Source organism: Agelaius tricolor, unplaced genomic scaffold, assembly GCF_023055355.1.
Source record: "Agelaius tricolor isolate 1412-34295 unplaced genomic scaffold, bAgeTri1.0.p SCAF_3, whole genome shotgun sequence".
In the NCBI taxonomy this organism is placed as follows: Eukaryota; Metazoa; Chordata; class Aves; order Passeriformes; family Icteridae; genus Agelaius; species Agelaius tricolor.
Genome location: NW_027269263.1, coordinates 30,839,018 through 30,942,030, shown reverse-complemented (window position 1 = coordinate 30,942,030; position 103,013 = coordinate 30,839,018). Strand labels below are relative to the sequence as shown.

Sequence of the window (103,013 nt, the reverse complement as noted above, 5' to 3'; positions counted from 1 at the left end):
CAGAAAGTCTTAAATTCTTCAATGTTTCGTCATACTATTTTTCACTGTATTGGAGACTACCGTATGGACTTGTAGACAGATTTCATGTGGCTCTTGCTCCTGATCATGCTTCTGTTGTTATCCTAGATCTGGGAGTTAGGGAGTATCAAGTAAGTGCTTTTATTACAGGACTTGCAGGACTGGCTTTCCCTTATGTGCTGTGCTGATGAGGAATTCAAGCTTTCCTCCTTAGCTGTTTAATGCATATATGAATGTGAAAGTATTAATGAATGAAAAATTGGTGGGATGGGAGCAAATTTCAGCACCCACAGTTTGCTGCCTAACAACAGGTAGTGAACTTACTGTTTTTTTAAAGTCTACTAGAAGGACACAGACCGTCATCCAAGGATTCATGAATACTTTAACAAGGGAAGGGCAGAGCTATTGAGTAGTACAGACTCATTAATTGTGTACTTGCCAGGAAGATCTCTGCTTAAATCATTAATGCAGGCAACATTTCACTGCTAAGCCATCAAAAAGATAGAGGAGCACTTTTTGATTCTGCTCTCTGGAACATATAATATTAACAGAAATAATGGTTGTTCTGGATGTTTTGCTTTTGTTTTTCATTGGAACTGCAAAGACACAGGTATTTTATATAATTTCTTGCTAAAAAAGTTAATAATTATGTTTACTGAAAAGGATGGGCTAGTTTAAGGGTCAAAAACTTGTTTTTCAGGGATTTTTTTGTTCATTCTTTCAAAAAGGAGTTTTATAATGTTTCATATTTTCTTTGATAATGATAATACAGAAAAACATGTATAGAAACATTCAGAGGAGATTCTGGGAGAAAATTAACTATTGATTTTATTGTTCTTCAATATTGAATGTTGCACACATCTTATGAAGGGCAGTTGATAGCAAAATACTGTACCTAACAGATGTAGAAATTTAGTTATGAACTGCTCAAAATTTCCTGTGGTTTTTTTGTGCTTTTTTTTTCTTTTTTTTGTAGGGATATTTTCTGTTTGTTTGTTTTGGGTTTTTTTTTTGTGGAGAGAGGCATTCATTTTTGTGATTCTTCATAAAAGGCTTAAATAAAATGATGTCCTATTTTAGGCTGATTTTTCTAATACTCTTCCTGGAACAACATACAATGTTACAGTTTCTGCAGTTTCTTCGTCAGTCTATAGTTCACCTGCAAGTAGAACTGTGACAACAAATGTGACAAGTGAGTTAAAAATTACTGATGAAATTTTGTTCATTTTTTAAACTATGCTTTCTTATATTTGTTATGTGCACAGTAATGTCCAAGAAATTATAATCAGTTTTCAACAGTCATTAAAATTTTTCATCTTCTTTTACTATTTAAAAATACACTGAATTGGAAGTGCTCTATGAGAGCTTAAAAATTTACAAGCTTTTGAAAAATTTTCTGTTGTGTCATGTAATAATATCCAGACTCTGATTTACACCTATAGTGGTACATAAAGAAATGTTCAGAGCTATTTCCAACAAAATGTAGCCAAAGCAGATGTGCTTTTTAAGAGAGCACATTTTAATCGAGTGCTAGAATATGACAGATGTTAAATTGGCAGTAAACTCTGTTTTTTTAATAAAGTTCTTGACCAATACATTTTTTACATTCTTACAGAATAATGTTTCTGGTGTTACAAAATTGACCTAATAATTTCTAACAGGACTGTAGCAAGAAAAAAGATTTTTATTCAGCAGCACATCAGTTTTCAGTAGTTTTATGAGGCTATGCTGGCAGATGATTTAATTTCTCTGTAGAATCTGTGAATGTGTCTCCACTCTCATGAATCTTAATTTAAAATTGGTTTACATGTGTGTGCTTGTGTGTGTACATATGTGTGTGCGTGTGTGCGCATATATATAATTTTTTAAAATTTTTTTTCAGATCCTGGGCCACCTGTGTTCCTTGCAGGTGAAAGAGTGGGTTCTGCTGGGATTTTGCTCTCATGGAACACACCACTCTATCCAAATGGGAGAATTCTATCCTATATTGTTAAATATAAAGAAGTCTGCCCATGGATGCAAACAGCTTATACACAGGTCACAACAAAGCCAGATAGTTTGGAAGTTCTTCTCACCAGTCTTAACCCTGGAACAACTTATGAAATTATGGTAAAGGCTTTACAAACACCTCTCAGTATTTTGAATTCTGATTTATTGTAAATTGTGTGAGTTTATACTAGGTTCCTGTAGAGTTTGCTGAGGGACCATGTTATTTACTGTTGCCATATAAAAAATATATTAGCCAGATATTTGTTTAGTTGAGTTTATTTGAGTAGTGTTTTTAAAATCTACTTAAAAATGTCCCAGTCAAACTTGCACTGAAATGTACCTGCTTCTAGTGATATTTGAATTAATATATGGCATTATGTGGTAAAACATAAGAAACAAAGGGTAGAATTTTTGGGCACATCTAAATCCTTCTTTATCTTCATTGAGATTTAATCTTTCAAATTACTGGTGTACTTTGCATATTACATGTAGGTTACTAAATCATCTCAGCCAGATCCAAAAAAGCATGTCTTCCATATATAGAACTTGTTTGCACTGAGAATAGGCACTCCTGATCCATCTCTGAACTCTTCAACAATAGATGACTTCAGGTGGGCAGAAATTAACTTCTCCTCTCTTGCCAGTATTTGCCAAGCAATTATTTGTCTGCTTTACTCTTTCATAAGAACCGTGGAGAGGTTCCTCTTTTCAGTACCAAGAATTTAATGAAATTATGTGTTGATTTGCTTCATTCCATTCTGTTGCCTTGAAGCTGCACATATGAGGTAGGGGTTTCCATGTCTGTCTGAATGCTAGTTTTGTTTCTGACCTCTTTCTACAAGAGCTACCTTGAGATGAGGTAATAAAACAATGTTTAGGTGAGGACGTAGTTTAAGATTTATATGGTGTAATTTAAATCCTGTCAGAATTTCCCGACTGCATGTCAACCTGTGAAGATCTCAAGTCAATTTCCTCAGCTATTGCAATTACTTCATCAATTTCTAAGGATGTTTCAAGATTGTCCCAGTGAAGTACAAGTAGGTAGGGTTGGCTGTAGTCATGAGGTGGGTGTGCATGTGTTTGGGTGGCTTAGGAAGGAGCTAGCCAGTGACACAGGTTCTTCTTGTCATCCTAGATTGTCTTTGATGCTACCTTGTATTCCTTTACTGTGTTTGTCTGTTGTAGCTTTGTCCTTTTGTTTAATCTTTACAGTGTTTGAAAAGCACACTATTTAGTGCCAAGAAGTGATTAGAGCAAGTTTCCCTTCCTGGCCTGAGGCCTTCTGTTTTCTTTTGTCCTTTGCTACCCTCTGTGTGCTCACCTCTTACCATCACTGTTGGAATTTTACTCATATTTACCTTTTGTTGTTCCTTTTATTTCTTTTCAAAAAAATAAGTTAGACTTCCTTCCTCTTTCTTGGTAAGTACTGGATGCCATGGCCCATCACTGAGTTGAATTGTCACCAAACCCTATATTGCAGAGCAAATGGGATTGTTGTTTTGTTCACCCTCATAAATTTTACCAAAGTTTTGATATATTGCTCTTCTGTGGGAAGACTTGTCCATGATTGTGAGCACTGAAGCATTTCCATCATAAAGTGCATCTACACTCTCCCTGACCTATTGCCTTTCTGCAAAAAGTCATGATTTCCTTGGGGTTCTGCTTTGAGGAAGGTTGACCTGCTCTCACTAGCCTACAGGAGACAGAGAAATAAAAGGCAGCTTATTCTCCTTTTTACCCCTTTGAGTTATAGTAAGTAAAATAGGAGTGCAGAATCTGGAGTAAGTGTATTATGGTAAGAAAAAGGAGTGTCACTGATGTTATTCTTGTTGTGTTCTTCTTCTTGCATAAAATACAGACTAATGAAATAGGGATCCACTTTTCATGTGTGGATATTCACATGTGGTTTTCTCAATTTCTTATGCTGTTACATACTTTTTCCCTTTTATTTTTTTATATTTAAACATTGAGTATAAATTATACAACACAACTATAAAGGGCATGTTCATCTGTATATTTATTGTGTATATATTTATCTGTATATTTATAGATAAGCTAAAAGCTGTATCTCTGTGTATCCTCAGGATTTTCATATTCCCTGAAACTGTATATACTGTAGATTTTCTAAAGTGGATCCTTTCTGTTTTTTCCTGTAGGTTGCTGCTGAGAACAGTGCTGGTATTGGAGTGTTTAGCGATCCTTTCCTTTTCCAGACTGCAGAAAGTGGTAAATTTAATAAAGCTGTCAATTATTTTGATTAAATTTGCTCTAATTTGTTCAAATAAATTTCCATGATGAAATTCATACTTGAACAAATTCCAATGCTTTTAGAACGAAATCCTCATTCTTATTCTGTCACTCAGTGACAAAGTTTCATTTAGTTCTATTTGCTAACAGCAATTTAGGGTGTGCCCACAGGGGTGTTTGTTGTACACAAAGTCTGTTTTTCTTGGAGTTTTCCTATGCCAGTTTCTAGGTAGGCAGCTTCCAGAAAGCAAGGTCATAGCAGAGCAGAAATACCTATCAAGTGGATTCATCTGTTGTTGCCTGCAACAGTTCTAGGAGACAGACTTTGTTGTGGGATCATCTCTGCCATTGTCTGCTAAGTCAATCTGTATTTGTTTAGTGATGAGTTCTAAGCTCAGCACAGAATGTACTTTATTAAATTTTTATGTATTGATTCTGAGGGTAAAAAAAAATAAATCTGAAATGAAAATTTGATTTGGTGGTTTTGAAGATTAAAACACATAGTCTGAGTGTGCACAATCTTTACTAATTTAGTGTTTGTGGTCTCGCTCGTGCTCCAGGAGCAGTTGTGCCCTGGCTGATGAGCTTGCACCAGTGCACCTGTGAACCAGTCTCAATGGAACACAGAGCTTGTGCTGCCAAGGCAGTGACTGCCCATCTGGGTTTAGGCTGCTTTCTCTTTCTGCAAACTGCTGAGTGAGATATCTTTATTAATGGCAGGAACCATCACTCTGAACAAATAATGCAATAATTTATGAACCAAATATAAAGAGGAGTAGTAAACTTGCCACATGGATCTATGTGAGATCATTATTCTTTACTATTTGTGTACTATTGCTGGTAAAAAACCTTATTTCTGTGAGCTTTATTATTTACTCATGTTTGACAGAGGACAGCACTATCATTTCTCCATATGAGAACATAAGATTTTTATTTTTGGAATAATTTCTGTCTACATTTTTATTAAACCTAAAATGCTTTACTATAAATGTAATTGGAAGGTTTCTTCAAATTATTGGTGAGTTATGTGTCATTGGTATAACATTTATACTTTTACTTTCCCAACTGTTTTTTTGTTCTAATTCTTGCTTTGATGGCTAAGGAAAGCCAAACATCTTAATCAACATAAAGATGGGAAATTTAAAGTGAGAAAGTTAACCAGAAGATAAAATTATTTAAATATAAGGGTTGAATTTTGTGAGGAGGGGAAAAGAGGTGAAAGATGTGGAAGAGATTTAGCAGGACTGAAAGCTAAACCTGCAGAACCTTGCAGAACCTGCTGCTGACTGCCACATGTAGGCAGCACTAAGACAGGGCCACAGGGCTTTAATTCCCAGGAGATTTCAGCATGTAAAATAGCATGTAAAATCTGATTTCAATGCTGCATCTCATTCCTTTGTGCTGTGATTAATACTGATGCTCTGAAAAAGGCCACAGAAACTGTCACCGGTACAAAGAGCAGCATTTATGCAGTAATAGTGAATATTCCAATTTAATTGAGTTACTTAAAGCTATGTGCAGCAGAAAAGATGACACAGGTAAAGTGAAATAAAACACACAGTATTATCAAATGTTCTTAACCAGAAAAAAAAAGAAAAAAAAAGGCAACTTTTTTCTGTTTCTGGGACTGTAGATGACTTTCTTCTAAGAAGAAAATTTCTAAGTTGACCAAACCAATTACTACATATATAATGAGACTGAAACACTTGTATTTCTCAATTAAACCAGACTGAAAAATAGCTAGTTGTAGATCAGCTACATTACATGTGTTTGTGAATGTTTTGTTATGTGTTTGCTTCAGAATTTGGAAGCTAGAAATTGCATTTAAAAAAAAAGAAGTATTTGCTACTTTTCAGTGCTGAGAAGAAAAGTTTATCTCACTGCTTTTGTTTGTTTTGTTTTCAAGCTCCAGGTAAAGTAGTGAATCTCACAGTTGAAGCCTTAAATTCTTCAGCTGTAAATCTGATCTGGTTTCTCCCTCGGCAACCAAATGGAAAGATAACTAGTTTCAAGATTAGTGTGAAACATGCAAGAAGTGGAATTGTAGTGAAAGATGTCTTGGTTAAAGTAGAGGACCTTCTGTCTGGGAGGTTACCAGAATGTAATGTAAGTGCTATAAACCTTCTAAATTAGAAGTAGACTCAACCCACAGAATATAGTTTTACATTTAAAACTTGAGACATAAAAATGTGGAGACTTACTTTTCAGAAAGATTCAAAAACCTTACAGATTTAGTCCCAAGACAGGATAAAATGGATGAAGAAGAGCCTTTCTGTTCAAAATATTTTAAATTGAATACTTTTGCTTGAAAAATTCAGTTTAATCAAAGTAAAAATGTTATGAAAGGTTAAGTTTGGCATCCTTTTAACAGAAAATCATGAAATAGAAAATTTCTGGTTTTTTCAGCTATCAATTTTTTATCTCAGTGAAGACATATAGTATTGTTAATGTCTTATTTTCTATATAGTATGATATTTTTGATTTAGTGTGATATTTTTGTATTTTAGAAGTATGCTTTATTCTGTGTTGCACATTTCAATATATTTAAAATACTTCTTATACCAAAATAAAAACTGAACATGATTGGCAGAGTGATTTTCAAAAATATGGTTGCAGTCTGAATTGTTCTTATTGTTGAATTCAGACCTGTAACCATTGAATCCTTTTGGAATTTCTAGAAGAAAATTCTCTCTTCTTGAATTTTTTTCTCTTTTTCCTTCTTACTTTGAGCACAGTTTAGCAGTTACTGAAATGTCAAGACGTCAAGTAACCAAACTTTTTTTCCTTTGACCTTTTTTAAAAATTTCTTACATTTAGCGCTTTAATGAAAATTGCAGTTTTAAATTACATAATTTAACATAAATTTGGTTTCAGTTTTTATTTGAAAGATCATTTTAGGCATTGCAAAGGTTCCTAACACCAGGCTGTTTTAATTCAGCTCTGAGAAAGCAGGCTGCCGCCTACTGAACCATAAGCATTGGTCACCACAATGCCTGGGAACTTTTCAGAGTTGTCTCCTGACACAATGGATTAAGAAACTCCTGTCTGGTTTTATCCATGATGTGTGCATATATGTATGTTATGCATGTGTGTGCACATACACGCGTACAACATATATGTGATGCAAAAAGACCTCGCTAGGGAACGTTTTTCAAGAGACAGACTGAATGCTGAAAATGGAAACTGGGAATAATTAAATGATTCCTAGAGAGATGTTTCTGTTTAGTCAGATTTGAGTCTTCTTGAATAAGGCAGGAAATTCTAACAGTGTCACTAACAGGATGCACTAGCAAGTCTGCTTAAATTTGGAAGCTGAAGTACAAAAAGGAGAACCAGTTGTTCAGGGTAATTTTTTTCAAAGATGGTCAGCCTTTTTTTACATTTTTTACAATTATTGGTTATAGATGCACTTTATTATGCTTCTTATTTTTACTTATAGGATAAGAGTGAATCTTTTTTGTGGAGTACTACCACTCCTTCAACTACTTTTGGGAAATCCACAAGTCTTTCACAGACTACAGTGAAACCAAGTACAGAGGCAGCAAGTCAGATGAGCTCTGTTTGGAGTGAACCAATCAGCTTTGTTGTAACTAACCTCAGGCCATACACCACCTATCTTTTTGAAGTCTCTGCAGTTACCACTGAAGCAGGCTACATTGACAGTGCAATTGTCCGGACACCAGAATCAGGTATGTTAAATACATATGGCTCTAAAATGGCAATAAAGTTCTCAGATTTGTGTGAAAAACTTTTCTGCTGCAAGATACTTCTGTCCTAATCTGTCTTTATCGGTATCATGCTTTTGTATTTTCATGATTACTTAATTTCACCTGATGGAAACAATTGAAAATGCATATATATTTATGTATCTAATAATGTACAGTGAGTGAGAGTTCACTTGTTGTTAGGAGTCAAAGATACCAAGAAACTCAGGACAGATCAAATTTTATGAAAAACTGAGGACAATTTAAGAACTTCTAATAATATAATAATGGTAGAAGAATTGAAAATAAAGATGAAGGGTCATAGCTTTCAGGCATAATATTATAAAAGGATGTGTTTTCTGTACATAGAAATGCACTTGAAGCTTTTTGCCTTTGTTGAGAAATAAGCAATAATGAGGAAAACTCCTGTACTTTTGTTGCCAATCTGCACCTATTGCAGAAAGTTGTTCAGTGCTGAAGAAATCTTTAAGCACCAGGTGAAGTTGATTTTTGATTACTTGCAATGCACTGAGAAGCTGGAATTGGAAGCAATGGTCCATGAGCAGCACTTTTATAAAGGCTTAGGTAGTGGGAGCACTGTTAGCAGAGCTATACAAAAAAAGCATTCCAGAGGAACCGTATTCTGGCTTTCTGTTTGCTAGTACATCATTCTTTTGCTTGACATGATTTGATGTTACTCAGTTCCCTTTCATACATACAAAATAGATAGCACTGTTCAGATAAAAAGAAATTTTATTTCCTCCTAGAAATGTTCAGTTGAATTGCTTTGATGGAATTTCAATAGCCTTAGTTTGCTGCTCTCTCAAGGGTTAATGAAATTTTGGTCAGTTTCTCTTCTAATTTCAGGGCTGTTTTCCAGTTTATTTTTCACCTTTGTCTTTTAGAGATTATTTCCATACTATGAACTCCCTTGATACCTTCCCTGAGAATTACCTTAAATCATAAATTAAGTAATTTTAATGATATGCTTTTATGGCTGCCCTTCAGAAGATTTCATGTTTATCTTTAAAATGAGTTGTCTGTTATGGGGTTCTTGGACATCCTAATATAAAGTATTTTATATTCAAAGACTTTTTTCAATATTGTTTAAGTTCCAGAAGACCCACCACAGAATTTTGCCAAGAGCAACATTACAGCAAAGTCTTTCTCAGTAATGTGGGAGCCACCGACCATAGTAACAGGGAAATTCAGTTACAGAGTTGAGCTCTATGGACCATCTGGTAAGTCAGAGTTGATGTTACGATTTCTTTTGATTTTTTTGTGATTATTTCCTTACACATTCTTCTGGGCCTGCCAATCAAAAATGGATAGTCAAAAGCAGTACTATAGATCCCTTTCTGCTATTATATGTTTTGATGGTTTTTAGATTAATTTTAACGGAAAAGGAAGAGTATGAAGTTATATTCACATTAGATATTCCTAGGAATGGATAAAATCAACTTCTCCTCATTTTTTCAGGAGATGCACAGGTTAAGCACAGCTGAATTGCTGTGCTCATATATCTAAATCTTCACTTTTTTCTCTTTCTGTTAAAGATTTCTCGAGAATGTTCATTCTCATGCAGTATGCAATCAACACTTTAAGTCTGTTTTGAAGTTTTTGCATTTTTTTTAGTCTCAGACATACATAGATACAGAAATTATAGAACTGTCTGTAGTTAAGTAAGACCTAAGCATAAGTTGTATTCTAATGTTTTTATGGGACCACACAGGAAAAGTAAGATACATTTTTTAAAATCTCTTACTCTTAAAACTCACAGCTCCTTGAAGTGGCTTTTTTGGTTGATTGGTGGGTTGGTTGGTTTGTTATTTTATTCCCCATATATTCAGCATTATTCCACTAAAGTTGATTCTTGATTAGCCCATCCCTGAACAAATCTGTCCTTTCATTTGTTCATCATACCAGAAAGCAGACATGGTCTGTTTCTCTTTTAGACCTAAAATCTCTTTGTTTTTAATTCCAGGTCATGTTCTGGATAACAGTACAAAAGACCTGAAGTTTGTGTTTAGTAACCTTGTGCCGTTTACAAGCTATGACGTGTACGTCAGTGCTGAGACGAGCGCTGGGGTGGGGCCAAAGACCAACCTCACAGTTTTCACTCCTGCGGATGGTAAGCACAGAGAGGCAAAACAAATGGATTGAACATGATGAAGGGTTTCAGTTGTCCCTTCAGAGCCTTAAAGGTACTTTGCAAAGGAGAGAATGGATGTAAGAGCTCTACAAGAGAGGAAAAGAAATCAGCTGAATATTATTATGACATTTATTTCTTTGTTTTTGTCAAGTTCATACTCTGTCAGTACATTTATCCCCTATCAAAGGCCTTCAGAGATTGTGAAAGAAATGTAGCGTCTTTCTAACAAAAGTTAATTTTAGGTACAGTAATTAAGTTGCAGGGCCCCCTCTGCCCCGTTAGATGGCAGCAAGAGGAAAAGAAAGTGCAGCCCAGATTCCTGCTGCTGGCTCATTCAGCCCCCTGTTCCTTATGAATCTCCCCTTTGACTCATCCTCACCAAATCCAAGATGCCGTCTGTGGTAGAGCCACCCTCAGCAGTGGGACAGGCCCCTGCAGGACATGCAGGGCTTGTCCCAGTACAGCCAAGTGGCTGGTTCTGCCTCTGAGCCCTCGCTCCTGCGGAATTGTGGTCCCAAATGGCCAACTCACCAGGTCAGAATCCTTGGCTGCACGGAAATGCAGATTTAGCTCACATATTTGTGAGATTGTGCAGGACTCTTGGTCAGCATTTGAGGATGCATGGAGGAAAAATTGAGAGTTGGTGTGTAATAGAGAGGCAGTTTCAAGATGGTTATTTCTGTCTTACTTTTATACTGCACAACAAAAATTTAGAAAATCTCTGCCTCAGGGTTTGCTGGCAATGTTTCTTGTCAAGATATAACACTGGGAGGAAAACCTATCTTTATTTATTTATCATATTCTTTCCTGAATGGCCTTCTTTATGCAGCTCTCAGAGACAATTTCCAGAGATTACCTACAGGTGCTCATCTTTTGTTGAAATGTACTGACAGAAACCAAAGGGAATTTTAGTGGGTTTGGGGTACTTTTAGCATAACACAGAGTGTCTTATTTTAATGCCAAATCTAAAAATCCTCCTTATACAAGTCATTTCAAAAAAGTCTTTTATTGACCTGTATTAGGAAAAAAAAATTTATTTTTGTATCAAATCTGAATATCATTCTATTGAATATAAATGCATTTTACCTCTGGTGGTCCTATGGAAGTTACAATATAATTTAGACTGAAACTTTAATGAAAAAATTATATAAACTATATAATTTCTATCTATTATATATATAGCTATATTTACACACATATATAAAATATATAATATAAATAAAATTATATAAACCTAAATAAAATTATATAAACCTTTTGTAAAAGGGAAATTAACAAGCTGCATCACATTAATTTTTTCCCACAGCTTTTTTACTTCATTCTTCTATGGCTTTGATGATTTTAGAGCTAACCTTTTATTTTCAAGAATACTTGAAAGTCCATTTAGGAAAATAGCAAAGGTCTCCTTGATTCCAACCAAGTAGACCTCAGTAGAGCAATCCTGGTTTACATCATATTAGTCTCTGACCATACTCATACATGTCTTATGTGTTAAAAAAAAAGTCTGCATATTTTTAGAACTGTAAGTTGTTTGCTAAGAGAATATGTGAAGTAAGTCTCTGCCCTGTGCAGGGTCAACTCAAAAGATAAGGATGTAAAATTGGATTGTCTATTTTACTTTGTATACAGTGCTGAAAAACCTTGTAACAATCCCAAGTGTTTAATGAACTGAAATTTCTTCTTGGATATTTAGTCCCAGGTGCTGTATCAGATTTACAACTAGCAGAAGTGGAAGCCACATATATAAAAATTACTTGGAGAAAGCCACAACAACCAAATGGAATCATTACCCAGTACAGAGTTAAAGTGCATGTGCAGGCAACACTCGCTACTCTGGAAAACACTATTCTTGGGAACAAAAATAAGGTATTATTTTCTTTTTTTATATATATGGATTTTATGTTAGATTAAATTTGCTCTCTGCCTTATCTGACATTTACGGAATGAGCTAGCTCCCACTGATAAGTTGTCAATTTTTTAAAAAGCCATCTTCCTCAGTCCACTCTCTTTCTCTGACTGGTTTTCAAAATTATTCCAGTAATACTGTTCCCACAACATGAAAAATTAAATCATTCTGGTAAAATGATCCAGCTGCTGAAGGCATGAAGCCACAGCCCACAGTCCTTGAGTTCTTTGCAGCCCAGGGTGGCCAGACTGTTAACAGTAAAGAATTGAGTCCCTAGATTGATACACAGCCACTCAGTCAAACCTCCAGAAGACATGGGTACGAACCCTGTGAATTCAGCAGAAGTGTCCAAATGCTAGCTAAGTGTTTTACTAGCAAGGCAGACAGGCTTAGACATTTCTGCCTCCTTTTGTATCCTTAAATTCATGTGTGTGATGCTACATGCTTAACTCCATGCTGTGGTTGCATACTAAGGATATCTGTGCACATCTATGGGATCACATCTCTGTGGGGACTTAGGCTGTCAATCAGTCTAGCTTCTGGATTTGGGATGCTGATGTGCTTTATGTGCTTAGAGCATCTCTGAGTATGCAGCACAGAACTGCAGACCCCTGGCAAACATTCAGCTCAGGATTTAATTCTTTCTGGGTAGGGCTTTTTGGGCTGAATTTTGGAAACAGGTGCTCAAAGTCTGCATAATTCCTTATTTTTTCAGGCAGTGATGTCTTTCACTGGATCTGGATCTAAGTTTTTGATGTAGGGCTCAAGGAAGGAGTTCACTTTCAAGTTGAATGATATACATTTAATAGAGCCCTGGAGTCAAATGTTAAATAAGGAGCAAGGGGAAAAAAATTAGGCTAAGGATCCACTCATTAAACCAGACAGGCATCCTTGAAAAAGGAAAGCATATAACTCTGTAATTAAAGATTGTATCATAGTCCAGACACAAAAAATTAACGTAGTGTGCACAAAAATGTTTTGGTGATGGAATTTCCTAATTTTTGAGTTCTTAGTGCAGTATCATTGCTGCTTTATTATAATTTATAGAATGTAATTTTCTAATTAAAACCCAAAGCAAGTCATAAACAACCTTCCTTTATCTAGAACCGCATTGACCACAGCTTAGAGCAGCCACAGGGCTTGAACTGACAGACCTATTGTGCTAATGGTACTCAAAAACCAATAGCAATAAAAAGCTGTTGTCTTATATGTGGAAAATCCTCAGAACCAAAAAGTATTTCCATGTGGCCTACTATTTTGCTAGAAAATGCTGGTGAAGATGAATCATACACAGTTTTTACCTCCTGGTCCTTAGGTGAGATTGATGCTCTGTCTGTGCCTGTTGCTAATGTACCTCACGTTAAAGGAGTAAAAATGTGGCTTTGCCCTTTCTCTGCCCAGAGTCCATAGGGAAAGGACTAATGTGTATTAGTTACACCACTGTAAAAACATGTCTTTCTGGCAGTGAGGTGGGCCATATGTGGGAGTGGGGAGTGTTCCAGATGACAGCAGAACAATTCAGAGATGCTCAAGTCCTGGATCTGGTCCCAGATTTTGAAGGGGCACGAAGATCTGCTACCAACACACCATTTTGTACCTATGCTCTAGCCTCTCTCTCTTTTCTGCTTTTGTTTCTTCTCTCTTTGTTGTTCTTGCTCCACTTATATCTGCTGCCATCCCTTTCCAACATTTTTCTCTGCATCTTCTGTCTTATGGGCCCCTATATCACGTTACCTCCCCTACACTCTCCCTTTTCACATATATACACCCTTATTTTTCTTTCCCCTTTATTTAATCAGCTTCTGGTTTTCTCCCTCTCCTCTTATTCCCTCTCAGAGATTTAGTCAGCTTGCTAATCTTTTCCCTGAGGGACAGGAAGGACCATCTGAAGTCCTTGTGTTTTCAATGCCTGCTGCCTTCTTTCAGGACATAGTACAAATAAAATCTCCCAAGTTCAAATGTGTATCTATTCAATATAGCTCCAAAATTATAGCTGTAAAATTAAAGGCCTTACTTTAAAATAGCCACATTATTATAAAATACGTATTTTAAAAATTCTTTTTAAGAAAAAAAAATTGGTGGTGTTTGATTAAATAATAACCAGAATGAAATGTTGTAGGCTACTGGCAGCTGAACATTTTTATGACAAAGATTATATTTTAAAAATTATTCTAATGATCAATAATGTTTGTATGCTAAAATTTATATAGTATTTATCTGCATGTACAAACATACAAGCATCATTTCTATATTATATATAAATTTAATGATGACTAGGTTTGTGATTTATTTTTATATTTCTAATTTATAGTATCTGATTGACTCTTTGGAACCATACACAATAAATGAAAATATCAAACCTTCTTCAACCCCTTGGAATTCAATGGAAGCAGACAATGATTTATATGAAGGTTCAGCTGAACTGTTTTCCAGCATTCAGACAGCTTCCCCAGTAATATTTACAAGTGTATCTGGTGATAATTTCCCTGATACAAATGGAGCTACAGAACTACATTCTGCTTTGGGTAAGATATTTTAGGGTATTTTTCTACCTGCTTCTTTGTGCTGAAGGACCCCCATCACTGTCCCAGATATGATCTTTAGCACATGGTTCAAGCAAATTATAAATGGGTCATTTGCTGGAGTCAGATTTTTTTTACTACCAAATAACCTTCTGAAGCAAATGGGAATGCCACACAGGCAGGAACTAGCCCCTTGTCACCCAGCTGACCTTCTTCCTAGTGAAAGGAGCACCCGAGAGCCATCAGCCAAGCTGCATAGACAATCAGTTATTACAGTTGCCAAAGCAGGTGTGATTGTCAGGGATTAACATATCTCCAAGCCCTTCAGAGACCTTGATTTTTCTAAGCCTTTTGACTAATAGGTTTTCAAATGTCAGTGAAGGTAAATAGGTCAAAAAGTTACAACTTTGCTGTATGGGTTACAAACAGGTGGAGATGACCCCATGACATGGTGATGTCATTAGTGAGTACACTTGTTCTGTATTATCAATGGACCACTGTTTCTTTACCAAGTATGGATATTTACAAATCATTAAGCAGCCCTCAGCTGACAGGAAGGGATTTCAAATATCACTCAAAATTTTTACAGTGTTTTGAACAGTGGGGAGAAAATGTAGGTTTTGTTTTTTTAAAATGATTTAATTAAGTCACTGAATTCATCTAAATGCACCAGTATCTAAAACCAGAATTTAATCCTTTATTTTAAATGGCAGTGGATATTTTCTGTGCTATGTTAATCCTGAAGAATCTTTATCGTACACAGGAAATGTACAGCATTTTAAATGTAAATCTTCTTTTTATGGCCTCATTCAGTTTGAGGTATTGAGTTGCTAAAAGATGTCTGTGCTACTGAAAATTTATTTCAGCCAGTGTCTGTTGCAATCTACCATCCAAGTATTGTTTTATAGGAGTTATTATGGTAGTTAAAGCTGTTGACAGCCAAATTTTCAACAGGGCCTGATGTTTTTTCAATGCCTTTATTTTAATGCCCTTCTCACTGAATTCTGAGCCTGATATTCAGGTATGTGAAGTGCCCACACCTTTTCATGTTGCACTGGCATAATGACTGTTTTTTAGCAGATGGTTTTGGCTAACACAGTTTGGATTGTGGCTGACTTCAAACTTTATTTTGAGTGCACCGAACTCTCTTTGTGGGCATGCATGGCTTCATCATTCTACTGACCACAACTCTTCTGGTAAAAATACCAGCATGAAGGGATCTGTGAAGGCAGCCTTTCCAAGTATTGTTGTTCTAGCACCATTGGGAGGGCAAGGAAGATGAAATTTGTCTTTCTTGATTGAAACTATTTAAAACCCCTCAAAATCTCCACCAGTCTAGGAGCCGTTGTTCTGAAATCACTGGAGAGATTAGACCTTATACAAAAGTACCCTTTCCTAGCTTCTAGAGGATTACTCACAAACCTCACAATTCTACTCATTTCACCTAAGCCAATCTATCTATTGTACACATGAAAAGGGACTCTTCTTTAGGGAGTTAAAAGGTTGAATGCAGACTTTTCTTTTTATTTTTATAATTGACATGTAAATTAGTTCTTTGAGAATAAAATATTTCCAGGTTGCCATGCCAAAGTGAGTTTAGAATGAATAAGAAATAAAATGACTTTACGAGTAAGCAACTATTTCTCTCCATTGACTCATAGATAATCAATATAACATCGACATTTTGGCTGAAGAACTGTCATATGTTATAAAGGGCCTCACACCTTTCACAGATTACACAATTAGTGTGTCTGCTTTCACTGCTGTTGGAGAAGGACCACCATCAGTTCTTACAGTCAGGACAAGTGAACAAGGTAAATTGCAACTGGTATTACCAAAGTTGACATATATAACTTATTTCAGTGAATGTTTGAATTTTTTTGCTTATTTATTTACTTACTGTATGTTCTTGTGGTTTTGTTTAAGTCCCAAGCTCAGTACAAAATATATTTTATAAGAATATTAGCTCCTCCTCTGTCTTGCTGTATTGGGATCCTCCAGCAAATCCTAATGGGAAAATCATTCATTATACTGTTTATGCCATGGAACTGGATACAAAAAGAGCATTTCATGAAATAACTTCAAACAACAGCTTACTTATGACAGGTACAGTGTCATTTAATTAAAAAAATATAAAAATATAAACTTGCAAGTACATTTTACAAACTTATTTTTTCTAATTTTATATTGTAGCCATTTGAAATATATGTGGATCAAATCTCACACATTCACACACATCCACACACACACAACAAAACTGCATATAAAAACAAGGTTGGGACACTACTCAGACTTGTCTGCTGTGGGGGAATATGTAGGGTTTGTGAGGTAGGAGAAGAGGGCTGGTTAAGATAAACAGTAATTTTTTAAATGGTACAAGCAGTAATCTGTGAAATGGATTTCTCCTTGAAATATTTGCCTCAGTCTCCTGTTTCCCCATAGGAAAATATTCCTAAATCATCAAGTCTTTTTCAGATTTGCGTTTTTTTCACAGTATTTATCTGACATCAATAACAATTTTCTTATTTTAAGAAAATAAAAAGGTAGTATTCTTTATAGTAATTGAAGCAAACACATTCCTAATAGAGTTTCACTTATCATTGATGCTAATCAGAATAATGCATACTGACTAAACCCCCATATTTGGATGTTGATATATGCATCCTTTGACATTCTTGATAAATTCTTTAAGCTATTTACAGGAAGCTGGCTGACTTACTTCAAAATCTGCTGATTTAACTGCATGCTTGTTTGACTGTCACCAAATAAACAGTATTGTACATATTCTTTTAGCATGTATCAAAAACTCTCAGAACAGTATCCAATACTATAGTTTTATCAGTAGCTGTGACAAAATAAGTCAACAGTCTTGCTATGAAGTTAAGAGTCAAGATGTTTTAAATTAATCTTTCCAGGTTTAAAAAAGTACACAGATTATAAAATGAGAGTCACAGCCTCTACCACAGTTGGAGAAAGTGCTTTGTCTGAAGAGAATGAGGTGTTTGTGCGAACCCCTGAGGACGGTAATACACTGTTTGCAATGATGATTTATTTTCTGTACTGAAGTTTGTGTCTGTTCAAAAAGAAGACTACCACATACAAAAAAGGGGGAACAAAGTGTATAGATAAAACCAGTGTTGAAATTATTAGTCTTCTGTCAGTCAGTGACTTCATTTAGACCATTTTTAGGTAAGTGCTAAAAAAATAATAACGAAAGCTGCGGCATGACCTGCAATCAACTAATTTTAAATGTGATAGACAAATGGAAGGAAAGCTGCCGAACTGAGGCTCCCTCTCTCAAAACAATATGTCCCTAGCACTCATCTAAATAATAATCTTTGTGATTCCATTTTATCGTCTTTTTCTTTTTATCATGTGTAAATTAGGTTGGTTTTGAAGCATATGGTCATTTCAACAATTCAGAGACCATATTTCTATTTGTAGGCAAAGATGCTGATAAAGTGAAGATTTTTTAATGCTGAAGATAATAAACAGTTGTTTTTGTATAGGTTTTAATAATTTTAGGACTGCTCAATAATTTTAATGTCAGGTATAATACTACATTATAAAGATTTTTGAATCTTCCTTTCTTACTTGCAAGGCAGTTCCAACCCATGAAGGCACTGGGGCAAGAGCTGGAGTTGTCATTGGCTTCTGCAAAGAAAACATGGGAATTTGACTTGCAGAGCAGAGCCATGAATGTTAGTCTTTTCTTGTTTGCATCAAGTTTGTATTTTCACTGGTTTCAGCAGTTATTTCCAGGTTTACTGAAGTAATCCAGAGGGTGATTGCCCAATTGTCATTTATCTCTCTCATTTTCAAATGTACTATAATACAAGAAATACAATTGAGTGTCAATAAATGAGAGAAAACAAGTACAGGATTAAAAATCATGGGTATTTATGAAGCTTAGGTGACTTGAATAACCACACAAAATATCAGATTAAATGGTGAAACTTAAAATAGTTGCAAATCTTTTAAAAAATTATATTCTCCTATGCTTTCAGTATTTTTACGGAGGAAAGGCATATCACAAGAGAAGAAAATTACTTATATACGTATTTTTCTCTCTGAAAGCTTACAGTCCCTTGCCTGAAAGTGTTAAAGAAATTTTTCTTAGTAGAGTTCCTCTGTTCAGACCCAACAGCCAATTGTTCATTCATTCATAAAAGTGCCATGCAAGGCTTGAGGAAACTAGTGAGAAACCCACCAAGAATTCTTACCTTTTTATAAGGCTATCCATAATTGTTTATCTTCTTCTTCTTCTTCTTCTTCTTCTTCTTCTTCTTCTTCTTCTTCTTCTTCTTCTTCTTCTTCTTCTTCTTCTTCTTCTTCTTCTTCTTCTTTTTGTTTAGCTTTCCTGAAGTAATTCAGGCTGAGATTCATGTGTCCTAATTTTAGCCTAGAAACAGAAATTTGTTTGATTCTTGAAAGGAGAGATGCCTCCAATAAAAGATTCACTACAACTGTCTTAGTTAACTTGCATTAGGATGGAAGAAACTAGGCTGTTGCATTTAAATATTTTACCATGCCTGATAAATGGCAAAATACATTTAAATTAAAAATTAAGCGTCTTCACATGGGAAATATTCATGTGGGCAGTCTTGTCATCCAGAGAGCAGTGATCTGCTACAGTTAACACTTTCATGTGCTCAGAAATCAGGAATGAAAGTGATTTGTGGGACCTTTTAGGCAAAAAAAAATTCATAATGAATTCTGAAATATCTTCAAATGGGTATTTGTACACAAATGGAATCCTATGATCCTGAGTAGGTAGTATGTTTTCATATTGATTTTACAGATTATTTCAGGGGTAAAGTGGTGAAGCCTTCAGAGGAATCAAAGTTGACATTCAGAGCTGATTTTATTCATAAGAGCAGCCCACTCATTTCTTCAACACTTCCATGCCTTATTAGCTCAGTGGAGTCACATGAGCTCATACATTGCCAATAGATTTAGCCACACACCATCCTGGAGCTGGACTTGCTTTGTGCATGGTCTTCACACCAGAGTGTGCAAGATTTACACAGGGTTCTCTAAATGGAATTTAGTTACTGTGCATGCAGGCCCTTTCTTGGTTCAATAGTTGCTTAAGTACTAAGGATGGTTATTTACAAAGAAAGCAGAGGACATTAATCCAAGTTTAAAGAACTGAATATGAGGAAGACAATGAGAGGATTTGAAGGACCAGTCTGCATGAGACTGGTAGAGAAAAGAAATTTTTTTTCTTAAAAAGTGCAGTTTCAGATAGATTTAGAAGTGGATGAGAAAAGAAATTCCAGAAAAGCTAAAGTGTGCTAAGTAATGCAAAAAGATGCCTAATTTTATGGGTAAAAAAGAGACATATCAAAATTAACTAAGGTAAAAAGTGGAAAGGCTTTGAGAAGGAGATTGAGAAAATGAGTGTAGCTCTTTTGTTACAGTTAGGATCCAACAGGTTTATGATCTCAGCTGTATATTCTATTATTTGAAAAGGTTTTGTTCTGATTTCTGTGTTGCAGAACCAGATTCCCCACCTCAAAACTTAGAATTAATAAATGTAACTGCAACAGAAATAAATCTGAGATGGTTACCACCTGAGCAGCCTAATGGTCTCATAACTCACTACGAAGTTCTGTACAGTGATTCCAACAACTTTTTTATTAAAAATGCCTCATCTGCAAGTATATCACTAAGTGAAATGAAGCCATACACTCTCTACAACATCTCAGTAAGAGCATTCACCAGACTTGGCTATGGGAATCAGTCATCTTTTCCGCTTCTGGTCAGAACTTCTGAAACTGGTGAGTACTTTTTAAAAAATGAAAATTTTTGACAAGAAGTTGCTTTATGATAACCTTTGATGTCCAGGAGATAAGTTTCAATAATTTAAAAAGTATTTTCTTACTTTGCCAGGCAGTGAGTTTGAATCCCATTTTTCTCTTTTCTGTACAAAGCAAAAGAGCAAGGCCAGGTGCTTGGTAAGGGATGGGGAGCCAAGAGCCCCGGGGTTCCTGGCCAGATGAGCAGAGGCCTCACTAGCCAGGACTTGTCTCACCACCCTACTGCAAAGCACGTGGAGCAGGCAAGGTGTGGCAGCCAGGGCCAGTCTGGAGTGCCAAACACCTCCTGCTGATGCAGCAGGTCTGAGGTCAAGCCAGGAAAGAAATTTCACACAGGTTCAGTGACAATAACCAATGCAGAGAGAGCCCAGTGCCAGTGGGGCAGGCCTGCAGTGGGGGAGCCAAGCTGAGGCTGGGCTGCCGTGTCAGGCAGGGAGGGACTGGATCAGTGCGACCACGGCCAAGTGCAACCATGACAGCGATGAAGATGAATTAAGACAATTTCTATAATTTTTTTTTTTAATGACTTTGTTGGTATTGTGTGTGTCTAAGTGGTTTTGATCTTCAAATTCAGCCTCTTTAAAAATGTATTTCATTAAAAAAATAGGATACAAATCCGAATATTTACAATGTGTTTAACTGAAACCAGTTTATAAGAATTCTTTCCAAATCAATGAAACTGACTGAAATCTTCTATTTTTTTTTTCTTCTAGTTCCTGCTTCTGCGCCAGAAAACATAACCTATAGGAACATCTCATCCATGGAAATTGAATTATCATTTTTTCCACCATCCATTCCCAATGGGATCGTACAGACCTACACAATATATCTCGTGAGGACTAATGGGACTGAGCAAAGAGTTATAAACACTACCCTTCTGACACTACGTATTGCAGGCCAGTATATAATGATCTGGAACTTAGGGCAACTGTGAGTTCTTCTGGGAAGTGTGCAACAGACAGAGATGTATTAGTTCATTGGTTGGACCTGATCCTTCTTGTCCTTACAGAAAGTTTTTTGCTCCCTGTCCTGAAAAAATAACTTGTGTCCTGTCATAATGTGGTGAAATGGGCCTTGAATGGTGGAGTCTAACATAAATTTCATTGTATTTTAGATGATTAAAGTACAAGGAACTTCAATATCATTGTAACAAAGGAAACCCTCAAGTCACCTGCATATCTTTCTGATCTTATTCTGGATAAAAAAATTCCTTTTCCACTCACCTTTGAATCTTTTCCTAAATTCTGTCATTATTGCTGAGGTGTGGCACAGGAATTATTGCTGGGAGCTCAGTACCCTCACTGCTACGTTTTCAGACTACAGCCAAGGACAAACTGCAAAGCATTCTAGGAATATGAACTATAAACTGGTAATTAGGGCTTTGACCCTTCTTTTGCCAAGCTTTTGGTGTTCCAAGCTTTCCCAATGCTTATTTCAGTCTCTAATGACACAAATCGGTGTGATAGGCTTATTCACCACTTCAAAAATACTTGCAGTCCATTAAAAAACTAATTTGTTCCATTGAATGGTTGTTTTATTGAATTATTCTTTTTTGTTTGTTTGTTTAGATTTAAATAAATATACAGAATATACTGTAGAAGTGTCTGCTAGTACCACAATGGGAGAGGGCGTTCGTAGTTCACCTCTGCATGTACTAACTGATGAAGATGGTAAGTCAGAACAGAAGTTTCAGCGCATCATTTTCTACCTGCATTCTTAATTTACTCTTAAACTTCATGCCAGATATTTTTAAGTCTTGTGCATTTTTGTTGGCAGTTATATCTCTCCATTTCTATCTGTACCTATGTATCTACACACAAACATATTTATCTACCTATCCATCTATCTACCAATATATTTATCAGGACAAGCTGTATGAAATGCTGCAATTGCTGTGCCTGGACTTTTGATCTTACCGATATCTTATGAATCTGAAGTATCTTAGTTTACTCATACTATTTTAATCTAATACATGACATGGTAGAATTATTGTATTTGGTTTTTCAGTCATGTGAGAGCTGGGGAACGGGAAAACCACAAAAAGGCAGTTTGGATGGTCCAGGGACATTTCTGTGGGGTTTCTTGTATTATTGTAAGCAGATGCACGTACAGGTGCACATAGATAGATATGAAATTATTAATAATATGAAAATGCCCAAAGTCCATCATCTGTAGCACTGGACTTCCAAATTGAGCTGGGGCATGTGCAGGCTGAGGGTAGAACACAGTTGTTGCAAACCCTGCTAATTTTTACAGTGGGTCACAAACCAGCAGAGGAACCTTAAAATTATACTTGAACTATGAGAATACAATGTTGTAGTGCAAAGTTATCATTGGTCACCTTTTGAGTTTCTGCAGGGGAATCCTGAAAAAAAATTCATACCAAAAATCTTAACTTAGGTGCTGTGAATGACATTTTGGAAAAGGCTGTGTCTGTTCCTCTCCTTTGCTTCAGTAGGAAATCTCTGGGACCCTGTCTAAAGGGGCATTGACACAAGCAACTCAACAGCCACACTGTCAGTAAAAAAACTTTGCTCAAGAGTTGTTTTGCTGGAGCAGACTGAAAAGAGCTAGATTGGATAAATCAATTTTTTTAGCAGAGATTATTTTTATTTAGACCAATGTAGTTTCCATTCTTTAGAAAAAAAAATACCTGAATAAGAATTGTAGAAATAACTAGACATGTCAAAAAGATGACATTCGCCATATGACAGGTCTTTTATTGTGTAATCACTGAGGATAATATAACAAGTAAAACACAAAATATAGCTGTCAACATTTTTCACCAGTAAATACACTCACTGAATGCAGTGAACCTTTGTTCATGAAAAATATAAAATAGTTTCTTCTATAATATAAGGAGTTATAAAACCTTTATGCCAACTTTCAAGATAGTGAAAGGAACAAGAAGTGAAAAACAACAACATTTATAATACACCACATGTTCTGTATTCACAGGAACACAGTGTTCCAAGGTTCAGACCAAATGTTTCATAGATTTGCTAATAGTTATGCTCATATTTTCAATTTTCATGCATGACTACAGCTATGACCTGAATTTTTAGTGCATGATGCTCTTTGGTTTAATTTGAGAAAAACAAATATAATTCTAATATTACTTCATGGAGATGTACAGGGCCATGAATCAAGATGCAGAAAAAGATTCATTTCTCAATAACGTGCTGATAATAAAGCAGTATAATTTATGCATGCATTAGTTATTTGTCCTCAGTAAAATTAATAACAACCTTAGAACAAAGACAAACGTGATCTAACATTTTCATTTATTTACAATGTTTCCCTGCAGAGTTGGGGTCTGGTGTCATCTAGGGATCATCTTAAAATTAATTTTAAGGATCTCAGTCAATGCCTATCTTTTCATTTGCCCTTGTGACACGTTAAATCTATGAATGTGGTCCTTGTTTGATGGAGTGAATAGATTTTACTGCCATCTACTATCCCACAATTTTATCATCTCTCAATGCCATGCTTATCCACTTTTCCACCTTTTGGCACTTTGTATAATTCTTTACAGCACCTTCTTTTCCTCAGGGGAACTATTATGCTGTATTTTACAAGTGTTCATATCTATAAAGCTCCTGCTTTTATTAGAAGGGGAAAAAAATTACAGCAATGTACTTGGGCAGTAGGTGAATCACTGTGACCTGGCCATTGCTCTGTTTTCTCATGAAGTACTTTTTCCATTGAATCACAGAAACAGATGTTATAACAACACCATGCAAAATCTTCTTTTATCGTCTGTCAGAAAAAGGAAAAGAAGCTGTGCCTTAACATTAGCGGATGGATACTGTACCAGTGTGGTACAAGGTTAACTTTCTATCACAAATAATTCAAAGCCTATTTAAGGATGCTGTGTATCCCACCAATCCTAGCTGTTTAACAAGGTGTTGTGTCCTTTTCTCTCATTTTACAGCTCCAAGTTCTCCTCCACAAGCCCTCTCTGTAAAACAGTTGTTGGGTGTCACTGTGAAGTTGTCATGGAAACCTCCGCTGGAGCCAAATGGAATTATTCTCTATTACACAGTTTGTGTCTGGTAAGATTTTTCTGGAAGTACTTCTGAGGATAAATGTTAATCTGTAACCTATCAGGAATGTTAGGTTTTTGTTACACAATATGTTGAATACATGTTTTGGGAGAGCAAATATCCATCCAGCACTTAAAATACTGGACTTCTTTATATGAAAATTCAGACTAGCAAAAAACTGGGGGAACAATTTCAGCATTTCGTAAGCATTTCCAACATCTATTTCCAAAGGTTATGCTATAGTAAATGAACTCAGAATTAAACTAGAGCATAGTGCCTATCTCCATTATATTCTGATTAGGCCTGCTGCAAGGCAGGGTGCAAACCTATGCTGAATTGTCAAGGAGATTTGAAAAAGGCTTAAAATAGAGAAATATTGCCTCCTGTTATAGACAGTGAGTAAGAGCCATGTTTAGAGTTTTCGTATGTGCTATCAATTATGTCTACTGTTATACTTTGTATTTATTACATTGATACCAAACACATATTTTTAACAGATACTTTTCATTTATTGTGTTCTAGTTTTTTCTAACTAACCATTTCTATTATTTCTTTTTACTCTTGCAATATTTTTTCACCTTTACACAGGAGTTTTGTTACTTTAAAACTTGCAGCTTCTGTCCTATTCCTTGCAAAACATAGTTTGGTCTAGCAACGTGACATCTCTTCAAAAATCTATAACTTCTCCTAGAAGTGAAAACGTTTTTTATTGATCACTTTTAATATATTGCGTTTATGTTTTACCATTTTATTGCCATTGCTAAGGTGCAGGGAGCAAATACTAAAGTGCATAAGACATGAACTAGATGTGCAAATCCTCAGTTTTTATGGGCATACTGCTCTTGAGCTTACATTATTTTACTGTTATTTGGGGAGGGGTTTGGCCTCAGTTACTACTATTTTTTTAAAATGATAATTTCTAGTTAAGTTGATGATAAAGTGAAGAGGAGAAAGCTCTTCTTTCCAGAAAAGTTGAATTTGTCTTTTCTTGTTAGTTCTACTCTATTGGGAATGTCTGTTGCTCTTTAAAGTAATGACTGTCCTCATCCTAGGGAAGAATTACTTTATGATAAGGGCTATGGTTTGGATGCACACTGTGTTCAAAGACATGAGGTTATGCAACTTTTCATTCTTATGTTCCCTTATAACTTACTGTTTTTATTACTGTAAGAAAAGATTTAGACAGAATTATTTAAAAAAAAGAAACAACTCTTAAATTATCCATATTTCTAAATATTGCAATTAAGCAACCACGCAACTTCTTGCTGTAAGCCTTGCCCATATTCTTTTTGCTCTGTCTTGTCTTTCCTTACTGTGCCATACCTAAATTTAGGCTTTAGGTATCATGTTAAGGCAAGGACATTGGAGAAAAACTCCCTTTGCCTTCACAGGGGTCGTAACTTCACTCCTTCCTTGGCAGGGAGCAAGGCATGTGAAGGAAGGAGAGTAATTTTAAGTATTTAAAAGAGTTGTCTATACAGTTTCATCAAATGCCTTGCAGGGGGAGATTTGACAAGGCAAATTGTCATGCCATATGATTGCTGCTCTTGGGAGGTACTCAATATATTTTGGAGGAGACTGTTAATCCCAGTGCTTCTCAATGAAGCAGAAAGAAGGTTGCTACAGTTGTTAAATAAATGTTCCTTCACTTCATTAAATATTTTGCAACAGTTAGAGAGAATTTGGTAAGCTTTCTTTAGCTGATTTGGAACAAGAATCCACAATCAATAGAATAGAAAGGGTGATGTTTGCAATGTTTTCAGTTATATTTCATGGAATTTGTCAGAGGACAAGGTGGTTTTGGGTGCTAGTAGGTAGTAAAGCAAATTTCTTCTTTCCTTGAGCCCAAAAACTCATACTTCTTAAATGTAATTTTTGAGTATTAAAGGTGCAATTAACAAAATTGCTGAACTTGTATGTATTATCCTTTTCTGCAATTTTTTGTGAGATACTTATTGACTAGGTCTATTTGGAGGTATAGATTTTTAAGACAATATGGTACCTGTCTTTGTCAAGTGGAATTATGCAATTTCTTAGAATCTGTGTTATCTGCATTTTTGAAAAAAATGTGGTTTAAAACCTTATATTATTTTTCTTCAGTAAAATTTCTTGGCATAACTTATTCTGCTGGGTACTTCCTCACTGTCTGTGAAGGCTGCACTCACTTTGATCAGTATTTTCTTATTTTTATTGCAATCTTTGTAGTTTCTAAACAGAAAATTAACTTCCCTTGAAATACTTCAAGTTTTTGCTCTTCTTTCCGTGCCTGGTTGTGGAAATGTTTTTGGCAACTCATATGTAAGAATGCAGTTACTCAGAGTAGAAATGTTCACAACACTAAGCTGTGGATTGTCTTCTTACTTAAATTATAACCAGATATGTATTTCCATACTAAGAATACATTGGGCAAAGATCCAGGAAAAAATGTCTTTCTTTGTATAGAGTTTGATAACTGCAGCTGCAATCTCTTGTAAATTTTAGTGACTATTAAAATTGTCAGAAGTTTGGGAAAAATGTAAATGTTAACCTTCTCTGTTACCAAGAGTGTTTCCCATGTTAAGTGACATTCCACTCAAAATCTGAGGGTTAGGAAGGATTTTTTCTTTCATTCTCATACATTTTCTCATTCCAGTAGTTTTTTAATGTAACCTTACTTCAGGTATATTAGATGGTGATCTTTGCTAATGGGACAGTCATTCAGTTATCAAAGGATGAAAGTCTAGTAATTTTGAATCACTTTTTTCTTTTTTTTAGTATTAGAAAACATTGTCATTTGTGAAGAGTTTCATGGTGATTTCTGGAGCAAGATTCTTGGTTTTAATTATCAAATTATCATCTCTGTATGAAATCCTATTAGAGACACAGGACACCTACTCATACAGAAATCTTTGAAGGAATGGAATGTTAGGTTTTTATTTTCCTCCTATTTCTTTCTTAAAAGATTATGTTAACTTTACAAGGAATATAACACTTTTTGAATTCAAGTTAGCTCTTTCTGTTCCTTATTTTACTTTCTGATAATCATTTCATACCTATGCTAATACCAGTGTTTTATTAATGTTACATCTTACAGTCTTTCTAGGCGGGTTTTGACCTGACTGGAGTTCCATTCTGATCCTCTGCTACATTCCACCAGAATTAACTCAGCACCAGCTAATTCCTGTTCCATATCATCTTCTATTATTCCATTTATAACTTCAGCCTTCTGACCAATTTCACAGAGTCACAGTAGGGCATGCTCCCTGCTATAATCTTTTTATATTTTGCTATTCCTGTCCAGGGAGACAGTTTAGTTATGCCCTACTGTGTCCTTCCCAAGGGTACCACATAACCATTTGAAAGCAGTTAATAGATAGAAATACTTCTCCTTAATGTCTCATGTATCCATTGTCTTTGTTGATGTAATTAGCAAACATATTTCTGTGGGTTTTTGGGGTGTTATTTTTTGTAAGAAGCAACATGAAGAGCCCTACTGTGATGCCATGGTACAAAAGTTAGCTTTTCACCATAAAAGACAAAAATTTATCCTAGCCTCTTTTAAAAACCTAAATTGTTGTATTTAACGCAGTATTGCATTTTTCATTTTTGCTATAAATGCTGTAATTATATATATAGAGAGAAATGGTGTGTGTATATATAGAGAGAAATGGTGTATATATATAATTAATAAAATAATTTTTCTTTAGGAATAAAATGTCAAAGAGGAGTGTAAATGTAACAGAAACATCACTGGAATTCACAGACCTAGAATATAACTGTGAGTATAGTGCTTACCTAACAGCAAGTACAAGATTTGGAGATGGCAACATAAAAAGTGATACTATAACATTCAGAACTTCTGAAGGAGGTAAGCTTATATACAGTATGAACTTTTATTTTCATTCAGCCTTAAAATTCTGTCAGCCTTTTTTATGTTAATAAAGCCACTGAAGTAGAAGTGACATTTGACTTGTAAAGGACAGACATTCTACCTGTCTCTGTGGCTCTATTTTTGTGTATACATGTATCTATGGCTCTATAAAATTATGATAGGTATTGTTACTAATTTACCAAGAAAAAAAAAATTCTCTTTAGGACAGATAAGATCCAAATTTCTTTCTAAACTTTGAAATAATTCATATTATTTTTGTAATATATTTTAATAGATCCTTGCTTTAAGCAGCTGTGACACAATTTCTGATAGGGAAAATACTTCTTAGAGTATCCCTCTTAAGTCTGAAATATTTTTAATTTGAAAATGAACACTGTCAGTGTATATTCCATTTTAATTATTTTATATTTACAACATGGAAAGTGACTTTTATATGATCATATGATATAGTGGAAGTCATTTGGAAGTCATTCAGTTTAAGTTTTGTTTCTGGTTTTCCATCAGTCATATTGCTATAATCTGTTGCAAAACAGGTAGTATGAGTATGCAGGCATACTTTAGAATTGCCCTGCACAGATATCAACAATTCCCCAGTGCACAACCACTGGCAGGATAGCATCTATCTGAGCCAGACCTTCAAAATTTGTATACATCATCAGGTTGTAGATAGTCACAGTTGCTGTTGAAACTGGTATAGGAATATAATTTTACTTTATAGGGACAGACTTTAAGGAACTGGTCCTGGGGTTCCCCCTCCAATTAATATTTTAATATTTTACATAAACTAGAGCAGCACAAAGCAAGAGAAATACATAATCATAGTGTTCAGTACTCTACTGCAAGTTCTGTAGAGCACTTTCTTGGATGGTGAGAAATATGGATTTAAATTCTCCTAAGCTGACTTAAGGAATTGAATTTAACTCTCCCACATCACTGTGTTACTGAGAGAAACCATATGCTGCTATTCTTTATAATGAGGAGGAGGCTCTAATGGAATAAGGTTTACAGAGGTCTTGCTGCACATTTAATAGGGTGAGAAAAGAGGAAAAAAGATAAATTATCATACTGTTCAAGCTTAAGTAACTGGTTTACCTACATGAGTTGAGAGCCTAAATTCTGTTTAAAATCAGAGAGAAAAAGGCTTTAAATTTAGGTTTTGTGAAAAAAAATCACTTTTTTTCCCCTACTAACTGTATTTGGAGTATAGACAGGTAACTCAGTCAACTTCTATGTCTACAAATTAGATTTTCTATGTGCACAAAGCAGTAAGTACAGGAAAAATTCTATAAGAAAAATCTTATCTGTTTAAAAATGCAGCTAAATACAAATATGATTGAGAAAGAGTTTTAAAAATTCATTTTACATATACAATTTTAGTTCATTATTTTGTGAAGCAGTTTCTACACCATAATCAGAAATACATTTAATTTGCCATGATGTTGTAAAATCTACTATGGTGGATGAACTTCTGGTATTAAGTATAAAAAACCTTGAGGTACAAAAGCTTTAGGTATGCTAAAACTTAACATTTTTGCAGCACCAAGTGATCCACCGAAAGATGTTACATACAGAAACCTTTCTTCCACATCAATAATGCTATTCTGGTCTCCTCCTCAAAAGCCTAATGGAAATATACAGTACTACTCAGTTTATTTCAAAAACAACTCAGGAATATTCATACAGGTAAGCTTATTTTTATATTCTTTTGTAGAAGTAAATTAAATGTTCTAATAATTACTTAAAGATGAAGTCAGTTTTATAGTTATCAATAAATTGGTTATTCATATTTCCTTCATATGATGTAGATTTTAAACTTAAAAAGACAGAAGTACATCTGTAATTATGTTTTACATTGTGCATCTCACTGAGCACTCATATTGTATAAGCATTAATGCCAATAGGTTTTTTGTAATATTCCATTATGCAAAGTTTTTATTTATATATATATATGTACACATACACCTAATATACATACACACTTTGCATATGTTGTGGATAGACTCAAGACCCATTATATGCATGGCACACCCTCAAGAGTGTTTCTTTTAGTCTAATCTATCAATTTCAGTAAATTTCTGTTTCTGTTTTACTTTTTAATACATGTTGGTACAGTATTGAAAATATGGAGGTAATGTGGAAGTAGGGAATGCTTTTTTTTCACATTTTTCTTACTCTCAAAGGAAATTACTCTTTAGTATATTGAAGCAAAGATTGTTATTCTGAAGTTAAAGCTTAAAAGACAAAAGCTTGTAAATAATATTTTGGAGATACATTTTCATTTAGATTTTTTTTTTTTTCCTGATGCTGATTTCATCCATAATTATGCACTGCACTTACTAATTGTATATAGTCTTTTTATTCTACTTTCTGTGAATATCTTATAGTACAGAAATATAACAAGAGAAATAATCTTCCTTTACAGTTTTTTGGTCACAAGTTTTACACATATGGAAGAAAAACAAGAAATATAAATTCATTTAGAAAATTATGTATGGAAAACAACCTTGACTGCATAAATTTATGATCAAGATATGTTTAGGGTGAGGTATGCACGTTTTTGAGGATAACTAGAAAAAATATTCACAAATGTTAGACATAGCTGTGAGTGAATAATTGCTGACATACTTCAGTGTATACACGTTTCTGAATTGTGTGCAGGTATGTAGTCACTGGGCTCTGCATTGTTTCAGGTGCAAGCAGGACTGTGCCATGAATTCACATTCTGATGAGATTAAAATCAGGGCTCCAGTTCAGATCAAACCCTCTGTTTGCACACACTGCTATGGCAACAGCTTTTTTTCTTAAATCTCTTTAAGAGATTTAAGATGTAAAGTGGACAAATTTAAGATTTAAGTGGACAAACTTTACATCAGTGCATCACCTGAACCCGCCCGTCCTATGAAGGACATTTCAAAGAATTTTAGAGGAGGACTATGGACTTGGACTATTCCTGCCTTTAGGAAGGTGTAACTCTGAGATGAATGAGTAAGGCAAAGCTGACACACTGAGAGAGAGTGAGAGAGAGAGAGAGAGATAGGGAGAGAGAGAGAGAGACTGATAAAACCCCCCAAGATGTGCCCAGGATTTTGGAAATAAAGGAGGAGGATAGGGAAGATGGAGCACAGTAGCATTGGCCCAGCAAGGTGAGGATCCAGTTTTATTATCATGTGATGTAGTTAGGCCAGGAAAGGATGGTGGCATGAGTGGAATGCTGCTTTGGCATATTATGTGTTGTCAGGACAAAAGTGCTGACAGTAGTTCTGTCAACTACTGCTGACAGTAGTTCTACCTCTGTGTGTGTAACCTACCATTTTCAACCTTTTGACTTTGATTTCTATTCCATCCCTTTGCCCTCAGAAGATAAGTTACAGCTGCTGTTGCATCTGTCTCTTACTGCCCATGGGATATGAGCATTAATCTCTTGAATCATGATCAAATCTTAATCTGTCTACTCCCTTTAACTCCTTCTGCCCTGCACATCCTGTCGGCTCGCTGTTTAGCTTGGCAACTACATTGCAGTCCTAATCTGTACCTTGGCGTTCCTATGGATGCAAGACAGATTTCAAACAGGTGAAAAAAAGCCAACTCATTTCTGTCAGGTATTTTATATTACTCCTTTTACAACAGAGAAATGCATGTGTGAAAGTCAGCCTGATATGTGACTATATATATATATATATATATATATATATATATATATATGATATATACAGACAGTTGTAAGCTGCATGAGTATGCATACATATAGCTTACAGCTTTCTGTAACTTAGAACTATAACCATGTAATTGCAGGGTCTGCTGCTAAGATTTGTATTGCACATATTTGGAAAGAAAGAATCCTTGGTTGAAATAATCTGTGTCAAGGTCACCATTCTGATTATATTTAACCAAACTGTATTTTCAGTTGGAGAAATTATACAGGAGAATTGAAAAAGTGTGTGATCTTTTCACATTTCACATTTTCACATTGCAGGCAGCCACTCTCTACCAGTCTGCATCTTTGTCAGGACATAATGCCAGAGGTCCAAGTCTTAAAGCATAACTTTTAGATGCCTGAATAAACACCCTTGCTAAAGAATATCAAGCAAATTAATATCTCCCAATGCTCTCATAATCTGAAATAGATACAGAAGTCATACTAAACTATTCTGTTGTCTCAATTTATCACTGTCTGTGCTATTCTGTTGTCTCAATTTATCACTTCTCACACATTCTCAAAATGCTCAGGCATATTAAAACCTAATCAACATAAACCATTGACTATTAATATGTTAAAACTAGGAAGTTAGTAATTGCATAGTGAAGCATTTTGGTTAGGGAAAAAATGCCCAAATACAAAAAAAGACCTGAGATAAAAGATACAGTTTACTCCTTGACATGATGCAGAAATTTGAGTTTTCTGTCAAAAAGGGAAAATTTATGTACCCTCTTCAGTTAGAAAAATAATATATAGTTTCTCTGCTTTACTGGTCTACATGAAAAATAACACTGCAGCTGTCCAGTCAGAAGGTCTGGGATGCTCAGACCCAAGGTTCAAGACCAGAATAGCAGAAGGAAATATTTAGTGATGGAGATTAGATTTAAGGATTTTGGTAGATGAGTGGACTGTTTCTATGGAGATGCTGACAGTTGTAAAAGAAAATGTGTCAGAGAGGGAGGAATGGCTGGTAGCCAACTAGAATAAACCATCACCTGCATTAGGCTAGGTTCCAGTTCAGCATTATCTTTCATCTTCTGCTGTCATAGGTCTAGGGAAAATGCTACTTCTTGGTGTATTTACCCTTTCCCAGTGCAGTAAAGATATGACATGTATGCTGACAAAGAGTGCTTCCTTCACAGACGACATGACACTGTACCTCTTCTTCACCTCACTTCTCTGGAACACTGCTGAGTTCCTACAGTTCAAGATTTCACTGTTCGCAATAGCAGCTTTGCAAGTTTTGCTCCATGATGCCTTGCTTGGTGCTTGAAGCAATCATAGTGTCCATATTCTCAGTCCTATCCAGGAAATAAATCAAAGACTCAATGGAAGTAACTCTCTCATAGCTATGAATCTATGAAAGATATCTTTGGCTTGAATAATGAAGTTTCTTATTCAATCTCTATATACTTCTGTTCTGATTAGCAAGAAAGTGGAAAGGTGCTAATTACAAGCATAAATATATGCTTCAATAAATTTCCCCAGTGTAGGAATTTCAGTACAGATGAAAGCTCTCCTGCTCTGACAGACCAGAGAGGGGAACCAGGGGCATGGACTGAAAAAAAGCCTATGATCCTTCTAGCAACTGAATATCTGACCCAAATCATCCAACCTCTGCCTCAAGCCAAGAAAAATGAATATGACTGGATATAGTTCAAAGTGAAATTCAACTTGGTCTACCCTTGGGATCCAGACAAGGGATGCAAACAATGTACTAGAGTACTTAACAATGAAACATTTTCTTCACCTGTATGACCAAAGTAGGGATAAAAAGGGGAACGTCTCTACGATACACTGCAAATTTTTAAAAAGCTGGTCTCAGAATGGTACAGCAGACAAAAAGGAAATAACTTCCCTTAGGTTTTTAATGGAACAGTGAATATTCCACTCCTTGAAGGATGGTTTGGATGAGACTTCACAGTATCACCACTCTCACCTGATTTCCAGAGTCAAGTAAGTGATCCTCTAACTCAAACAAGAATGCAATACAATGAACCTAAAAAAGAAAACAGAACAGAGGTAAAAGCTTAACAGTGAAGAAGAGCATCACCATGTTTTCCTTATACAGCTAACTACAGCTTTATGCCACTGGAAATGTCTGCCACTTCCTGAGGTGAAGATACTAGTTTCTGCTGACACTTTCATGGCTTGAGTGTATTGCTTACACTTAGCTGCTTTTAATAATCTGATACTTTGCTATGTCAAAACTTCTTTCATGTATGGATGAAGAAAGGGACAGAAGGAAGAATTTCTTCAGCTGTAGCCAAAGATCCTAAGCTGTTTGCTTTCATCTACAGCCACAGTTAATTGTAAAACTTCCTAAAGTGTTCTATCCCCAGGGTACAATTAGTACAAGTTTCATCTTTTCTCAGTTTGTACCCACACAGCTCTTCCTGCTCACTGTTACTCTTAATTATGTGCTCCTTTTTTTCTTGATATTTTGGAATTTTCCTAATATTTTGTCATATCAGTAGTTAGAGATATCTCCTTGGGGTCCTCACAGTAAAGGAACTATGTCTTAAAATAGTTTTTGTTGACCCACCAAAAACCTGTTATGCACGTTGGTTCACTGAGTCCTTAACTGCCAGACAGCTGCCTAAATTGTAAAGGTCTTTTTAAACTAAGAATTGAATTTTCAGCTGTTCATATCAATAAACTCCCATTAAATCTAGGATCAAAACTTGATGTGGTAGCCTTAAAACTCAGGTAATTATTTAAGATCTTATTTAAAAAAAATCTGATTATTACATGTTGTTATAAATTACTAACTTTTGCTAACAATAATAATAGTAACAAAAAGAGGGTATTAGAATGCTTCCTCTGGGCCAGATGATGTATTCTGTCATACCCTGCTTGAGTATCAGAGTTTAACTAAATAACTTAGAATCTGATCCACTGTTTCCTGGATCTTAACTTACCAAACATAACACAAAGCTCTTTCCAGGCTTTTTCAGTTAGGTGTGCAGCTAGTATGAAATTCAAACTACTTTTAGAAAATGTCATATAGTAAGGTGGAATTTTTTGTATTTTGACTGATGTTGACTTAATCTATTGGGCAAAACTAACAGTGTGCTTATAGTCATTTAATGAGTGGATACTCACACATTAAATAAAAAAAAATTATACTCCCAATTTGTGCAACTTCTGTTCTGCATTCCAAACAAAGGCTTAAGTTTTCATTGCCAAACTGTTTACTTATTTATTTTATGTCAGTACTAGTGACTGCAGGTAAAACTAGGTCTTCAAATACAGATATAAAAATCTCAGGGAAATTAATGAGAGTATCACCTATAGTTTTCTGCAAAAATAAAAATATTTTGCCCATACAAAAAATTGGTGAAGTGTTGCATTAGATATATAAATTGATATGTGACAGACATTGGTGACAGACCTAAAGATTGCATACTGAACTATCAGTTTGCACAGTATGGATTCAACTGTGTGATAAAGCACATCACGGTGACTTCTTCAATAAGAACTTTCCTTATGAGAAATGTAATCAATTTTTCAGTGTGCAGTTTTAGCATTCCTGTGCTTATATGTGGTATTTCTAAATTTCAATACCCAAATATTTCTGTTGCCTTTCTCTTGCTTTCGTAAGTTTGCTCTCACAGCCTCTTTTTTTCAGAAAAAAAAATTTCCTTGAAAGCTAACTTGCATTTTAAAGTGGAGGGTGTGGGTTTGATCTAACAGCAAAAATAAGGGGCAGGCCAAATAACTGGAATTCATCAGGGGGTTGGACAAAATCCAGCTCATCCTGAAAATATTTCTGTGTAGAAAAGTTAGGATTTTTTTGGTCCTGAGAAGTGCTGTCCAGGCCATCTGGTCAATGCAGCAATGTGGCTGCTGGAGAGAAATGCTACTGGCTCTTTGAATCAGCACTGAAGATTTGACTTGCTACCCAATGCTTGAGCTGAATATGCTTATGGGCTAAATGATGTCTCAACAATTTTCAAACCATGAACCAAACTGTGTTGGATCATCTAAGTCAGGTTCCTGTAAATCAGTGGATGATTCAACACATTCAACTTCAACTGATTGAACTTATGTGGTATAGCTGAACTTACGTAAATAATGTGCTTTATATTTTGTCTTTTCATCTTCCAAAATTGTTATTTCTAAATAGCAAGGGCCTCCTTAGAGGTGCTGATCTGAGCACTAACTTGCCATTGTACTCACAGTATTAATGACATTTTTTTATATAGTTCATAAGACACTGGGACTGGGTTCTGCTGCTATCTTTCAGTAGCACAGAGGAAAAAAAATCTGTTGATGCCTTCAGTTCAACATGAGTCCACTCACTATAGACATTTCCCTAGAGATAATGGCATGGTGTTACTGCAAGGGACAACTAGCAAAAGGAACAGTTTATCAAGGGGTGTGGTTAGATCTCTTCTACTGAAAGATTTAAGTTCAAAATCTACTCTCATAAAAATAGATTAAAGAGACAGATGTCCTTTGATTTGATTAACAATGATCAGCCTAGGCATGTGTGGTTCATGTAATCTATAGACAATTAGCAGATGCTGGTTTATTTTGCTAATTTTCTTGATGAAATATGGATAAACATACTGCAATATTACAGTTTTAATCCCTGCATTGGCATTCAACAATTACAAACAATAGAAGCCAATCATGTACTCTGTAGTACTTACAAGGGGTATAAATAGACATCATAAAATCAAGTATGTCAGTAAAAATCAGTACTCATTAGCCAATCATGTACTCTGTAGTACTTACAAGGGGTATAAATAGACATCATAAAATCAAGTATGTCAGTAAAAATCAGTACTCATTAGGAGTCAAAGCATAGGCTTATGTCTTCTGAGTGCTGTGGAGAATCATGTCTGCTGGTGGTGGTGGTGATGGCTAAATGGGGAACTAGAAAGAGAAATCAATGAATAAAAAGCATTTTATGTGGTAACATTTTCTTTTATTTCTCTCTTTAGAATTTCACAAGTTATGGTAATGACAGCAATGTCAGTGTAGTGCTGGATGACTTGGCAAAATACAGCCATTATACTTTGTGGTTAACTGCAAGCACAGCATTTGGAGATGGAAACAAAACCAGTGAAAAAATAGATGTGTATACAGATCAGGACAGTAAGTTAATAACTTTTTTAGTGCTCATTGTATATCAGGGCTTTTATTAAATATTTATTAAATATTGTCTAACTTAAAAGTTATTTTACTGTTATGATGGCAAAGTTAAAAAAAGACCATTAAATGTGGTTTTTGATGCTGCAATATTTATCTTTGCAAGGAAGGCATTTTGATCTGAGTCTTTCAAATACTACAGCACATAGAGCATGGAGCACAAGCCTCTGTGGATACGAGCAATAAAATTATTGTCTTAAGCTTTCATTAGGGCTCTTTTCCTAAAGAAATTTAACAGAAATGATTATTCATATATAACTTCAACCATTTTGCTCTTGATATTGAAACACAAATTATTTTTAAAAGTTGTAAAAAATATTGCAACGGACACTTTCAGATTAATTATATTTTGAGCAGTTATTTCTGGTTGGGGTTTGGATGTTTTATTACTGTAATCCATGCATTTAATTTTTTGCTTATTATCTCTCATAGTCCCAGAAGGTTTTGTTGAAAATCTGATCTATCAAAACATTTCCTCATCTTCTGTAAATGTAAGCTGGCTTCCACCATCCCAGCCAAATGGCTTAGTCTTCTTTCATGTTTCTCTAAGTTTAATGCAACTGGGAACCAGTAAGATATTATCTTTCCTTACTTACAACACAAGCACAATTTTTGATGATCTGGAGAAATACACTGATTACATTCTGAAAATCACACCAGCCACTGATAAAGGATCTTCTGAACAGCATACTCTGAGTCTTCACATAAGAACTGATGAAGATGGTAAGACTTTTTATTAATTCCTAAAGAAATATATTAAAAAAACGAATAGCTTTCTAAAAGAAAAAAAAAAAAGTTTATTTTTCTTGTTTCACTTAGTGTTTTTGTAATACAGTGACAAAAACACTAAGTGAAACAAGAAAAAATGCTGCACATTTCCATTTTAAGTTTGTGAAGTAGAATTTTTCATTGTAACTCATATTTTTCTGAGATTATAGTTGTTTTTCTCTTTCTTATTTCTTCATATAGTCCCAGAATCAGCGCCTGTAATGAAAACATTTTCAAATCTCTCAACTACCTCAGTTATGCTTTCATGGGACCCTCCTGTTAAGCCAAATGGTATTATAATACATTATGATTTAAATTTATTTGGGCCAGAAAGGAATAGCTCATTCTCTACCACCAATAATTTTATCATTTTGGAAGATCTTCTGCCGTTCACATTGTACAGCATTTATACAGCTGCCAGAACAATAAAAGGATCTGGTCCCTCTGCTGTGCTTCAATTCTACACAGATGAGTCAGGTGAGTAAATTCAATTGTAAACAACTTCAAAATATCAGCTCTATTACAGCATCCTTCTTAGATCTGAGCATCAGACCTGTTGATATGAAGAATTAATTTTCCATTGGTCTGTGAGTGAAGAGCTTTCAAGCGAAGGAAGCACTGCAAGGCAAGTGTTTCCTGAGTGCTCCTCCTCCTGCCACAGTGCACAAGAGGAGGTCACATTCTGCACAGGATTACAAAAATAACCCCATGAAGAAATATCTTTTGCCTTTGGAATGTGTTACGGTTTGCAAAGTGTCAGGGATTTTGAAGCAAACAAGAGTACCTTTCTCTTCATCCCCCCTTGTAATTGAAAAATGATAAAACATGGAAATATTTCTGACAAATTCACACAGTTCTCCTGTACATGGACCTCCTCTCCCCTGCATGGTAAATTACACATCTTTTAAATGTATGATGAGTTGTGGTCCATATATGGGTGGAGGAAGCAAAGTGTATTGCATTCCAGTTATATATGTAATATGACTTCTGAGAAATCTCTTAGTTCTGACAGCAGGGATGTTTAAGTGATTAATAGATTTGTTAGATCTCTGAGAAGATCCCTTGCTGACTAAACATGTATTCTGGATTAATGGAATTTGTTTCATGTCAAAGAGTAAGAAAAAAGATTTAAATAGCAATGAAGTACTGTTAGCTTGAGTTCAGATACAAATTTTAACAAAAGTGCCTATGTTCTCCTGCATGTATTGTTTTGCCTGGAGTATTTGTGATTTGGTACTCAATAGCATTTCTCTTTTGCAGTGCCATTAGCTCCACCCCAGAATTTGACCATTATCAACTACACCGCCGATTCTGTGTGGCTAAAATGGGATCCAAGTCCCCGGTCAAATGGTGTTATTATGAGATATAATTTTAAGATTTATCAAAACAACACTGAAAAACTATTTTTTTGGGTATGTTTATAATTAAGAGTGTATAATCTTTTAAAGTATTTTTTCATGCTTTAGGAAAAAAAAGTTATGGCAAATATTTTAAATGCTTGTTATGCTCCTAGAATTATGAAGCTCCTATAAATTCCTATTTGCTAAGACAGTTTATTTTCCTTCCCATACCTGTAATTCAATTTTTCAAATTAAACAGGAAAAATTGTTTGATTTTAATGTGCTTTGAGCTTCTAATGTTTCATTAACAGTGAGATTTATTAATCTTACTTGGTATTTTAGTGTAAGCTTGATGTTAAAAAATGACAGAAGTTAGTTGCTTTGGGGCTATCTTTGTTTAACTATTTAGTACCTTATGGACTTTCAAGATTCAAAAATTTTTACCATCTTAAAAAATGGTAAGATATGTTCAGAGGTCTTCATTAAAAAATCAAAGAATAAGAACTGAGTAAATTGCAACTGAAGTAGATACTATATAAATGTTCAGAGCCAGGCTGGGTGAAGCTCTGAGTACCCAGTCTTATGGAAGGTTTCCTGCTCGCAGTATGGGGGTTGAGACTGCATGGTCTTCAAAGGCACCTTCCAACCCAAACCATTCTATGAATCTATAATTTTATGACATACAAAATCTGAGCAAGGCTTAAATCTGATTGCTTGGGTGGCCTCAAGGAATGTTCCGTGAACTGCAAAGGCAGCAAGCTGAGGTCAGGATTGCATCTCAAGCTTAGAAACTATAGAGTGAACCCTGCTCATCTGAGATGCTTGTAGAAGCTGCAGGAAAAGACAATGCTGCAGTGAGTGAGGTCTGGTGTAATTCCCCATTGTGGGAGGAAATGCTGGCATCATTCCAGTTTCTTCCATAATTCCTGAAAGCCACTATGAGCATGTGAAAGAGAAACAGTGGATTCTACAGCCAGCTACCTTTGGAAACACATTCTTTGGGTAGTTTCATAGAAACCACCATAGATCTGTAAGGAAGTAGAAGGTGAGAGGGGTTGATGTGAAGTTGGAAATAGTTTTCAGTATTTGAAAGCTACTCAGAGTGGAAGAGGCAAAACTGTGGCTGTAAATTTTCTGTTCATTTCAGTAAGTTCAAGGTGAAGGCTACAATGTTTCTAGAGATGAATTGTGTACTAATAATATTTCCTTCCTTAAGAACATTTCAGGTTCAAACCATGAGGCAAACATTGTTGGATTAGAACCATACAGCCCCTATTTTATCAGTGTCTCTGCGTTTACCAAGCTTGGGAATGGCAATCAGTTCAGTAATGCTGTCCACTTTACAACGATGGAATCAGGTTAGCTAAGACTTTTTCTGAGCTGCAATTCTGACAGTTTTAAATACATTTATATTTGTTTTCCTTGTATGGTTGAACAAAAGTCTTCCTCTTCTCTCCAAACAAAATATAACCTAACACTAACTCATTGTCTCTTGCCTGTGTAGCACTGATTCACATTCCTATTGTAGACTAGGTTTGAAGTCTGATTTCGGAAGTGTAGAATTAAAAATGTCCTCATCTGAAATGAGAGGCTTACATGGCTACTATAAGTCTTTTAATAGCAACACATATAAAGGGAGGAAAATTAGATAGGTATCAGTCTTTGCAGATCAAAGCAATAATTCAGATCCCTGTGAAAATAACTGAAACATTAGCAGTATCAAAAGCAGCTGGATAAAAGATTGGCAAATGAACTGGAAATTATATTAGACAAATAGAAATTTTTTAACTTTTTTTTTTCTTTTAAGAACTTATTTTAGGAAGGAAGCTAGCCACTAAAAGTGAAATACATAACATTTACTAAAGACAGCCTGTGGGTTTGTGAAACTGGCTGTTGTGCAAAACCAGTTTTGCACAACAAAACCTCTTTTCCAGGTCAGAGCAACCCCCCGACTCTGTAAGAGCTGTCAGTGCCAGGGAACAAGCATTGGTTAGGGGGCTCCCAGGTTCCTCTACACTGTTAGCAAAGGGAGCAGACCCCAAAATAAAAAGATCCCATATGATGACTACAGGTCTGCTAAGATCATGCTTCCAGTGAAGACTCTTTCCAGAACCAGTAAAGAAGAGTTTCTGGGGAAGAGTTTTACAGTTTATTGTACCAAAGAGTTACAACACTGTCAGAAATCTGGACCATCACTGAGCTGGTTCAGTTTGGCTGTTGGACTCCTGCAGCTGAATGGGGTGCTCTTCAAAAGCTATGGTCATCCGTCAGTTGTTTCATTTCAGACTGACATTCCATACTTGTCTTACTTTCTTTATTTCTCTTTAACCAATTGTTCATAAATAATTGCTCTATTTTCAAAGTGATTGTAGTATTTTCTACCTTCATTAATTTTTTATGAGTATTTTAAGAAATTTCTTTTGCTTCAACCAGCAAATAGATGGGAAACAATAAGTTGAAAGAACTGATATGAAAGCTCTGAAATCTGCCCAGTGACTTCTGTACAGAGAAATGTAATATATGGCCTGAAAGAAATAAGGCTGACAGATATATAAGAAAACAGATAAATAAGGAACTTCTACTGTTGATGCTGTTGCTATGTATATGTAGTAGGTATATAGAGTTTGTATACTGTGTATGTTATAGTACACTGTGTTTAAAAACACATGGGGGAAATATGAGCAAAAAGTTTTGTTGGGGAAACAAAACTGAAGCCCTCAACTAGGAAGAAGCCAGATAGATAGCCTCTTCTCTCTCAAGTACTAACAGCAGTCATATTCATAGCAGTTGGAAAGGAACCATCTAATGAGGACAAAGTCATAGTTTTGTTCTTTCAATGTGTTTTTTTTATTAATTTGTCTGACACTGCAGTGTTTGACTCTTGCTATGAACACTGTGTCTGCTTCTCTAATGATACTGTTGTGTGATTACAATTTTAGTTGCATGTGCATGTTAATCTTTGGTGCCTGTGTGTCCTTTAAGTGCCAGATGCTGTACAGAACATTCGCTGTATTGCAACAAGTTGGCAATCCATCCTAGTGCAGTGGGACCCTCCTGCTTCTGCCAATGGCATAATCACACATTACATCATAGCAGTCGAAGGAAATTCTACAAATCTTTCATCTTCTGGTACACTGCATACTTTCAGAAATCTGCTTTCCAACGCTACTTATCAAATTAAAATAAAAGCTGCAACATCTGCTGGTGAGGGTGAAGAACAGATATGCAATGCCAGTACACTTCCAGAAAAAGGTAAATAATTATTCGAGTTATTTTTTTGTTTAATTTAAATGATGACTATGAAACAAGCAGGCATGGAAAAACTGCTTCAATACAGGCAGTTAAATCATTCTGTTGTTTAAATTTCTTTCTAATAAGGAATGAAGAGAAACAGGGCTTCCTCTTTGACCTGTTATAGAACACACCTAGTGATGAGAATAAATTGCCATTTTTAAAAGCACAGCAAGAACAACCTTTTCTATGTGAGTTTGAATAGTTATTTTATTCATTTAGGTTGCTGTATAATATCTGCTTTGTTCCTAGAGTATTTATCATATTTGAGACTCTATGTCTGAAAAAATTTTTGGGAGTGAAATTTTTGTTGTTTTGCTTTTGCTAACTGGCAGTGGTATGAATTCAATGGCAATAAAGCTGTTCAGAATTCAGGAAATTGAGAAGAATTTAGCCTCTACAAGCAAACTTTGTAATAACTTTTCATGGGTAGGATTTTTTAAAGGAAGAAGGAAAATTGTGAGCTAAAACCAAAGAAAAATGTAGACAGGTTTTCTGGCATTGAAGTGAAAAATTGTTACCCAAAGTCTGTCTTCCTTTTTCTCTCCACACACACACTTCACACTTCACCTAATCTTGGCAGTGCTTTCACTTGACATGTGGAACATGGAGATGATATTCTATGCAAAATAGAATTAGTTCCATGTGAATAGCTGTGTACCTATCTTCTAAACTGAAAGTGGAGAGGAGCTCAAATCTGAATCCAGGAAGCAAAGGCCTGTTTCAGTCCTCCAGTCAGGGGTGATTGTTACTCTTGGGACTGTTTCTTGGGATTTTTTTCTTCTTTGGTGATAGTTAAATATAAAAATTGAAAAAATATATTAAGCAATAAGCATCCAGATAAGATTTCATGTTTCATCTAAATTACAGGAGAAATTATTGGATTTAGTTTAGTTTTTGTTTGTTTGTTTGTTTGTTTGGTTGGGGTTTTTTTGTTGTTTTTTTCTTTGTTTTGTTTTGGTTTTTTGTGTTCTCTTAAGTGAGATCGATTTATGCAATGGAGTTCAGTAGGTCTCTATTTCAGAAAAGCTGGATAATTAGAAAACACAGGGGTGGGATGGAGGAGCGCTACTGTACCCCAGAGGCTTAGAAACCAAACCGAGCTTTTGTAATACTTTACTACTAAGTTTTTTAATAACTTTAAATATGAGTCGCAGCACTTGTATATACTTCAACAGAAAGAGAGAATTTTCTCAGATCTGGCAAATAATAAACACAAAACCCTGTGTCAGGTGCAAGGTTTTGGTTCAAATGACAAATGAAGGGGAGCAGCTCAGCTGTGCAGATTTGAGTCAGACATTGAACTTGGAGGAGCTCAGACTTACCCTTACTCTTAGATTCCCTGTTGCTAGCTTCCTGAGTGGCATGCATCTCCACTGGATCCCTCCTGTGGCTCTCTCCACAAAGCCTTGGTCTTCCATTATGAGCTTTGATTTCCAAATTTCTTAAAATTATACTTGTGGATGTGAATGTCTGAATGAATCTAGTCTGTGTTGTCAGCTGGACTACTGCTGCTTTGGTTCCAGATTAAATGGATGAGCTCCAAATGAGGACAATCCCCTTGCTGGCATATTTTGGCCAGCATTATGAAAATAGCCAGGGTTGTACTTTGATGACTGCCCCTCCTCATGATACAGTCTATCCCACTAAAGCCTGGCCACATCTGTTATTTGAACTATGATGTGGCATATTCATACACATTTCTGATGAAAATTTTCTACCTAAATTGGCTTCCTTGTCAACAGTTCCCCTACAAATGCTGCCAATTTGTGATCCCTGATAGTCCCCTTCTGTCCAGAACCTTGGCAATTTAAGACTTATGCCTGGTTCATCTGTCTTCTTGTTTGCTCAGAAACTTCTGTTCATCAGCAGGGCTCAAAATCCAATTTTGAAAAGGCAAAGGCATTGTTTAAGTATCAGACATGAGCATACTCTTACTCAACATTTTACGGTGTTGGCTGGAAATAATGTAGTGAGCTGAGCTGCTGTGTTCAATGTTAGATACATGTTCCTGCATTTCTGGACATTTCTCAAATGCAGTCAGAACACTCAAAGATTTCTTTTACACCATGGCTGCTGAGGAGCCAACTCTCAGAGCCAGAGCAAGACTGAACCTGGACATGGAGTTCAGACTTTGAGATAGCTGCCTAGGAGGGATGTTACCCTCTGGTAACAGAGGAGAACAGGAGATTTCCTTGGATATTGGAGGATGGGGGAAAGGCTTCTAGCAGTGTTAAAGAAGCCTGACACTTCTTTAGAGAATTAACTTTTGAGAAAGTTGATTGTTGGGATTTCTGAGAAATTTGGGAGTGGATATTAATTAGTCCTTGAGGAAAGACTGCGAAAGCTGTGGATTAACCATGGGCTTTAGGGAGAGACTGGTAGTGTCCTATGGTCCATGTTATAAGGAATTGTGCTAGCAGGGGAAAAAAAACCCCCACTTTATTACACTCTTTATTTTGTAACATTTGTTTCATGTGTCTTATCACTAGGAGCTTTCCTAAGTGAAGGATTTATACTATAACACATGTACTTTTTGCCACAAACTCTGCACTGACCCTTTCTTGCTTTGTTGTTGCTTAGTCATATTTACAACAAACTAGTTATTATTAGGACATTTCCTTAGCTGTGTATTTGCATGAATTGTTTTGTAGTGACTGGATACTAGGAATTGGAGATTCATGGATGGGAATGGAAACAGTTTTATAGCTGTTGTCAGCTTCTTATTTATGGTGGTCTAAGATTAGTCACAGAATATGTAGCCAGCACTGAGTCACTGACAATGCATTTATTTCTGACATAAAGTGAAATCGAATTTGGCTCAGTGTCTCACTGCATAGCATTTGACCTTTAAATTCTTGGCAAGATTGTTTGCCTTTTTTGAGGTAAATTTGTTCATATCTGGGTACAAATAAACATCAATCATGAAACTTAAATTTATGAGGAGATTAGTAGTGTTTTTTGTCTAATCTAGCTCCATTGTCATTGTCCACCTCTGCCAGATTGCAGTATGTTATAAAAGCTCTCAGCTTTGTAGTGATAGTATTAGTTTGTGATTAAATACATTATAAGGGATATGAAAGATAATATACTATACATATACATGCATAAATGAGTTAGGATTTTATGACTGAATATATATCCTTGGATTATTTTCAAGATAATGCACTTACTAAAATGAAATTTCATTAAGGTTGAAAGAATTTTTAGAAGCAAGAGACAGCCATTAAACAGTAGGAAACTTCTCCAAAAGGCAAACTAAATCTGTGAATATTCAGTTAACTCACAAATCTGGGACAAGTGTAACAGTCATTCAGTTTACAATAAAAACAGAACAATTAAAAAAACACTTGAGGTATGCAAAGCTTGATTAAGAAAAAGAAAACTGCTTCTGCTTTAAATATTTTCATTTAGATTTTACTTTATAGACTTTTCACTGTTTTCTGAGAATATTAATCATATTGATTGCAGTACTAAGACACAGAGAGTAATTTCCCCACTTCTCCCCCTTACTGCTAGTCATACCTGATATTATACCTGAACACAGTCTAAGAATAGGTTGAGGCCCCCACTGTACTCTGGTACAGTCCTTACCATTTGTTTTCTGCTAAACAGAGATGCATTCATGACGACTTGAATTTAAAAGAAATTTGGTTATGGCTAGAAATTTGCCCAAGAAGCACTTTTTCATTTAATCTGGGCTTCATTTTCCAGGCCATTAACTTGTAGCTTTACACAAAAGTATGCCTTCTGAATAAAGAAGAGTAGTGCCTAAAGGAATTGGTGATGGGAAAGTTTCTCAGGTCTTTTGGTGTGGAGGTGGCAAACTAGCATCATCTTTTGTTACATGTGCACAAAATGTCTTTACACTCTGCCCTCGAAAGGTTCTGGATTTGTATCTCCAATATGCAGGTTCCCACTGGAAAATGTGGGCTTTTTTTAATCAAGACCTTTGAGAAGCACAAAGCATAGCAAGAGCTTAAAGCCTTCTTCACATCCAAGGAAATGCTGTTTCCTTCACCATAAAACCTTTTCTCAGGATTTGGCAGTTCATGACAGCTCTGAACTGGAGTTACATGATTTTCCTCATTAAGTAGTGAAGAAAATGACAGATGACCGTGATGCACTGGAAGAATATTTAAACCCATGCCCTCAAGGGGTTCTTAGGGCTGCAAGTAGGATGTGCAGTGCAGATGGTTTGCCCTGGTTATCCTGAGGAATCAGCCTGCTGAAGAGCCACTGTATTGGAAATGGCAGAGCTTCAGTGTCCCCTGTCACTAATGCAGAAAAGGGCGGTGTGTTTCACATGTTCAATCCCTCTGCAAGTTCACATTTTGAAATTGTATTAAAGTAAAATCATCCAGTAAAAATTTCAGAGTGAATTCTTTGAAACATTTCTTTTCAAGATGACTAATTTTTTTCCCAGAGGTAATTTTCTTTATGTCATTTGGACTTCTTTACATCTTATGATTAGTTTTCTGGTCCAAATTTAAGTTGATGGCTTTGAGGTTGATGGAAAATCTTCACTAGAAAAATGCAGTATCACTTGGTTGCTGCCAGTGAAATTGTACTGGTGTGATTTTTATAAGAAGGTTGATAAACTAGATGATTCATATAGCTAAGGATAAAGGAATTTTTGTCTTTTTTTGTAGGGACTAGGTCAACTCTGCATTACTATGTAAGAAATGGTGGTGACATATATGTACAAAGCTGTCATGGATAGCAACTACAGGTCAAACACAAATGTTTACTGAATAGCAGACTGTTTTAGTTTAATGGAAGGCTGAACATTTAAGAATTGAGTACAGGTAGCTTTTCACTACTCTTTTTTAGTTTAAAGAAGTGCATTTCTCTCTAGATTTGCATGATTTTATTTTTCAGTACTTAGATCCCACAGTTGGACATTGAGTTTTCTAATGTGCTAAGGGCTGAGAAACATGGTCCATAGAGGCTCTTTTAAGACGTGCTCTCAACTGTGCAATTTCCTTTAAAGCATGTCTGATAATGTCAGTCCCAAGTCATGGGAAAAATAGTCTACAGTTTTTTATATTTTTATGTTAGCAAAATAATTTGAGTCCTATTCATGATGTACTTATTCATACTGAGCAGGACTTTGTATCATGATGACTCCTCCTGAAGTTAGCATTCTATACTCGATTAGTATTTAGTATGATCAGGGTTATCAGCTTAACCCATGGAACTCATTTGTGTAACTAAGCTTTAAAAATTTAATGGAGATAGTCAGTAAGAATATTTCTTTTCAGTTATTTCTATTTTCTGAAGACTTTTTTTGGTGTGTGCCCACTGCTGTCGGTTCTACTTTGTTCTTCACTTTCCTCCTATTGACGCTCTTAATTCCGCCCAACAGACTTCTAGGCTGCCGCAGTCCTTTTCATCCAAACTCCAGCTACAAGCAGCTGTTCTGTAGGCAGGCTTTTTTTTATTAACTTTGTTAGGAACTATGCCATATCATATTACTGTCTTCTCTTCACAGCCTGTGCAGCTGTAGTTGTTGCTTTCTACAAAAGTCTCCACAGAACGCCATAACCTCTCTTTTCTCAGTAGATTTGTGTATGTGTCCTTTGCTGCCCTCAGGTTATCTTTGCATTGTGAATAAGGTGTTTTCTACCAAGTGTTTTTTGTTAGTTTAAACCAGTTCTGCTGGCCAATTTTAACTTGATATGAGTCTTTCCACTGTGCTAGTGCTTTTTCTACCAAGCATTTCCTTTTATTTATCAATTAAAAGCTTACTCCAGAGCAGTCCACCAGCTTTGGAAGGACTGATTAGAATTGTAGCCAGACAAGCATAGGGCTGAGATCTGCCAAACTAATTTCTATTTAGGTGTTTAACTTTCTGTCAACTTCAGTGAGAGTTCAGTCATGTAAATAGGTTTTAGGAGCTTAAAATCCCATGCGGATCTGATTTCAGTTAGTTTGCATTGAAATTTAGGCATCATATGAACAATGGGAGATGAATCTGAAAATACCTCATTCCTCTTCCATTCCAGAAACTGAATTCACCGGCATTTCATGGTTAGCCTCTCTGCCAGCTCCCTGGCTGGCTTTCAAAAGCTGAATTAGAAGCTATTAAATGGAAAATTAGGTGGAGTACATTGCACCAAATGTTTTAGACTTAGAAAACCTCCCTACTCCCAGAGATAGTTGAATTATAGTAAACATAATACAATAGGGAAGGACTGTGAGATATGTGATGAGACTTAAGGGATCCTATGTATGATTCTTGGGAAATTTTAACTTGGAATTAGGATGAGAATTTCCACTAGCCAATCAGAGAACAGTCCTCAGCAATTAGTTTCTTACAATACCACAATCATAACCTTTCTCATGCCCTTTCTTTCAGAGCACCTTTCTGGAAATTTGGATTAATAATACAATTCCCATTAGGTACATATCAAATTGTCAGTGTATAAGAATTGATAATAAGTCTTTATACAGTTCCAATGTAACCTGAAATAATAATTGAAAAATATGCAGTTTCTGGCTTCCATAATTTTTAGTGTGAACAGTGATCACTTCATCATAGTTAAGTCATGTTTAGAAAATTTAGACAAGCTGCATGATTACTCTAGGAAGCATGGAATGATTTGTTCAAATCAGTACCATCTGTGGAGAGAAAAAGTTGGGGGAATTTTAGTCATTCTTGAGGAATGGAAATCTGATTCTCCATGCTAGAGTAATTGTAATCCTCTTTGTATTTGTAACCCAATAGCATAGCTGTCTTGAAATTGTCTCTGAACACAATCACCAAGTTCAAGAGATACTGTGCCACTGGGTGTCACTGCTCTTCACTGGGGCCCTAGGACCAAACATCTTTGATCTGCTCCAGTTTCAGGTCACATCTTTTCATTTGTTCCAATGAGTGATTACGTTTATGTTTGATTTGCCTAGGTAAGGAAAGAGACAAAATTAGCTGGATTTTAAACTGACTAACATTTAAGGCTCTGATTCCATTTTAAAAGTCTGTCTAGGGAATGAGAGAGAAAATTTTACTGTGAATTCTGCTGACTGACTCTTGATTTTTGGGTTAAAAATATTTTGTTTATATAGGTCTTCATAAACTGGAAAAAAGATGACAGAAAATAGTTATCCAAGCTTTTGTGTCAAAGAAGAAATGCTTGTCTGATTGTCTGCTATCAGGACACCTGCAAGTTTATATTTTAAAATGGTGGTTTTCATGTAGTGTTACTTACTGGGATAATCCCAGGTGTTACCTTCAGCCTTGTGAAGATAATACGTATGGGCATCCTCAGCAGTAAGTTGGAAAAAGGACAGATAGAAAGAGAAACGTCATTTCTCTGCCCTCCATTCTTCCTCCACTTTCAGTGAGTTTGTCTCTTTTCCAAATACAAGGAAGGCTCATAGAGGCTGGATTTATTAGAATTTTGTTAGTCTGCCAGAGAGCCCACAAATCAAAGCCACAACCATTTTGCCTGATACAATTTCTAGTTCTGTGAAAGCCAAGTGTCTTTTCCTTCTTTACTGCAAAATTGCTAACACTTGGTTATTTTTGATGTCATCATGCATGTTGAAAATAAGGGAACCAGGTATTCTCCTTAAGAAGGAAAGGCCACCATGGTGTCTAGATCATGGGCATTGCTCTTCCTTTGTCTGTGACCAGCCTCTTTAACCTGCCTTGTTTTAGGTGCAGAGACTGCAGTTGTGCTAGCCAGGGCTTAACCAGCTGCACATTTCAGCAAGTGAAAGTATATATTTCCACCTTCCTACTAACACTCAGCAACTAACCAGTTACTATCTGCTTTATGACAAACCCTAGTATCTGTATTGGAATATAGCCCAATAGTTAGTTTTCTATTCTATCCCACATTTTATCATTATCGTATTTGAGTGTGTAAGAACTCAAATTTTTGCAGTATCTTAACAGATATTAACAGCTTACATTACAACAGAATAGAAGATTTATGGAAGAAAAATACAGGTATTTTCTACTAACCATGTAGTATTTCTCTGCCTTTATTTTCCATAAAGTCAGTAGTCGAACTAGGACATTTCTTGTAATTTGCAAAAATAGCTAATACAGCTTATATAGTTTTTATGACAATATTGCAGTTATTTTTTGAAAGGGGGTAAATTAAGTATTACATCCCCAAATCTGAGCAAGCAAGAATGGTACTGCATGTTTTGATATTTTTTACTACTTTCTGTACTTATCTTCATGCTAATAGCAACAGAGAAAAACTTTAATTTTGATAGCATGGAGTATGATGATGGAAGTTTTCTTGAGCAAAGATTTTTTTAATATAGTTTGGTTTTGTTCTGTGTCTGGTTAGTGTGTAGCAAGATGGGGGCCTATGGGGCTGTTGCATGTTGGGGTGTTGGGTACTTGTGCATGAGAGCTCAGTGGAAGAACAAGAGATGGCCTATGGTTCTTTGCCTACTCCCTCTCCTGCAGACTCCACCTGCTTTGGGTTCATTTGAAGGGATTTTAATTTCTCAACCTTTTCATCAACACAGCTTTGTCTGATTCAGAATTTATATTTCTTGTAAATATCCATATTTAGTGGAGAAGATTTATCTTATTATATTGTGATACTTTTAATAAACAAATTGTTGCAGACAAAAGCAAACATCAGATATTCCCATAGGGCTGAAAGAAAAGAAAAAGGAGGGTTTTCTCTTCCCCAGTAACGTTGGTCTGGGATCCTTTTCCTCTTTATGTAAGCCTTGGGATTTCTTCAGTTTCAGTTTGAGGATGTATGATGTGTTTTTCTTTTACCAGTGATACCTCTTCCCCCAAAGACTCTAAAGCACTCTTTAAAGCTATGTGCACACAATGATTTCTGAGCTGATTTTTCTGCACAGTTTTTTGCCATAGAGAGTATTAGTATTATCTTACAGAGTCTTAGAGATAATATTAGCTTTCTCTATGACTATGTGATATAGCACAAAACCATATGTTCAACTGGTCTGTGAAATCTGGGAGTATGCTGCTGACTCAATATAGACAGAGTAAATGTGTGTACATGCATATATATGTACATACATGCACTGCTTCTGTCTCATGGATGTGAATATAACTTCATATAAATAAGTGGAAGCAAAGTTTGTGGGAAGTTTATTTTTTATCTTTTATTCAGCTCTTTCTCTTAATGTTCTTGTAAAGCACTGCTATAATGCCAGACAAACATATCACATGTATTGATACTTTTCATTCAGAAGGTGAAAAAGGAGATTTACAAAACTTACCTTGATGTGTTGTGTGAGGATTTCATATATTAGCAAGAGAGAAGGAGATACATGAGTATTTCTAAATAAGGGCTGAAGAGCCCCAGTTAGAACCCATAGTAAAACATGCTATGTGTAGCATAGAAAAATAACTGTGTAATATTCCCTCCATTAGCTGAGACAGTGCCCCAAAAGTAGCAATAGAAATGTCACATCTCTCTACACTGGTCCTACATCCCATGCCTGCAAGAATTTTATTTTTTTTTTCAAAAGCTATAGTAAACATATGCTACCTAAATATGTACACTGTGATTTATGCCATTGGAAATATTGCTTATTAAACATATTAATTTGAATCTTGGTCTTTAGATATGCTTATTAAAATATGTTTTCAACAGTGGAGAAAAGTCGTATAGTTGCAATCACTTTTCATTCGAATTAAGGTCTCTTACAAGTGTTTTAATCTATAGTTCCTAGTGCACCCAGAGATATTGTTTTTTCCAATGTGCAATCAACAAGTGTGACCTTGCATTGGAGATCACCAAAATCTATCCTTGGCTACTTTCAAAACTACAAGATTACCACACAGCTACAATCCATCCACTGCAGTGACTGGGAGGCTATGGAATGTATTGAATATGAGATGCATCAGTATTTACATGAAAATGTCATGGATGGCTGGATAGAAGACACAGTGTATGAACTGAAAAAATACAGATGGTACAGATTTGCTGTTGCTGCCAGTACAAATGTTGGTTATGGCAGTTCTTCACCTTGGATTTCAACTCAAACCCTTCCTGGCTGTAAGTAAGGATGTCTGCCATGTCTCATAATGCTATAACAATGTGATGTTCATTTAAATAACAAGAACTCTTGTTGAAGTTATTTCTTCATAGACCTATAATACTGGTGAAGTCAATAAGGATTTATAACTACTCTTGACCTACTATATATATATATATATATATATATATATATGTATATATATATATATATATATATATATATGTATATATAAATATATATATATAATATAAATTGTGTGGTAGGTATACATACCTAATACTTACTAATATTTCAATGTATTTTGTGTACTCTTTTATATTTACTGCTTAACCAACAGTATTTCAATCCTCATGTAGCTGTACTACATGTGCAGACATGGTAAGTCTGAATTTTTGCTGGTATGAGTTGATATGCCATTTTTCAATACAATTTCACCTGTGGGGTGTGCCAATGAAAAAAGTATTCTTTTAATTCTTTGACTAAAAGTCTGTTCATTAAGTTGTAAAACTTTCCTGAAATGCTGTTGTGTGTTTTTGGCAATGAAATTTAAGCAATAGTTTCTGAGGGATTAAGATTTCTTTCTAAAACCATATGCACCTACAGAGTTTACTAATCAGAGTAGCCATGAAACATGTACAGGATTGCCTTGACACACATTAGAACTCTCATGCCTCAGCTGAGGATTTAAGTTTCCAAGTAAGAGAAGAGGTAGTTGTCATAAATAAGTCAGCACCAAATATTTGAGAGAAGGGGACATGAAACATAAATTATTTAGGCAGTTGTCATGGGAATATATTATCTTCCCTACCAGTTTGCAGCCATCCTAGGACAGAGAATACCTGAGATCTGGCCTCTGTAGAACAACTGAGAATCACCATGGATAGCCTGACTTAATCACAGCTCTAATCACAGTAATTTCCCCTTTCAAAATAATAATAATAATAATAATAATAATAATAATAATAATAATAATAATAATAATAATAATAATGTAGCTACCAGGTACTTAAAGAGCTGTGTACCAAGGACTACTCAGCGGTCCAGATATTTGCCTTGTCCCACTCAGGTTTTTATAATCATGTGATGTGTGGACACTGTGCTAGTAAACATCATAACAGTCTGATTTTTTTATAAAGCTCAGAAGTAGTCCTTTGGATTGAGAAGTGCTGGAATCAGCTGCAGAGTCATTCTCATGTGCACTTACTTTCTTTGTCTAGTGACTCATGGGGAAGCTCTGCCTGTAACTCAGTGCAACATTTTAAATTAAGGGAAAGAAAAACCCAACAAACCCAAATGGAGCAGAAAATAGATAACAGAAGTTCTCCACAACTTGAGCAACTCTTGAGCCAGCAGCTCTGGGGAGATTTCATACTATCAAAATGATAGAACTCAGCTGCTGATGTATGCAAATATTTAAAAAAACATTGTTGTAGAATTAAAAAAAAGTTAGGGATTTAAACTGGAAGGGGAAGCAGATAATGAAAACACATATAATTGCATACAGTTAGGATGCTTTTTATGATTTCCTCTTCGGAGAGTGATGATTTGGTTTAAGAGAGAGCTACTTTCCTATCCAGCCCCACTGAGAAGATGGTAGATCAAAGTATAAACATCTCAATAGACTGCATGAGCCCTTTCTATTCCAATTCAGTGCTATTCTCAGCCACATGTCCTCTGTGTGTTCTATTAGATAGTTTACAAGTGGTGGGGTAGAAATTATAAAGGTTCCACCAGTTCTTCCAGCCCAGTGTCTGGGGCTGCTGTCCTGTATCTGTGGTGATGGAAGTAGGCAGCAATGAATTTCCTGTGACTTAGGCTGGTGACACATCAGGAGATAAGCTGCCTATAAAACACACCGCTGTGGAGTCAAGGCAGCATGGCACTGTTCCAAATGTCATGTCTGGGCACTGGTCTTTTTCTGGGGTAATGGCAATCAGCTGAGGAGGAAGAAGAAGACAAAGGTGACATGACACCTCTGAGTAGCCAGCTGGCAGCTCTGTCGTGCTTCAGCAGTGCTAGGAGCCTCCATGAGCACTGGCTGATCTTTAGCTAGAGCAGGTTTCTAGGTACCTCATAATTTTCAAAGCCTAGTTTTTAAAATTGCTATTAAAAATCCCCTCAGTTCTGCTCTTTCTTTTGCATAGGCTACAGCCTATAGCAGGAAAGAGCAATTCAGAATGCACCAAGCAGAATCAGCACTCTGGGCAGCCTTGTAACAGAAAACAGGTGTTGATCTCCCTCTCCTTTCCCTCATGAACAGGGCCAAGCATCCTCTGGATTAGCCTGCTGATACACAGCCAATATACTTGGTCTGTTAGGGCTTAAGAGTGCTTAGCTGCTATGTAAAATACCCTGAGTACTTAGCCCATAAAATCAATGGGAGTTGTGTTTGCACATTTGAGGGCAGAAGTTAGGCACCGTTTCACTTGATTTTCAAGAAGTGCCTCTGTAAGACATTGTTTCTACCAAAGGTAAAGTTACCTTTGTTGTGAAATAATAGTTTAAGGATTTTTTTCTTCATAATTCATGAAATATGTGTTTCTCTCAGAAATTGTGTTTCTCAGAATTTTGTGTTTCTCAGAAATTTGTGTTTCTCTCAAGCCTAAAGAAAATATTCACCTATCATATTCAGAAGGTTATTTATTATCATATTCAGGAGGAGCATATAAGGTGAAAACTGTTAGACTCATTTCCCAGAATATAAAGAGAAGAAACCTCAAGAGCAACAGAAATTACATAAAATAATTCCTAAAATTTTTTTACAAGTTCTGAGGGTTTGATTGTTGTGCAAAAGCAGAAATACCTAAAAATTCGGACTATCCAGGGTGTAAGGTGAGGATCTTAGCTGTTTTTTTCAGTTGTTCATTATGAAGAAAAATGTAAGGCTATAGGAATTATTTTCAAGATTCTCTAACTTATTTGCAAGTCTCAAACAAAAAACAATGTCAGTGTTCTGCACTGAGAGTGGTTATAAAGTTACTCTGTGAAAATACTACGGATTGCTAATGCAGCCCAGTTCTCACATCACACAGACAAACTATTCAGCCTTCCATCCTGCAGATTAATCTCACAGGAATTGTCTTACTGTCTCATAAAGTAGTGTGATGGCACCATTATTACTTAGCTGATTGATTGCCCAAGAGCCAAATCTATTCTACAAGATTAAATATTTCCATCATAACTTAGATTTATATAGTTACCAGCACAGAAGATCACAGTGTTGTATCACAGTAAGGGAAAGGGCAAGAAATGTTTTCCATAGCTATGGAAACTTTGTTCCCTCACCCCTACACTTACCCCAAGTTTCACTATTACATTTATGAGGAGAACAAGATTGGCTGAACTTAGGTTTTCTGAGAGAGAAATAATCGTGGAGGGTCAGTGTTAGATGGAAAATGAATGACACAAAATGAACTGACCTCATTTTGGATCTCATACAGTTACACAATGCAATGCTTTTTGGTCAACTGCCAAGTCCCCTAATGCCAGGATACACTGAGGTACAAAGGAAAATCCCAGATGTTTGAATGTCCCATGAAGGCCAGGACATACAAGCATGGGGCAGAGGGTTATGCTTCTCTTTTCAGCGCCTTCTTTCCCAATCCCTGCTGATACCCAGTTGCTTGGTACTATTAAAGAAATGTTTCTGTGTGATGAAAAGTAATGAGATTTCACGTCTTGTTATGTGTTCTTTCTTCTGGAAAGCTTTGCCTGAGAGAATGTGTTTCTCTTTGTTACATTTCCTCAAAAGTAAATGTTTGAAAATAATTATGGGCTAATATAACTGTTCAAAACTACATAAAAATAACCTAGATGATTAAAAATTAAATAACTGAAGCACACACTTTATTTTTGCTGGGAAAGGGAAAAAAAGGAGCTGATCCTAACCAAACTGGCAAGCATGAATTTCTGTTAGAAAACTGGAGTATTCAGTCTTATTTTTGAAGATTATGCTAAATGATGGGCTATCCAGACTTATCTTCAAACTAACACACTTAACTGCTGCCTTAGCATCAGGACACAGATGGATGGGAAAGATGACCCTGACCTCCATAAGACCCACATTCCTGTGCAAGGATAGAAGCATGATAATCAGGAAATGATGGTTATTAGTTACAGAAAATGCATTATTGTGAAAACCAGGAGAAAAGTGCTTATGAGAGGAAGTGATTGGATTATGGGGGAATGAGAGAATAAGACTAGGTCATTTCTCCAGAGTAAATTGCTGTGATTTATAAGAGAAAGGGGGTAGTGATATCATGGCTTCATACTGACCAGATTCATTTCACAAACAAACCTAAATCAGAATGCGGCAGTCATCCACTGAATCAAACACAGATTAAAAAAAGATGTTTTTTGTAAGACATAATACATGTCAGATACCTTTCATTTTCTGGTTTTCCCCCCAGTTATACATGTAATTTCAGAAAAAATATTCCTACATTTCAGTATGATTTGGTTAATGTCTGATATTTTACTTTGCATAATGAAAATAAACCGTGTATTAATATTTAGATGTACTTTAGACAAGTAACTAAATATAGCATACTCAATCAGAATTTTCTTGCAAATATCTACAAATGCATCAAATATAAACTGCATATGGAAATTAACCATATAAGTAACTGCATAGTGTATAATTTGTAGATGAGATTATGCCTTAAAATTATTTCACACCATCTAATGCATAACTGCAGAGTCCATTAGTTCTATAAAAAACAATGGAAAATGGTCTTTGGAAACTTGGTTCCTATGAAAACTAAGGCCAAGAAGCTGTATGTATATATATATATATATATACATATATATATATATATATATATATATATATATATATATATATAATTTTATACTGTTTTCCAGAAATTTCCTTTTGCAATAAAGCTGATAAATATCATTGCCATAGTTACTAGATGCATTGTTTACACTGAAAGGGTGTTTGGTAACAAGCCTGACATGCATTATCTGAAAAACAGAATTTGTGCTTTTTCTAATTTTCAGGGACAATGCTTTCCCTTGTTTTGTTTTATCTTTTGTAGCTCCCCACTTAACAGCCAGCCTTCTCTGAGCACTCTCCTCTTTTGCCACCCTTCATGTGCACTCTCAGTTCATTCAGTTACACTCCATTCATTTGTTCCATGCTCTTCAGTATTTCTGGGGACTGCTTCCAATGGTTGAATTTGATCCTGCCTATAAAGTCTTGTATATTCCTGCTAATCCCAGCACGGGAATCTAATTCCTGTATCCAACATCCCAAATTCATTTTAGCACCTTACCTAATCCCAAATATTTCTCTTTTATTCTGCAATGGTGGTGCCAAATTTTCACCTCCATAGTGCAAAATTTTATTATTTTCCTCATTAATCTTTCACAGATAACTGCAACAGCTACATACTTCTTTCCATGTTCTTTTCTTTTTCCTACCCTGTGTTCTTCCTGAAGAACTAAGTAGCCTCTTACATCCTCCAATTTCTTTCCTCATTTAGCCCTCTTACCTAATGATTAATAGTGGAAAACTACATATTCATGTGTTAATTTTGTTTGAGAAAAGAGACTGCATCTTCTGATTAGCATAGGTACAATCGCTTTAGTAATTTTTTATAAGATACTGCTGACTGATATGGATATTTTTGTGGTAGATTGAAAAGAAGGCACAATGAAGTCAGGTTGTGGAAATACGCACAAATACTTTTTCGTTTTTTACCAGGCTGCTCAGGGATACTTTCCACAGTTGTCTTTTTTTTGTAGTGCATCCAAAAGCAAGGCACCCTGGAGCCAAGTTCTGTGATTATCTACAAATCTGTTGTCATTCTATTCCAAATTTCATTTCCATGAAATTTAAATGGTTATTATGAAAAAATAATACAATTTGCTGAGAATTGCTGAGTTGTTATTATGATTTCATAAATTTCTTTTTCATGAATAAGACATAACTAGGTTAATTCACATATCACCTCAACAAATGGAAATTTTAGGGAAATCTCATTTCTCAATGTGAGCATTCTTGCCCTCTTGCAATTCTTACCACTTCTTTTGTTTGGGTTTTCTGTATTTTCTCAACATGCTAAGAATAAATTGAAAGGAAATGCAGAAAATTACTTCTACTTCTACTTTCTGATACTACTGGAAATTTTTTCTAGCATTCAGAATTTGATGTCTTTTCACAATTTCTTGTTCTTGGAATGATTCATTTGACATAAGCAAATATATTATACTTGACTATTTGTATAAATATTTGCATATATTATGCTTGTGTCATGTGAAATACTTATAAAGAACTTGTAATTAAATAACCCTATAATCTCAATTTGAAATTAAGTCATAGGCAGTCCGTACTCTAGAAAAATTGTAGTGGTTATAATGAAAGATGTATTTCTAAATCACATGGTGCGACTTATATATGAGAAAAAGAGAAAAATTATAGTTATTTAAGCAGTGTGTAATCTTAATTGTGAGATAAAGTTTTATTTTCAAACCTCTACTGGCCATTAAAATTATACTGGGTTATTTTTTGTGCACTTTGTTGGCCATGATTCATTCACACACACTTTTTTTTTCTACAGCTCCAGATGGTCCTCCAGAAAATGTGACTGTTTTAGCTACATCTCCTCACAGTATTAATGTCAGCTGGAGTGAACCTGCCATCATTACAGGACCAACGAGCTACCTCATAGATGTTACCTCAGTAAGGCAACCCTGTTTTACTCAGTGCTTATACAGATGGCTGGGGATATCAATACCACAGCAATAGAAATTGCAGGACAGACATAAGTGGGTTGAAAACCATTTAAGTGTGTCTATTTCCACAGAAATTCCACATAAGAATTAATTGTACATTTATTAATTTATTAATAGGAGATAAAATAATTGGTTCATATTAAAAAAATGTGCTAATAAGAGATCTTGGAGGGAAAAAAGTGTATCTATAAATGTACACAGGAGAATAGTAGTTGAGCTTAGTGGAAGTGGACCTCTTTTTAACCATAATGACTTTTTCTTCTTCAAAGGAAGGAAATGTTCATCGCAGTGATTTTACAAACCAAAGTAGAGAGCCTAGCAAAAGCAAATGACTTGTACCAAGTTACACAGCACCAGAGGGCAAACCTGAAAGTCAAGCTAGATTTCCCAATTTTCACTTGGCGCTCTGTCCATCAGATTAGTCCTATTTTGGTAGCACAGTAATAACACTTCTTTCTCCTTGATCTTTATAACCAAAAAAAGCTGACATAAGAGGAAAACTCTGGTGGCTTTTCTCTTTTCATCCTCTACTGCGCTTACAAAACGCCTTAAACCCACCATTAATAAATCCCATTTCCTGCCCTGTGGCAAGATAGGCATCTTTCTAAGTTCAAGCCCATGAGAAGTAGAATATAAGTTCCATGTTCTGCCAGGAATTATACAGACAGGGCTGTAAGTGAAAATAAGAAGTAGCTTACCAGATGTTACCTAGGCAAAGTTGCTGTTTACAGTTTCAAAAATTTTTAATCATTCAGTTTGATAGTAGGAAAAAAATTTAAAGTCTACTTCAAACTATTTAAGGCCTTTAAACACAAAGTTAAGTTTTCTGAGAAGAGAGTAAGACTATGTGTGTATATTTAATTTTTCTGAATCTGTCATAAGGATTACTGATCTGCTAATATATTAATGCTGAGCTATTTCTGCTATCAAAATGTCTAAGGAGATCAGTAAAAAAATAGCAAATATTTTTAAGCTACTCAGAAAAGTTACAAGAGAGAGTAATGTGTAGTCCTGTAATCTTCTCTTCCTCTAAGTTCATTGTACAACATCCAGAGAAAAATCTGCTCAGTTCTGAACATGCTTAGTGCAGCAGTAGAATGGCAGGATGAAGGATGTATGGCGAGGGGAGGACTTACAGGGATGATTGCTTGGCCCAACGGGTAGGTCACTAAAAACTATATAGCAAGTTTTATTTCCTCTCTAATAAATTAAGAGAAGACTTCTTCCTTGTAAAAAATTCCTGTCATTTTTGACTAAGCGGCATTTTAGTGCATCAGGAGGGGAGCATTTCATGGTTTTTATAAAACTTTAAAATTAAGTTTTCAAAGCTTGAATTTTTTGGGATTTAATATTTTAACAATTCGCATTGAAACAATTTCCTCTCTGACTGATAATTCCAAATTTATCAATTATATCACCCCAATCTACACTCTAAAAATATTATAAATAGTATAAATAAAAAATATTATAAATAGTATAAATACTATTATAAATAGTATAAATACCTTATCAATATAAGTTATAATAAAATTCCTGAAGGAAGATAATCTACGGAATGTTCTGTGTGAACTTGCCAGCATTTGAAAAGAACTTAAAAACTGTTTTAAATCTTCAGTTTGGAGGACCAGTTTTTACAAAGTGAATTTTTTGGGTTTTTTTCAAGGTGTATTTCAGATAACCAGGTTTATGTTTATGGATTCCCTGTAATTAGATGTTGTCAGTCTAATGACTGGCACTACAGGTGCCAGTTCTGGAGAATTTTAGTAGGCAAACCTCTTCTTTCCTAAAGACCAGTAAAGCTGTCCCAATCTTTTTCAGTGAAATTTTTAGTATATATTTTATTGTCCCAGCGGGAAAGTTTTATGAAGACTCCAAATTCCACAAACTTCCAGTATGTGTAATTTTACTTGTTCTTATTCTCAGCTGAGTATCTTTAAATATTTATAAAAATAGCATCATAGAACAGAATAATTCAGATTTCTCCTCTGTTATATACTAAAAGTTAATAAGTAGTATTCATAACTGAATAGGAATATTAGGATTCTGCTTAAATTACTAGGATGTGCCTTGCAGCTTTAAGGATCAGAAAAGATAAAAACTACTCCATTATTTTTCCTCCTAGTCATGTTTTAGTTTGTCGTACTATAATTCTGAATAAGTACTTCTGAATAAAATATTCCTGGAAATAGGTAAGGAAAATGGAACTTAACCATTAAAATTCATGGAGAATAGAAATAAATTTAATGATGTAGTGCTGTGATTGTACTTTAGCTGTTGGATAAATATTTATATGCCAGATTCTTGATAGTCAGAAAGAAGAAAATGTTTCAGCTCTTGATGGCCATCCCAGGAAATGAATGTCTGTGTAATTCATCAGAAAGTTTAGTTCAGGTTAATTCTCAGTGGGGATATATGCCTATCTGTCAAATAAATTGTATGCTTGAGCTGTTCTAATGTTTTATCAGCTGCATTTAATACAGATTTTGTTCAGTGGGAAAACTACTGTACAGCTACCTAATTCTCTTTTCAAATTACCCACTGAAGAAACAATAATAAAAACATTATTAACTGAAGCAGTGGGAATATACATAAATACAATTTTGTAATTGATACTTGATGAAACACTAGAAAAGTACCCATTTTTTCCTTTTTCTTGTTTTTGAAGATACCATTAGAAGTGATTAATTGGATATGAAGTTCAATACAGGAGATTTTTCTACAGAACTACAGATTATTTGAGATGTAAAGATGAGAGGTGTCCACAATGTAATTCAACCTGTAGCCTGCTCTAACACAGAAACAAGTGTACCTAAAATATTCCTCAAGAATTATTTGTTGTCTTTTTCACATAATATCCAGTGCTGAAAATTGCTCAGCAACCCTCAATATATTATTTTAGCTTATAACTAAATTCATAGTCATGGTTTTAGTTACATTTTTAGGTATATCAATGCAGATTGTGTATTTTTTAATTCTTGTTGGTTTTTGTGTAAGTAAAAATTCTATTTATATTCTTGTGAGCACTGTAAATAGTGGTTAATCTTCAGTTTATTAACACCTTTTTTATATTTTAAAGTTATTACTAGGTCTCCTATAGTCCACCTATTTTTAGAATGAACCTTAAAGCTTTCCAGGTTTTCTGCTGGGAGGATTAATCCTTCCCAATTCTCTCATAAAAAAAGAGCTTCTATTCATAAATCCAAAGAAGAATTGCACCTTCCACTGTTGTATCAACATTATATATTGCTGCCCAAATTTCTAATTGTATTCCAAACAATCTTCTGATATATAGATGTTCATCTTCTGGATCTTTGCCTAGTTTGATGCCTGTTTCAGGTCACTATAATTGCCTTGGCCCAGTGTCTCCAAATTGGTTCCTGTTTGCTTGGTGTGAGACAGCACCGACCAAAGAGCCCATTCCCTTATCCACAAACTACATGAAGTGCCAGAAAGGCAGCATATGGGTTAGATGGGAGTGTATTCCCCAGCACAGCTTTGTACACTTGGGATCCAGAGGCTCCTTGTGAACCCTTCTATATAACTAGTTAGGGAAGTGGAAGAATAAAACTTAAATAAGATATTCACGTAATAATTTCCTGCTTTTGCTGTTTCAAGCCTTGTAACAACTTTTTTTTTAATATTTTACTGTTTTTTACAGGTGGATAATGACAACTATAAAGCTCAATTTTTGAAGACAAATGAGGAGGATAAAATCTTAGAAATTTCTGATTTGAAGGCATTTACAAGGTATTCTGTAGTGATCATTGCCTTTACGGGGGATGTTAATGCTGCAGTCCTAGAAGGCAAGCCTAGTTCCCCTGTAATTGTCTCCACTTTTGAAGCAGGTTTGTAATTTTTTTTCTACTTTATACAGATCAAAATTCACAGCTTTTCTTTAATTTGACAAATACGTGAGGACTTTAAACACAATGTGGGCTTTTAATACAGATTTGTTCTCACAATATTTTTTCTGTAATATTTAAAAAGATGTCAGACAACAAAAAAGGGATGGTTATAAATAATATTTACCTTCAGTTATGCTGGATCCTATCTTGCTCCATGTAAAATTTGGCTATGTGGAACACAGCCAACTAGATTACTTCTATGGGCAATGAAGAGAGAGGTTCTATCTATACATTACTATATATATATGAGATACCTGTCTTAGTCAGGGATGACTCCTTTGTGGAGGTACCTTAAGAGACTACTGAAAACTTCACACAACATCCTTGGTTTTGGTGCAAAATTTAAACATAAAAAATTAGGTGAAGTGAATCCTACCATTTATAAGAGGTATCTGTGCAGACTTGAGGACATTATCTGTGTATTCTCTGTGGAAGGAAGTTGCTAGTGAAGACCCATAGGAAACACTGCTTGAGTTAGCTGTTCCACAGATTCTAAACAACCTGGAGTCTGAGCTAGATATTAAGGTGGCAGAAGTAGATGATGCTGTAAAGTTAGTCAGAGAAATAAAACTGAGATTAGATGTTAAAGAAAAGTAGACAGCATTTGCATTTCCTTAGAAAGCTATAAATAGTACAAAAATATAAATATGTACATGGGGAAAATTTAGTCCTAACTTTACATACATAGATCATGGTTATGGTCTGTCTACTCTCTTTGCTGTTTTTGAATTGTTGTTCATTGTTTAAACCAGTAATCAAGCAAAGCACTAAACCTATTTTCTCAAGAGGTATTGAAGTTATGTTTCATTCAAACTAATTATCACTTGTGTATAAAGCATAATTACCTCATCTCTAGAGGGTCTGCTGCAGAATAACTTTTTAGTTATATACTCAGGTTAGTGTCAGTTTTAAATGTACTACACTGTGACTTTTATTTATCATTTATCTTTCCTTTGATGTATGAAAACCCAAGGTCCCTATTGATATGATACTATATGTATATGTATGTGTATAGATTTGGATTATATAGATATAGATATAGATATAGATATAGATATAGATATAGATATAGATAATCTCCAATGCTTTAAGTAAGATAAATTCTAATGATTTCATTACCTATTTCTATGCCTGGAAGATCATATGCTCTTGTGCTGTAGAAAAAGATGTGGCTATGTGGTAGCTGGGTCTATGCTGAGACAGACAGCATCCTGTGGTATCTTTTCTGGTAGCTCTCTTTCTTATATGAATATGTGATACATTAGGAGGTGCAATAACTTTGGAGAGGAACAGGTTTATTTTTTTCCATCTCATTTCATCTGGTTTGTACAGCTTAGCATGTGGCTTTGTTAGGACCAGTTGACACAGACTTACTGCAGAGAAGCCTCAGTAAGCATTTGTTGTCTGGTATAAAAAACCTGGGAAATAGGACAACTGCATCTAAATCCTTGGCTGAGGGAATATGTTTACTTTCCATCGTTTGATTTCACTATTTAGAGGTCACGCCACATACTTGTCTGCTCAGGTACAGCAATAAATATTTAGCTGCCTGGAAAGAATGTTACAGCCTTTTCCTTCAGATAGGGACATTGGGAAAATGATTTATACCTTTGCTGTCTTAAGAAGAAGCTACTGGAATCAGCAGTTGACAAGATACTGCCTCCAAGAAAAATGCATGTTGTGCTTGTGTCTGGGCGTCAGTGGAAAAATTTTCCTAAAGATTTAGTTGTGAAAAGCAGAGACTCTTAGGAGCACAGTGGCTTGCTTCAGAGGAATATTCTGCTGTTTTCAGAAAGGAATACTCACTGACTCTTGCTTCTTGCTTCTCAACTTGTGCAAGGATTTGTCAGACCCAGATGTGTTTTGAGGTATAATGATGCTTTCAGGCTTTTTAAATAGATAATCAGGAAAAAATTTTCTGAGTAGAGACTACTGAGTTTTACCTAATCATTACTTTAAAAGTTTGTAGCATTCAGTGCCATCATTAAGAAAAGGATTTCGGTAGATATTTGACTTTTTATTGTGTTTATGAATATTTGCACATGCACTAAGTATTAGAGAATTTTTAATTCAACTCAGAAAATATCAATGAAATAATACTGATATACAAAAAATATAATTTTAATTTTTCAGGTTTTACTCTAATAGTAATAGTAGTAAACTGATTAAGTGGGTCATTGAAATATTTATTTCAGTGCCTGAAGACCCACCTAACAACATAACTTTTCAGAAGATACCAGATGAAGTAACAAAATTCCAAGTAACATTTGTGCCACCATCTGAACCAAATGGAAATATTCAAGTGTATCAAGCTATGGTTTACAATGAAGATGACCCTGCTGCCATCCAGATCCACAACCTTAGTGTCATTAAAAAAAAAGATCAGTTGGTCACTGCCATGATAGAAGGACTAAAAGGAGGACATACCTATAATGTCAGCGTAAGAACTGATACATTTGTTGGGCGAGGGGGGGGAGTATTTCTTTTTCTTTGATATAAGAATGAGATTAGTTTGAAACCTTGGCTGAATATGAGATTTTCATGCCAAGAATGTTAGCTGGGGTGCAAAGAGAGGTAAGTGTGAGGAACAAGGGGAGCAATGAACAGGATGGAGCAAGTGGGAGCAGGATGCATCACTGGTCTGGATGACCAGTTCATGTAGCAAAGCAATTTGTGACACATAGTTACAAGCACAAGACTAAATTTCTCTCTTAATTCCAGTACTGGCATTGCTCACTGGACATGAAAGGTCCAGTTCTGCAAGGGGATCTTGCTAGAAGTATGTGCATGAAGTACTTTGAAATAGTCAGAGGCTGGGACACAAGACAAGGAATGATCATTCTTTGAGTGAACTTACTTACTCCTTTTTTAAGAGTTCCGTCATAAGCAATGAAGTGTTACCACACTTAGGATTTCAAAGCAATATAAAGTAAGTTCTAGCCTAGTGTGAATGACAAAAGGAGTGTTTCAGCTTTTATTGTTGCTACAGATATATCCAGAATTGTCAAATATGAAGCTATTACAATACTCATTAAAACAAATGTTTGGTTTTTTTAAGGTGTATGCAATTAATGGTGCTGGTGCAGGGCCAAAAATTCAATTGAAAATAACCATGGATATCAAAGGTATGTCCCATAAACTATGCTGTATCTGAAATTTCTAGAAATTCTGAAGAAATTGCTCTTCCACCTGTGATTACACAGCTGTGTGCCTTGAGCTAGTTTTTAGGGGATGCATAATGTAAGAACAGGAATGTATAATTGATCCCCTTGAATTTTAGTGTTCAGTTTTGCCGATCATTTGCTATTTGTATCAGAAGCATACTGTCAAACACATGCAGACTCATTGAAATAATCATATCAAGTTCAATATTTCAATCACTATCAGCAAACAACTTAGGATATGACATAGGAATAGCTAAGTATGCAGTATCACAGTTGTCAAACAAAGCTATTGATTGATATTAATTGAAAAATTAAAACTCACTCTTTTTATTGTTTTTTCTTTTAATTGAAAATTATATATGTAGGCATTTATCAGAATATCGTTTTTAGAGGCTTAAGACAGTAAGTGAAACATTAAGTTGTCCCTGAAAATATGCTGGAGATTTTTTTTGCATAACTCAGCTGTGTGCGTTAACAACATACCTCCAGTGAAAATATTGTAAAACAGAACTCTGTGGTATATCTTTTCTTAAAAACAGAACCACCAAGGCCCAAAAAGAAACCAGCACCAGTTTATGATACCAATGGAGCATTACTTGTCACAGCTACTACAATTACAATCAGAATGCCAATATGTTATTACAGTGATGATCATGGCCCTATCAAGAAGATACAAGTTCTTGTTGTGGAAGCTGGAGGTAGCGTTTAATAAATTCCCTTGAAAACTGTTTTCAGGTTCAGGCTGTTTGTCTTTTTAATTTGTTTCTTGGGTTTCAGTAATTGCATTTTAGAAGAAGACAACAAAGTCACTTCTGCTGTGGCAACAGCACTAAGGGCACACAATACCTGTGGGCTGGGTACTGGATTCTGGGAATGCTTTCCAGTGAAGTGTCTTCCATGGTGTTTGAAGCCACCAATATTATTCAGTCCCTAATTTTATCACTACAGTTCTTTATTTTCTGTTTCCTTGAAAACCACCCCAGCATTTCACATTTGTGAGTATAAATAAATATGAGACTTTTGGGGTTTGGCAAGGTTATTCTTCTGTTGCTATTAGTGTTGCCTGTAAAAGAATGCAGCCATGTGCAGTTGATATTTCCATTTCATTATGGGGGCAGAGAGTTATATAAATCCCCTCTGCACGCTGTGGGTAAGAATGTTTATTCCCTTGTATGGGCTGATGAACATTTACGTGTGTGAACAGTGCTGTGAAACCTTTTGAGTAATTGCTTACCAATGTGAGTGGGAGTTTTATGATAGGACAGCTCATGGTCAGGCTTACTTTACCTAAGAAGGACAGATTCCAGGTATTTAAATACCCTATTTTACTTGGTTTCAAAGTATAGAAGTAAAATATGCACATTAAGTGAACACACCTTAAGTGTCTCACCTTCTTCTGAATTTGAATTTTAGCACTAACGCTAATGACATTTAGTTCATAACTATTGCAGTGAAGAGTCTCTTGAACTGAAAGATAAATGAATACCATGCTAAGTCACATTGTGAAGATTTTTCTTATGAGCTGCTGGCTACTATCCACATATGGAAATTTAGTAATTTAATTGTGAAATAATCCTTTGCTAGCTAGCTAGCCATGCTCAGTTTCAAAGTCGAGTGTCTTGTGCAAATTATATCCTCTACAGGCAGAACTGCTATGTGAAATTGCCCCTCAAATTTTCTAGTTGTGATTTAGTTGGCTTACTCAGAGATAACAAAATATGGATAGTGTGGATAGTAAGTTAAATGGAAATTCAGTTATAGGCTTATTTGTGTAAATTGCACCAATAGCATGCTGAGCTCTTAAAAATTAATTTCAAATGGAACTTCTTTAACTGTAGTCTGGTTAGAATGTAAATTGTATCTATTATTTCTGTTCTTGGCAATAGCTCAGCATGATGGGAATGTTACCAAGTGGTATGATGCCTACTTCAACAGACCAAGGCCATATTTTACAAATGAAGGTTTTCCAAACCCACCATGCATAGAAGGAAAAGAAGACCTGAGTGGGAAAGAAGAGATATATGTCATAGGTGCTGATACTACCTGTCTGATACCAGGCAGTCAAGACAAAATATGTAATGGCCCACTGAAACCAAGAAGGCAGTATCTGTAAGTACATTTGTCTTCATGTTTGTCCAAGAGAAAGATTTAAGTACAATATAGATTTATGCAAACACTCAAAACATATAGTTAAATTAGAAAAGGAGGAAGACTGATCATCATACGTATCCAATTTTTTTTACAAAATTTTCAAGGAAAAAAAGATGCTTATCGAGTTCTCAAATTAAATAAATCCAAATTTGAGATAAGTAATTCACACTGGGGTTTTTTATACATTTAAGATTTTGACACAGTTCTTGCTGTCTGTCATAATGTCACTTTTGCAGGTGAATAATGATTTAAAAATATGTTATACTAAACTTAAATATATTTTTTTTAGTTTGTAAGTGAAACCATATTTAAGAAAATGCACATCAACTTTATTTCATTACTTCTCCTGGTTTTCTTTCACAGATTTAAGTTCAGAGCAACTAACATTAAAGGGCAGTTTACAGATTCTGACTATTCTGACCCTGTCAAAACATTGGGTAAGAAGACTGTAATTTACTACAGTATTTCTCTAAAGTCTACACAATTCCATGTTTTTTGTTTTTTTTTTAATACAGTGGTTTCCACGAAGCCAGTAATCTCTATGTTGTTGGATGTAGTTTAACTAGAATGACTGAAGAAATATATTCATTGCCTTGTAGGTCCTTTTGAGGTAGTCAAGGGATTCTACAGCCTGGACTGTTTAATGAAGAGGCAGTATTGACAGAGTTTGTTTGCAGAGATTCAATTATAGCAATAAAAATGTTGCCAGAATAGCTCATCTTGTTTGGCAAACTGCCAGTAGCTGTTCTGTTTGTGCTGTTTCCTTCTGTGTTGGATGTAGAACAGGTACTGGATGCATGACAAATTGACTGGGTGGCCTGGCCCAAAGAATGATGGCTGAATGGAGTTCATCTGGCTGGCAGCTGGTCCCTAGTGCAATTCCCCAGGGCTCAGTATTTGGCCAGTCCTGTTCAATATTTTTCCATATGATCTGGCTGAGGGGGTCTAGGACACCCTCAGTCAGTTTGCAGGTAACACCAAGGTTGGCAGGAGTGTTGATCTGCTGTAGGGCAGGAAGGCTCTGCAGAGGGCTCTGGACAGGCTGGATCAGTAGGCCAAGGCCAACTGGATGAGGTTCAATAAGGCCAAGTACTGGGTCCTACACTTGGCTCCCAACAACCCCATGCAGTGCTACAGGCTGGGGACAGAATGATGCCCAAGGGATAAAGCAGCTGGGAGTGCTGGTCAACAGCAGCCTAACATAAGCCAGCATGTGCCCAGGTGGCAAGAAAGCCAATGGCATTCTGGCCTGGATCAGCAATAGTGTGGCCAGCAGGACCAGGTACAAGTATTGTGCCCCTGTACTTGGCACTGGTGAGGTCACACCTTCAGTCCTGTGTCCAATTCTGAGCTCCACAGTACATATTCCAAAAAACATTGAGGTGCTGAAGCATGTTCAGGGAAAGGCAATGGAGCTGATGAAGGGTCTGGAGGACAAGTCCTGTGAGGAGCAGCTGAGGGAGCTGGGGTCATTTAGGCTGGAGAAAGGGAAGCTCAGGAGAGACCTTATCACTCTCTACCTGAAAGAAGGTTGTGGCAAGATAGGTGTCAGTCTCTCCTACCAGGTAACAATCAAGAGGACAAGAGGAAATGTGGTGACAGGGGAGGTTTAGATCAGATAAAAGGAAAAATTTCATTACAGAAATAGTGCTAAGATTTGAGCAGGCTGCCAAGGAAAGTGGTAGTCACCATCACTGGAGGTATTCAAAAGATGTGTAGATGTGGCACTTAGGGACTGGATTTGTGGTGGCCTTGGCAGTGCTGGGTTAGCAGTAGGACTTGATGATCTTAAAGGTCTTTTCAAACATAAATGATTCTATTATTATATTCCAATGAGCTTAATGGCAGGTCATTTGAGGGCATGACCCTTTAGCCCCTTCATTCTTTAGATATAGAAAAAGCTGCCTATGAATTAATAAATTAATATTGTCTAATAGAATCCATCTGGTTCTAAAGTCACTAGCAAATAAGCCAGAAGTTATTTGGTTGGAAATCAAACATAATTCCTTCTTTGACAAGTTGATATAGCCCAAAAACAGGGAATGGCTTCTCTTGCAGCAGATTGCAATAAGATCTGTAAGTTCTTTTAATATATTTGTAAGTCAAAAACTTAGCTCAGCCTTAGCCCTGACTTTCTGAAAATGGATATCAAGACAACTGGATGACTACCCAGAAGAATTTTAGTGGGCACATATTTTTCATTTGGCATTCATCTTCTGTGATATGAGCTCCCTTATTCATCTAATCAATTTTAGGAATTTGTTACATGATCTGATACTGAAGACCCTGAAATGCTAATTCATTACCTGAATATTCTGAAAGGATCTGCTACTATTTCTCCAGACCAGAATGCTTTGGAAAGTGCAACATAAAAGTTGTCTTTACATGTTCTGGGTTTAAAAGTTTTAAGCAAATGAAGCAAATATTTTTACCAGAAAGGGAAAGATAGTGTGTCCAATCAGGGAAAACAAATTTACTGGAAATGAGTCCGACTGTATCTCATCCTCTGGGAAATTTTCTCCTTTCTAACAGAAAAATCTGCAATACTTTGTGGCAGGCAGATAGTGTAATTCATTGCCTTATGTATTGTTACTGAAAACTGGCAACATTTTCTACCTTGTACATGATAAATAAGCAAGATCTGTTTGTATGCTGAATAAAATGTAGTAGGGGAAAAAACCAAAACAGGGATAAATTCCCCAGATATGAGGAGAAATGGGTCTCCTCATACCCATCCAATGCCTTCTGTGCTAAACTTTGACATCAAGCACTCTTTTTAAGGCCAGATTACAGCATACTTTTGGCTGGTCTTAGCTTCTAAATTTCAGAGCTTCTAAATTTCAGAGTAATTCCATCTTATATGGAATAAATAATCAAAAGCTCTTTGCATGCTTTCTTACAAGTGTTGGGAAATCAACATCAAGTTGATATATCACAAGTGAGGCAGCTACTGCAGTTGAATGGTCCTGAAGATAGAGCACTCTCTTGACACAAGGCATGAGGAACCTTGCCCAAGAGTTTCCTTAGAGAACATGCTTGGTTATAGGAACTTCCAGCTTGCTCTAGAATTATAATTCAGAAAACATGCCAAAAAGTCAGCTTTTATAAATCTTTGCAACCCAATTACTTCTACTGCACTCAAAACATCAGCTGCTCTCCAGGATAAATTTATGCTGCCTGAAATCCAAATTGCAATTTGATTTTAAATCACTTAGCTTCTTTAGTAATAATCTCTGACATCTGTAGGTTTCCAACATTATACTTTCATTTTATGAGCTGAAACATTTATTTAAATTCTGGCAGATGTATTCATACCAGTTCAAAAAATCCTACATTACTCTGGTTTCTAAATCTATTGATATAAAAGATCTTTGATTTGGAAAATAAGCAAGTTAATCTTTTGGTGCAATTTAATATTATGTGTTTGAAACAGAAAAAAATATAGAAAATCTTGAGAAATCATTTTGTGAGACATGTCAGATGCTCTTGTAGATAATAGGAATTTTGTTAGGGAGGAACACTGAAGCAGAAGGCATGGAAATATACAGCTGCTGGAATAATGTTTTTTAATTATAGTAAAGGATGCATTTTAATAGGGCGTCCACCCACCCAATCATATTTGTTGTACCACAACCTTCCTCTTGACCCGGAGAGGGGGAGTTTCTTCTTCACAATCCATGACTCTCATTGCAAAGTTACTGTCCATGCTACAATGAAAGGTCAGCATTTTTCCATGAGATAATTAAGCTACAGTGATAAATACTGTTTAAACTTGTAATACATTAAGGCAGCTTGTAACCTTTTCGTAAACTCCGATGGTTTTGTAGATCACTGTGGGGCAACTGCTAGTCCTGTGTAAGTGTACCTTTTCCATGTTAAATATAAAGCTGATGAGACAGGAAATAATCAAAATGGGACTTCCTGACACTGTCTTTTGCATAGAAACTGACCTTATGGTATTTTGTTATTGCAAATTTTCATCAAAATGTATTGAGTGCAGCACTTCAGAATTAAATATCATGATATTCTCTATTTTGTCTCCTTTTCCATGCCCATGATTATCTCTACAGACATGCCTACAGAAATATGTTTAGTCCTCCCTGTTGCAAAGAAGCATGAGAAAATGTGGGGTTTTAATTCTTGGTTGGCATCCTACCAGCAATGTTTTTTTTGATAACATCTGCATTTATTGGACTAATGTTAACTGTACATTTTAACATAGACTTCAATGTTCAGTGCAAGAGGTTTCTTTGGATATTCTTCTCTTCTTTCACATTGCTAATACTTTTGCCCTATCACACTGAAGAGTGGCAGGAACATTTTCATTCCTTTTCTCATTGAAACATTTTTGTATGTACTTGCTTTTCTATTCTATTATGTTAAACTAATACTAAATTTTTTCTTACCTTGTAATGTCCAGTGTTGCCTCTAAAATTTTACTAATGCAGTGGAAGGATTGTTTCAGGTGTTTTTCAAACTATACTGAGTTCTGTTGTCTGTCACTTCATACAGGCCTGATTTTGCTTATTCATGTTCGTGTAAGTCTACAACAATCTCACACTTTCTTTTGAAAAATTTCTACATAGCCTACTGTTTCCTATTCTGTATTATTGTAGCTGATTATTCCTGCCTACATGTAGAACCATACACTTGTTCTTACAAAAGTTCATCTCACTGTTTTAAGGTGACTTGTTTGGATAAATCAGGATCATTTTGAATTTTATTCACATTCTCTTGTGTACATCAGTCCAGATCATCTGCAATATACTCTCAAATCCAAAAATCATCCAAAAAGCCAAGACTATGGTGTTTCCCAGTGTGTCCTTATGAGGGTGTCATTCCTTGTCTGGGAAATAGTTTCATATGGCAGGAAGCAGTACATTTTCTCCTTCTCCTTGAGGCTAAACAGGAGCTAAGTTTTTCTACAGTGAACCATCAAGTGGAGGTGAATGTCAACAAAGGGAACAATATGAGCAGTAGAATTCCCTTGCTTTTCTTATTTTCACTGTTGCCTAAGAGAAAAAGAGGGTGAATTTCATTTGAGGTACAGGATTACAGGAAGGGTGGGAAATTAAATGAGCCCCAGAAATTTAGCATTATAGAAGTTCAGAAAGAGATCAAAAGAGATCTAGAAACTACTAAGCTAAATAGTTTATCAATTACTGAATGAGCTTTAATTCTCACCTGGAAGGACTGATTAGAATACTAACACCTTTACTTTTCTATCATGGAGGCCTTTATGATTACTTTTGATCTACTACTGGTGGTTATTCCTAACAATATCACCAATTCTCACATAAACCAGGAGCATGAGTTATTGGTCAGTGAGGAAGATTAATCCAGAATGTTCAGATCTCATCATTAGTTCAGTTCTTTCAGCACCCTTAAAATACCTCCAAAAATAGTATGTTTTACTCTGTGTCTGTGAGTGGCAGCTGCAGGTCTCATTGCTTTGGAGTTGTGCCTTCCTTTTCCACTTGAGGAGCTGGAGCAGTCCTGCACAGAGACTGAAGCGGGAGCTGAACTCAGGCCAGTGTTCAGACTGATGTTACTGCAGTATAGACTGACCTTAACCTGTTCAGCAGGTAAAACTGAAAAACACCAGGCAACACCTGCACATACAGCTGTATTAAAATAATGTGTTGGATAGACCAGCAATGCTTAGGAACCCTTACATAAAGTGTTTCTGGTTTTGTTATACTTTTCTTTCTGAAGCAGGTCTTCAACAAACATAAAATTGGTGCAGTTATACAGAGACTGAAAGGGTCTGTCTTTCATTATTCCCTAATTTCATACTGTCAGAAATCTAAAAATTCTGAAGAATCTATGATATTTTAGCTTTCCACTTTCTGTTGCAGGTGAAGGACTGACAGGAAGATCTGTAGAAGTTGTCCTTGCTGTTACTTTGTGTATACTTTCAGTCATTCTTTTGGTGGCTGCAGTATATGCTTTTGCAAGGTGAGATTTATATATCCTTGCCATAGCTGGTTTGAAAACACTCAAAAATGGTTTAAAGAAGAGTTGAAACAGTCCTATAAGTGCAACTAATCTGTAATTTCAAAATGCTTTGATTTTTGGTTGGGTGGGTGTTTTTTTTTTAATGTAGAACTTTAGGGAGAGACTCACAAAGAATTTAGTCCAGTGAGGGTAACCACCATAGATGAAGAAACAACTTCTCCAGAGGGCAAATCAGAGTGGTAGCCTTTCTTAACCTTCCAGAGCCACCTTTCTATTGACAGATCAGAGTGTCAGCTGGTTGTAGTTATTGTGATGACATACTATCTACAGCTGGGTATGAAGTAAATACTCTCAATTATATTTTCTGTCTTCCTAAAAAATTTATCAGTTAAATACATTGAGTTCTCACATGGGGAACACAAATTGAGTTTTAATTCAAATAGTGAATAAAATATCCATGTAAAGGAGCAGGATGTGTACTTCACACATGGTGCTAGTTTTCTCATTCATCAGTTCTGTTCTTACTCAGCTGCATTATTCAGGCATTAGCAAAGAATTTATGTAGGAAAACTAAAAGAATACATCATGTGGATTCTTTCCTCTGAATTTTAGGCAACATAAATTTGACTAAATTACACTGTTATGAGGGAGACAAAAAAAAAGCCAAGGAAGGATTCTTGGCAACCATTTTTCAGTTTCAGTCTGTCAAATCAAAGCACTGATATATGTTTCCTTAAATATTTTGCATGTGTATTTCTCACTATTATTTTCCATTTAGAATTCGGCAAAAGCAAAAAGAGGGAGGCACATACTCCCCACGAGATGCTGAAATTATTGACACGAAATTCAAACTGGATCAGCTGATCACAGTGGCAGACCTGGAGCTGAAGGATGAGAGATTTACACGGTAAGCATACTCCTTAGGCAAAACAGTAGCCCAGAGGGTCTGTAGCCATGACCCCTTTCTGACCTTTGCTTGTTTGGAAGTGTTTGTGCTGTTCTTATTTACACAGGTCACTGAGATCCTTTTTCAAAGAATGACCTCCATCCTCAAGACACTTCTCACTAGCTTTTAGAAAATCACTTAATCTTAAGCCCTTTTTACAACAAGATAAAAATCTAAGTGCAAATCACTGTTTAATTGTTAGCCAGAGAAGGGTTACATGTTTTAAACACGCAGAATTTCTGAGTGTTTTTAATGGCCCAATTTTTTGTTTAGGCAGCAAAATTGCAGACTCCTAGAAGTCCCTGACAACTAATTCAAGAACAAATCTAACAAAACTAGCTCAAGAGCAAATCTGTCATTGTTAATTGACATTTTGAAAACATTTGTCTTTTTTGAGAAAGGGATTGGCATAACATCTGGGTTTCTGTGGAGCTCAGCACACTGGCTATCCTAACATCCACTCATTTAAGGTGCATGCAGCAATTCACATTTTGTACCTGACAAGAAATCTTATCACAGATATTTATCAGAAGAATTGCTTTTTGACTGCCAGAAATGTTGATATTATTCAACAAATAAATATACAATGGTAATTATAATATAAATATAATGGTGATTATCAATAATAGTGACATCCAACTGTGTTAGAAATATTTGGTGAACATTCTTCACCTGTCTGTATTTTCCCTGCTGTCTCACAGATGAAACACTGTGGTGGGCAGTCTCCTTAAAGATGAGAAGCCTAAAATAGTCTTGCCCTAGTAGCCAAATATCCTACTGTTGCAAACTAGGAATAGCTGGAAGATGAAAGGTTGTATCTGTTGACCTGGGGTTTTTCTGTATGTCTGTGTGTGGTACAGAGTAAGTTGATTGCATGTACAAACCTGTTCAAAATAGAGCACACAAGAATGGCTGCTGGTGACAGATGAGAAAACATACTGGGAATCATCTGGAACTCATTGATGTAAGGGCTGGGGTATGTCCTGTGCGGGGCACTTGCTCAGATAGCAGATTTTAGTACCTGCTAATAACAGTGCAAAGCATCCTCTGAAGGCAGAACCATTGACACTGCACTGCAGTAACTGTGCTTCAGAGAATTTATCTCCATGGATTTTCAAAATTATCTTGTTTCCATATTGTTAGCTGAATAAGAATAGTACTAATGTTGTTTTTGTACTAAAGTGTTAATGGATTTTACTTCCAGATACTCTTCATTTTTCTTTAGACGCAAGGAGATTTTTGTCATCCAGTAAGTTTTTGTATTATTGAAGCAACATGGTGTGTTTTCCATTCTCTTCTCTTAACCTGTGTGTTATCGTACTATATCAAATGATATAGCTAATCAGAATGAAGCATCAATCTTTGCAGATATTCTAATGGCAAACAATGGTATTTTTTATCATGAAATCATGTATATTGTTAGTCCCTAATGTTGAATTATAGGGCTCCCACAACTATTTTCAAATAAATCAGGGTAATTTTTAAATGGAAATTATAACACAGTATGGCAATATAGCCCTGGTATAAACCACCTATCCTTGAAACAAAGGCAGTGTAAATGTGACATAAGAAACATGCTGTTTCTTTCCTTTGGAAGTTAGGATATATATACTTAAGAGAAATTTGGTCTTTTCCTCAACTGTCTTTTGTACTCACACTGCAGCTGTTTCATACTATGTCCCTGCAATCTCAGCAACATATCCACACAATCAAATACTTTGTTGGTTTGCAGATACCATTCTGCCACTTTTCTGTCTAAATTATGTGTAAATTTTTACAGTCTCAGTCTCTAAAGGGTAATTGAAAACTATAATATTTCATACTTATGTACATTTCATTATGTGATTTATGCACAGCAAGACCTTTACTGAACAGTGCTTCAGCAGTTTTAGTTACATCGCCCTTATTTTAATGAGTCAGTCTCACTTTTTGCTTTACAATTTGTCATGTCCTTCCTTCTCTATTTTCCTCTTCCCTCCTTCCAACTGTCCTTTAATGGCCAAAAGCAAAGACTTTTTACTTCTGTCATTGTAAGGCACAGAATGCAGCTGTTAAAATTTTGGATTATTATTTTTCAAACTGCAGTGGCACTGAAACTACAGCAGGCTCCTTGCCCCGATCCTTTGCTGAACATTATGACAAACTGATGAAGTGTAGGCACTAATTGAGAGCTCCTCTGGACAGGACTCGTGTTATCTTTTCATCTGGAAGACAGAAAATGTGCCCCAAGGAACTCTCCTAGATAACATACATATAGTAATGAAGGGCAGGATGTGCTTTATCTGTCAAAAATTCTTTAGTTTATTTTGGCTTTTGTTTTTTTAAGCCTCTAAGAATCTTTCACTATGTGTAATATTCTGTTCTGGTAAAGTCAATGCCAAGAAGGGACATTTTAGGTGTCTCTAGTGCTGTCTTTAATATAGTTAATCTTTCCTGGTAATGATGAGTTGTAACAGAGAGCTGGAAGAAGCATGGCAGCAGTACCAAGGCAGCTTACTGCAAAACCTAATGACTAAAATGTTTTTGTTTCCTGTTTAGATGTCCACAGTTGCACCATAAAAGAACTTTTGTACCTGTTGCCTCTGGGGAACAGCTATGCTGAAGTCAGTCACAGTCCCAGTTCTTGACCTGATCATTCTCATGATTTGTGGCTAAAGCAGTGACATGTTAGCATGTTTAGTTACAGTATTTAATGCTGATAACTGCAGTCTAACCTTCACAAATTTCCCATGCATTTGGGATGGGCATCACTGCATCTGCACTACCTACATTGGCTGCATTTAGGCAGCTGTCTCAGCGGTGTTTGCAGTGCTCACTGTGCTGCAGTTCGTGGCATCTTGCAAGTGTATGAGGAGGGCAGAGATGGGCAGAGTTCTTTACCAGACTGGCATGTTTGTGTTTTTCAGGCAGCAGAAAATCAACTGAAATCTGGTCCAGCTTCACCCTGAAAGGGCAATGGAGAGTTTGTTTGAAAATCCTAGGTGAAAACAGAACAATACAGATTTATTCCCTCCACCTATTAATCATTCCATTCAGTGCTCATTTGAAGGGGGTATTTTGGTAACCAGATTTTTTTGTCACTACTCTGACATTATATTATCCAGCTACTATAAATCACTAAAGGCACACACTTGCAGCTGACAGAGTTCATCCACAGAATCAAAATACTCTAGACTGCTCCATGAGATCCCTCTTGCCTGTCTCTCATTCATTGTCTCTTCAGACATTCTCTCACACTTGGTGGATTGCAGCTTATGATCTTGGCTCACATTCTCAGAAAATTTTGCAGCTGGTATCTCACGAGAAAAACAATAAATTGGAAAAAAAAATTCTGTTCTGTATGAATATGACTGTAAATACTTTTCATCATTCTTAGACCAAAAATTCAACGGCTTGAAGCTCAGCAAACATTCAGTATAGGTTAATCAAAACATTATATTTTACACATATTTATAACTTTTTTTAATATGAAATATTTTGCATTACAAAAGTCAGTTTGAATAGGAAAAGAGAAATTTAAAAGTGCTGAGCATTCCATTTTGACAATTTTGAAATTTTTGTGGGTAATTTTTTTTTGGACCAGGAAATTAAAGGAAAATCCCAGTTCCAGTAGTAGTCTTTTAAAATTATAAAAATACTTTTAAAAAAATTGAAAAACTTCAGTGGCTAAAATTACTAATACTATCTAGTACACATACACTCACTCTCAACAAGTCTTTCTTAAGCATTTGGTCAATTGGACGTAGTTTCAGATGGCATGTAGGGAATTCTGTCCTGCAGAATTCAGTGGAAAATGAGATCATCTTTATGAATTCCAAATGCTAACTTTGAATGTTTGGGACATACATTGCATTCCATGATGGTGGAGATGGTGTGAGACAACAGTAAAAACCAACTTCATCCAAAACATACATAGCCCATCCAATCTAAACTGGATTAAACATTGTTTCATTAAACTCACTGATTACACATATACTGGATGCACGCATCACTTGCCTGACTTAGAACAGGTCCACAGGGTCTGCCAAGTCGCTCTTCAAAGCAGACACTAATCTGTGAATAGATTCTATCCCTAAATTTTCAGTGTGCGCCAGATTTGGTGAGATACAAGTTACTCTTCCCTGTTCCAGATGCTTACCTAGGAGACAACTTCTCTGGCACCCTACTTTTGCAGTGGTTTCCACAGCAAGGATGAAGCCATTTAGATCCCTGTCTTTTAAAAATCTGTCCTTGAGAAGTTGAACCTTGTGGTTGATCATTTTAGGCTTTTGTTTCATTCTATGTGAGACAGCTTGTCAAGAAAGTGAGGTCAGAATAAATATTTCTGCATAACAGACACTGTAGCCCCTGCAAATACCAGGTAATTAGAACTCCTTATGGAAAAGTGTTGTAGAGAAAAGGATTGTCTGATCTCATCTTTCCTATGTACTACGCATTCAGTGGGTGTCTATATTTGAGGTAACAGTTTTGCACACACATTTATTTCTATAGACCAGCTTGATACTTTGTGTAGACAGACCTGTCTTCCTTGGAGTAGGAATAGGAATAGGCTTCTGCATTGTCTTTTTCTTTAACAGGTTTCCCTTTAGTAATTAGCTATCAAAAATAGGCTTCCTGAAGTTTGTGCTCCAGGAGAACAAGGTTTGTGAATGTATGTGTCCTGGTTCAATGGAAGAAATGACCATATGTTCTCTTTCCTTAGGCCTTTAATATGTAGGAAGGGTTAAGCTCAATATTGCTCTCAATTAACTTGTTAAAAATTAGTTCCTCTGTTGGTCCTAGGAAGTGTCAGTGCTGCTTATGAGTTAAGCCTTTTGCCTACATAGTAATTTCTGTAGTTTTCTGGTTGGACGAAGTTTTAATTCCCTGTGGATTTCAGATGATTGACCCAGAGAGAAAGCTGAGTCTGTGTGACAATATGTCTTCAGTTATCACTGCCAACACAAATAAATGGCTTCTTTCTAGCTCTATCATATGTAATCTGAGTGGGATTCAGATTTTTGATAGTCTTCAAAAAAACCCCACACATGAAACAATACACTGTTTTGAAAGAAAATCAGATTTAAAGCTATAAAGCATTCTTTATCTTAGAGAATGTTTTTCTTTCCTCATATCAAAGTCAGGCAAGTGGGAATCTGAAATGGTCCAGCTGAAATAGGGACATATTCAACTTCATGGCTTGATTCTGTATTGTGCTCATCAAGATCTAGTAATATTTATATTTTTAAGTTTTGTACAACACACTGGGAAATGTGGAGTACAAGATTACATACAGATTTGTAATCTTGTTCATTTGTTCATTGACAAAATACTGTAAGATTATTACTATGTATTCCAAGTCAAAAGACATAGAAAAAAATACTATTTTTTAAGCCTAAGGATGTTGAAACTGAGAATTGCTGGAAGTCTGAAATTCATCCCTTTTGAAGATCCTTACACAGCAAAGCCAACACCTTTGCCACAGTCAGACAAGTTAGACATTTACTTTCCTGTAAGCACTTTAAAGTAAATAATCTTATCTTCTGAGCTGCCAAGCTACTGCTATGTGCACTTGCTACTGACAAAAGTGTGTATGACAGTTCAGTAGTTCTAAAAATCACTTAAATTCCTACAGATAGGTTAAAATGTCAACCCATAAATCCCTTGCTTCTTAAAAAAAAAAACTTATAAAACTTATACTGTTGGATCCAGGTACCTTCAGCACTGAAACACTGAATTACCTACCGGGATTGATTATGCACAGCACAGAAATAATTTTAATTTCCTAATGACCAAACTGCATTTTCTTACTGCAAATTATGTGCAGTAAGCCCCTCATTGTTAAAAATGTGAGAGGAGAGTATTTGAAAAATTATTGGAATGTCAACTGGGACATGACTTTTTTCTGTTGTTCTGTGGTGAAGATAGGTGAATTCAAAGGAAAAAGAAGTTGAACTTGCCTTCAAAATCCACTTATAATTTCGACCCCCCCAAAAGAGCCTACAAATGCTTCTGTTCTAGTCAAAGACAAATATTTATTTGTGTGCAGTACTTTGGTACAGCTATTGAAAGTCCTTATTTTTGTTAGGAAACTTTAGATCTATAATGTTGCCAATATTACTAGAAGGTAGTTTCATCTGCCACATAATGCAAACAACTTATGTGATACAATGAGCCCAAACTACATGTCTAAACATTCTGAATAAATAGAGTGGCATGCTTTCTTATCTTATTGCCTTCTTTTTCACTCTAAAGCTGTCCTTCAGTTGTCCTTCTTAGTAAACACCTTTACTTCTGTGAATACTTTTAACTCCAGTGAGACTGATCTAGTGAGGCTTTCATAGCCAATTTGCTTTGTTTCAGGATAACTGCTCTAAAAAAGAATGTACCACGAAGGCATTCTTCATAGCTTTGAAATTAACTTCCCTGATGCTTAATAATAAATTATTCAACAATTGTATTCATCTCATTTTATTATCTCAAATAAAATTTAAATAATTAAGAATAATTTCATTAACTATTTTTAAAGCAATTTTTCTTTTTCTACTAAAATTATGGCAGCAATACAGCAGACTTTGTATTATAGAACATTTTTTGTAATACTTTCTGTAAGGATGTGTATTTGGAGGAACAGACACATAAAATGGGTAGTCAGAGTTTTTTGAAGGAGCAGGTTATCTTTAAAACTGAATTATTACAAACTTTTTTACTTGGTCCTTTAAACAAGCTTTCTGAGTCTGAATGCTCAGAATTTGGTTTCTAAATCCATTCAGAGGCAATTTTGACCAAGTTTCAAGGCCATCTGAAAGTCCTCTGAGTATAGATGCTCATGTTCTATCTTCATGAAAGAAGAAGATAGATCTCTCTGTGCTGTGAGATCAAGTTAAAGATTTAATATGTATCACAGTTTTTGAAATTGACATCTATAGAAGCAGCCATGAACATGTGAAAAATGAAGATAAAACAGGACACTAATTTTTGAAATCTTTAGAAAACAACCACAGCTGCAGCTTCAGTAGAGGCACACCAGTATCATGACTCATCTGTGACTCATTTTAGATATCTGCTTCAAATGAGATGAAATTACACCTATTTCTCTTCATTGATTATAAAAGAAATTTAGAGTGACTGAGAAATAGGCGTCTGTGTTCAGTCAGATTGATCCTACCCTGATGCTCTGAAATGGCCCTTAGGAGACTGACATTGGGTCAAGAATGCAAAATGAAGCATGTCAATGTGTATGCAGTGGTGTGCAGCAAGTATGGGTTTCTCGGGGCCATATGAGCCCAGAACACTGTAAGTGATCTAAAGAAAATGACAGAAACTGTAACTACGTAATTCATGTCTGCTGATACCTGAGATAAAAACTAATAAAGACAATCACCCAAAGTATCTGAATTTGAATCCATAAGGGAAACCAGTCTTTAGGTACATGGCATTTAGTCTAGAACCTATTAAAATGCACAACATTGGTTAACTCTCAGCTTGCTACATTTAACAAAGATCTCTATTTCAGGTTGCTTAGTTATAGAAAGTCCATCAAGTAAGTTTACTAAAGATTTTTATGTTATGTGTTCATCGGTGAGTCTCAATGTGTGGTTCCTTCCTCAATGTTAGAAAAAAGCTCCAAGCTGCGTATAAATCATAAAAGCATGACTAATTGCATGGTAACTGGAGAAATGCTTTCTCTCTCTCTGGGGTGAAGCCTGCATGTCTGTGTTTTAGCTTGGGAAGTAATACAGGGTTATTTAAACTCCTCAGGATTTAAAAACCATGTCATTATGAGAATGAGGTCACTGCAATATTTTATATGTCTAAAACCTTGCAATGTGTAAAATGTTTTCTGTCTGACAAAGTATTATGTACCTTAGAATGCAATAATAAATTTACAAATTTACTTTAATGTCAAAACCTTGCTTGAAATGCTGTTACCTATAAAAACAATCACAGCCTACAGTACTGTTAACATTAGCAAAATTAAAAATGTGAGGGGGAGCAACAAGGGGATAAAATGTTTCACTTTTAAGTGATTGAAAAGAAATCAAATAAGCATGCTATAAGCAATTTATAATTTTCTGCCCATAAGTATCATTTTCCATTGAACTGGAAAATATTGTTTATTAATAAACTACAGTTATATAACAAGAATGAGAAAGATATTCCCTATGGGTTTCTAATTCTTCTTCTTTGCTTTCAGGCCAATAAGCAAGAAATCCTTTCTACAACACGTTGAAGAGCTTTGCACAAACAATAACCTAAAGTTTCAGGAAGAATTTTCGGTATGTTGCTAGCAGTTGTCACAACATCGTAGGACCTTCAGTCGTTTCATGTGTCACATTTCATGTCCATTTTAAGCAGGCAAGGCCATGAAGGACTCTGGCCTTGATAATCAATACCCAATTACCAGGTTGATTGTTTAGAAAGTAACAGTACACTGATTTGGATTCTGCAGCCTATACTACAACCTGGTCAGAATTATTTACCTTAGTGTCAACCAAAGATGATCTTCTTTAGTCTCCAACATTTCAAGACCACCATATTTATGTTTTTACATATCTAGTGTTGCTTATGTAGGTTACCTAAGAACAAGTTATTTAGAGTTTTCTAACATATACACAGATATATTTGACTGCTATAAATATGTTTGTTTTCCTGAGTGGTGATAACTCCAAAAGGAGTTAATATTCATTCTGTAAAATTTTCAGGCCTCAGTCATACTGCCATGAAACTCAGGATTGTTTTTCTTTCATAAATTTTGATGCAGGAAGTCAAAGGTTTGTACATGGTACTTTGGGTTTTGTTCCTCTGCAAGTAATAGGGCATATTTCTTATGCTTTTGAGAATAGCTTCCAAATGAATAACCTCCATTTCTTTACATGAGCAGATGAACACAGCAAGCCTGTCTTTCTGAAAGGGGCCTCATTCTCAAAATATACATTACAGATAATATAATACATGTATAGTTCCAAATTTAAATCTCAAAGTTTTCACTATTTTCATTAAGTAATATTTTACGGCTATCATATTTTTTCTCTTGTTATTTCAGAATCTTTATCATCATTATCTTTCTTAACACATTAAGTTATTTGCCCAAAAAAAATTTTTCAGTGTCCAGTGACTTTATTATTTTGGATTTATAAATTTACCATGAATAATTTACCAGTTGGATTAACAAAAATGAAGACTTAACAATTGGCTTTTCTTTTGCTAGGTTATAATATTTCAGTTTCCAGGGAAACATTAACAAAAGTGTATAAATATTAATGGTATTTCCTACAGGTTTTTTTGTTATGCTCATTAGGTAAAATTGGTCTGGATTTAATGATAAAAAGCACCATAAAATTCTCAGAGCAATAAAGTAGAAGTGTTATTTCACTTGACCAAAAAATTATTGTAGTTACATTATGCATGACTGAACAGATGAAAAGTTTTAATATCAGTAACACTTCACATATTAACAGTCATTACTAGAAAGTCTCTAATATTACTTTCTTTAGGTGCAACCCACATTGGCTAAGTCTTACTGCATTGTAACAGCTTAAATCTTAAACAATAGTATTTTATCAAACCACAATCTGCAAGCTGCTTAAAATTTAGAGAAATACAAGGGGCTGAGGTCTCCTTCAAATAATTTATATAGTCAACCTATAATAGACAGTTTTATATGTCATTTAAGTTTTCAGTCTTTTTACTCTCTGACCTTCAGCTGCCATGTTTCAGAGTGTAGTGATATCTTCCCAGATGACTTGTCCAAGGGCAGGCAGAATTTGAAGGTATGTTCGGTCCCTCGAAACGAGTCTATCTATGTTTTTTGTAGCACATGTTCTAACAGATAAACAATAGGATTGGCAGCACACTTGAAATTATATTGGTAATGACAATACTCAAGAACAAGGAGTGCATGCAATAAACAAGCAGACCTCATGATCTGCGTTGTTTTTATCCACATGCATAACTCTACTTTTACATAAATGACTTGACTTGAGGGTCTGCAATATGTGTAGGAAAGATTAGCTAAGATATAAACCCTTGAACATGATGTAAACTCATATCTGAAGCACATAACTTAAGTGGTGAAACTGGAACAAGTTTCCTGTGGAAGCTGTGAATGCCCTATCCCTAGAAGTGGCCAAGCCCAGGTTAGAGGGGGCTTTCAGCAATCAGATCTGGTGGAAGGTTGTGCATGGCAACATGGGGTTAGACTACGTTATGTTCATGTCCCTTGCAACTCAAATTGATCTATGGTTCTCTGAACAGCATAGTGCTGAGCTTGCTTGGGCTCTCTGTCTGTCTTTGGATGAGTAAATTCAAGATTGCTGGGAACAGAATAGGAGAATATGATAATTTACACTAATAAACTGCTAGTATATTCCCTGTGTTGGATTTGGACTGTTTCACTTAACAGTCTTCTGGACAATTCCAAGATATGCTTTGGTAGACTAGGGATAACTTACAATGGGCAGTTTATGGACAACAAATATGGTTTGGAGTTTTCCAGCATAAATGTGAGTCTTTCTATTTTACTTACTCTTGTAATCCCTGGACATTCCCAGTTTCATTTAATTTGCCTGACTGACCAAACTTCAGTGCCAGGACATCTTCAGGGGCCAATTTTGGTTCAATCTTGGTAAACAGCACCTGTGTGTAAATGTGATGAGAAGAGAATCTGGACTTCAGAATGGACCTGGATCCATTTATTTTCAGAAAAGACAAGTTTAAAGAAACCATACAGAGCCAAAGTAACTAATGATGGGGGTCACCTCATCACTGTTCAAACTTGCAGCTACTTCCAGCTTTCCAGCTGATTCCTGTGTCTCTCAAATACATTTGGGAACTTATGCTTTTCTAGTAACTGGCAAATTACTGAAACAGAAATACTCATGTAATATTTGATTTATGATAAGTTCTGCTCATGAGTAAAAAAACTGAAGTCCTTCAAAGAGTCACCAGTGTCACAAATGTACTACAGTAAACAAAATGCAAATGTTTTATTTCAAAGTTTTATGAGTTTGCAAAGAAATATGGTTTCTGTGACAAGTTGTTACTGAGTCTGGGAACCCAAATACTCTTCCCCTAAATATGAAAATAATAGACAAGACTGAAATCCCTATTAATGCAGAGAATTGGTATGAGGCTTTTGAGCATTTGTTTGGTTATAGAAGCATCCTTATGAAAATAACAAGATCTACTTCTCTATTTCATCTCTACTATAAAGTGCTGTATAATGGTGCTACTTCTACAGTAATTAACTGGCAACCTAAAACTCAGAGGAGGGAGGCAAATGAGGGAAGTTAAAGTTCACTTGACATGGGATTCCATGGCCCAAAACACTATTCAAAATAAGCATTTTGTGTATGTCCTTCCTTCATGAAAATATTCAATGACAGAAGCTTTGTGGGAGAGTTTCAGCTTTCTGAATGAGAGGAATTTTAACATCTCCACCTTTGACTGTGTTTTACATACCAGGATGACAAAATATTTGAATTAACAATGAAAGAAAAGGACTGAAATAAAACAGTCCTGGTTTTCCATTTTTCATTACTTCTCTTATTTATTTGCTAGGAGATTCCCATTAAATTTTATTCATAAAAGACAGACTGTCTCAAATACCTTGGGAAAAGGGCATAATTAATACTGAGCCTCATAGTAAGGCTATTTGCCCAACTTTTGGAAGTAGTCCATGCAGATGGTAACTGCTAATATTAAAAGACAAATTTGAAGGGATTTCAGCAAAATTTTTTATTGTTCTCATTCAAAGCAAAAAGTAGACCTCTTAATTTATACCTTAGATAGGTAGATATAAAAAACAGACTTGTGAATAACATTTCTCAAACAAAGAAAAATTCTATTGAAATTAACAATGTATTTAGAATTCTGGATTTTCCATATCTTCTATTCTCTTAACACCAAAGTCATCACTTTAACACATTTTCTCCATTACCAAGTCCTGAAATTGTCGCCACTCTTTTAATCAATTTTGTAAATGATACCTGTTAATGCACACAAACATCCCCATCAAATAAGTTCATCAGCAGGAATGATTTATCCATCTCTGTCCTCCAGTAATAGAACAAATGGCCAGTTATGAAGCTGCAGTATAACCCAAAATAGCTCTTCCCACCCCTTTCACAAACAGTCCCAAGAACGATAATTAATTGCCAGTTCTCTCAACTTAATTGAATTCTCATCAGTTCTCATGCTGTACCACAGACACTCCCAAACTACAGGAGTCAGGAAAAGGCATTATTCAACTGAGTCAGTAGGGCACGGTAACCAAGCATGTGACTTCATGAAAAAAATCAGAAAACTACAAAAGGTGATAGACTGACTTTACCCAGGCTTTTAAAGGTGAAAGTTCATGTAAGCTTAATTGTTCAAGTTGACAGCATTGTCTGCAGTGCTGCATCAACTGGGGTTGACAGTGAGGCGGGAAGCTCTGTAATGCTTCCAGCTGTACTTAGAAATGCACTGTTGCAAAACTGTGGAGTTTTTCTACTTACTGGATGATTGTGCCATATTTTAAAGTCAAGTGGAAAAGTTTTCCAACAAACATTTATTCCTTTGCAGGAACTTCCCAAGTTTCTTGAAGACCTTGCTTCAACAGATGCTGATCTGCCTTGGAATAGGTCTAAGAATCGTTTCCCAAACATAAAGCCATGTATGTGTGTTTACTGACCAACTCCTCCATTTTGCTCTTTACTTTCAATAGTGTAACAGATATTTGGAATGCAAGTGTATTTTTGTTTGATCTGTCTTTGAAATAGCAGTACAATCAAGTCCACATTATGAAATCATTTTCTGTCAAGTAATCCGTCTTTACTTTGCGGGTTTTTTTAAAGACAGTTTTATTTGCAAGTAGCTTTCAACTTGCTCTCACAAGCTTTAATATGCAGGTGCAAGAAACTGTAGCCTCAATAGTTTCTTGGCTTTGTAATTCAAGCCATGTAGCAAACTCTTTAAAATTCTTCCTCATTGGTTTTTTTCCCCCCCTTTTTTAAGAAGTAATTTTTTAAACATATAAAATCCACATGTTTGTGCATTCAGCTACCTCAGGAGTCTGGATATGCTTTCTTGTGGATATGTGTACATGTGCTACAAAGGTTCCACAAAAGATCAGAGTGACTGTATGATAACTTATAAGCCCAGGCTAGATATTATCACAGGAGACAGAAGTCTGTCTCTCTATACTCAACACTGCTTCATTTTTCAGTTAATAAGACAAGAAATGTCATTATTATTTTAGGCATTAGCTGTGATGTGAGATGGAGTGCATAGCATTCCTTGGTTAATAATGCTACATTCTGTGCTATTTACTTTTCAGAGCAGCTGTTCCTGCTATCTGCTGCCTTGTTCAAGACATATTCTAAGTCACAGTCACTAAAAATTTATCTTCATGACAGACAATAAGGCATAAACAGATATGTTTCATAAATATTTAACTTTGTATTCTAATGTTCTTTACTAAGTTGAAGACCAAACACCAAAATTCTGGTGTTACACACATGATATGTTTCTTGGATTTTGTAATTTCTGCGTATGTGCTGTGGAACCAAATCAGAAACCCTAAACATTTTATTTTTTCTTTTTTTTTTTAATAATGACTTAACCTTATGCTTAAAAACCCCCAAAACTATATAAAAGTGCCAGAATCTGGCTCAGTGACCTGGGCAGCAAGTAAATGGAAAAAACTCTCAGATCCCTGACCCTTGCCTCTTATTCACACAGAAGTTGTGTGCTAGGACAGCATGGCTTGGAGTACACAGGCTCCTTTTAGGTACAGAATCCTCCCATACATACATCAAATTGGAGGTTTTGGCTCATTCACCACTTAAATTAAAAAATATTATCTACAGCATGTCTGGAACATTGAAGAAAGACCATACAGTAATGGAAAAAGGTTAAATTACCTTTGTAATTTGTGTTCTACTCCATCAAATATTGTTACTGCTAATAAAAGTATTTTTGATTTCTTAGCACTCCAGGAACACTTTTTACATGTTTTATGATTTTTGAACCATCTTTTAGTTAACTAGACTTTACTTCCACGATAGATAATAACAACAGAGTAAAGCTGATGCCTGATGCTGGTATTCCTGGATCTGACTACATTAATGCCAGCTATGTGTCTGTAAGTAGAAAGTCTCTCACATTTTTACTGTATTTGTTTTCTGGTAGAAGAGTAAAAAAATAACTTGCAGCAAAAACAGGATTCTAATTTTTCTTTCATTCACTACAGCCACTGTTGCCATGACATTGTTCAAGTGACTCCTATGGCACTAAAAATTGCAAGTTAAAAAAACATATATCCCATTTTCATTGCTGAGCAATGATTTCCAAAAATAATCAAAACTGTGTCAAGCAAGTTTCTTTTTATAAATTATTTCATACCATTTTCATAAAAGGCAACAGTGGAACTCCCACTGAGGTAAATTGTTTAGATAGGTGTTATTTGGTGTCTTGATTCAACAGTTAAAGTTGTTGCATATGAATAGGACAATGCAAAGATAATTGAACTGAAAACTTTCATAGAAATGACTAACAGTTTTGGCATGCTCCTTATTATTTTGTGAAAGTTATGATGGAGGAAAATGAAAGCAGGCTTCTTGAAGAAGAAAGTAATACTGTATTTTTCATCCTCATCTTTCTTCACAGACTTTCCCATTTTCTTATTGTGCGCTCAGTAAATTCTTCATCTATATTTTAATCTCATTTTTGTCCTGTTGAAGCTCAAAGTGTGAATTATAGTCATGCATCAAATCTCTTCTAGCAGTGGCTGGTGATCTCACATGAGTTCGAGATTTGATTTACATTAAAGACTTTTCAAACATGTAGCAAGACATGCAGAGTGTAGTCAAAACAGACAGCACAAAGGAAAGTGGAAATGGTTATTTGCAGGTAACTAAGAGACATTACAGAGAATAAGCAGTAGAGCTAAGATCTTTCTTTGAGCAAACAGTATTTATTCCCCCTATGTCTTTGTTCTGAGAGTTAGCAGATAGGAAGAACCATGCCACTTGATGCTGGGACTGCACAGAATGCCTAAGGAAAGCAGAGGTATCTTGGAGCATGGTCTAGTCTTGACCCTTTCTGCCACTGACAGGCCAAGCCTTAGGCAGGGAGTACTAACAGCAACTTCCAAAAAGCTGCAGCAAAGGCCAGCTACAGAGTGCTCCCTGCTGAGATTTACTTGTGTGCATACATTTTGGATGACCATTCATCAGTGAATAGACAATTCCAATGTTATGGTTTCTCAAGGCTAAAGTTTCACCCTTTATATGCTCTCACTTTCCATGTTTGTAGATGTATAAATACATAAATGCATATAGCTGTAAACATGCAATATGTATGTGTATTTACATACCTAATTACCTGGGCCTGTTTACATGTGCATGCTTCTCCTCTCCATAAAGAGAGGAAAAGAGAAGTCTTGTACTTAGTTTTAACAAATGGGAACTCTGCCGCTAGTTGACTTTCATTGGTTAAACAAAGTCGGTAACTGAACTGTGAGCTTTGCATCCCTGAATTACAGTTTCTCACCTCACTCTTAAACTAAGGAGGATTAACATAGTTTCTCACTGCCACCTGTTCTTTATATTATAGATTGAGTAAGTAACAGGCAGCTGTGAATTATAGGGCTATAATTCCAACAAGAAGCTTTGGTGGTGCTATAAACCGCTGTGTCAGTTGTTTTGAGCAATAAGCAGAACACTGTGATATTATAAACTGCTGGTTCTACAGCATTAATTTATTGCTATTATTGCTATTGTTATTTTAGACTTTCTGTAGTACATAATAGTTCCTGTAGGTGTACTTCTTTTCTATGAGCAACCAGATCCATGTCAAACCATGCACTCAGAGCATCTATAGATTTTTTTCAATAAACTTCCTTCTTCCTAAGTTTTACACCAGTTTATGAATTAACCAAAGAGCAAAAGCCAACGCTAAAATAAAAGTCAACACCTTCAGTAGGTTTCTTGCAAACCTTTAATTGGAAATCATTTATTTCAATGAGCTTCACCTCGAGGTTATAGCAGATCCCAGACAATCACCAAAGGTCATTAGTGTGTGTATTACTTGCACTGGCTCTCAGACTGCTCCTTAGTTGTTTCCCTGGCCCCACAATTAGCACTATTTGATTCTCCTTTGTTGGCCACCTCTTGATTTAGTTCTTGGTGGCCTCTAGCTGGATCTGCAGTAAGTATAATATGAAGGCTTAGATACTTTTAAATGGGAATTGATGACCTGATGTCCCTGTAATATCTCTGCTAGATGCATTTCTATTACCATGGCACTTCCCACACTATAGTAGAGTATTGGTTGATAACTAGACTACCAAAAAAAGCCATTTCTCTTTTAGCTTTCCAAGGCAGCCTGCCATGCAGTGACTATTGAGGCATATGCCAATTTGCTTGGTAGGTCTGACAAGATTTTAGCCTTAGGCATGGCAGATACAGGCACAACTATGAGTCACATACAAACTCTTTTGTTTCCTTGCCAACCATTATGTATTAAACATTTTCTCTTTCTTAGGGCTATTTATGTCCAAACGAGTTTATTGCAACTCAGGGACCATTACCAGGAACAGTGGGTGATTTCTGGAGAATGGTGTGGGAGACAAGAGCTAAAACACTTGTGATGCTCACACAGTGTTTTGAAAAAGGACGTGTAAGTTACCAGTGAACCAATTAAAAGCATATTATATAATTGGAAATTCTGTATGTAGTTTCTGTCAAGATTATAACATGATAATTGTTAATTACTTAGTAATCATCTCTCTGCAGATAAGATGTCATCAATACTGGCCAGAAGATAATAAACCAGTGACTGTGTTTGGGGATATAGTGATTACTAAATTGATGGAAGATATTCAAATAGACTGGACCATCAGAGACCTAAAAATTGAAAGGGTAAGCCAGTGCTGGAAGTTGATAGAAAAAAAATTCATCCAACACCTGAAAGAACATCAGATATGCTACGTCCCACTCAACCTCTTCCTCAATATTCTTCTTTTAATCTTTTAGTGCATATGCATTGTACTGCCTGTCCTGTATTTTATTTTCATTTTTGTTTTATTTCCTGAGAATTTTTGTCACAAAGAGCTCAGATATTTGTCCAATATGCTATGAAGAGCCTATTAAGGTTACTGAACTTCTGATCTGGTGGGAGGTGAAGTTTCTACTTGGACACATTGGTGTCTGTTCTAGAAAGGAGTAATCTTAAATATTTTGAGATCAGACAAATCCCTTTGAATGTATCCCTCTCAGATTAAAGGGCAAGATTCTCTGGTGCAGCTGTTTTGCGTTGTACCACCAGCCATTGGCCTCCACCCCCAGGAGATTCACCCAATATGAATGAGAATCATCAGTATTACTCCTACTCTTTGTGCTGGGAAGGAGGAGCAGGGGTACAGCAGAGATCTTCACCTTTGTCATGACCCACAACTACAGTTTCCACATGTTGGAAAAATTATAACCCAGCATTAACTTGGAACAGCAGGTGGGCTCAAAAAACAATCTGGGAATAAGGACCCAAAATTAAGTCAGTTTTCTTCTGCACTCCCAAAACTGATCTGTGTTGAAAGTAGTGCAGCAAGATCCTAGGACCTGAATCTGGCTGTGCTAATGCAGGCATTACCATCCTGTGGCATATGCTTGTGACAAAGGGCACACAACAGGTGGGGGCTGGTCTCAGCAGTCACCCCATAGGAATATGCTGTGCACATAGTACAGAGAAACTGAACATTTAAAAACGACTGAGGGAAGATAAACCTTTTTTTCTGCTAAAAATAGAACAGAAAGAAGTAAGACTGGAAAAAGGACTATTTAGAATAAAAATGAATTCCAGTGAAATGCCAAGTCACTTGTGTTAATGAAGGTGAGGCTGAAAAGAAGATAATCTGAATTGACTGGGTGATCCATTTACTGTAGCTGAACTACCCTGCACAAGAAGCTATGCCCTTTATAAGCAGGTCATTAAATTTGCTCTATTGCTGGTTTTAAGATTGTACGTCCTTTCACAAATGAGTGAATGCTTGATGATCTTCCAGTGAAGATAAAAAGCATATGTGAAGCAAATAAAATCATTGCCATTGTGAATTTCTCTTGCATTTTTATGCTGATCAGTTTAAAAATAATAGTTCAACTGCAAAGTAGTTGCTACACATAATTGTTCACCACTGTTCCGTATTTCTTACAATATGAAAGAAGCAAGTGCTTGGTTCAAAAGCAATTTGAAAAAATAGAAACTGGTTCATTACACAACAGTTGATTAAACTGTGGTACTCCTTGCTGCAGGATATTGTGAAGGCTAAAAACTTACAGGGATTTTAAAAAATCTATATAAATTAGTAGAAGAAAATATTGATGACTACTATTAAATTCCCATTTACTGTCTCTCACTGAGGAAGTTCACAAGTCACAAACTATGAAAAATGGAAAGGATACTCTAAGGAACTCCAGCTACATTGTTGTCATGTTTTATAATGCTCCCTAACATTTTTTCTTGACTACTGTTGGAAAGAGCATATTGATGTAGGCAGGCCTTTGGCATGATCCTATTCTTTCATTTTTTACATCCTTCAAAAGTAATCTGGGTATTAGATCATAACCTCTTTTTTGAGGTTACTGTTGCCGCTGCTCTGATTGAGAGAGCATGAAAGAAAATATATCTGTGTTCACCCAATGTATGTGTGTTTGCCTTTACCACATTAGATCAGTCTTAGAGTGGTTGCTTTTTCCTGAACAAATTTGTCATCCCAGCTCACTAAATTTCTAAATGAGCCATAGAAACTTCAACCTGCAATCTACAAATTATTAATATAATGACTAAAGTCAAATGAAGAGTCACTACTGAAAACACTAACATTTCCTGAAAGATGGACTTGATGCCATCCCTCAAAAAATGTGCCAGAAGTTCTGTGCACAGCAAATCATCCCTTCGTGCCAGTAATCTTATAAATATTAGGTGATTCTAACTTTATTTTTTATGTGAAAATACTGAGAAGGTTACGTGTACCTTACTGACCTTTCTGTAGCATTTCTTCAGTAAAAACTGCATTATTATGTATTTTTCAGCATGGAGACTGCATGATGGTGCGGCAGTGTAACTTCACTTCTTGGCCAGAACATGGAGTCCCTGAAACTACTGCACCAATTATCCATTTTGTAAAACTCATCCGTGCAAGTCGAGCACACGATAACACACCGATGGTGGTGCACTGCAGGTAAGTATATTCACCAAATCATCGTTTGGTAGATTTGAATCTCAAGTGCATAGTGATGCACAGGGAAGTTGCCAGAAGAACATCCATGGAGGCTGAGTGCACAGTAATGATTCTAGGATGGACAGAGGTGAATGTTTCTCTAGCAGTCCTTACTACTTTCTAGAAGGTAAAACACCAATGTCTATTCTGCCATTTATGGAAATCCATTGACGTGATGTCGGGGAAATAATTGCTCCAAAAATTACCATAAAGTACTGCTGGATTTTTCTCTATTTTTCTCTTTAATCATAAGAAGAGGAATAGCAAATGACATGTATTGGTTTAAATTACTTCTATTATAATTAGAGCTCCTCTCAAGAAGCAAGTATTAAAAAAATATTTTAAATGTATATGTCACATATCATAAGGAAGAAACTCTTTGAAGCCACAGAGAACGACAAATAGAAATAAGGGTTTGCATAGGCCAGATTCCAAACTTGGATGCCTGTAAACAATTAAAACCTATATTTAGGATCTTAAATAAATGGTCTGGTGGTTAGAGGTGTTCAGCTGTCATAGTTTCCACTGATTTCATTAACACCCTTAAACTTCTGTTTCAAAGAGTAAGTGTGTGGGGAGGCCTAAGTCTTAAGGAAACCAATGAGTGTGATCTGCATTTTGTGCAGGTCAGTGTTCCCACTGAATGTGTGGGCATGCTCCATAAAACAGATCTGAACTCATAGGTCTGCTACTGAGTCTTTACCCCATTCTCACTTGGTGTGAGTCTGGAAATAAGTGGAAAGAAAAGATGGCTTTGATGCTACAAATCTTTTCCACTTTATCATGTATGGGAGTTATTATTATTTGTCCTCAGCATCCTATGGGTGCCACCCACAAAGGGTAGTAAAGCCTTGTTTAATATTGCTGTGTTTGATGAACATTTCCCTCTACTGCAAGGGCCAGAGAGACTATGACAGGGGAGAACAACACAGTCTTCATGTTTTCAGGACACTTATATTCTCTGGGGACTCTCTGCCAGGAACCCTATATTCTTTTCAGAAGGGAGATATGTAAAGGGGCCAGCATGGTCCTGATACTCCACTTGTGCTCAAATTCCTGATGGTTATAAAGCATTACTGTGTATTCTCATATCCTGAAAACTCATTCTTTACTTTTTGCTCATTAGATATTGCAAACTCAAGAATTCTGCTACACATCTCTTGATTATCTGCAGTAATATACCCTGCATTTATTACACCAATTGCAGAGAAGTCTGATAGTAATTTGGAAATAATCCTATTCATTATAAGACCTTGAAATAAAACACTACCTACCAGCACATCTTGCACACTCATCCTCCTTTTAAAAGCATTTTCTTTTAAATTTTTTTGCTAGATCCCATGTTATTTTGTCTCAAATACCAAAAGTATTACAGAATCCCAGTGTGATTTCACAAAATCTTGTGCTGTGATTTTTTTTTTCTCTCAATTAATGAGCTCTAAAAAACTCACAGAAAAGCTATAAGATCTTTTTTTTTTCCACTCAAACAGGTTTGGGTCATATGAACATATAAATGAGTAATATCTCATTTATCTGATGAAAATGAGAAATCAAAAATTATGAAAATGTGAAATCAAAATTAGAAAATGGCTCAAATCCAGATTTCACTAGATCAATTCACAAAGAAATTCACAAGATGTAAATACAGAAAAAAATATTTAGGTTTGGTTTGAAGTTTTTCTTCTTGCAATAAACAATTTATCCAGAATATTCTAAGAAAATGCTGAAAGCATTAGCATAAAAGCTTTATTTTATCTTGTTTATCATGTTTGCAGTGCTGGTGTGGGAAGAACAGGTGTTTATATTGCACTTGACCATTTAACCCAACATGTAAATGACCATGATTTTGTGGATATCTACGGACTTGTAGCTGAGCTAAGAAGTGAAAGGATGTGTATGGTACAAAACCTGGTAAGACTTATCCATTCTGTTTTCTGTCGCTGTCGAGGCAGTTATGACATAAAGCAGAGATTACAAGTAGTTTCAGTTGGTAACACTTTATTATTGAATATGGCTGATTTTTATACACTTTCTAGTTGTTTATCTTTCTTCTATCTTTACTATTGGCTACAATAAATTAACATAATACTATTAGTGAAAAGTTATAGTGACTTAATTAACTTTCTAAAAATGTTTCATCTAGCTGCAAAGCTCTTCTATCTTTCTTCCCTCAGTCTCCCTAGCTACAGCCTTAGAAAGAGCTCCTTATCAGTTTCTTCTTACTTCTCAGCTTCTTCTCGCTCCTTTAGCTAACAGGCCCGCTGTTAGCCCCTTCCACAGTTTTCCTGTTGAAACACTGGTCATCTCTTCACATGATCTACAAAACAAGACTATAAAGCTAATAACAATCTGCTGTATAATACATTTTCTACCAAATCCTGCTTTTATTTATTTTAAGCACTGTGAAAGTAAAATGTCTGTATCTACCTAAGTGCACTTAGCCAGCAAAGTCTTGACAGATGCTGAAAAGAGTGCTATTTACTTTTAAACCTAAATAATAATTTCTCACTCTCTACTTAATTTGACTTAATTTACTTCTGTAGTGTATTTTTTTGTGTATGCATATGTGGCCTAGTCCACCAAACTTTAAAATATTCATTTACCATTGAACTCATTATTGATTCCTTGATTCTTTTTCAATCACTTCAAATAAAATAGTACATATGAATGGATTTAATCACAGATTTCAAATTGTTCAAAATCAGTGGTGGGTTTTGGGTCTAGAAAAAGTTTCTAGCAGACTTATTTTGTATGGACAGTAGTCAGTGAAGGAAGTCAGGAAGATTCCCTTCTGCTGTATCTGGAATTCTGAGTATATGTAAAGAAATAATATTAGAATTTAAAGCTGATCCTAAATGCCCAGTGGAACAGAAAGCAGCTTTGTTTGGATAAGGCTTCTGGCATAAGTCCTGGCCAGGTCTAACCCAGGCCAGCCTGAAGGCTTAGATTCTACAGCATGACTTACTAACTTCTCAGTATGGATGAGTAATTTCAGGATGAACTTCCACATGGCTGATGGATTTAAATTGATTTTAATATAAGGAGACTTGCTCCATTTGGAATGAAATTCTGCTATGCCAAATCACATCAGAATATGTAAAAAGTGAGTCAGAATACACAAAGCAGTTAATACTTCTTCAGAAGATTTAATGGGATATTCTGGTGATATTCTGACATGATGTATCTTGTAAGGTGCAGTCTGGATACCGTGTGCTCTAAATTTTCCCTTTTGAAGTTTTGATGCAACTAAACAATTGCCAGTACTTTCTTGTGATGATGCATTCTGAGAATACTTTTTGGTTCTTGTTTTACTTTTTTAACTAGAAGTAGAATCATCTAGAAATAAATCAAAGGCTGGAGGGCAATTTAATGGGAGCACTCACAAAATAAAATCTTGAAACAGTGAGGCATTCAATAATATCATTTTATGTTTTTAAAACATGCATCATTTTTCTGTATCTCTTCATTTGAATGTTTTGGCAGGGGCTAGGAAAAGGTGTGCCAAAATGCAGTAAAAGATGATGGTGTCAGAGTTCAGATTTTGTAACAAATCAAGTATCCATCTGTATGCTAGCTGCAAAATTCTGAGATAGCCTGTTCTCTGTCCAGGTCATTTCTAGCTCATATTTGCAAGACTACAAAAGTCAGACCAGCAACAGAACTTGCCCAAAGGGAATCAATCTTGTAAAGTTTTATAGTGGATTCAAAAGTCAAGCTGTTTGAGAGTTCTCTTATAAAACACTGTTGAGTTGCCTATTAATCAGATTTTATGTGATCAGCACAGAAGATATAAAAGAGAGGAGCAATTCCTTCCCAGAACTCAGTATAGAAATCCCTCAGTCAAACTGTCTGTAAGATCTATGAGTAAGATAAATAAAAGCTGATTGCTCTTGGACCTGTATTTTGCTTGTTTATAGCTTCAAAATAATATTCCTTTTGCTAACAAAGTCACAATATGTTCTTGTAACCAATGGATGAGAATAGTTAAGACTGTCATTGTTTCTAACTGAGAAAATATCTAGTTAGACATAAATAGCCCAGGTAGCCTCCTTCACTCTCCCCTGGCAAACCCAGAAAGATTTTCATTGCTACATCATCAGAAGTTGCTGTATGACTGCAAGAGATTACAGAGCTTTCAGAGGCTGCGTTCTGAACTGGAATAACCAATCCACTGACATTTAAGACCTTCACTCTAGAAATCCATGTTTGTTCAGAAAACATATCAAAGTTTATCTTCTTGCCAAGTACAAGGGCTGGTTTGAAGTAATGTCATGCATTTATTTCACTGAGAAAGTTATTGAAAGGTGTAATGGTGCTGCATGCTTCAGAGGACCTGTGAAAAGCTGTTTTAATTACCCACAGTTCTGGAGCTGTGGCAGTAACTCTTATCTATATAAGCAAATTTCTCTCATATATCTGAGATGCTTGAATTGCAAATTCATGGCTGTTCTGAAACAAAATAGCAATTATTGAGCCAAAAAGTTACATAAATATATTTACCTGTGCAAAAGTCAAGAGTATGATTTTGGTGCAGATATTCCAAATCCATCTCTACAAGGTCCTGGGCAAAATGTTTTAGCTGACCCAGCTTGAGCAGTGGGTAGTTGCACCAGGTGGTCCCAAGAGGTCTCTTCCAATCTGAATGTACCTGGCTTATTTTCTGCATCTACATATACAATACTTCTCCTATGTGAATATATGCTTAATCCATTTATTATATTTCTATCTGTTTTCATTCCTTTATTTCATTCTTACATTGCCTTCCTTTGTTTTCTTCTTTTCAGACTTTATGTCCTTGAAAGTTAGTTGCCCTTTAGTTGTCCTTTAGTTTCCCCCTCTTTGTGTTGTCATATGTTAAAAATGAGGCTACAGCTCAGGAAGTATCACTCAAAATACTGGTTAATTTACTCCTAGCAGTGCTGCAAGCTCCTAGAACATATAGTTTTAGATTTACTTGAACTTCTGCATTTCAGTGCACCCTGCTGGTTTTCTCTATGGTAGAAAGAGGAAAATTTTCTTATCTAGATATTACATTCATGTGATTCAGTTTCTTCAGCCTGCATCTCGTGGCAAAATGTCTTTTCATAGAATAAACATTCACAGAAAATTGTAGAGTACCCTGTTAGTCTCATTAATGGTTAGTCTAATTTCATATATCTTACTGTTCATAAGGATTAATATGTTTTGGCAACTTTAGAGCATTATGTTTCATAATAATTGAAATCAGATCAGGCATATCCAATATGGTCATCAAAGTACTGAGATTGCTGAGTTAAACTGCAGCTACTTCGAGATTTTCTAGGTGTTATAGAAAAAGTTAAAAGACTTTTTGGTATTACAGGTAGATTTTTCTTCTAATCAAGCATCTTTAAATTTGCATCTTGCAGGCACAATATATATTTTTACATCAATGTGTATTGGATCTCTTGACAGCCAAGGGAAGTGGTCAGCCCTTATGTTTTGTAAATTATTCAGCACTGCAAAAGATGGACTCTCTGGATGCCATGGAAGGTAAGGAGATACAGACTGTGTCCAAATTATTTTTTCACAGCAGGTGCAATGACTTTTCCAGACTAAGAAGCAGCAAAAAAGTCCTTTGACATGCATTTTTTGCTTTAAAAGTATAAATACCTAGCCTTTTGCTGCTTTTTATTCCCCCTCACAATAATGGTCATTGCTCAAGCTTTCCCCACTTTTTTCCATGCAAGATTTTTAAATTCAGTGAAAAACAATTATCTCCATAAGTTACTATTTGTTTACAAGGTAGGCTAATTTAATATATCTCTTTCTTCTGCAGGTGATGTGGAGCTTGAATGGGAAGAAACAACCATGTAAATACTAGGAGTAAATATTACAGAAAAGGAGATTTTGAAAATCAAAGTAATATTTTTCTAAGCACAGGGGCCAAAGCGAATTCCCCTATTTTTTGATTAAAGGAAACACAGATGATTGAGACATCTTTTCTTCTATCAATGTGCCTTCATAAATAAGTTAAAGTATTTTATTCAGAACACTGAGCAATAATGGTTTGGAGTACTTTTGCACAGACTGCACTTCTGGTGTTATATAAATAGTGCATTCAGTATGTATTTAAAGTGTATTTAAACACCTTCCTTTTTTCTAAACTCTCTTTGTAAAAGAAAAATGAGCCAAATAGGATGTAAAAAATTAATATTTCCATTGAAGATATTTTGGTGTGAATTTGCTGTGTTCTGTGTGTTTTGGTTTTAAGTAAAAGCTAAGGTTTCTTTACTCATTCTTGACAGATTGGCTTCAGTGTCGTCAGTTCTTGCAGATTAATTCCAAGACCATCACAATGATCTTTACCTAACTGTATGTTCTTGTGTTTTGAATATTTTTTTTACAAGTGGTAGTACATCAGCTCATGATCCTGAACAGCTGAAGAGTCACCTTCTGACATGGGGAGGATTATTCAGCTTTTACACAGCACACAGTAGCTCTTCAGGGACACTTGGGGCTATTTAAACTATTTTATAATAAGCAGGTTGGGTTTTTTTAAATACATAATGATGATTGCATATGTTCTGTGCAGAAAAAAAGTGTTTTACATTCCTGCTACTTTTCCAGCAGACAAAACAAGGTAAAACTATAAATCTATTATCTGTTATAATGAATGCTAGATTGACTTATGTAATAGAATGCTTAGAATTCATTCACCTTTCTTGAATATAACACTATTCAGCATTTTGAAAGGTTGCTCAAAATTTAATATCAATGTATTTTATAACACAGTTGTCAAGTAAAAATGTTTTTGCAACTTTCTGAGATTTGGGAAATCACTGCAGACACTGAAAATTATGGGAGCTAATATTTAGAGATTTAATAAGAGAAAACATCTTCCACTCCCAATGATGATGATATGATGATTATTGTTATTATTGTATATAGATCTGAAACAGGAATAAGAGAAGCAGGAAGCTTGTATCTGAGAAGAAAAGCAAAAGTTAGTAGATTAGGAAGACTAGAGAGATAATGAAACTGTGTGCCCTGGTTTTACATGGAAGTGGCAGCATTCAATTGATATTATTGGGTGGAAGGGTTGATTGCTATGTTTTTCTCAGGCAAAGAAATGTATCATCATTCTGAATAACAATGAAACTATGACCTTAATATGAGATATGAAACATAACAGCAAAGAGACTTTGGAACTGCCATCTTATATTGTGTTTAGACAGAAGAAATCAAAGCTGTCTTGTAGAGGCCTCAAGCTCAGGGAAGTCAGACAAAACTCTTTAGAGCCCTAAAATATGTATGTGAGGGGCTGTTCTTGTGTGCACACACTCTGATCAGAATAGCCAGTGAACAAAAATTTCCATTTCTTCACTGTAGCTTCCAGACAGAAAATGCTATGCAGAAGGTAATGTGGTATTTTCTCAGAAGTAAACAACGGTGTTTTTAGAAACTTGTGAAGACCCTTTGTAATTTTGCAGAAAGTGCCAAATACCTAAAATGAAAATCAAAAGACAGCATTTAAGGAGGTAGAAGTGGTCTGCAGAGATATTTGGGCAATCTGTCTTTTAGGAAGATCAACGGTATTGTAAACATCACCTGTCAGGCTAAAAAGAAAACAATGCCTTTTAAAGCTTGATAGGGGGAGAGAGAGGTGATGTCCACAGCTGTTCAAGTCTCTGGCAAAGCATTCGGTGCAGCTCTAGTTTCATTTGGTTCCTATGAAACATGTGTTCTTCATTTATTATACATGTACTTAAAAGTATTCTGACAAATTGCTTATAGGGACTTACAGATGTTTTTCATGATTTGTGGTTGTACTTGGTAGCAGTACAGGGAGCACTGTGATAAATTGACATTATAGAGTCATAATCTTGTATAGTCTTATATCCACAATGGTGGAATATCTGCAGGAAAAAGCTAAGCCTTATGCAACTCAGAGATGAACTCCAGAAGTTCTAAATGTGCTTAAGGGTCCTCTGGCTACTTAATGGTGAAGATTCTATACACTCCTTTAGGGGACCTGCCTATGATTACACTGTGGCTTACACTGCATTCAGGAACAAGCTTGCCTGACAGAAAATGGGACTCCCTTTTCTCTATGAAAAGTAATTCAAGTACTTTACTGTACAATTTGACATAACCAATCTGATATATGCCACTTTGATGCATTTTGCATTGTCTCCAGGGTAAAAGATGATATTCAGCATGAACTGGTCACAGTTCATAAGGTACATGGTCAGGGAAAGATGTACCTCCAAGCAATTCTCTCCAAGTACTAGTTTTTAGTAGTTTGAACCTTCCTGTGTGTCTGCCAATGCTTTACAGGGATAGAGGAGCATCCATACATCAAGAAATTCCTCCAGACCTCAGTTCAGTTATGAAGGAAGAATTTCCACATAGTCTCTTGTCTTCCAT

The 103,013-nt window shown here is 35.7% G+C and overlaps 1 protein-coding gene across 1 annotated transcript; it reads left to right on the top strand.

The window, feature by feature from the left end:
- The first annotated feature begins 574 nt into the window (after window positions 1–574).
- On the top strand, window positions 575–100,890 carry PTPRQ (protein tyrosine phosphatase receptor type Q). The gene is made up of 45 exons (XM_071422041.1): window positions 575–628; window positions 1,099–1,210; window positions 1,901–2,127; window positions 4,164–4,233; window positions 6,161–6,360; window positions 7,694–7,943; window positions 9,071–9,199; window positions 9,943–10,089; window positions 11,804–11,976; window positions 14,328–14,541; window positions 16,200–16,352; window positions 16,465–16,644; window positions 17,454–17,561; window positions 20,040–20,321; window positions 21,074–21,256; window positions 21,929–22,030; window positions 24,295–24,415; window positions 28,093–28,253; window positions 29,815–29,960; window positions 36,927–37,080; window positions 37,567–37,857; window positions 38,104–38,379; window positions 39,163–39,314; window positions 40,459–40,600; window positions 42,225–42,494; window positions 52,208–52,540; window positions 59,087–59,208; window positions 62,920–63,106; window positions 65,362–65,606; window positions 66,225–66,291; window positions 66,870–67,028; window positions 68,217–68,439; window positions 68,845–68,918; window positions 74,340–74,439; window positions 75,218–75,346; window positions 82,881–82,907; window positions 83,562–83,643; window positions 87,932–88,022; window positions 89,416–89,492; window positions 91,895–92,029; window positions 92,146–92,271; window positions 94,438–94,586; window positions 96,401–96,536; window positions 100,013–100,136; window positions 100,423–100,890. The coding sequence occupies exons 1-45, from the start codon at window positions 575–577 to the stop codon at window positions 100,458–100,460; spliced, it is 6,921 nt and encodes a 2,306-aa protein (XP_071278142.1). The 3' UTR covers window positions 100,461–100,890.
- Window positions 100,891–103,013: the final 2,123 nt, after the last annotated feature.

Bases quoted from the DNA above. Each gene is read 5' to 3' on its own strand.
- PTPRQ (XM_071422041.1), top strand. From the start codon at position 575: ATGGTTGTTCTGGATGTTTTGCTTTTGTTTTTCATTGGAACTGCAAAG. The intron at 9,200-9,942 runs GTAAGTCAGAGT...TTTTAATTCCAG, and splicing joins TGAGCTCTATGGACCATCTG to GTCATGTTCTGGATAACAGT. The intron at 67,029-68,216 runs GTAGCGTTTAAT...TCTTGGCAATAG, and splicing joins TCTTGTTGTGGAAGCTGGAG to CTCAGCATGATGGGAATGTT.